We start from the raw sequence: 144,179 nt of genomic DNA, 5'->3' as shown, positions 1-144,179 counted from the left end.
GACCCCATGGGCAACCCTGGACAATCTCTTCTCGCTGGGCCTCTGCTTCCTTCCTTCCCCACAACACAAGCGAGTTGGAGGAAGTGACAAGAGTGAGAATGCATCTCCAGACTCTCCATGCAGGGCAGGCCTGGTGAACAGTGGTCCAGTCCAAGGTCCCAACCAGCCCAGTATCACCTGCTGCTTTCTAGGCTGGAGAGAGCCAGGGAGCCAGCACAAGAAAGGACAATCTGATGCTCTGTACTTGTCCTGGTGACTCAGGCCCAAATCTGTCCTTATTATGATTGACCCTGATGTCCCCTGAGAAGAAGAGAGGAGACAGTTGCCTTAAAGAAACACAGGAGAAATGAATATGTGAGCAGCACGGGTTCATTATTTTTGAGGGCTCTAGAATAAAAGTTCCAGGTAGGAAAAACAAAACAAAACAAACAAACAAGAAAAAAAAAAAAAAAACAAGCACCAGCATTTCCATTCTGAAAAGGCGTCTACGCCAGGAGCTCAGAAATAAAGATAGCGATTCGTTTATTATTCCTTCTCTTTACGACCTGCATTAATTCTGATTTCTATTTAAATAAGAATGATTAAATTTTATCAGCTGAGATGGAAATATTGTGATAAACACTGGCTCTTGGCCAAACTAATCTCTCAAACCCACAGCTTAGGGCCATTGTCTGGTGTAGACACTTGAACGGCAACGCGCTTTTATCAGTATTTCTAAAGGCACTCATTTAATTATGTGGTTGTAAGGATTTTCAAAACCCCAAAGAATACCATCAATACATATTCATTTCCTGGATTAATTCAACACCAACATCAGAAAATATTGTTATTTAAAGGGTAAGCTCACTTGTTTTTGCTTTTGCAAAAAGAAGAAAAAAAAAAACACACAACAGGCCTCCATTTCGGATGGCAGTGGTGTCTTTTCAATTTTCTGTTTAACTAAAATTATGAAAACAAAGCGTAGGAAAATGAGGCTGGAATTGCGGGTTGTAAGGAACAGAATGGAGGGGTGGGTGTTGGAAACACCGCAAGGCTTTAACAAAAAGGTAACCTTTATAGAGACTGGACCGTACCAGGAAAGCCAGACTTCCTCATCAGGTTGTGTCTATACAAGTGTTGATCTGCTCAATCAAATATAAGCTATGTGAGAGAAAGACTCTGGAAAAACACGTTCAAGGTGGAGGAGGGTTGGTGCTCACTGCCCGGAAAGTCAAGTGACCTGCATGTCATAACTGGAGTATTACAACGTCTCTTAGAGAACTGATGCAATAGTGTGCGATAGAAATCTGACGTCCTTGCCATGAACGGGTCCTCCAAAGCAGGCCTGCCATGTCAACAGCACCAGGGATGTGAAGCTGTTCCTGATCTTAACTGACAGGGACAAATTCACTGGGACAGAGACTGCCTGCCACCTCCCCATCCTTTCTCTCCCCCCCCCGTCCCCCCCCACCTGCTTCCCTTCCCCTCATCTTACCTGTGTGAGAGTGGGATGGACACATGTGAACTGGATAGAGAGAGGAAGCAGAGTCAAAGACTGGTCACTTGAATGACCAAACGCTCTGGTGTGCTTGGGCCTAGGGGCTTGGGAATAGCCTTTGCTAAAGGCGGGATGCCTCGGGACAGGAGTGACACTGCCCACCCTGTGCTGTTTCCTGGCTCTCAAGGTTTCCAGCTGAGACGAGGCACTTAGATTGCGTTGGCTATCGTTGAGAGGTATGGTCGGTCCCAGCTCAAAAGCTTGAAATGCATCAAGTCTATCTTCGAGATCTTGAAGGCAAAGAGGATTTATAGACCATTTCCTTCAGTGCACTCAGGATAATATTCAATTTTATGTGAAAAAAAAATGCTTTAAGGGTCATAATACCGGTTACAAAGGTCCCTTTGTTGCAAGACATTGAAGAGCCCTTGGTAAGCTAATACGCATTACTGAATTAACACTGTAGCATGCTAAACGTGTCTCTGCCAGAAGCACAGGAGCATCTTTTTGAGGAGCATCTTCATCATGCTGGTGCTTGGGAGATCCCACCTAAACACACTGTTCTGGGCTGAATTATCCATTTCAAAGCTAGGGGTGAGACAGGTGTGTACTGCCAGTCTACAAGGAGAGTGGCTTTGCAAGCTTTAATGTGTCTGAGGACCACCTGAATGTGCTATAAACTGATGGCAGGTTTGGATGGGTGTAGGGTTCTGCATTGTCAGCTCTGGCCTCTGTGACCCTGTTGGTCAGTATGCTGTCTTTTGACTAGCATGGCAAGCGGGCAGGAGATAGGCCTCCTGCCCTTGCCCTTGCTCCACAGGATTGTATCCTCTTCAGAGGACTGGCTTCTCTGATGGCAAGGCAGCAGCTCACCTGGTTTGAATTGTATTTGCTGTATTTGCCGTTCTTCCAAGCCTGCCCCTGTGGTGAGAGATGCTTACGTGGAAATGAATGAAAGATTTCCCACTCCTGAAATGAATCTCCCTTTGGCTATCCTATAAATTAGAAACCGAATAACACTGTTGACCGAAGTGATGTGTTCCAAGGCTCTGTCTAGAAATCTAGATTTTAAAAAAAAATCATTCAAAAACAATTATTTGATTGAATTAAGTCAATAAAAGGATACTTTCTATTGACATTTTCATACATGTTTCCATGCTGGGAAAAACATGGCACACATCTAACCAGAATTTGCTCAATAATTGCAATACAATCTAGCTATTGCCAAAATAAAAATAGACAATGGCTGTCAGATGTCCACTCAGCATGAAAACACGCTCATCCTGGGCCTTCCAGATCTTTCCTGCCTGCATGTGTGTGATTCCTGCAGACCCCCTGTGACTGGGGGAAAATCAGCTGACTAAAATTGTTTATGTCCAGCAACTGTGTACCTTGTTGGGGTAGAGGAGCAAGGAGAGTTAAAGAGTAATGACCACAGATGGAGAAAATGCTTTGCCTTATGTCGAAACTTTGTGCTCTCTGACAGAGGCTAGGGCAGAACCCAAAGGACACACCATGTCTGTGACTTGATGACTTTGAAAGCAACTGCGTCTCGGCCAAACTAGCTGGGTGGTAAACAGAATATTACCCTTCGCATCCAGGGCAGCTTTGCACTCCAAAGGAGTGGAGCTTGCACGTTGCAGCCATGGTCCCCAGAAGCAGTGGGGATTGCACAGAATCACCTCACAGTCTAGGCCTGAACAGGCTGATGATCCAGCCACCTCAGAGAGGCTGGAGGAGAAAGGAGGCAGATTCTGTTCCCTGCATATATGGAACCTAAACGCAAAGAATCCATCTCGTTCTGGTATCCACCGATGATGCCTGAGGCCTGCATCCCAGGTCCAGCTCAGTTGCCTTCTCGTTAGTGTGTAATGGCACTCCCCACTGGAAGAGTGACAACAATCCCCTGGGGGGTGGGATTTAAACAACAGACTTTACCAATCTACACCACTTGAAAGCTATACCACTTAGCCCACTTCGAGTGTTCCCTCATCTATTTGTTCAAGCATAAAATGAGGCCCTATTAAGCACCTGCCTTGGATAAACACTATGAAGTCAAAGATGGAAATGACCCACCTGGGCTCAAGAATCTCTCCTGGGTTCTTTAGAAGGCTGCCAGCAAAGCCAGCAGTTTTGATATAGGCACACTGGGAGCAAGGAAGTTGTCCCCTAGCTCTGGCGGGCTTCCTACACAGAGCCTCTCAACGCACCACCTCTGCCCAAAGCATCACTTTGCTTCTGATGTATAAGAAAATTAATTTCAGGAGCCAGATAATGCTTTATTAGCCTTGATGGGATCGCCCCATCACTGTAGGGACTGGCTATGAAGCGCTGAGGAGGGGAAGGGAGATGTCCTGGAGGAGGAAACTCCAAGATGCTCCAACTTCTATGTCTAGCGCTCATTCCAGCACAGGAAGACTCCCTCCTGTTAATCGCAGGCCCTGGTGTGCCAACAGCAATGCTGCAGGGCTAAGATGCTGACCACCAGATCTGGAGTCCCTCTTGGCTTCCTGCAAGCACCAGATGGTGATGGTCTGCAGGTCCTAGCTGGGTCCTTTAAATGCACATAACGTTTACAAAGTGGCCTGTACGGACCAAGCAAGAACTAGATTTAGTGGGTAAGTCTGGACTGGCTTTTGTTTTTACAGTCTCTTCATCTACCATAGAGATTCCCCAAAGTGTGGTGGTGAGGCGTGATCGTGCAGCTTCTGTATGAGGAATGTCAGATGCAATTAAGACCCAGGAGAACATGTCGCAACGCATGCGTGATCCAATCTGCCCTCCCTCCAAACCACACAAGCATTTTATGAAGTAAGGCACCCTTAGCCAAACTCACCTCCGCAGGCCACACCTGTGGCCCATTCTTCTGTGGTGGGTAATTATGCTGAAATAGTTTGTAATTACCTGTTAAGCTCATAACTGTAAATATCTGTAATCACCTGTCCACTGCTCCTGTAGACTCCATGCTGCATGAGGAGCAGGCTTTGGAGCCCAGTATTTAGTTCTAGGCAAACATGAGACTTGCTCAATGAATGAGTGGTCAGATGGACTCTCTCCTTGCTCTGCTTTGAGAATTCAGTTTATTTATTTTGCCTGATTATTTTTTCCCCAGGAGGAAGGTGAACTGGCATTTCCTGACCCCTCACCAGGACAGATGCAAAGCTCTGGTTTGAGTCAGGGGTTCTGGGATAACATCCCAAACTGATCTAGTTAATGACCAGGTTATATTTTGTTGCTTCCTGGCCATTCAAGACTCTCCTGTTGAGACGTCTCTGTTTAGCTCTGTGCCTCATTTTTTTAAATTGGCTTAATTTGTTTGTTGTTGTTTAACTTTTTGAATTCTTTATATATTTTTGGATATTAGCCCTTTGTTGGATGTAGGATTGGTGAAGATCTTTTCCCAATCTGTAGGCTGCTGTTTCGTTCTGTTGACAGGGTCCTTTGCTTTAAAGAAGAACTTCAGTTTCAAGAGGTCCCATTTATTAATTGTTGATCTTAGAGCCTGAGCTGCTAGTGTTCTGTTCTGGAAGTTGTCTCCTGTGCCAGTGAGTTCAAGGCTCTTCTCCACTTTCTCTTCTAATAGATTTTATGTTTCTGGTTTTATATTGAGGTCTTTCATTCACTTGGACTTGAGTTTTGTTTAGGGTGATAAATATGGATCTATTTGCATTTTTCTACATGTAGACATCCAGTTAGACCAGAACCATTTGTTGAAGATGGTTTCTTTTTTTCATTGTATGGTCAAACATCAAGTTTCTATAGGTGTGTGGGTTTATTTCTGAGTCTCCAACTCGATTCTATTCGTCAACCAGTCTATTTCTAGGCCAGTGCCATGCAACTTTTTTTTTATTACTATTGCTATGTAGTATAGCTTGAAGCCAGGGATGGAGATGCCTCCAGAAGTTCTTTTATTATTTAGGATTGTTTTAGCTATTCTGGGTTTTTTGTTTTTCCATATGAAGTTGAGAATTGTTCTTTCCAAGTCTGTAAAGAATTGTGTCGGTATTTTGATGGGGATTGCATCGAATCTGTAGGTTTGTTTTTGGTAAGATGGGCACCAACAGGGGACTAAGTGTTCAAATACTTGAGCCTATTGGGGATATTTCTTATTTGAACAACCGCAGCCCATCTACTCCTTTGTTTACTGATTCATTGATATATTTCACACTGTATTCCAATTTGGATTGAATGTTGCTTATGGATGTTCATAAAATCCACAATTATACTATGAATTATTCTTAAGCTAAGTGTAGGGGAAGAATCATAAGCTAAATATATATGGGCCGATCCACTAGTAATTCAGACTCTTACAGGACAAAAGAATGATGGGGTGAAACTGGCCATCACTATAGGCTCTCAGATGTAGGAACTGGTGCTGATCTGCCATTAAAGAAGATTCCACGGACCATATTTTCATTTAACCCTAGCACAGAGCTCTGTCTTCCACACACTAGACACTTGTGTGTTTACCTTAGGGGACTCTGAAGATTTCAAATAGCTCATTCACCTGTGTATTTATATCCAGGAAAGCTTGTGTTTACTGGGGCTTAAACTGTGCTGGCCCAGTGTTACACTAAGAGTGCCAAATGCATATCCTTTACTGTTCAAAAGGGCCCAAGTAAGGCAGGCATGGCGGCGGATGCTGCTGTCTTAGCACCAAAGAGGCTGAAGCAGAAGAAACCTAAGTTCAAGGCCTTCTTAATCTACAGAGGGAGCCCCAGGCTCCTCCTCTCCAAAGCCAAAACTAAATAAAACAAAATAATAAAACATTTTCCTGGTAAGAATTCTAAGACTCGAGATTTGCCTGTCTCCTCTTCATCACCGTACCCTATATGTCCTTGGTCAACTCCATCCTAACTCCTGGGCCCCAAAGTCCTAGGGTGAAAACAGGGGAGGGGGGGAGGGGGGAGGGGGGAGGGGATGAGACCTCAATTCTACCTTACTAGTTTTCAAAGCGAGAGCACATGGCTGATGTTTCAGATCCAAATGACACCGATCGTTACTGTGCAAAATTGACAGGAGTTGACAAATGGTTATAATAACCTTTTATATTAAGTTAGAATGTTATGTGATTTTAAAAAATTAAATATGTTCTGATCACACTCGTTTTCCATCCCCTCCTACCTCACTACTCCCTGTAGTCTCTCTCTGCTTTCCTGTCATTTTGTTTTTATTTTGTGACCAATTGTGTTCAACCAGGCTTGATTCTTATATGTTGTAAAATATTGTCCTTCTTTTGATATTAAAAAAAAAAAACACTTAAAGTCATAAAGACCAGGGCCTATGAGGGCCTACAAGAGGCACCAGAAAGTAAAATAGCTTACTATGCAAGCTTGGCAACCCAAGTACCATCCAAGAATTCAAAATGGAAAGAAAGAACTGACTCCAGAAAGTTCTCCTCTGACTTTCATGTACACACTTTAGCAGTCACACACTTGTGCATGTGTGTGTGCGTGCGCACACACACACACACCTGCATGCATTGTACATACACCATACACAGACATAGAGTAACACACACACATATACAAATATAGAAACAAATAGAAAAAAGGAAAAAAGAAGAAGAAAAGAAAAACAAAGCAATACAAAAACAAACCCTAAAGCCAAAACAAAACATAAAGAGGATTCCTGCTTTGGAGGATGGACAAAAAAAACCAGGAAGTATTTAGCATGGCATGTCTTTGAGTCTGGTCATTGCTGAGCACAATACAGCAAACAAGGCTTCTTATAAGGAGGAAATAAGACCACAATCAAGTTTCTAATCCCTTTGTAGTATGAACCTACATTTCTGTAGCCACACTTTATCATATTTTCCTAGAGATTAAAAATTTTTGCAACAACAAATACTGAACTATGAGAAACTTCATTTCTGCCGTGGCAGTGAGCAGAAGTGAAGGTCACTACTGTTCAGCCTGGTTTCAAAATTCAAACCAAAGACAAAGTAAAACATATTTCCTAAATCTACAAATGCACACATGAAATATAGGTGTATTTAAAAGAATACCTACCACTACCGGAGGTACTTTAAATTTCACAGCCTCTGCTAATGCAAGCAGCTAATCCTATTTAAATTCATATTAGCCTTGGTATCTTTTCCCCTAAGATTTACCTATTTGTATGCTTGCATGAGTTAAACTGCCTTTTGCATGATATCAGGACTTTTGTAATTTAAATCTATAAAAGGCAATTTCTTTTAAATATACTTCCTAACAGTGAGTGAGAGAGGCACCGAAGTTATTTGAGGGCTGTACACCTCAGTAAACATGTGCACTGAAGTCCGGGTGACGCGCGGACTGTGGGAATTAATCTCACACCTGCGGAGTGGAACGGCAAATAAAATCGAGGCCGGGGGAAAGAAGCAGCTTTTGAGAAGAGCCAGTTTGTGGCATTATTGAAGGAAATTGTGTGTTTTGAAACCGCTCTTTAGGCAAGGAAAACTTTCCCTTCTCCCGAGAAAGTGATCAGGGCCATGTTTCCCTTGTGATGCCTTTTTACACCCATCATAACCGGCCAGAGGGGCCGCTTTGATGACAGAATGTTCCAGCTGGCTGATAAAGCTGGATACAGCTGGCCTCTGGTGGCTAGGGTAAGTTTTAGGACACCCAACAGTGACTCGCGGTGGGGTTCTGTGTATTGGGGTGTGGTTAGGTTCTGAAGAGGAAGGGCTCAAACACGGATTTGGTGGGCCGGTGTTATACTTTCCCTTCCTAAAGCTCTATAAGATGTTCCCCTTACCCTCACGAAAATGAGATGCAGGTAGGTTAATGTATAACTTGGTCCCAAAGCAGAAACATATCCCTGATATGTGGGGCATGCACATCGATTCCAGCAGGGCTGGGGTTTTCCCAGGGACAGGCAACGGAGCGTGAAATCAGAGACGAGGGACCACGAGAAGAGTGCTGCCTTCACTTCTGCCTGCAAAGAGCATTTTTCTCCCAAGAGAACCAGCCCTGGGCGTTTCCTTTTTGTTTTTTCCTCCTTTTTCTTTTTTCTTTTTCTTTCTTTCTTTCAGCTAGGACACATTGTCAGGAGCATCAGGAGCTAGTAGACAGGCCACAGGCTTGAAGTAACTCAGCAAGGACGCTATGGTATTCCAAAACACGCATCTACACAGAGCCGTGGAGTTGGCCTGGGACGCACAGAGAACTCACTCAGGGCATCAGGTGTGTGTGTTAGTAACGGAGCACATCGTCTGACCTCTGTGCCCCTCTGTTCTTTTCCCCCTGGTTGTGACATCTACACATCAAATGTCAAGACGGAGGTCAGATATCCTGTAAGCTAGCCTGGTAGTGAGACAAAGCTTCTACTATTGGTCCTAAACCATAGCACCCCCCCCCCCAAATATTCCACCACCCAGAAAGAAATCATTATAATACTTCCTGTGGAACACTCATAAGACACCTGACTCAACACAGTTTTCAGATTCATTTCCTTCCTGCCCAAGGGGGTCACTCTATTAGAGGTCCTCCGGCGTGTGCTCTAGTGGAAGAAACTGGCTTTGAAACACCATGCAGATTAGCAAATGATGCACTTGACTCCCTAATCAGCACATGGGATTGACTTGACTTGATGGAGAATCTCTGAAATCAGCCACTTCTAATTCTCACAGTGCTGTGCTGCTCCCTAAAAATAGGCTGTGTGTGTGTGTGTGTGTGTGTGTGTGTGTGTGTGTGTGTGTGTGTGTGTGTGTTTATGGGCAGGAGTTAGGCAGTTTGGTCTCATTATTTTCCAGAACTCATATCATAGTTTTTTGGGGGTTTGTTTGTTTGTTTTAAATTTAAAGGCTATTTTAACAGTGACCGAACACTAAGACAGCCATCCATCACCTTGTACAATTATATAGCTTTCCAGAGAGGGCATTCATAGCAGCTACTTGCCTGCATAAAACTTTAGTGAAGAGAAAGAAAGCCATACATAAAATCTGAAATGAATGTATAAATAATATGCAACTGTCTAGACAGTGCAGGTCACTTGCAAAGAGAGCAGGTTGGGGGAGAAATTGTCCATCAGTCAGACAACCATAACTGATTCTGATGCTAAGTAATGGCGGAGCTGTGCAGTGTGGCTGTGTGACAGGGGCTCAGCCTCGCTGAGCACTTCATTCTAAATCCACACTTTTCTACTTAACTGTCGCTTATGCAGCCTTTGGCAAATGCATTTGCTATTTAAACATTAAAATTAATGCCCAAAGAACAGCAGGTGAGTGAAAAAGGGCCACTGACCTAGGTAGCTCGCCTTTGCTAAAGCAACAATAACCCTTTCCTGTCAGCAATATGGGCTTCCCACAGCATGGAGTCTTAAGCGGAGGTAGTTTCACTGTTGTTGTTGTGCATTTTTTTCTTTTATTGGAAATAGATTTTTTTTTTCACCTAATACACCCTGGTTGTGGTTTTTCCTCCTTCCATTCTCCCCAGTGCCTCCATACCTTCTCTCCCAACCCCCCCCTTTCTGTCTCTCATTAGAAAACAAACATTATTCTATGGGATAGTAATTATATAATGAGATGATGCAAAAACTAACACGTATGAGTTGGATACAACAAACTAACAGAGGGAGAAAGGAACCCAAGAAGAGGCACAAGACTGCTCGCTCACATGCTCAGGAATCCCATAGAGACACTCAACTGGAAGCCATAGCGTATACACAAAAGGCCTGTAGGGTAAAAAGAGAAAGAAAAAAAAATATGAATAAAAGTTTTAAAATGAGATTTTTTTTTTTAAAGAGGAGGAGCCCTGACACAATATTATGATACAAGGAACCTCCAATGGTGCCTTTGAGTTCATTTTCTGCTGGCATCTGCTGCTGGGCACACAACTTCCCCTTAAGACTATCCCCAAAGAGACTCCCTTGGGGGAAACTGAGTTTTCATTTGCGAGTGCTTATCAATTGGAGACGGCTTCTGGCTTAGGGATGAGGCCATGTGTTTATGTCTTTCAACTCCAGGATCCCATCTGGTGGAGAATTATACAGGCCTTGTGCATGCTGCCTCAGTCTCTGTGAGTTCATGTATGCGTCTGTCATGTTGGTTTAGAAGGCCTTGTTTCCTTGGTGTCCTCCATCCCCTTTGGCTCTCACACTCCTTCCACCTCCTTTCCCACAAGGTTCCCTGAATGCTGAGAGGAGGGATTGATGGAGACATCCTATTTAGACTTGAGTGTTCCAAGGTCTCTCGCTCTCTTCCTGTCTGGCTGTGGGTCTCTATATTTGTTCCTCCATCTTGGCTGCAGGAGGAAGCTTTTGTGATGATGCTTGAGCAAGGCACTGATGTACAGGTATAGCAGAATACCGTTAGGAGTGATTTTATTGCTACATTTTTTTCCCTCTTTTAGAACAGTAACATTTGGTTTTACCCTGGGTCCCTGGGGCTATCTAGTCTCTGCTTCCGGGTCAGTCCCAGGTAAGGGTTCCATCTCAAGGAGTGGGCCTTCAATCAAATCCGATATTGATTGGCTACCCCCCACAGTACTTGTTTCACCATCACGCTAGTGTATCTTTCATGCAGAACACCATTGTAGATCAAAGATTTTTGTGGCTGGGTTGGTGTCTATGTTTCTCCTTTGGTAGCACACAGAGGACCTTCCTGTGCCAAAGACATTAGCACATAGCGGGTGAAGGCTCTAGGTAGGCACCAGCTGGACTTCTCCATGTCCAATGAGTTGTGTGGGTGTTGTCGTCAGCGATCGAGCCTTGCGGTCAGTTTGTGGAGAGCAACTTAGAGTCTTAGCAACAGGCTGTGTGGTTTGGGGGTTCCCGTGGGACACCTTTGGACAGCAGTTCAATTATATGTAAACCCAATCCCAGGGTTGCAAGCTTTATTTGGTGTCAAGAGAGGGCCAGTTGGAGCTCTGTCTCCTTCATTATCTAGCAATTTCATTTACACCACCTCCGTGTGTGTGTGTGTGTGTGTGTGTGTGTGTGTGTGTGTGCGCGCTTTAGGAAGCTTCTACTATATTAGGTTTCCATACTACCACCAAAATGTCCCTTAATTTTAGCTCTCTCTCCAGATAGTCCCTCCTTCATCCCCCTCTTTCATGCCCATTCCCACTTGAACTTCCCCTTCCAGACCCTCTCCATCCATAAGTATCTACTCTGCTCCCGCCTCCTGCCAGCCACTTCATCTATGCCAAACCTCTGCTGTTACATGGATTGTAACTTGTTATCACCGACTTAACAGTTAATCTCCACCTATAAGGGAATGCATACCATATTTGTCTTTCGGGGTCTGGGTTACATCACTCTGAATGATTATTTTTAGTTCTATCCATTTATCAGCGAGTTTCAACTGCATTATTTTTTTTTTTAATGGCTGAGTAATACCCCTTTGTATAAATGTAACACATTATCTTTGCCCACTTTTCTGTGGCAGGACATCGAGGTTGTTTCCAATTTCTGGCTATTATGAATAGAGCAGCAATGAACATGGTGGAGCAGGTGTCTCTGTAGTAGGATGAATGTCCTTTGGGTATGTGCCCAAGTATAGCTCAGTCTTGAGGTAGAGAGATTCCCAACTTTCTGAGGAACTGTCATATTGATTTCCATAGTGGCTGTATAGGTTTGCACTGCCACCAGCAATAAAGGAGTTTTTCCCTTGCTCCACAGTCTCACCAGTATGAGTTGTCACTTGTTTTACCGATTTTAGCTATGTGGATGGGTGTAAGATCGCATTTCCCTGATGATTAAGGATATTGAATATTTCTTTAAGTGTTTCTCAGCCATTTGAGTTTCCTCTTTTGAAAAATCTGTTTAGGGGGTTGGAGAGGTGGTGGCTCAGTGGTTAAGAGCAGTGGCTGCTCTTCTAGTGGACCCAGGTTCAATTCCCAGCACCCACATGGCAGCTCACAACTTGTTTGTAACTCCAGTTCCAGAGGATCTGGCATTTTTACACAGACATACATGCAGGCGAAACATTGAAGCAAATAAAAATAAAGAAATAAATCTTTTAAAATTCCTGTTTATATCTGTACCCCATTTTAATTGAGTTATTTACTTGTTGATATCTAGTTGTTGGAGTATGTATGTTTTGGACATTAGTCCTTTATCAGATTTGTAGTTGGTCTTTCCCTAGTCTGTAGGCGGCTGCTTTGTCTGATCTGATGACAGTGTCCTTCGTCCTACTTATTAATTCTTGATTTTAGTGCTTGTACAAATTGTGTTCTGTTCAGAAAGTCTTTTCCTATGCCAATAATTTCAAGGCTATTTCCCACTTTCTCGGCTATCAGTGTCTCTGGTGTTGTGCTGACATCTTTGATCCATTTGGAGTTGAGTTGGGTACATGGTGATAAACATGTATCTATTTGGATTCTTTTATGTGCAGCCATGTAGTTGGATCAGCATCACTTATTGAAGATGCTTTTTTTCCCCCAGTGTGTACTTCTTGCCTTTTTTAAAATCAAAAATCACGTGTCCATAGATGTGTGCATTTGTGTCTGGGTCTTGATTCAATTCCATTGATTGATGTGTCTGTTTTTGTGCCAATTCTATGTTGTTTTTATTACTATACCTCTGTAGTGCAACTTGAAATCTCGAATGGTGATACCTCTAGCAGCTCTTTTATTATTCAGGATTATTTTAGCTATCTCAGTTTCATGTGTGTGTGTGTGTGTGTGTGTGTGTGTGTGTGTGTGTGATGGCCATTATTACTATGTTAATCCTACCAATCCATAAACATAGGATTTTGGCCTGGGTGGTAACTGAGTTGGTCAGCCTGCCAGCTCTCCCACACCCATGCACCAGGACCAGCTCTCCTGTACTGCCCTGGTGAGGGGCGGGGCCATCTCTCTGGTACTCACACCATTTGGACCAGCTCTCCCATGTCCATGCCCTTGGAGCCGACTCTTCTGAGTCCCATATTCAGTGAGGGCTGAGGCCAGCTCAGCTTAGCCCACAGACATAAAAATATGGCCCCAGGAAGCAGTTCAGACCACAGACCTTTGGTGGCCTTTGGTGGTAACATGGACCATGGACATCAACACAGACCTGCTGAAGCAGGCCACAGACCTAGACATGGCCTTTGTTGGCAGTATGGGCCTGAAGCAGTTTGGTGGCCTTTGGTGGTAACATGGACCATGGACATCAACACAGACCTTCTGAGACAGGCCACAGACCTAGACATGGCCCTTGTTGGCAGTATGGGCTGGACATCATTATGGCCTCACGTGGCAGAGCAGGCTACTCACACGAGGCTGTTCCTCACTGCTGTCTCATCTCTAATCCCACCTCTCTTACTAGTGCACAAACCACTCCGCTCCTTTGTTCATCATAGGCTTCTCTGGTCATCTAAGTGGTGCCTGCCCACTTGCCCATGCTGCATGGCATTAGGTGGGCCTCAAAGCCAGGTGATAGAAACCAAACAAACCAACCAACTAACCAACCAGAAACAACAACAAAACACAAACACAAACAAAAACAAAAACAAAAAGAAAAGAAAAAAGGAAACATTTTCCTTTAAACACTTCCTGTGGCCATTCTAGGACACCTCTCTCTGAAACTACCTTTTGGTTTAATCTTTGTTTGAAGTGTCCTGAATCAGTTCTCCCCACCAGAAGCCCTGCTGGCTGGTTCAGAATACCAAAACCCTCTCTGTTCACTTTTCCTCTTCACCACCTCTACCAGACCTGCCCAGATCCTGTCCTCTTTTCCTTCTGGGCTGCCAATGGTTTCATCAGGAATGCCTTTAATCGATTCACTTCTTGTTCTGACCTCACAAACAGCATGCCTGCTGCCACCCAGAAGGAGTTCCCAGTACATACTGCCCTGGCTGCGCCACAATCCAGTTTAGGGTTTACTGTTCATTGCCTGTATCTCAAGTTTTGATTTAAGAACACTAACTACATTCTGTGCATTGAAGATTCATAGGTTAAACTCAAGATTTATCTTTAGGGGTTATGTTATTCTAAACAAGTTGTTCTTAATATTTTAGACGTAGTAGCTATTACAAATTTCATCTTTTCCCCCCTTCCTTCTTTGTTGGAGGGTGATCAGATGTATTTTGATGCTAATTACTGCTTGCTGTCTCTGTGACCCACCTCTTGATGGATAGAAGACTAACACCTGGGCAGGGCAAACAAGAGAGGTGTGACTAAGGTTCCCAGGTTTAGATAGAGGAATCCTGGGAAGGAGAAGGAGGAGGGGAAGAGAGACCGGAGGAGAGGAGAGGAGACGAGAGGAGACGAGAGGAGAGGAGAGGGGAGGGAGGAAAGGAGAGGAAGGCCCCTATGAATTAGATGGAAAAGAAACATGTGGCCAGCATGGATGGAGATTTGGCCCAGATGAAGAACATTAGTAAGTATTTGGGAATATGGATGGGAGGTAGCTTGATAGACGTTATTAGAAATAGATGGCATGGGATTGGGGCAGGTATCCCATACTTACCCCACCATGGGAAGTAATTTAGAGGATTAATGTCTGCCCTGCCCCAGGTTAGCTAAGGCTATTTTAAAATATAACAGGTGTCTGTGTCTTGATTGATTGCTAGCCAGGCATAGTGATAATACAGATAATTATAAAACAACACTTCTTCCTTTGCCGAAAGTTCAATAACATCAATATCCACTATCATCCGAGACCTTCCAAGCACTAAGCTAAAATGGTGCTGGATGTCGCTGTCCTTAAGTTTTTTGTTTTTGTTTTTAAAAGATTTATTTATTGTGTGTACAGTATTCTGCCTGCATGTACACCTACTGGCCAGAAGAGGGCACCAGATCTCATTACAGATGGTTATGAGCCACCCTGTGGTTGCTGGGAATTGAACTCATGACCGCTAGAAGAGCAGCCAGTGCTCTTAACCTCTGAGCTATCTCTCTAGTCCTGTCCTTAAGTATTAACTCTCTAGAATGAATGAATTTCACTCCCCCAACCAGGAGTTAGCATCCTACTAAAAGCTGATTGGTTATACCAGTGCTGAAAAACCCCTCCCAGTTCCCTGTTGCCTATGGAAGCTTAAACTCCTCAGTTGGTTTTGTAAAGTTATTTATAGTGTAGACACAGTCAGCTTTCCTAATTCCACCTTACCTCTCCCCCACAAAGTCCCAGGCAGGGGGATTCCTTTGCTGTGCCACTTTTATTTAACTCCTAGGTCAAATGATGCTCAAATGTCCCTGACCTTGGGCAGAGGCTTTCACACACCTAGGGTAACTTTCTCAGCCATACTGCAAAACAGCTGGTCTCTCCCTTCACCCAGATTGTGTCCCCAAGACAGGAGTCAATACAGAGTCAAGGAAGAGCAGCGAACAGATGAGCAAGCTGATCTCCTTGCACAAGAAGCCGTGAGCAACAAGAGTTCCACAAGAACAAGACCACAGCCATGTCATCAGTTAGTGGTAAGCAATCAGGAGGTAAAGACAGGAAGGTTGTGAGTTCAAGGACAGCCTGACTACACAGCAAGATGCTCTCTAAAATAACAAAATATATGGGCTGGGTGTGTAGCTCAGTTGGTAAGTGCTTGCCTAGCATGCACGAAGCCCTGGGTTTGACACCCTACACTACATGAGCTGGCTGCTGTGGTGTATCTTATAGTCTAAGATGCAGTTGGAAGGGTTAGAAACTCAAGGTTACCTTTTAATTCGTAGTGAGCTTCAGCCTGGATTTCAAGAGACTCTGTCGTCTCAAACACACACACACACACACACACACACACACACACACACACACAGACACACCACCATCACCATAACAAAAATCCACTGTTGCTAGCTACAGGGGTTCAAATTCTCACATTCCATAAGTAGTTGAGCATATAGGAAATGTTATTATTCCCCAGGAAAGTTCCTAATAAGGGCTGTGACTGCAGTAAGTGCCTGGAGTCCCCAGATGGCTAGGCCTGTGTTTAGCCCCACACTCCTGAGCTGCCTAAGTGGATCCAGGCCAGAAACTAGGGGTAGGTGAGGCGAGTGAGAAACACATCTGTGTGGATACAACCGCCTGGGTTTCTGTGAGTGTGTGGAAGAAGCCATGCTAGAGTGACTTTCATGGCTTTGGGATGAAGAGAGTGACAAGGGCAGGGCCCTCTGAGAAGGGATAGGTAAATGGTAAGGAAAATACCAGACACCTTGGGTCCTAGAGCTTGTGGCCTGGAGTAGGAGGATTGCAAGTTCAAGACTACCCCCAAGTTACATCGTAACAGCCTGTCTGGGAAAATAGAAGCAAAAATAAAACAACAGTGACAACAATAACAACAAAAATCTAAGAAAGCCCCTCTGTAAAAAAATAAAATAAAATAAACCAGAGTTGTATCTCTGTCTCTGTCAGTGGCTACAGAGAAGCAGTGGGAGGCAGGGGACTCCTTTGTAAGGGTAGCTTGAGGGCCATCTTGGCCTGGTGGCACTCTGGCTTGAGGGCTTTGAATCACTCCTGAGCCAAACTTTCCAAACACTATTTAAACTGTGACTTTAAAATAGAGTGGACTTAACCCTCTGCAGACTGCATGGTTGCTCCCGACCCTGCGCTTCTAAGTGAAAAACTGCCACTAATATTTTTTCTGACTCCAAAGTACAATGACATGGGTGTTGCCCGATCTGCCAGAGGGCCTGAGCATAGCATGGGCACTCCTGGCTCTCTAGGGCCTGCCTGCCTGTCAAGGGTGTGCCCACCTAGTCTCACGTCTACTTGGGCTTGCCATCTGCTTTGTGGGGACAAGGCAGATCATTTTATTGCCCCCCCCCCCCGCTATATTTCCCCGCTAGCAGGAACTGATGTCATGTCCAATGATCAAGAAGCTTGTTTTCTGAAGAGCTCGTTTACACATCGTCATTTCTAGTCTCAGAGAAGAGCACAAGAGACCCAATGTGGGAGCCCGGGCCCTGGGCTATGGACAGCAGCCACATCTTCCTTTCACATGTGGAAGGAGGAAAGGTATTAGCGAAACATGGCAGAACACCTCACGGGTCACATCACACAACAGATCAGGTAGTCATAGCACACATCTCTCACAGGCACGGACACCCAGGCACACTAACAGTGTGTTCAAGACTCATGTGCTCACGGGCCGCATTCAGCAGGAAGTGGAACAAAGGCAAAGAGATAGGGCCGCATCCCTGTGGTTAGTGAGTGTGTGCACACCCACTGGTCACAAATGCCATAGTGGGCAATGACATCATGGGTCACCCCTGCACACCCAGGGGCCCCAAAGGGCTGAGATCTGGGGGAGTTTCATCTTTCATAATTTACAAAGGGACACCTGCTCATTCACAGCTTTTTTTTTTTTAATTTTCAAAAGTATTGTGTGTGTGGGGGGCGGTATTTTGCCTACATGTACATGTACATGTACATGCATGCAGTGATTACAGAGGCCAGAAAAGGGCACTGTATCTCCTGGAACTGGGCTTACATAAGGTGCTGAGGAGCTATGTGGGTCCCGGACATGGAACCGGGGTCCTCTGGAAAAGCATCACTGCTTTCAACTGCTGGCCACTGCTCCAGCCCCTCCAGCTTGTTTTGAATCAGAGCTGGAGTTTGTTAAACATTGTTTCCAATGTAGCTGTTTAAGTATGGGAGTCGGAAGTGCTGGAAATTAAGATGTATGTTGACCTCTATCTTTTGGATTCTTGGAGCTATTTCTCTATATATTTTTGAACATAGAAAGAAAAGAACTTTGGAACTGGAGAGATGTTTGGTGATTAAGAACACTGCAGGCCCTCCCAGAGGACCGGGGTTCAATTCCCAATGGATCCAGGTTCAATTTCCAGCACCCACATGGCAGCTGACACCTGTCTGTACCTCCGGTACCAGGGGATCTGACACTCTCTCACAGATATACATGAAGGCAAAACAACAATGCACATAAAATGGAAAGAAAGAAAGAAAGAAAGAAAGAAAGAAGAAAAGAACTTCAATTAGGTACTTAGCAACAGCCCAACAGGTTTCTACCATCCGCCATTTATTTCTGAATCAGATGATAGGCCATAGGCCACTATGAGAAGCTGCAAAGAGGTCTTAAGAAAACACCTCTGACGTAAGGGGTCCATCCCCATTTGACCTCACACTATTGGAGAAGAGAGCCCTGAGTTCTGCGTAAGTGCCTGGGATGTCAACTGAGCCAGCGTGTGAATGTCAAGGCCATCAGTGACACCAGCACCACAGTCAATCAAAACACCTCAGCAAACTCCGAGCCAAACTGAAGCCAACTGCACATCGCACATATACGGAGAAAGAGAAAGAAAGATGAAAGGCTCATTCAAACAGAACACAGCCTAAGTATTTTCAGGAAAAAAAGAAAGAAAGAAAAGAAGAAAGAAAGAAAGAAGGAAAGAAAGAGAGGAAGGAAGGAACCACACTTACTGCAAGAAATCAAACTTCAAAATATTTCCTATCAAAGTGATACTTTGTTTTGTTCAAGAATCTAACATATACACATGATATTTTCCCCACACATAGGAAAATATTTAGCAAATTCGACAATATTTATTGCTTTCCTCTCATCTTTTTAATTCCCTTAAATTAAATCATCTTCCCTTTCGGTGGCCACCTTTCAGTGCTATTTCATCTTTTATAATATATCTGCACGAATGGCCAACAAAAGTGACCCCACGATCTCACCTAAGTAGCGTCGTATTTCAGGTTTTTTTCAAAGGCATTTCGGAATTCCTGGTTGGAGCACATATGCTGATAGATGCCTCTTTAAGAACCTTTAAAAAGTCTTTGAAGAGCAATCTCTCAATAGATCTGGAAGAGACAGGACCTGTCCCAGCCCCGCCATCTGCATAGTCAGCCTGTGGGCCTCCAGCTCTGGCAAGCACAGCACTCAAAGCACCCAGGAGAGAGTGGTTTCAATAAGAGGGCTGCAAGCTTCTCTGCCTGCTTTATTCTTTGTTCATTTGCTGGCATGTTCGTTCATTCATTCATTCATTCATTCATTCACAAATATGAGGCAAAACTGTCAGCGAAATGCCCACAACAGATACAGAGAGCAGTGCTGAGTAAAGGTGTTCCCAGGAGGGCATAAACAGAAATATTGGTGGATCAAAATGCACACATCGCCAATTTTCTCTTCTCTGTATTGTATACATGCATAACACATACATCTAGACATATGTATACATATATATCTCATGACATGAAGCAAAGTGGGAGCTATTTAGGTGAAGGAAGAAACTAAAGGATAAAAAGGAGATGAAAGCAGATAATGAGATGAGGAGACAGCTATGAGCAAAAAGTATACACAGTTACATACTTTCATATATATATATATGTATCAGAATGAGACTCACCATTTTGTACACTGACTAAAATATTAATAAAATCATAAATAAATCTCTTTGCTATTTAGCTTCTTTTTGTTGTTTTGTTTTGTTTTGCAGCCTTTGGTTTATATCAATATCAACTTTTTTTTGGAGCTTTGAATCTGGCCAACCCAGCTAGACACCTTGCCCTAAGAACCCTGAGAAGTCTCTTCCTCCCGAGGGCTAGGATTATAGGTGGCTTACCCCGTCTTCTTGGTTTTTGAGCAGATGCAGGGGATTCAAACCCTAGTCCTCACATATCTCTGTGCCCTTTCTAAAATGATGAGAGCGTAGATAGAGCATGCCTCGAGGTGGGTGCTGTCATCACCCCCATCCACAGATGAAGAACCAGAGGCCCAGAAAAGATGAGTGGTCTTCCATGAAAGGGTTTTCCATGGAGGAGTCACCTAGACTTAACACTTTGATACTGACATCATTTCCTCAACATCATAAAAATACACAAATAATCTGTCAGAACCAAACAAACAGTAAAACCATACAAAATTGTGCCTTCTAAGTTTGGGGGATGTCTAAGTAAATAGAAACGTTAGGTTCCCTAAAACAACAGCAACACGTTCCATCTTCTATAAATATGAACCTGAAGGTTTAAAACATACAACTTATTTTGTTTAAAAAAAAAAAAAAGGAAGACCATTAATTTAAAATTCTACTATTAACGAGAAATTTTTTTGTGTGTGAAGTATTTATAAGCTATTATTGAATTTTTTCTTTTAGTGAGACAATTTGAAATAAAATCAGTGACATTCAGGTCCCTGGCTTTAAGAAATAGAAACAGTAGGTAAGTGCATCCAATCATAGGTTCCTCCAGGAAATTCATGTGAACAGGACCCTCCTGTACTTTTGAGAGATGAAAGAATAGAGGATGATTGAACTCTGGAAATAAAGATGTGATCATCTTGCCTGAGGGGCCATACTTAGTCATGTGGTCCAAAGTTCTCAATGAGAGACACTCCTTTGACTTGAGGCATCACTATGAAAGGCCTCTACATCTCCTAAGGGGAGGAAAACCTCCCTGGGCCGTATTAACATCCTGTGATAAATCATCACAGCTTAATTTGTCAAATTAGCTCACCATACCTGGGGAAGCCTTTGGCAAAGCTATAAAAGAATGGCACGAGGGAAAGGTAAATTCTAATTAATGTTGAGCCTCTGTGGCTTTTCACAGTGCCATTTCTTCAGAGAATACGATTTCTTGCTGAATTGCGAGAGCTCTTTATATATGTTTGGGAAAAATATCAGCTTCGCTCCTTTCCTTTGCCTTCTTTCTTCTGGTAACAGGATTACTGCATTGTGACAAATGCTCTGTAAGTTGTTTGGATGGAGCGACCTACCCTTCTGCCTATTTCAAGGGTGACTCACAACCCACCTCTGCTCCAGGAACAAGGGTCAGTCTGTGTGGATCAATCCACACTGGACCTGAATCCTCCCAATGGTTTTCTGTTGGAGCTATAAGAGCTTCTTTCCTAGGGACGGTGAAGTTGTCAGGGCAAGAGAGTTGGACTGGGACACACAGGATGGCTTCCTTAAAAAATTCTTGAATCATTTCACTGCTGGGCTTCCCAGCTACAGAGAGCAACAAAAACCTGGAATGCCTCTGCATATTTGAGTTAGATTCCTTCATTTTAGTTAAGAGTGGCCTGACCAAATCATGTACCAAAAGCCACCAACACCGTACGGCTTCACTCAGGCTGAGAATCCACCCACACCCTACTGTTCCTCTTTTAATTTTGTTTAAGAAGGTTTCTGTGCAATACACAAGTTCTATTTCCTGTTTTGCTTTGCTTTGCCATGCTGGGCATGGAACCCAGGGTCTTGTACATGCTAGGAAGATGCTACACCCCAGTCATAGAAGTGTTTGCGTGTTTTGTTTTGCTTTTTATTTCTTTTGTTTTAAGATTACAGTACAATGTTCTCATTTTCGTGAGTGAGGCTGGCCTCAAAATCTCTGTCTACTCAGGTGACCTTGAGCCCATGATCCCCCTGCCTTCACTCTTCCAATAGCTAGGATTGTAGGTATGTGTCACCATGTCTAGCATTGTTGGTGTCCTTTTGCAGATCTTCCTCAGTAAGCCTCACTGAGGAATTTAATGAATAGGTCTCTATTTCTACCAGTGCTTGCCTTTTTTCTTTTCTTTTCTTTTCTTTTTTTTTTTTTTTTTTTTTTTTTTGGTTTTTCGAGACAGGGTTTCTCTGAGTAGCCTTGGCTATCCTGTACTCACTTTGTAGATCAGGCTGGCCTCGATCCGCCTGCCTCTGCCTCCCTCGTGCTGGGATTAAAGGCGTGTGCCACAAGCGCCTGGCTTAGAGCTTGTATTGTCTTGTTTGCACATTTAATCTTTAATGCAATTTTCCTTGCAGATAGACAGGTAGCTAGCCCCCAAACATAACCATCCAATCTTTTCCCAATTATTCTGGTGCTATGTTTCCTTTGTCTCTGTCACATTCAAGCTTTGGGTTATTTTTTTTTTTGTCTTGACCCCTTATTATTAATTTTCCATTGATGTTTTCCCCTCTTCTTGTACCAGCTTCACACCAATTTTAATTGATGAAGACTAATAACTGGGGATAAAATTCATCCTCATTATTCTCCTTCCAGCCATCTTGCCTATGCATATATCTAGATCAGTCCTAGAATTATTTTTGCCAAATTTTATAAAAGCCTTTTTGGGATTTGCACAGGACTCTGTATGAGAGCAGGTTTGGAGAAAAATTCAAACAGTTAAGCCATGTAAGGATGAGGTTTGCTGCCAAATTCTTAAATTTACTTTTAGATTAATCCTTTGGTGGAATTTAGTAATATTTTTCACATTGGTCCTGGGTGAGTGCCTGTAAAGGATTTCCCTCTACATTTTCTGAGTCTGCTCATTGTTTTAATGGAATTATTTTAACCATTGTGTTTTCTTTAACATTTTTTACTCTATTTATTTGTGTGTGCATGTGTATGGGTTTAAGTGCTACTGTGCCCATGTGTCACAGGAGGCAGTTTTCTTCTTTCACCAGGTCAGTTCTAGGGATGGAACTCAGGGAGTCTGGCTTGGTGGCCATGCCTTCATCTGCTGACCTTTACTAATACCACAGTGCAGCACTGGCCCATCGTATTTTCTCACCAGAGATTGCTAATACATAGGAAAGCAATTGCTTTTGCAACTAGTGAGAATAAAAAAATAGAATTAAATATGAATGGCAATATTTTTAAAGATGCAGTTTAGTTTGAATGGGGCATGTGGGGGGCAGGTGGTGTGCGCACTGGGATCCTGTGGAGCTGGGGGTGTAGGCAGTTGGCAGCCACCTGGTGTGGGTGCTGGGAACTGAACTCAGGCCCTCCGGAAAAGCAGGAGTCGCTCTTAACCACTTAAGGCCATCTCTCCAGCCTCTTAGGGTTCAGTGTGTGTGTGTGTGTGTGTGTGTGTGTGTGTGTGTGTGTGTGTGTGTATGTGTGTGTAAGATACAACGTATACACCACAAATTTAAACTTTTAAAGTGTATTTATTTATGTTCATAAACTTGTACAAGCACCACCATTTTCTGGTTCCAAAACATTTCATCATCTCTCCAAGAGACCACACAGGCATCAAAAGTTGCTCTGCACAGCTCCTTCCCTCCAGCCACTAGCAACCACTATTTTGCTTTCTGTCTCTATGGATTTGCCTATCTGGACATTTCACACCTGTGGACCCTAGTGATGTATGGAGTTTTGTGCCTGGCCCTCGGTTACTCGCATTTGTAAGACCTATCCATACTGAAACATATTTCCAAAACGTGTTTCTTTTATTTCCTTTCCTTTTTTTGTGAAAGGTAAATTCCTGAAATGGTAATACAATATTTTGTTGATCCATAAGATGGGTAACTCATTCATTCTCCTGAGTGTATACATTTTTAACCATCTACTTTCAATTCTTTTTAATGTGTACGTAGGAGCCCAGATTAATTTTGCCTCCTAGAAAATACCCTACAAAGGCAACCATTCCTCTTTTATTCGATTGTTTTTGTTGTTGTTGTTGTTGTTGTTGTTGTTGTTGTTGTTATTGTTGTTGCTGCTGCTTTGTTTGTTTTCCTCAGAGTGGTTTTGAGATTTGGGGCTTATTTTGTAGACACAGCCTCACCAAACAACAAAGATTGAACCGGCAATCTTCCTGACTCAGCCTCCCAGGTGCTAGGACAAGAGATGTGTTTCTAACACCAAGTCTTGCTGGTGTTTTCAACATTGTTCATATTATCATGTATATCAATAGGTTGTTCCCTTTTATTGATGAGCTATGTGAATATATCTGTTGTTCATCCTGTCTCCCACGAGTGAACTTGTGGACTGTTCTCAAGTCACTGCTACTATTGGTAAAGTACTCAGGGACATCCTGTTTTAGGATCCCGTGTTTTCATTCCCCTGGAGTCTACATCTGGGACTGAAGCAGTTGGTTCACAGGAAGACACCAACACTAAGTTGTTGCACCATTTAAAATCCCATCTAGTGCTGGGCTCACTTCTTATCACACTAACTACATACTTACTAGAACTTGATGTTGCCATGGCTTCAAAAGTTCTTTACTGATCAGAGTGGGTTTATAATGCTATCTCACTGTGATTTTGTGTTTGATTTGGTTTGAAGCCACAAACCCTCCTGCTTCTGCCTCCCAAGCGACTGGATTAGAGCTGTATAGGTGTGTCTGCCATGACTGCCTCATTATGATTTTAATGAATGTTTTTTTGGTGAATAATGACTCTAAATGTCTTTCATAGGCTGTTGACTATGGGTGCTTTTCTTCTGTTGGGTATGGATTGTTCAAATCTTTTACACGGTTAAAAAGTTTTTTGTTTTTGTTTTTTGTTTGTAGTACACAATCATTTTTTAAATGTGTTGTTGGTAAGTTTTCTGTTGGTTTGTTTGCTTTGTTTTTCCACATGAGATAGGGTTTTTCTGTATAGCCTTGGCTTTTCTGAACTTGCTTTGTAGACCAAGATAGCCTCAAACTCACAGAGATCCGCCTGCCTTTGCTTCCTAAGAGCTAGAATTACAGGTGTGTGTCACTGTGCCCGGTTCCTGATACAAATTTTACCGTATAGTGCTTATAATACTTCCATCCTGTTTGGTGTGTATACATTCTTACTGTGGTCACCTGTGAGTATTAGAATCTCCTCTGACATCCACGACAGATTGTTTAATTCACTTGCATTTGCTACTATTACACTTGATCAGGTCTTTTTGTTTTTGTCTTTTTGAAACAAGAAAACAAAGTCCTCTAAGTGACATGTTTGTTCACCATTTCTGGAACTTTCCATTCATTTACAGATCAAAGTTTCTGTATACTTTCTTGAAGATTCCCTTGTTACCAACACCTTTTGGCTTTAGTTTTCCTGAAATATCTTCATTTATTTTTCTTCATTTTTAGAGGAATCCAGAAGCTGGAGAAATGGTTCAGAGGTTGCAAGCATGGGCTGCCCTTCCAGAAGACCTGGGTTTGTTTCCCAACATCCACATGGCTCCTCCCAGCCATCTGTAACTCCAGTCTCAGAGGACCTGACATCCTTTTCTGCCCTCATCCAGCACCATGCACACACGTGATGCATGTGATGTAGGAAAAAGTTATACACATAAAAATTAAAATTAAAAAATGTAAACAAAAAAGGTGGTATCTGTTAATATATAAAACACATCCACACATTTATCTAATATAGAAGCCCAGGTTTCTAGGATTTTCTTATTGATTTTTATTATTGTTTTCTGGCTTTCATTATTAATAAAGAACTACTAATTCCTATAGCTTTTGCCCTAAATGTCATGCTTCTTTTTATTTGTCTGCTCTTAAGATTTCGTGTTTGTTTTTGTTGTTGTTTGGTTATTTGGTTTGACTTTTTTTGTTTGTTTGTTTGCTTGCTTTGCTTGTTTGAGATAGGATTTCTCTCTATAGCCTTATCTGGCCTGGAACTTACAAGGTCTGCCTGCCTCTGCCTCCCGAGTACTGGAATTGAAGGTGTGTGCCACCTCCACCAGGCCAAGATTTTGTCTTTGTGATTAGACTTTAAGAAAGACAAGTAAGAATGTGTAGGTGGGTATGGTTGTCTCAGAATGTGTTACATCTAGAGTTGACTACCCTTTCTGTGTCTGTGGATTGACATCTTTTGTCAAGTGCTAGGAATGCCTGGGTGTACGGCTCTCTTCTTTTCTGGAGAGGGCATGTCTAAGAGCATCTGTGCAGTCTGACCATCTAGGGGAGACAGAGGCTCCACCTCTCTTTTCAACTTTTTTTTTCTCCCCATGGTTTAGTTAGTAGAGTGTCTTATACCCAAGCTCATTCATCTTTTCTTCTGCAATGTCAAATTCCCTAAAAATTAAAAATGTTTCACTATGGAAAATTTTAATTTTAGAGTCATCAGTGCAATTTTTTTTTTTTTGGTTTGGTTTGTTCATCTCCTGTTTTGTTTTGGGCTTTGTTTTTACTGAGACGTCCCAACTGATCTTATGGCCTACCTATTTTTTCTTATAATCATAATTTAAACAGCTGTGTCAAAGTCCTTACCAACTAATCATAACATTTGGGATTTCTATCATTTTCTTCCCTGATAGTGACCTCATTTTATGGCTCCTCTATATTCCTTGAAAACAATAAAAGTTTTTGTTTGGCTTTTGACTCAGATGTGGGTGTTGGATTTTATCAGAGATGACTTTGGGGACATGTTTTGGGCTAGCTATGTCACTTGTTCTACTGAAGTTCTTCCTGTCTGCTCATACCTCACATCTTAACTTTGGGAGTTTATTTACAGGAACAAAGTCACAGGAAGCTCAGTTTTTCTGGAACCACCCAGGATGCCAGGTGGATGTCTCTTGTCTTTTCTCCAGCCTTCCACACCTGCCCAATCTCAACCCTCATTACCTGAGCTCAATACGTCTGAATCCTCTTCAGCACAGGCAGCTCTCTGCTGCCCTTCCACCTTGCTCCGATCCCTCACTTAGCTGCTTGCATTGTCCTGAGTTTTTATCAAATCAAAACCTAGTCCCAGTCTTGCTTTTTGGCCCTATTCCTCCTTGATCCCTGGCTTCACGCACTCTGCGGTCTAGCCGGGCCCCGGCACAGCGCCCGTCCTAGGTACAGCTGGGTTTTCTGTAATGTTTCTCTTCCATTCTCTCTTTCTTCTGTCTGATCATCTGTGGCATCAAAGAGATTCGACATATGTTTGGAATGCTGATAATAGAAATATTAATATCTGTTTCGACTATTAATTTCAAGTTTAATATATCTCTGCAAAACATGTGAGCACACATTGTGTGTGTGTGTGTGTGTGTGTGTGTGTGTGTGTGTGGTCTTTCATTAAAAACTGGAAATAGGCTGGAGAGATGTCTCTGTGGGTGAAGCCCTCGCTGTGCAAGCATAAAGACTGGAGTTCAAACTCCTAGAACTCACCCGTAAGCTGAGCACCATCCCAGTTCTCCAGGAGTGCGATGGGATAGGACAGAGACAAGGAGACAGGAGAGTCATCTGCCCAGCTGGCCCAGTGAATGCAGCAGTGAACCTCAAAGAGACCCTGTCTTAGACATGGTGGAAGGGAGAAAAACTCCCTAAGCTACCTTCTGGACTCTAAGTGTGCACCACGGCACCCACATACCCATGCATGCACACAAATGTGAGGGCATGCACAGACTACACATATACACTATACACACCTGTGTGTGTGTGTGTGTGTGCACAAACAAACAAACAAACAAACAAACACACACACACACACACACCCCATATGCATACCAAAAAGATGAAAAGGAGCAGAATAAGGATGATAGTGTATTGAAAGGAGCATTGACTGGAGCAAAGCAATAATTTTTAATGTAGATACAGTGAAGTCAGTGCTATAGACTCTGGCGACAACCCTCCTATGGCCTGGATACTTGGACCCTTCCCCTTCAGTGTCAAGTGCTCTAGAGCCAGTGCCCTTAGCTTTATTCTGTCTGACCTCACTGGTTTCTCTTCTCGTCTCAGAAATATGAAGTGTCTGGTCACTTTGCCCAAGAGAGATTCTAGGTGTTGAGACAACTTCCATCAAATCATGAGGTGACTTAGCTGTTGTCAATGTAATCATCGCCAGGCTGTTGCTGTTCTTTGTGTTTTGCGTGCTTTTATGGTTTCAGTGCTTTAAGCTCTGAAGTGGCGCCTTCAGGAGTCACAGACACTGCTGAATTCCAGGCAGGAGAAGAGTGATCATTTCGACAAGTGCTCTCTGTCCTCAGGATAATGTGGTTTGAGTATTGTACATTACACACACACAGACACACACACACCATGCAAATATGCAGATTCATCATACAAATATGCATATACATCATATAAACGCACACACCAGTATTTTAAAAGTAAGGATGAAAATCGTGTATTAGAACATAGTCATTCCAAACCTAACCAGCTGTAGGTCAAAAATATCCAAAAATAGTATTGCTATGAATCACAGAAAAAAAATGTTATTTCCAGGATAAATGTATATGGATATTGCTGACCAAACAGTGATCATCACAGCTTTTTTACGTGGAATTTGCACTTTATTGACTGTGATAAATCATCAGCGTACAGGAGGATGTGTGCACCTTATATGCAAGTGGTGCTAGTCTATCCTGGTGACGGTAGCAACTGCAAATGTGGTAACTGCAGGGAACTGTGAGACCAGTACCCCTTGAATAAGAAGAGCCAGTATCACTGTGCATCTTGCTGCACAGAAGTCCTGAAGGCAATGTGGTAGCCAAGTGGAGATGCCTCATAACCCTCTTGGCAACGAAGGTGTTGTGTTTTCATAGCATTGCAGTCCCTGTAAAGTAATAAGCCTCTTTTCTCCCTTAAAAGTGGCTATATCCTGATATGTGCCTTAGAGAACTTTGTTCCTAAGAAAAAGCGTCTGTGTTCTAATCTCAGCATTACTCGCAGGAGATTGCAGAATGCAAAGACGCTGCCCCAGGTGCCTTTTCACTTAGCAAGTGACTCAGAGTAGGACATTTCCCTTGATGCAATGGAGAACGTCCTGTCTTGGACTCTCAGGGCCCTGTATATGTCGTTGTTTAAGGACAAGTAGCTGGGTAAAGTCTGAGGGCAGAGGTGAGGTGGGGAGGTGACCCACTGCTGTCCTTTAGCCCAGGCCTTTCCCAGCAAGGCTCGTGCTGTTGATTGAGTTAAATCAGGAGCAGAGGTTAGCCTGACACTGGAGGGGAGAGCTCTTCCTTTATTGTTTTCTCTGGTCAAGCTGGCTCTAGAGTCTGACAGCTGATGAATTGGGCAAGCCAGTTAGCAAAGCTTAAGTAGCTTTAGTGCAAAAGACTGAAGCCAAGGTGAGGGCAGGTCAGGGCGGTGAGCTGAAGGGCAAACAGGGAGTGGACTTCGCCTGTGATGGTCCTGGATTTAAAACTGAAAACTCCTAGGACCATCCTTGGCCCTGGAACCCGAGGTTGCATGCCAGTCTAGGCATTATTCACAGGCTAGCCTCTGTGTAACACAGCTGATATTCCAAAGACTCCAGTTCAACAGTGGTAGAGATCTCAGGGCCATCTTAGTTGTGACCAGGTGACACCGGGGTGGGGGGTGGGGATGGCGCATCCATCCAGTAAGCGGCAGTTGTAAGGGAGGATGTGGCAGGTTGAGGAGAACCCAACAAAGGATATTGAGTGTCTGGTGACAAGCTGCCAGCGTACACTCTTAATACCAACCTATATACCAGGACTAGCTAGCGGGACTTAAATGGTCCTCAGAGGGCCACGGAGAAGGCTAGACTGGGCCATAGGGATGGAATAAAGCTGGGACTTCCTGTGTTGCAGTCGGATCGGGGGCTTACAGCATTATTTGAGGATTAAAAGGAAATCCTGCCCCTGAACCTTATATGCTGGGGACATCTGGGTAACATACATGTCCAGATATCATCCTATGTTATATGGAAAAAACACATGCCAACCCGAGAGTTGATTTTCCATTTACTTCTTTGATAAGGAATGTATGAGCGCATTCTTTATTTTTTCATTCATTTTTTTTTTCATTCCTAACCAGGTGCTTGGAGGCAGTGACCTGCGCATGCGCATGCAGCTCTTCTTCAGTGGAAGGACTTAGGCAACAGTCTGGGGGCCTGGGCCTCCCAGGTCTAGATCTACTAGCGTGGGAACAGTTCTTAAATCTCTGAAGTATTACTCCGTTCCTTTGAGACCTTGCATCTTTTACAGTCGTGCTGGAGAATTAAGTGAGATATCGATGAGATTGATGGCAAACAGGGCTACACACATTTGTACTCCCTTGTACCAGCGCCCATTAAAAGAAAAAAAAAAAGCATCACAAAGCCGGAAGTGGCAGCCATTGAGACGACTGCCCAGTGGGTAAAGGCAGTAGCACCAAACCTGGTGACCCAAGTTCAGTCCTGGGAAGCCACATAGTGGAGGGAGAAATGTGACTCCTGAAGATTGTCCTATGGCAGTGGTTCTCAGCCTTCCTAATGCTGTGACCCTTTAATACAGTTCCTCACGCTGTGGTGACCCCAACCATAAAATTATTTTCCTTGCTACTTCATAGCTATAACGTTGCTACTGTTATGAGTCGTTATGTAAAGATCTAATGTGTGATCCCTGTAAAAGGGTCATTCAACTCTCAAAAGGCTCTCGACCCACCAGTTGAGAACCTGCTACATACCCATGGCATACCCTCCCTCCAAAATAAGGAAAATTTTTTTTTAAATTATGGATGTGGTTGTGATGATCACAAATTGGAGGCCAGCCGACGATACATAGTCAGATCCTATCTGAAAAACAAGCTAATAACAGAAAAGACAAAAAGAAAAGCAGGATATAGGTGTGATTCATCATTTCAGTTATGATTATATTCATTATGATAGGCCATACTGATTTTCATTTTGTTATATTATGACACTATATTTTATAGCCCAGAGGTAGCACACAGAAGGTACCCTGTAGTAGTACAGTTGTGTTCTCTCTCTCTCTCTCTCTCTCTCTCTCTCTCTCTCTCTCTCTCTCTCTCTCTCTCTCTCTCTCTCTCTCTCTCTTCCATCCCATGCCTAAAGAGAAATTTCAAAACCTCCTAGTGGCAAAATTAAAATTCAAGAAATAGAGCAAAAGCCAAGGTTCCCAGTGCAGTGAGTTCACTAACAGCAGGTTTTACTTAGAGCGAATATCACTTTACTGCTTTTAACAAACTTCAAAGAAAATGCTGTAAAGCCATTCATTCTACATGTCTGTTTCACATCAGCCACAATTAGATCCCAGCCTCACTTCTCTCCCCTTGTTAGACCTCATAAATCCTGTGACTAGAGTGCCGAATGTGGCTCACATTAGGAGTCGTCAGAAGTGGCCTGATAGATACGAAGCTCTCGAGGTCACCCAGCCTGGCACGTAGTCGTCGAAGCCCAAGCTGCTTAGCGATCCCGCCCACCTCAGGATCTTGGATTGGGTCCACCCCAGGACACGTAGGTTTCCAGAGCAGGGTTAGTGGAGCCTCAAGGATGGCTTTCTGGCAGCCAGGAGTAAGTAATAGGGAGGGGAAAAAAAAAGCACAAGAAACCTAAGTGCCCAGTGTCCCCCAGTGAAGGAGACCCCGCCAAAACACCAGCCTCCTCTGTGCTCTGTACTCCTCTGTACTCTGCAGTACAGAGTCTGAGTTCAGTACCTACTCCTCTAAGGAAAAGAGACTGGCGATGGAATAGCACCGGGGCCGGGTCCGCTCCAGCAGCCACGTCTCCCCTCCTGCCTCAGATCATGACCCTCTTAGCTCCCACACTGTAAAGTCGGGAAGTTACTCATCAGGTAGTGAGCACATTTTTCTCTTTGAAAAATGCAGTTAAAAGAAAAAGCTATCCGGCCGAAGAAAACAGACTCCTCGCTCTACGTGAAAGAGCTTAGAGGGTTTATGGCTATCACTCCCTCGCCACTTATAAGATCACTGAGATTCGGGGCTGTTCATTTATCCGGCGCTGGCTGCTGCTTCCCACGTGTGGCTTTTCCCCTGATAACCCCAGTTTTATTCCCTTAGAGGCACCCACACTTGTTAAAAAGGAGTCTCTCTCTTTTTTTTAATAGAAACATTTCCAAAAATGTCCCATATGTTTGCCAACCTCTTAAAGTAGACTTTCTTGAAATAGAATCTAGCCCCACCCCCTCCCCCCTTTTTTTGTGACTATGCTTTCTGTTAAGGCGGGGGAGGCATGGTGTTGGCCGTGCTCTCTGATCCAGACAGCCTGGTGTTGCCATGTCAGCCTCGAGACCTTGGGCAGCTGCAGATCCGGAATCACTACCATGCTCCATCCAGACATGGGTGGATAGACCTTCCTGACCTGAGGCAGGCCGTCAGAGTGAAGTGACCCTCAGATAAAGCTTTGAACAGGACAAGTAATTAACAGAAAAAGCATAGTTAAAAAAAAAAAAAGGAAGGAAGACAGACAGACAGACTTTTGTAATAAAATAAAATCAATAAGTAAAATTCGAGGGTAATAAAGCAGTACTAAATTAGTGTGTGTGCTCCTGTGATAGAGAATAGCTTCAAAGCCCTGCGGAAGCACAGTTGATTCTACTTAAATGGCTCCCAACCACAGTACTGCTTCCTTATTGGGCTGAGTTCCTTATCTTCCTGCCTAGTTAAAAAAAAAATCCTTTGAACAGCCTATTGCATCTGCCTTCTCACTGGATCAGCGTCCACCTGGGGTGATATCCACCTCAACATTAGTTCCTAAGAACCTGTGCAATAGGGAGTGGACATAAACAAGTTGGGCAGCAGAATTTTTTAAATTGTAGTATATTTATTTATTGAGGGATACAGAGGACAACTTGCAGGAGTGTGCTCCCTCTTTGAATCATGTGGGCCCTTCGGATGAAAATCAGGTTGTCAGTCTTGCTGGGAAGCCTCCGGACCTGGGCAATCATCTGGCTAGCCCAGATATTATTTTTAAGTACCTGGGTACCTCGGCCTATGCCTGCTATCCCAACTCTCAGGAGACAGAGACAGGAGGTCCACAAGTTCAAAGCTAACCTAGGCTGCATAGTGAGCCTCTGAGACAGACAGAGGGGAAGGGAGAGGAATTAAGGGGGAAGGACAGGAAAGTAGTCGTTTATCAGCATACAAAGTAATGGAATTCTTTATGGAATTTTCAGAGAATGTTGCTTTTATTGGTCCCCCCCCCCCACTTCTTGTCCCACTGCCTCCTCACTCCTGCTGGCTCACTGCCTCACTTTCCTTCTGCAATAGCTCAGAAAATGGAACCAGCCTAGACGCCTCTCAACACCCGAATGCATAAAGAAGAAGTGGTGCCCGCACACAGTGGGATTCTATTTGGCTAGGAAGGGTACTGAAACCCTGACTTCAGGAAAATGGACAGAACTGCAAATCATTGTGCAAGGAGGTATTTTTAAGTATGAGTGTGTGAGTTCTAAAGTGTGGCTTTAGGAACCCCTTTCTGGTTTGTGGCTTAACATTATATTAGTCAGGATGATCTAGGCTTGCTGCAGAAATAAGAAGTCCCTGTATTTGAGGGGGCTTAATAAAACAGAAAGTCAGCATGCAGGTGCTCTGGGTGCTCCATTTGGACTCATGAGGGCTGTATTCAGTATGGGCACTAGGTGCCCAGGCTGACAAACTCCACGTCAACGTGTGTGCTTTTAATACATACATGGTCTTCCTTATGAGGAGGCACACTTCATGTACAAACAGAACATTGGTATCTAATTCAAGGGAGAGGGTCCTTGCAGGTGTGCCCTTTGCAAGTACGTCTTTTTCCAAGGAGGACCATTCCTTTCTCTTTGCTTCTGGCTGAGATGAACAGCCACTTCTTCCACATGCCTGCTCCCAATACCATGATCCTCTGCTTGCCTCGCAGGAGTCAGCTAACCACAAGCTGAAACCTCCACAACTATATAAGCCAAAAATAATTTTTTTTATCCCATTTGTTTCTGCCAGGTATTTTGTCACTATGAAAACTGATTGACACAGCCACACCCTGCATCTTCCCATGCATCTGTGTCTCCCTTTTTATATGAGAAGAAACCGAGTCAGATTATGGGAGCCACTTGCCCAGATCACAGAGTGGCAATGTGGCTAACTATTCAGACCAGATCTGTCCAACACCAAAGCACCTGCTCTCAACCAGCACTTCCATAGATGCCTTGCAGGATGCTGAGGCTGTAAGTAACCTTGAGATGGACAGTTATCTTCTTATTTGGGCTGCACCATTTCTCCATCAGAAGATGATCAAAAGTCCCTTTATTCATCAGTTTCTTCTGTTACTTTTCACCCATAGGACTGGGTGGAAACAAATCTACTCTGAGCATGTACTGGGAACACCTGTGGATCACGTCAGAAGAGATTTCTGGACACCACACAGGAAACATTAAGTTCTGGATCTTATAATCCTATGAAAGAAATTCAAGAATAAAAGAAAGTAAAAGTGAAATATAAAATGTAAGACAATTTATGAAGGTGCTTGCAGCCAGGCCTGACATCCTGAGTTCTGTTCCCAGTCGTTTTACACTTAGCAGTTATGGACAATATTCTACAAAGGCTTCGAACTCCGTGGTCCCTGTGGCACAAGAGACAGACTCCAGGCCTGGCTGCCTGCAGCATGAATCCATTCCTTTGAGGTGAATCCTGCGACCCTGCTAGCTCAGCGATGTTGCAAATGTCTCTGACAGTCTTTGAGGCTGGTGGGCAGCATGACGCTTAGCCCAAGAGGCAGTAGATTGCCAGGCCAGGACACCAGGCCTCGTCCTAGCAGCCTTGTCCTTGTTCCCAGAACTCACAGGACTTTCCTGGTCTAGTTTACAGGGCCCTCAGAACCACTGCTGCTCAGCCCCTTCCCCAGTCTGATACCCACATCTGATTTCCTTTCTTGGTCTTGAGTTTGAAAATATATCAAGACGTGGGAAGCAAGTATTTCCACCAGAATGTATCTACACGTGAAATTTGTGCTTATTTTTGCATAAGCTTAAACTAGTGTATTTGAATGAGGGTCGTTGCAAAGAATATTTTAAATGGAAAAAAATGCACAGGGTTTGGCAACTGATCACACAGAACTGCCTAAGGTTATATCATGGTTTGGGTGTCCCTAGATGGCCATGGCTTGACAACCCAGACTCGTTAAAGGTGGAGCCTGGCTGGAAGAATCATCACAAGAGGGAGGGGCTTTGAAGGCTTCACCCACTCTTGCTTCTCTCTGTTTCTCGGTTGGCTGTCACTTGACTATGCCACTGTGACAAGCTCCCACTGCCACAAAACCGGCCTCTCCCCCTATCCTGCCTTTTCTACCACAGTGGATGAAATCTCTCCAAAACCGTGAACCGAAATAATCTTGTCATCCCGTAAATTGCTTTTGCCACCTATTTTATCATACCTATGAGAAAAGTAACAGATATGACTTAGCTTGGATTCTTACTTCCTACCACAAAGGAGGTTTTCAGATGAGGCCTGGGAGCAAGTAAGAAAGAAACACGGAAGAGACACAAGGATGTCAGAGACGGGAGGGAAGGCAGTCAACAAAGGTACTGAGGTTAATACTGTACAGCTGGGTCTTGCAAGCCCGATTAGGGTCACTGAGGGAATAGAAAGGGCAGACTCTATAGAAGCAACGGACACATAGATACTCACATAGAAAAGCTGGGGTGCAGTAGGCTGTGTGCACACTGATGGAGCTTCAGCTACCGCTGCCACAACTTGGAGTCTTAGTGTACTTATTGTGTACAGGACCGGACGTGCTAGTGTCAGCGGCCTCTATACTAGAGGGAAAAAACTGCAGTTGCTAGATTTTGTGTGCACTGGCTACGCGTTTGTACACACTCTTATTTGGGCAAAGGAACATGCTGTGTTTCCACTGAATTTGCCTCAGGAAAGGCTTTGCCAGTTCCCATAGATCTTACTTGTTGGTCTTTGTCCTGGCTGTGCCTGTGTCAAGGATACACACAAGACTTCACTCACTCAGGGCTTTGCCCACTCCCTTAACAGAAATTGTGATCAATGATGCTGCTGTTTTGAGAGGCTTGAAGCTCAGTGCTGGGGAGACTCTAAGAGCCCACTTACCCAAAGTGTAGGGTTTACTGTCCATGGAGACTACCTCACTTGGAGGGGATATTCTCAGGGCCTCTGCCACCCTTTCCTGCTCAACACGTGGGTAGGCTTAGTTATTATGTATTGAGGTGCAGAAAACTCTACCAAAATTGAGTGGCTTAGTGTAGTAATGAGTATGTTGTGTCCGATGCAGGTTGTGAGCATCAGGCCTTCTGCAGTCGTGTGTGCTGGTTGTTTCTGGTTTGGAGCTCCTCAGGAGGCTTCTGGGAAGCAATGGGCAGAACTCTTCTCACCCGAAGGCTCACTGTGGCCTGGACCATCTGCTTCTGCGGTAAAACACTCAGATGGCTGGCCAGTCAGTGCTGGCTGCTGCTGGCCCGAGGCCAAATTCCTCAGTGTGTAAAACTCACCGTTTGACTGTTTAAGCATCATCTCCAGGAGGCTTCCTGTCTACCTCCAAAGTGAGTGATGAGAGCCAGGTGGGGTCACAGGATCTAGTATGGTCTGGTGTCTCGGAAGTCAGTTGCTCCATCACACTTTGTCCAAGTGAAGTCAGGGCCACATTTTAAGGTGGGGGTGGGGGAGTGGGGGCAGCTTAAGGAATATGTGAATATATTTAGCCACCACAGAGTGCAAGTAGGATCTTGGGAGCCAAAAGCAGGACTGAGGCAAGGAAAGACCTGTGGTTATGGAAGTCAGGTAGGCTGAGGGGTAAGAGTGAAGTGTCGTGTGGAGCATCACTGAAGGAACAAGCGAGGATAAAACAAACTCCCCATGCTCAAGGTGAGAAGTCGGCCCGACTGGATGCCTTTGCAAGAAGTGTGGGAACAGGAGGAGAGAAGGTGTATTGTTTTTGGAATCAGTCTCCTGCAACCATTAAAAAAGAAAAGGGATGTTAAAATACAATGCTATTATTCAAAGACCTGAACATGAGAAAAAAATAATCATCTTAGAATCAATAGCTTTAGACAAAGAACTTCAGAGCCTCACATGGGCAGCTGCTGCACAAGCAAATATCTCCAGCCTTTATGATCCATCTCACAGCAATGCTGTTAAAAGAAAGGACATGGAGAAATACAATGTGAAGATTGGGGCTTAATAGCCTTTATCAGACCATATCCCAGAAGCTGAATAAATCATTTAGTTTCTCTTGGTCTCAGTTTTCTCATCTATAAAATGGGAATCAAGTATGGCCCTCCCACAGACGAACTCAAAAGTCAATGATAATTTTAAAATTAAAGTTTGAACTGTGAACTGTTGGTGTGCAGAATCACCAGCTAACCTCACAGAGAGCATGACATAAAAGAAAGCATTTTAGATCTCATATGGTGGCACATACCTGCAATCCCAAGAGGTGCGGTAGAGGAACTGGAGTTCCAGTTCACCCTTAGTTACCTAGAGAGTTCGAGACCAGCCTGAATTACACAAGACCCTATTTACGTGAAAGACAAAGTGGTTGGTTCTTTACGGTGTTAATCAAACAGTGAGGCAGTGGGAGAGTTGAGTGTGGTCCTATGTATACATAGACAGACACCCTCCTGACTTGGTTAGCCAAGTTCTGTACAGTCATGCAGGCTCAGGAGAGAGACACAGCCCCTAAGGGCTGAGCTAGCACTGGTTACTATGCATCTCTGGCCACACCCCAGCAGTTCCTACCAAGCCAGAAAGCAGACACGCTGGAGCATCCAGCCAGAAACATATAGGCTTCCCCTTGAGAGATGAGAGCTCCCAAGACAAGGAAACGACCCACACCTGGGCAGGCCTGATGCATAGTCCTTCCTGTGGAGGACAGTGGAATTCACTCCCGGGCCATTCATCATAGTGCTAAAATTAGATCCTGCTTAGAAGGAATGATATATTACTGATTACATAATAAAGATAGCTGTAGTTCTCGTGAGAAACAGAAGGGAGAGATATATTTAGGCATAGGGCAAATAATATCGTTGATGTGAAAAATGGATTCATTAAGTATTTAATCTTTATACCATTCCTGTGAAATAAATGCACACATACATCACACGTGTTTTAAAATGACTTGATAATTAATATTGTTACACTTGAGAGAAATGCTGGCTTCCCATCGGGAAGGCATGTCATGAGTCAGAGACCCGCGGGCTCTGCAGGCAGAGGGTCAGTTAACGCGATGTGCGTTAGGGCTTCCCTGTTTCTTCTCCCTTTCCTGAGCAACAAGGTCCATTTCGAGTGCAGGGATGGAAGCTGAAAACATCTCCCAACCCAAGGGCATCTATTGGTCACAGTTTCACCTCCTCATCCTTAGCTGCCTCCTTCACCACACGCACTACTTCTCTCCCCCACCTCTATCATATTTTAAGCCTGTGGCAAAGGCATTTCCAGTTACCTATGCTTTAAGCAGACATGGGGATGTTTGATTGTTTAATGCTCATGCAGACTGGTAGCCCACAGATCTCAAAGGCAGGTAAAAATAAATCTGCGTGAAATCAGAGTAAAATTAGTTTAAGAATCATAGCTTTGGATACACGATTCATCTTTTAAGCCCGTTCTAAAGGGATAATGGCTAGGTTTCGTGACCTTTTGGAGCTACCATTGCAAGATGAGGGCCATTCTTCACTGTGGTGGGGGGGGTGGTGGCTCTTCACTGTTTCATAGAAGAAGAGGTATATAGCATGGGCACTTTCTCTTCAGTCCCCTGTGGTGCATTGAGGAGACCTAGAGAAAGGAGTCCCCTACTGCAAGCAAAACGACGAATAGAAGTTTGAGGCACCAAGTCCAACGATGCTGTAGGTAGTCCAGGGGTCTGAGGTGCAGCCTTGCTTGCCTCCTGGGAGCATTCAGCTTTGTGAATGGGCCACCAGGACTTGGTGGTACCTATGCAAGCCTGGTCTCTCTCCCAGCGCAGGCTGTGAGAGGCACCCTGGGGTTTTAATGACTGACACTTCAAAGTGATTAATATACCATGTTAAGTTGCATCCAAATTGCCCGACTTGGGATGCTTTTTGGCAAAATGACTGTTAATTTTGCACCAAACACCTTGTTTTCACTTCAAAACAAAGTGAACTCCCGTATAGCTGCTGCTTCCATACTGTTCGCTCCCTTCCCCTAAATGTCAATGGGTAGATTATTGGCTTCCCATCTGAGGTTCACTGATTGACAAAATGGCCTTACTTTCCACCTAGCCTCCGTATTCAGGCCTCCTGCCGTGCGCCCTTGCCTGGTCTCTTACTAAAGAGGAGGAATTGATTTCTTCACGAGTCAAAAGGGTGGTCAAATGCCTTATGAAGAGGCTCATGTCTAAAGATGCTGACCTCACTAATGACAGAAGCTTCCAGGTTGGGGTGACTCTGCAGGGAGACTGCGCAGTGGCAGATGGTTAGATGTGTTAGAAGCAGGGACACACCGACAGCGCGGAATGTGGGGAGCAAGGTCTTGACCCTATAGGTGCCACCGGAGATAAGTACACAGGAGCCAGGCTCCTGACAAGCACTGAGGTTTGGCCAAGGAGGGCAGTTAGGAACTCGAGACCAGTGAGTGATAGCAGCCCTGTGGGGTCTGCAGAGAGGGTGCCTACTGGCACCACCAGGCCATAAGGATGCTGTGTCGTCGAGGACAATCAAACCAGTTCTGGAAAACTTTGACACATTGATATCTGTGTAAGGTCAGCTGGGGCGAGGAGAGACTCAGGAGCCTACAGATAGGGACAGCAGGGACTGACAACTGGTACAGATGTGAGACACTTCCCCACAGAACGCACAGAGGAGCCCTCCTGACCCTGCGAGCTCTCAGCTGGGGCTCACCGCCTGCCTCTGCCCCTGCCCTTGCCCCTGCCTCTGCCTCTACCCCTGCCCCTGCCTCTGCCCCCAGACACTGACTCAGTAAGTTTACTGGTAGTGTGCTTTACTGTCAGTTCCATGTGCCCTGGGCTGAGAAGCACTTAACTAGTGTGCCGGGTCCCAGGGCTCTCTTCTGAGCAGGTGTGTATTGTCGCACTTATAAGCTTACTGTACGTAGGTACTTCACTGCAAGAAAAAAAAATATTAGTCAGTATGATGTTTTGTAGAACAGCTTTTTAAAGCTGCCAATTACACACAGTCATGGTTTGGATCCCAGAAGGTGTCCGAGCAGTGGCCTTGGCCTCCACCCTTATTTGGTATGCACTCCATAGCAAAAATCTGACTCATTTGAAAAGACAGTATACAAGGGAAATGCTGGAGAGTGCTTTACATTGAAAAGATGCAGGGAAAGGTGCACTTTAAAATGTGTTATAGTAGCTGAGCAGCGGTGGCGCACGCCTTTAATTCTAGCAATCAGGAAGCAGAGACAGGCTGATCTCTGTGAGTTCAAGCCCAGCCTGGTCTGCAGAGCAAGTTCCATGAAGCCAGAGCTACACAGAGAAGCCCTATCTTTTTTTTTTTTTTAAAGGTGTTACAGTCACTTAAAAAGTGACAAACGATTGGCTTGCATGGTTTGGAGCTATTCTCACCAAAGCCTGGAGCTCTAGGGCTCTGAAAAAAAAAAGAGGGATGGGGAGGAGAAGAAGGGAATGACAAAGAAAGAAGGATGTAGAAAAACTAATCAAGGGTGTCCCTTACCAAAAGTGTTGAGCACCCCAGCACTCTTCCTGTATGTAGGTCCTTCACTGCAAGGAAAAAAAAATATTAGTCAGTGTGACGTTTTGGAGAACAGATTTTTAAAGCTACCAGCTACACACAGTCATGGTTTGGAGAGAAAAGAGCAGACCTAACAACAACAAGGATAACACTAACTGGCAGGTAAATATATTTCAAAAAGGAATAAGGCTACTGTTTCAGACAGTGTTCAGGGAATGACACAATGCTGATGAAGAACAGAGACGTACATGCTCAAGTCAGCTTTCCCTGTGAGTGACACAAAACAATCTTTTATTAATATTTCTTTAAATGCATTACCATTGTACATGCTCTCAGAAGACCGAGTGTGAAGAGCGTATTATCAAGATCAAAGGAATAAATTGCTACTGAGAGAAAAGATAATTATACACCCTGCTAGAAACGTCTCCCCGTCAGGTTACTCTGTGGCAGTTTGTAGATGTAAATATTGTATATAAGTATCAGATAAATAAGTGAAAGAATAAGTAGAAACTTCCTCTGGGTTTTGTAGAAGGATACGGATGGCAAGGAGTCACTGTTTCGTATTCAAAAGTTCGGGCTGGAGAGGTGGCTCAGATGTTAAGAGCACTGCCTGCTCTTCCAAAGGTCCTGAGTTCAATTCCCAGCAACCACATGGTGAGTCATGAGCATCTATAATGAGATCTGGTGCCCTCTTCTGGTGTGCAGGTATACATGCAAACAGAACACTGTATACATAATAATAAATAAATAAATCTTTTTTAAAAAAGTTCTCTGGGGCTCGTGTTTTCCAGCGTTGAACAGTGGCCCTGAGAGAAGCCATGCTGGCCTCATCTCCTCAGCTAATCAAGCTGACAGGTGGAGCTTCAGGGTCGACACAGACAGAAAGATTCAGATTCAACATTTAACGTCCATTGGCTTCATGGATGTGGTTGTGCTACGTAATCTACCCAAAACTTTGTATTGAAATGTGTTCACTAGTCATAGTCTTAAAACACTATTTTTAAAAATGCATGTGCATGCCCATGTGTGTGTGTGTGTGTGTGTGTGTGTGTGTGTGTGTATGTGCATGTTTATGTGTGTGTGCATGTGTATGTATGTGTGCATGTGTGTGTGTGTGTGTGTGTGTGTGTGTGTGTGTGTGTACACCACAGTGTTCTGTGAAGAGTAGAGGACAACCTGCAGGAGCTGGTCCTCTCCTTCCACCATGTGGGTCTTGGGGCTTAAACTCTGGATCTTACTCTTGCTCCAGGAGGTCTCCCATGGCTCCACCGGCCCCATACCCAGTGACACACTTTTTCTAACAAGGCCACACCTTCTAATTCTTTCTAAACGGTCCACTAAGGATACTAAACATTAAGATATATAAACCTATGGGGCCATTCTCATCCAAACCACCACAGGCACCATCTGTTAAGAATCAGGAGGCTGCCCACCAGTTTCTTGCCAACTGACCACCTGTGCACATAACCTAGTGAGTGTGGCTCACAGTTTTGTAGTTAGGTACTTGACGATAACCTCAAAATTGGCTTCTGGGAAGATGTCTTCTTAAAACACATCAGCATCTGGAAACTCAATGTTCTGGTGAGTTTTTTTTGTCGACTTGACAGAAGGTAGAGTCATTTGAGAAGAGAGAACCTCAGTTGCAATTATGTCCCTACTAGATTTGCCTGTGGGTAAGCATGGGACTTTTTCTTGATTAATTATTGCTGTGGGAGGGCCCAGCCCACTATGAACAGTGGCATCCCTAGGCTTATGGTGATCAGTAGTATAAGAAAACAGGCTGAACAAGCCGTAACGAGCAAGCCAGGAAGCAGCACTCCTCCACAGCTTCTGCTTCAATCCCTGCCTCCAGGTTCCTGCCCTGACTTCCTTCAGCGGTGGGCTTGAGATGCGGAAGTGCAGTCTAAATAAATCCTTTCCTCTCCAAGTCATTTTTGGTTACTCTAAGTAGCAGCTCAGAATGTAAATTACAGGAGATAAAAAGGAATTCACAGTCAGGAAGCCTCACCAGCACTCATCTGCTGGCAAGGCATGCCTTGCAGGTGATCAGTGCAGAAGGCTGCTCCAACAGCCATTTTTTCTGTTTAGCCTCCTTAGACCAAGTAAGTAGATTGACTGAAATAAGCCCGGCCTGTGCTTCACTTGGGCAACTGACCTCTTCTTCACAACCAAGCAGTCCTTAAGGTCTTCCCGTCTTTCACCAAAAAGAGACACAACAGCCTCCTCTTGACATTATCAGAAATCCAGAAGATGGTCATGGAGTGTTACTGGGTCATTAAAAAAAAGGAACAAAATCATGTCACTGGCAGGATGATGGGCAGAGATCATGACTGGAGATCATCATGTTAACTGAAATAAGCCAGACTCAGGAAGATAGATAACACACATTTTTTTTCTCTTATAGTAAAACTGAGACTTTTTTTTTTTTTTAAAGAAGAAGATGTGAGGTTCTGGTAGAACTGTTAGGTGGGGGGCAGGGATAAGTGGCAGAAGAGGAAAAGACAATGCGAGACTAACATGACCTCAAAGTATGTCCTAGGCACATAAGAAAATGTAACAATGAACCCCATTATTTTGTTCGGTTATAACTGTTATAAAAATTAATTTGAAGGCTCTTTTTTAAAAGATTTAGTGTATCATCAGGAAAACCTGCAGCCCCTATTGGTCCAAAGAGAAACAAGGTTTATTAAAATACTGCTATAACCATTGTACAGCCTTCATCAGAGAAACTTCTTCTTGCAGTGGTTTGGGATTCACACAGCGTCCAAAAGACAATGTGCAGAAAGTGAGAGACTTTGGAGCACTCAGTCCTAAGGGAGTTGTCTTCATAAAGCGCCTGAACATGAGGAAGAGGAGGAGGAAAGATTATACAAGTCAGAGGTGATGATTGACTGCAAGGGTTCAGCATCCTCCAGACACAGCAGAATGGATGGGGCACACACAAAGCCTGCACTGAGTCCCAGCCACATAGAGTTTCAGTAGGGGAAGTGGGCACCGGATCCTCTCCCTAACCAAGAAGCTATGTGCAGTTGATGCCTGGTGGGTAAGGGAAAATCAGTTTTCCCCAATGGAGTGTCACTGCGTATACCAGCCATGCTCTAGGACAGGCCCCAATCTCAGGGAGTAGGTGGCCAGCACAAAATGAACTCCACAGGTTTTTGTGTACTTTTGAGGTTGAGGTTGGGTCTTGTTGCTGTTTGGGTTTTGTTTTCTTTTGTTTTTGTCTTACTGTTTTGTTTGTTTCCTTGCTTTGATTATCTGTTTTTTTTTCTGAGGGAGAGAGAGAGAGAGAGAGAGAGAGAGAGAGAGAGAGAGAGAGAGAGAGAGAGAGAACATCAACATGGGTGGGTAGAGAAGTGGGGATAAATCTGGAAGGAGTTGGGGGAGAGGAGAGAATATGACCAAGACACATTGTATAAAAAAGAATTTTAAGACTTTTTAAAAGACAGCATTTACAAACTAGGCTGCTTCTTTTAACTTCTGCACACAAATTCTTAAGAGTATTCATAGAGGGTCACTCAATAACAAAGGGGATACATTCGGTTGACCAAATAGGCTCTTAAGTTCACTGGAACAAAATGCTGAACACTGAGTAAGGATTTGGGCTAAGCTCCATGATAGCCATGAGTCATAACTGGCTGGTACATGAAGATTCCACTTCTGGAATGTGCTCAATTATCTGTACAGTGGGGATGGTAATATTTACTTCAAGTGCCTCGTGTGTTTTGACAGTGGTAATAGACAGACTGCGTGGAAGTGCTGTGAGAAGTAAGAGGCCTGCCAGGAAGACCAGGTCCTGACTACTGATTTCTATGAACTGCTGAGCACTGCACCCTTAGAGCAGTGTAGAAACAAGCTGACACCTGACGAGTGAGAACTCATCCCTGTGTCATACAGAGCCCATCACGGCTGCTGCCTTCATGTTCTGAGGACTGGGTAGGGCCATGTTGACCTGTGAGTCTATAGCTTTGATAAAGGACATTTCTCAGAAACTAGGAAGGATTTCAACCCATGTCTCACCTCTTCCCATATGCTCTGGAAAACAAGTAAATGTCGCTGGAGGATGGGTGTAGAGGTATATACATACATACATACATACATACATACATACATACATACCCCTAGCTCTGGGAAGGCTGAGGCAGGAGGAAAGTAAGTTTCAGGCCAACATGGGCTACCTAGAGAGTCTCTGTCTCAAAATGAAAACAAAAGCAAATTTTTTTCAAAATTCCTAAACAAACTAAAAAGAATAAAGAATATTATAAAGACCTCCCTTTTAGTTGCCCTGTTTTTGTCAAGTGGGGTGTGTATGTGTGTCTCAAATGGCCACAACCCGCAACCCTTGAATTCTCTAATCAGCAATAATTATTTAATCAGTATCTGCTGCAGGTGGTCATAATACAAATTCTTACTATTGGGTGTTTTATTTAATCTTCACAAGAATATACAATTATATTACTGCACCAACTTTAAGGGCTCAACACCTGAATCTTAGGGAAATGAGGCAACTTCCCTGAGGTTAGAGTGACTTGGTGAGTTGCAGAGACAGGACCTGATCCTAAGTTGACATAGCTGCAAAGTGTGTCATCTGCCCTCAGCATTATCACATCTTTCCCGAGAAGTTGCTCAATTACTAAGTTAATTTTGTCTATAATCTGCCCCTGAGACAGATTATCATAGTACACACAGAATTATATCTGCACCAATTGGGATGCTGTCCAGTGATTTACCATTGTATCGTTCAAATACTTCTGCTGCCTTGCAAGTGCTGCCCTGGGGAGGAGGCAGTCTTCTGGTAGGCGTCCACCTTATCCCACAGTCCTGTGGGGCTTCCAGGGAATGGCGGCTTCCTCCCACACTGTGTTCATGAACATGGCCTTAAATCTGTTCTTCAAACAATACAAACTAACAAAAACGTCCTTCTTGTTCACAAAAAGATTCACCAATGATCCCCTTTTGTTTTGCTCATTCAATAAAAAGATAAATATTGATCAGGCCACTGTCAGGAGGCAGCTTCTGTTGAGTCAATCTAAAGGCAGCTTCTGTCTAGCATCATTAACCCTCTGTTTAATCACAGCTACTCCAGAAACCAAGATAAAAAGACCTGTTTGTACACATGCATACGTGTGTGTGTGTGTGTGTGTGTGTGTGTGTGTGTGTGTGTGTGACACAAACCTCACCATGATGAAGAATCTGGCTCTTTTCACACTGCAGATATTTATAAAGACTTTTGCACTTAAGCCAGTCCTCCTACTGAGCTCTTGAGAAGTCTTTGCAAAATACCGTAGCCAAGACCTGGGGATGCAAAACAGAAGTAGAAGGAGAAGGAAAGACAGGGGTGGGGCAGCCCAAATGCTAATGGTCCTCTCCTATGAATGTGCTTCCCATGGTTTCAGTGCATTCATCAGCCTGACCTCTCCTTTCCTCGAAGGTGATGCTGCTCCAGGTGAAACAGCAGCATCCTGTTGTGGATTTTAAGCCTTCTCTGTGAAGAGTGGAGATGTTGGGAAGCAGATGGCACTTCCACACTCTGCTGTATGAAACAGCAACCAGAGCAATTCTGAGAATGTAATGGGCACTAAGTATGCATTTGTTTTGTATTCTTGGAGGGGTGATGCTATGCATGATGCAAGGGTCATCTATCTGAATGCTGTCATCTCATCTGTTGAAGGCGATTCAATCCCAGTGGTAAAGAGGCAAGATTCTCAGATTCAATGACATATTAAAATGATCCCATACTGTGATCCATAAAGTGGCTTCACCCCAGGCAGACAGGGATGGTTCAACATACACAGGCCAATAAGTGCAATAAGTGCGTAAATAGACGGAAGGGCAAAAATCACAAATCCACTTCAATAAACACTGAAAATGTCTTTAGAAAAGTTCAATATGTTTTTATGACAAAGGCTCTGAAGAAACTAGACCTAGAAGGAACATACTTCAACCTAATAAAGGCATAATAATAGGAGCTATAGTGCCATATGACAGTATAATGTCACCAAGAGCTGTCATTAAACCAAGATGGAAAAACTCAGTGTTTCTTCTAAAATTAGGTATGGGACACAGGGACCCACTCTCTCCACTCTTAAACAGTATAGTGCTTGAGGTCTTAATCAGAAAGCATCAAGACAAAGAAATCAAAGGACTGCAAGCAGGAAAAAAAGAAGTAAAACCACTCCTGAGTGCCCACCACATGGTCCTGTACCTAAAACCTTGAGGCTACCACCTGAAAGCGCTCAAGTCTGACAAACGCTTTCAGCAAAGGAGCAGGACACAAAGTCAACACAGGAAACTCAGTAGCTTTTCTGTACAACAGTAATGATCATGCAGAGAAAGAAATTAGGAAAGCAATCCCATTCACAATGCCCCCCAAAAGATCAATAAAACAAAACAAACAAACAAAACACCAACCAAACAACAACAACAACAACAACAACAACAACAACAACAACAACCAGACCCAAAGTATGAGACTTCTACATTAAAATCCTTAGACACTGAAACAAGAAAGTAAAGAAGTCACTAAAAGGCAGGGAGCCCTCCCATGCTCATGGAACAGCGATCAGGGTTGTGTAAGTGGCTAGATCACCATAAGCAACTTATAGATTTTAGGCAGTTCTCATCAGAGTTCCATTGGCATTTCTCCAGGAATGAGGAAAAAAATCTTAAATTTTACATAGAAGCCAAAATGACCACAAGAAGCCAAAGCTATCCTGAGTGGGGGGGGGGGCAATATTGGAGGCATCTGACTTAAGATTGTACTACAGAGCCATAGTAACAAAAACAATATGGCATTGGCACAGAAACAGACAGATGAACCGATAGAATATAAACAAAGCCTTGGAAATGATTCCATACTGCTTCAGCTACCTGGTCTTTGGCAAAGAAGTCCCAAACCACACGCTGGAGAAGCATCAACATTAACAAACGATGCTTCCATGTGTAGAAGAATTAAACTGGACCCCTATCTCTCACTCCATACGAAAGAAGATTCAAAATGGACCAAAGACCTTGATTTAAGATCTGAACACTGAAACTGCTTAAGGAGAACAGAGGAAACCCTTGGAAAGAATGTCAAGGGCTTTGTAAAAGAGAGCCAACAGCTCAGCAAATCAAGTGCCAAGTGCTAACAAGTGGGACTCATGAAAGAAGTCCTTTCTTCCCAGCAGGTGATGAGTAAAGACACAGACTCTGCTATGGGGAAGTCTCTGCTAGCTTTGCATGTGATGGAGCTGAACTTCTACATTTGTGTAAAGAACTCAAAAGGTCAAACACCAAACCCCGAGTCACGCATTCATAAGTGAGCTCACTCTCCTCAAGGAAGCGAGCAAAGGCAATCATCACTCTATGAAAAGTGTTGAACGTCCTTAAGCCGTCAGAAAATGCAAATCAAAATTGCACTGCAGTTCCCTCCAGAAAGGCTATCATTAAGAAAACAGGAACTGCTGCTGGAAATGGGGGGGGGGGGGGGAGGGGCGGGTAGGGGGAGGAACCTGCACACACAGTAGATGAGAATGTAAACTGGTTCAACCTCTGTGGAAATCAGTATGAAGGCGTCTTGGAAACCTAAGACAAGAACTGGCACATGACTCAGCTAAATCACCCCTTGGGAATATGCCCAAAGGAATCTGAACTGCCCAAATTATGACCAGCCTTACTTATCTATGTTACCTGGGGGAGGGTCACTGTTCACAATAGCGAAGTTGAGGAATGAGCCGAGATGTCCATCAACAGATGAGAAAGTTAAGACAATGAGGTTTTTACTTAGCCACAAAGAAGAACAGAACCTTGCCATTTTCAGTAGATGGAATTGAAGGTTCCTGTATCAAGCAGAATAAGGAAGACTCAAAAGGACAGAGTGTATGCTTTCTCTCATATGCAGACCCTGGATTTAAATAGATATAAAGATATAGGTAGCATAGACAGCTAGATTATACAGACATATATATGGAGTAAAACTATATGGAAGACTGTTTGAGAAGAGAAGGGGGTTAGCAGGAGGAGAAGCGAACAGAAGAGAGTAACAGAGCGAATGTAGTCAAAGTATATGACAGACATGGGAGAAAAACCTCATTACGAAGCCCATCACCTTGTACAATGTATTCTGACAAATGTTATTTTAAATTCTGTCATGATTTTTATTATGCACTGATGTATAAATGACCTAATCTTTCTGCACCTCAGTTTATTCTTATCCGTAACAATGAAGATCGATGGGTTTCTGTATGTGAAACTGGCTGCAGTAGTTAAATTAGTTACTACTTGGCCAGCTCTCACAGCAGGAGCAAGAGCACATCACAATAAACACCAGCTGGTGTCACTCTTCATCCCCAGAAGGCAGAATTCCTTTAAAATGTGAGAGTAAGATACAAAGATAGCCCGCTGTGGTGGCACAAGCCTTTAATCCCAGCACTCAGGAGACAGAGGCAGGTGGATCGATGTGAGTTCGAGGCCAGCCTGGTCTACAAAGCGAGTCTAGGACAGCCAAGGCTACACAGAGAAACAACCATGTCTCGAAAAACCAAAAAAAAAAAAGAAAAAAAAAAGAAATCCAAAGGTAGCGGGAAGTTTCCTTATTATCGCTAAGCTTATTTTTAATGACATTCAAATTTGATGTCCAGATAAAATTAACAGATTGTACACGCCATTAAATGATAGGTTTTTAAATTTTTTATAGGAGCAGGTTTAATTTTATAGAGGCATAAAGTCAACGCTGGCCTCAAAACTTACTGTGTAGCTGAAACTGACCTTGAACTCCTAATCCTCTTGCACTGCCTCCAGAGTGCCCGGATGACAGGCCTATAACATCAGACATGGCTGGGGTTGTCTGTTTTTGAGACAAGGCTTTGCGATGCAGCCTCAAACTCAAGCTCAGCCTTCCTGTCTCTGCTTCCCATGTATCACCACGCCATCTTTTCTTTCTTTCATTCATTCTTTCTTTTCTTTCTTTCTTTCTTTCTTTCTTTCTTTCTTTCTTTCTTTCTTTCCTGTTCTCTCACTAACTTCCATCTTGCTGCTTGGGCTAGCCTGACTGGCCAATGAGCTCCAGGGACCCACCTGTCCCCACCTCCCAAGCACTTGGATTGGAAACACTCACTGTTTGAGTTCTGGGGATCAAACTCCGGTCCCCATGTTTGTACAACAAGGACTTTACTGACTGAGCCATCTCCCCATCCATTAGTTTTTATTGCTCTAGGCAATGTTTACCTATTCGTGACATCTGTCACAGGAGCAGGCAGCAGAGCATGACCAGGAGGGAAGGCCTGGGGACCTGCTGTCCTGCAGGACATAGCGAGCTAGGACTTGGCTAAGACGGAAGGCTTGACGATCTGCTGTTGCCCTGTAAGAGACACAGAGCCAAAGCACAGTATTTGAAACTAGACTTGGATCAAATCAGATGAGATGGTGCAGACAAAAGCAATTTGTACACATTTTCTTAAAAAAAAAAATATATATATATATATGATAATCCAGAATTAGAGATAACATTGACTCATAAAAAATCAATTAGTCAAAAATGGACAAAAATGTGAACGGGGGAAGAGACAGGAAGAATGGGTAGAGGATTTGGGATGCAGACACAAATCAGAGGAAAGGGGCAGCTTTAGTAGCATCAACATAGGCCTCAGACAAGACGTGTTGCCACTGATAAAGAGGGCTATTGCACTGTGATAAAGGCTCCACTCTCCAAGAAGACAAAGCAATGAATGATTCTATGTCTCTAAATTCAACGTCTTCGTGCATTTCCTGAAATACACATCTTACCAAAATAAGAGAAGACAGAGAAGTCAAATAGGCCCTTGTCTAGTCGCAAAATTGAATTCATGATTTAAAATCTTTCAGCAAAGAAAACCCCAAGGTCAAACAGTTCATTCTACCAAAGGGTTCTCTCTCTCTCTCTCTCTCTCTCTCTCTCTCTCTCTCTGTGTGTGTGTGTGTGTGTGTGTGTTGCTGTCTCTCTCTGTCTCTGTCTCTCTCTTTGTCTGTCTCTCTCTGTCTGTCTGTCTGTCTCTGTGTGTGTGTGTGTGTGTACATGTTATGTGTATGTGTATAAAGGTGGCAGTGTCCATGTGTGCATGAAGGCCTGAGGAGAAGATCTGGTACCCTGCTCTATCACTCTTATTCCTTTGAGAGAAGATGGCTCAAGATCCAGTTGCCTTCTTGTCTCTGGCCCACAAGTGCTGGAGTTACAGACATGGATGGTCATGGCTAGGGTTTTACAAGGGTTCTGTGGATTTGAACTCAGATCCTTATGTTTGATCAGCAAGCGCCCTTACTCTCCAGTCCCCATAGATGTAGAACTCTTAACTTCAGCATCACATCTGCCTTTGTGACACCATGTTTCCCACCATGATGATAATTGGCTAGACCTCTAAAACTGTACCCAGCCTCAATTCACTGCTTTCCTTTATAAAAGTTGCTGTGGTCAGCTGGGTATGGTGGTGCAGACCTTTAATGCCAGCACTCGGGAGGCAGAGGCAGGCAGATCGCTGTGAGTTCAAGGCCAGCCTGGTCTACAAAGCGAGTCCAGGGCAGACAAGGCTAACACAGAGAAACTCTGTCTTGAAAAACAAAAACAACAACAACAACACCACACACACACACACACACACACACACACACACACACACATACACACACACACACACACACACACACACACGAAAGAGTTGCTGTAGTCATGGTGTCTCTTCACAGCTATAAAACCCTAATTGAGACAGATTGCCGTTTGTGATCCTGGGGACCCAGGGAAGATTTTTATTGGAAACTAACAAGCTCTTATAAAACATCTACACTGTGATTAGACCATGACAGCCTTCAGCGCCTCACTATGGGGTTTCATTGTAAACTCTTGGTCTTGAGTTTGTGGTTCTATTTTGAAGGCTAGGGAGGCTTTTGAGGTGGGACCTGGCTGTTAGAAGCAGGCCACTAAGGGCCCACCTCAACCCCAGCCTTACAGTGCCACACCAGCGCCTGAATCTAGTCCTGTCCGGTGGGTAGCCGCCACAACTCGCTCCCACCATAGATAGACTGAGATGCCCCTGTGGCTGGTGTTTTCCTGGCCACAATACACTGAGACCCTCTGAAATCTGTTCTCCCCTAAATTGCTAATCTTTGGTAATTTGTTCCAGTGATGGGCAAAATAACTAATACCATATAAAAGAATGACAGAGAAAGAGAGAGAGAAAGAGAGAGAGAGAGAGAGAGAGAGAGAGAGAGAGAGAGAGAGAGAGAAATAGTCCATGCAACCTTTAAAAGAACAAGTTTGAAAAGCATATTTCCTGCTCTCAAACTTACAATTATTTACATGAAGATCAAAAGCCAACAAAACAGAATAGAGTCTTGAAATAAATCACAGATGTACCTATGATCAATTGATTTTCATGAAAGGTCTCTCTGTGTGTGTGAGTGTGTGTATGTGTGTATGTGTGTGTGTGTGTGTGTGTGTGTGTGTGTGTCCAGTGACAAAAAGAAAGATGGCAAAAATTATTCTATTCATTACATCCATTTAAAAACAACCCCAAATGAATCTCATGCTATTCTATGCAGCATGAGCTAAAGTAAGATTGAGGCAGGAGCCTTAATGGAAAATCTGACACTATAAAGCTCTCCAAAGGAAAACAAGAGAATGTCTGTATGAGCTCGTGTGCGAACAAACCTTGACATATTACAAAAATACTAATTCTAAGAGAAAAAACATAACTTAGATACATAACTTAATTCTAGTAAACAAATAACACAATTGAAAACTGAAGACAGTCACAGAATGGGGAAATTATTCAAAAGTTGTCTTTTGCATGTATATATATATCTGGTATACATACATATATGTACCTATGTATGTATTTACATGTTCACATGTGCGTGGGTACAGATATGTGCACATGTAAGTGCAGGGAAGAAGCTGACATTTAATAACCTTCCTAATTTACTCTCCACTTTTATTTATTTATTGAGGCTGCTTCTTTCACTGAAGCCAGAGTGTTACCGACTCTGCTGGTCTAGCAAGGCAGCTTGCTCCAGGCTGTGTTGATACAATTTCATAAAAATATCTCTTGACACTAGAAAGACTTCCGCTGGATCTCACAGTCATGTTAATAGCATGCCTTGCGATCACTGAAGGCTATGTACTTAACCTGCTGTCCTCTTGTGTACTCAGCCTGAGGGTAGCCTACCTCTAAGAGAACAACATAACCAACCTCGCTAGGCCTTGAATTTTTCCCATGCCACCAGCTTCCACCACTTTGCCTAAATGCATAGCTTTAATTTTGAATGATGAACTCTTCCATGCTCCTGATCAGTAATAATGTATGTGTGGATGTATTTGTTGGGGTGATCATTTGCAGAAAGCAGCCAACAGGTTAGAAGCCACCTTTTACAGCCAAAAGGAACAAAGGTTTTGGTGAATCTCAAAAGCATTGTTGGTGATGGGGAGAGAGAGCCGTGGCTCTATACCACTGCCCTTCACAGTCTGAGAAGATCCTCTAGACCAGGGGTTCTGGGCCTATGCATTATGACCCTGTGGGGTTGGTGCTGAATGGCCCTTTCATAGGTCACATATTCAATATCCTGCATATCAGATATATACCTTAGGATTCATAACAGTAGCAAAATTATAGTTATGAAGCAACAAAACAATTTTATGCTGGGGGGGGGCTGTCACCACAACATGAGGAACTGTATTAGAGGGTCGCAGTATTAGGAAGGGAGAGACCCACTGCTCTAGACTCTTAGGGAATGTCAATTTAGGTAAAATCAGGACTCATGGCTTCCATGATGAAAAGGATTTCAGAGCCAGCCAGTTTAGAAGCAGAGTTGTAAAGCTTGTTGATGGTATATTTAATGCAGACTTCAGCACAAAGAGACTTAAGAGAAAGAGGGGTGCCCAGAAGAAAATTAGCCACAGCGAACAGCATGGGATGGGGCGTCTCAAAGAAGAGCCAGGGAACGTAAGCCACACCCAGGTGGACAGGGACTCTTCAAGGGAGAGCTGTGACACTTAGTCTTAATATTAGCCATCTATACCTTTTGATGACTCTCAAATTACATATCAGAAGGTTGCCAAGAACCCCTTCCCGTTCTCCCTCTCTCCCTGTGTGGCAGATTATACCAATGGCTCTAGAGATGCCTGGAGCGGAATTGTAACCCTATACTATAAAACCAGAAGCCACTAGGCTTGCACAAGAGGACTAGCATACGTCCTTTCCCATAAATGGGGGTTCTTGTGAGGTTCCTAGGAAATTGTAGGTTTGCAGCTGGGAAGGGAGAAAGGCCTTTAGCAGCTGGGGTTCTTGTTTCCCTGTTGGTGGCAGGCATCAACCAGATTCAAGGGTCATCTCCCTTTTTGTATTCTCAAGACTTTCCGGGCCTTTCTACCCCCACCTCAGTCTCATTTTGGGCAAAAAGAGGCCAGCCACGCAGGACTGCGGGACTTTAAGGGAGAATAACATGCTGTAAATGATAGCCTGGGAGCAAAGCACAAGGGGTACTTTATGAAAGATATGAGTGGTCCATGTCTAGGTTAGGGTGCCTCGAGCACAAGGGCTTTCTTCTCTGCCAGGGACACAAGCCAAATCCTCCGAAGGGTGACTGAAATGGTAGAGGGGACTGTGACCTGTGTCCCCGACCGACTGCCTGTTCTGGGACGTACATGCCTGTGACAACCTGCATTTATTAGGCATAATAACTAGTGAGCAAGTATACATGCTATAATATACAATGACGCGGCGCTGAGGGGTTTCATGGTGGGCCCATGCCAAGGGGTACCCTCTGAGGAGTTATGCCGTGCAACAGATCTGGGATAAGGAAGTTTATTGGGGACAGGGAGAGGAGGGGCTGGAGAAAGGGTAGAACAGCAAAGGAACCATGAAGGTGGGGACAGGGAGGGGGAGAAAGAAGGCACTTGGGGGGGGGAAAGGAGGCATTTAGGATGGGGGTGGTAGGGAGGGGGGAAGGAGACACCTAGGACAGGGGTGGGGGATGGGGGAGGGAGCAGGAACAGAGAGAAGCTGGAACAGTGAAAGAGAGCTAGGGTGGCAAGGTCCTTCTATCCCCGCACACACCTGGCATCCATCGGCAGGTGATGACGTAAGATGTTGCTAGGGCCCTGAGGGCAGGCTAGCAGAATTGCCTGTACACTAGCAATACATATTAGCAAAACAGAGGAACTCTAGAAGAGTATACTATAATAATAGTCATTGCTTATTTCTAGAAGCTCTGGCTTTTCAGACCGTGGATAACTGCTGGTGCCACAGTAATGAAAAGGGAAGTTCTGCTGTATCAAACCCCAGAAACCCACTGAACTGTACACATAAAACCTATACAACCCAGTTCTGTGTAAATTACACCTTTGCTTTGTAAAAAAAAAAAAAAAAGTAAAGCCATCTCAATTGTAGCAGAAAGAAGCAGATAACAATATGGTCCAATTCTATCACCTTCAAAATAGTCAGTGAGCTCCTCTGCCATGGTGGCTGTAACACACACACACACACACACACACACACACACACACACACACACACACCAAATGGATCAGGAGGGAAACTGGGGAGGCTTTATTCTCCTCATAAACTCAGAATTATTTGACACTTTAAAAGCTGTGCCTATGTAACTGATAATAATAAAGACTGATGAAGTGGTGGGATGCGGGGCAGGGCGGGGGTGGGGGGGGGTGGAGGGCGGGGGGGGGGGTTGCTATCTACAGCAGCGCTATGAGCTTCGGCAGAGATCAGTGGCTTTCATGTCAAATAGGAAGTTATTTCTGATGAGTGACCGAGCGGCAGAAACTCAGCCCAGGGTCTGTCCCGGTGTTTTGTTCATGTAACACCCACACCATTACCAGTCAAGCACAAAAGACAGCGTAAGAAAGTACTGGAAAAGCAGGCAATAAATAAGACACGAGTGGAACTGTGACGGAAGTGATCTGTACTCCCTAATTACAGAAGACTCACTTCACCCGTCCCCCACGCACAGAGATGCGAAGTCAAATTCAATGTTGCCTAATTAAACCAGCACACACAAAAACTTCCCAGGAGGGGTAGGGAATGACTCAGCACAATCAATGTGCAAGCACACACACTCGGCAGTCCTCCCTCCACCTCGCTGACTGGCCCAGCAAAGTGCTCCCAGGCAGGCCATTTTGTTTTCACACATCTTTCCTTTCAGGGCTCTGCTTGTAATATTTACAGAAAAGGCAGAGCTGGTAAACAGTTTCACACAATGAGGTGTGAGAGTTGATAGGGTCCTATTCAGCCTCTGAACTCCCCCTGATGAGCTGCCAAAAGTTGTTATGAATGGCGCGGCTGACAGAGTGATGGCTGATAAAGGAAAAACAAACAGCTCGGGTAATTCATGAAAACACACGGCGCCAAGACAAATCCGGTGGTGGCGAGTGACAGTTGAGATAATGGAATTCTGGAAGCGTCTCTTAAGGGTCCTCTCTATGCCGTCATTCTGTTAATAGATTCTCCTTAATGTAGCAGGATCTTCAACTTATTTCTACAAAAAAATTATTTATGGTGATGTCTGGTGGGAGGTTCTGGCTTTTGGGCTTCTGGGCAGTGGTCAGTTCTCCGACCTCTCCCTTTTTCCAAGGCAGTAAGAATTTTAGTGGATGGAGACCTATGCCTGCCGTTTAAAGGAATAAAATATCCTATTTCCAGTTCGATTACCAGAAACACTTCTGAGGCATCCCTCTCTCGTTTATAAACCATTCGCCGCAAACCTTTGATTAGAAAATAAATACTGGCTTACACACTCAACTGCTAATATTTTAAAAGAGAGCAGCTTAAATGTGGTTGAAGTCAATTTCCAAATCACAGCCCATTTTGTGATGATTTCCTTAAATCGGGCGTGACGAAGCAAGAAAGTATCAATTTGTCAATGTTTTGCCTTTGTGCCCAATGGTTTTTTTTTTTTTCATGAAATGCATTGTGGTTTCTGTAAAGAACAGCCCATTTCTTGACATTTTAGGAAGCAGAAAAATCAAGACAGATATAAGCATGCATATACACGTACGTAAGTATTATCAGATGAATCAAGAGAAGGCAAAGAAAAGAGACAGAAGTAGGCTACAGCACGCCTGGGGCAAATGGTCAAGGTGTGTGTGTGTGTGTGTGTGTGTGTGTGTGTGTGTGTGTGTGTATGTGTGTGTGTGTGTGTGTGTGTGTATGTATGTGTGTGTGTGTTGAACAGCTTAGTTTCAGAGGCCCAGTAGTTGCTGAGACATGCAGAATCTGGGTCCCACCAGCCCCCACCCACCCAAATCAAAATCTACATTTTAATCGGATCCCAGGTGATTGACACACACGTGCAGGTTTTGAGAAGCTCCATAATTGACGAGGCTGCTCTCTTCCAGTGTCTGAGGGTGACAGCTGTGAAAGCTCGCCGCTTGTGACGGTCCCTGTTTCACACAAAAAAAGTTTGAAACCACGTCACAAGTTAGTTACTTCAAGCTTTCTCAAAGTAAGTTATAATAAGTCTTCACTCGAGTCCTTTTTAAAATTTTCTTCTCTTCCCTTTGAAGAAATTTTAAAGCGTCTTGCGTTTTCCTTCCTGGGAGGCTCATCCCTTCCTCATCCTTTTTCCTTCTGTCCTGATAATTATATCCATCCAGCTCACTGCACAGGGTCTCTCTGTGTAGCCTGGACTGTCCTGGAACTCACTTTGTAGAGCAGGCTGGCCTTGTCCTCACAGAGATCCACCTGCCTCTGCCTCCGGAGTGCTGGGATTAAAGGCTTGAGTCAACCACCGCCTAACCAGCACCCTTTTCTTTTAAAATACAGACAAGGAAATAAAAATGTGGTTTCCATAACAAACACAAAGACATTCTAAAGCCCCAACATGAACTACAGAATCAACTTTTTACTTGTTTGGATTTTATTTGTTTTTGAGACAGGGACTCCAGATGGAGGCCTGGCTGGCTTTGAACTCATGATCCTCTTGCCCATGTGTCTTGTGGGATAGAATTTGTGGACTGCAGCACCCCACCTTCAGGCCAGGATCAACTATTTGACAATTGCAGTATGTAATATATAGTTATTATAAGAGTTCATCACCTTAAACAAAAAGGGGTTATTTGTTTGATTTTGATTGTGCATATTAGTTGCACAAAATAATAATGATTTCCTTACATTTTATGCACTGTTATAATGTGTTTCAGTCATATTTACCTCCACCTTGCTCCACTTGTATTTTCCCCAGATCAGACCCCTAAACAAGTCCCTTCTTCTTCCTCCTCCTCTGTACATAAAAGACAACACACCATACTTGTCTTGCTTGGTCTCACTTTACATTTTCCTCTCCAGTCTCTTCCTTATGTCTGACCTGAACTCCACTGTGTATATGGACCCCCTTTTTTCTGTATCCATTTTTCTCTTTCTGGGTACCTAGGCTGACGCCGTGGGTAGTACCACTTAGCAGGGTATGCTGGGGCTCCCTCCCCTTCTGGTGCTCACCTAGAAGTGGTACAGCTGCGTAATATGAGAGCTCTAGTTTTATTTTGTTACAAACTCTTACATTGATTTCTAGACTGACCATACTAATTGACATTTCCACTAACAGCTTATGAAGGTGCTTACCCCATCATTGATAGCAATGATTGTTATTTTAACAAAGGGTTTATATATGTACATATATTATCTAATATTTTATATTATTATATCATTCATTAATGTTATAATATTTAATTACTATTACTTGTTTATAATTACTATAACTATTATAATTAACAACATACACATTGTTAATATTTATTATAACATATAATAATATGTTTGATAGATAGATAGATAGATAGATAGATAGATAGATAGACAGATAGACATTTTGACCAGGAAAAGGTACAGTCAATGGGAAAGTGGACATTTTATATACAGAAACAAATAATGCAAACAGGAAAGAATATACATAAAATGGTGCTCAGTCAGAAAGACTGAAAGCAACCATGACAGAATATCCTTCCATCAGCATGTTGACACAAATGCAGAGACTTGACAATATCAACCGTGGCAGAAATAGGTGCTCTCCTCTTCACTCCTGGGGCTGGGCTCCTCTCAGTATGTGGAAGGCCGGGTGGTCATTTCTGTGAGAACAGAGGATGCAATGCACCCAGTGCCTGCTCATTACTTCCCTATGTACCTTCCTAGTCCCATGCTAGGAATTTAATCTAGGAAAACACTTGCAAAAGTCCTCTCAACAAGGTGACCAAAGAGATGCAAGCCAGTACTGTAAGAAGCAACAAGTCAAGGGCCAAGTTGCCCCATGATGGTGCAATCCACCAAGCCCCCAACCTCTGCCATGCAGATCCAACCACTTTGCGTACTTGGCCCCAGGTGTTATGAGTATCAGAAATACAAAGCAAAGCAGAGGCAATTTGATCCCTTTACATTAGAAAATGCCTACCTACTGGTAGGTGATTTACACATTTTTCCTGAAAATGCTTAAAAAGAACCCACTGATTCGTGATAAGAGAACACTTGGCAGTAAAGGGGAGGAGAAGACAGTTTCAGTCTTAAGCTCTATTCTATCTTTTTCACTTTCCAGAAGTGTCACGCATAAATAGCGGAGGCCAGCAACATCTTGGCACTGAGCTTTTTGAGCCATGTTGTCTTTAGACCCAGCTGTAATAATATTAGAAGAAACTCCCTAGAGAGAAGGGATTTCCCATGAGTTCGTCTTCACCACTGAATCTTTTCCAGCAAGGAGACTTCACACAGAGAAACCAGAGGTCCCTGGGCACTCAGGCTGAGGCAAGAGGACTACAGATTCCAAGGCTGCCCTGAGCTACAAATAACAAGACTTTAAAAAAAAAAAGAAAAGAAAAAGAAAAAGAAAAAGAGTGTGTGGGTAGTGTGCTTCCTCTAATCCAGCATTCTCCGCCTGGTGAATTCCATGCTCAGAAAATGGCCCAGCCTACATATGTGGGTAGGGACACAAACATACAAAAAAAAAATCCTTCCTTTTTTGGAAAAAGAAGAGTGGGTCATGAGTCACCTGGCCACTATCCCCCTGAAGCAAGCCCTTGTCTTTTCCATTACACAGCACTAGGTGAAAAGGAGGGGGTAGAGGAAAGCCTTGGATAAAGTTCAAACACCACGTGGCGTTAATCTGGCTACCACCAGTGGATGACTGGTAAGGGGAGAGAAATCAAAGAAAACCCCAGCGTGACATGCTAGCCCGTACACTTCAGGGACATGTAGCACGGTGGACTTCAGACCTCCTCCACGTCCTCACAAAAAGGTTAATAGAAGGAAAAAATCCAAAAGGGGCCTTTGTAGTGTTGGATCGAGGTGCAACTTCCAGGCCGGTGTCTTTGAATTCATGGCCAGGTGACTTCTCTCTGAGCCTCACTGTATTAGCTGGGATGGGCAAGGCTATGCTGCAGTAGCAAGCAAACCTCTGGCCGTCAGTGGTTATATGCGATACAGGTTTGGTCTCTCACATGAAGCCCTCTGTGGGTGGCAGTGTACCCACCTGGTGGCTATTCTCCCTGTGGATCTCAGGAGGAAGAAGGCATACAGGGCAGAGTGGGGGATTCATTTACTTCTGACCAGAACTAATGAGCTGGTCCCCGGCTATCTATTCCACATAAGGGTGCCTGAGAATGAAGTCTTGTGAGCCACTGAAAACAAAAGCAAAGGGGCCGTGTGTATGGCAAAGCTGGGCTATGGTTGCCGCATCTGATGTTCTCCCTGCAAAATGAGGCAGTACCTACCTGACGGTGCACTGTGAGCGTTTTATATAAGGATGCAAGAAAGGGGCGTACTACCACAATAGATGCTAAGTAAAAGCCGTTACTGCCCCTGAAGCCGATGACTCCTCACCTGCTGGGTCCTTAGATAAACTAGTCAGGGTTCTCTAGAGGAACAGAACTGAGAGGGTAATTATTCATATGTGTATAAAGAAGTTGTTACCTTAGCTTATTATTAAAATAATGACAACAGCTGCCTCACACCTGGTAGCTGCCAGTCCCTGAGTCTGGAGTCTCAGCGGTTAGAGTCACAGAGGCTGTCTCTCACTGGAGGGAACCCTGGAGTTGCTTGGGAGATCTGAAGTTCACAGTGCTGGGTGCCTCCTCAGTCCCCAATTTGGCACCAAACACTCTGGTGAGGCTCTTTAGAGAACTGCTGGTCCTCAACCAGGGCTGGAAGCCTGAGCACACTGGTTCTAATATCAGCAAGCGAATCAGCGGCAGCAAAGACAGACAAGGTAAGGCAAGAGAGGAGGCCATGTTAGGCAAGGGCAGATACTCTTCCTCTGCCATATCCCTTAAAAATAAAACAATAAAACCCTGCTCCCAGAAGCCACCCACATTCAGGGCGGGTCTTCCCACATCAATTAAGACAATTAAACCAAGTCTTCAAGTGGGGCTCCCTGCTCAGGTAATTCCAATTTGCGGCAAGTTGACATTAGAACCAACTTGTTAAGTGTGCCTCAAGGGCTGTGGAAGTGCAGTGGTGTTAAGTTAGTGTGCCCATCAGCATGCCTAGGGTGACACTCTATCACTGGAGACAAGACACTCAAGAGAGCCTCAGGGACAAGACACTCAAGAGAGCCTCAGGGTGTCACGGGGTACTGAGACCCAACCCAGAAGGGGCTGGCCACCTCTCCCCAGCCATCACTTGAACAGTGGCCTGTTGTAACACTTCCCGGGATGCTCACCAGCAGCCAAGGAACGCCAGCAAATTCCGATGCTCCACATTGGAATCAAACGTGGTTCAATTCTCGTTTGTATAATTCCCACTTGGAGAAGTCACACTCACCCTTAGGTTGGCTAAATATGCTACAGGCATGGGGACAGTGAGAGTCGGATGAGCTGTGGCGTTAAATAGACTAGGATTAATCTTCAACTCCTGAGTGAGAGATGGAAGACAGACATGAAGACTATTACATAAGGGTTAGGAGTGTAACTCAACAGAAGAGAGTTTGTCTAGTGTGCACAGGACCCTGGGTTTTATCCCCAGCATAGTCGATCAATAAATAAACAGAGCCCAGCAAGACAGAGAGGGAGTTTAAGTTACCTCATGCGCACTTGGTGGTGGCTTCCCCCCCCCCCCACATTCCCATATTGGCCAGGGCTGCCCACACAACATTCCATGACCTCCCATCTGACCCTGTTGTCCAGTTGAGCTCTCACTAAGGCCACTCTACTTAAAATCTGATGCCCTAGAAATTACAATGTCTGCAAAGTGTCCAAAAGCAAGAAAGCTGCTATGGCAGGTTCACATCTTCTGGGCAGAGCACACCTTCCCACACCTTTCTAAAAGTTCTGAGTGTTTTGTTTTGTTTTGTTTTGTTTTGTTTTGTTTTGTTTTGTTTTCTTAAGACAGGATCTCTTTATGCAGCCCTGGCTCTCTCTCTCCTGCAAGTTACTATGTAGACCAAGTTGGCCTCGAACTCACAGAAGTCCATCAGCCCCTGCCTCCCTAGTGCTGGGATTAAGTCATGAGTCAGCACACCTGGCCAGAAAATTATAGTCTACTAGAAATAAATTGTGATAAGAAAACAGGAAATTGGCCCTTTGGTCTTTGTCAAAAATAATTTTTTTTGGTTAGATAATTTCTTTTGCTTGCATAAAAAAAACAAACAAATAATAGAAACACTCAAATATACAAATCAGTCCACCACCTAAGAAAAGTTGATGAAGCAACTTTCATTTCCCTAATTCATCTGATCTGCCTTTGGTGTGTTCTTCAATCCTGAAGGTGGGTTTACAGAGACTGTGAAAGCGTGCACAAGGCCTGCACAGGTTCAAGCAGGGGTCCCAGGGAAGGAACACTGCTTCCATCCCTAACTAGGAAGCTGTCAGCAACTGATACTCCGAAGCAAAGGGAAAATCCGTTTCCTCCAGCGGCCTCTCACTGACTGCACTAACCACACCTCAGGGCAGGCCCCATGCCCAAGAGTAGTTGGCCAACACAGAATGAACTCAATGGTATTTTTGTAGACTTTGCTTTGTTTGTGGATTTCTTTCTTTCTTTCTTTCTTTCTTTCTTTCTTTTTTTTTTTTTTTTTTTTTGGTCTTATCAGTCTCTTGCCTGTTTATTTTGACTTTTGTTTGTGTCTATGCTTCTTACTGGTTTTTTTGTTGTTGTTGCTGCTACTGTTTTGTTTTTGTTTGTTTTAAGTAGAAGAGAAAAAAAAAACAACTTAAAGTTGGGTGTGTGGGCCGTAGGAAGGGTCTGGGAGGAAGAGAAATCATAGTCAAAGTATATTGAATGAAAAAATGTTTCAATTAAAAAAACTTTTAAAATGAAGCAAAACAGAAAACCCAAAGCATTGAAGGGCTGCTCACCAGTATATGCCCCCATAACTCCATGGAGCTCTCAAGTTTCCTTCTACAGCATTCCGCTTGCCCGATTTGGGCCTCAGGCCAACAAGTGACTACATGGCCATTCCTTCATTCCATGGTGACCAGGAACATTTGGAAACTGGTTTGAAGGGCATAATTATCATTTCTTATGGTCTTTTAGGAGTTTGAGAAAAAAAAATTGGCAGCCTCAACAGCTATCATGTCACCCAACTCCAAGAAAAAGCCACTTGCATGCCCAACATATGCTATACTCAGGCACTGTTGCCCTGCCACATTTATGACACTCAGCCAAGGAATTAAATCCTTTCGACATACTACACTGCCCCCTGACATGTTGCCAATGTAAAATGACACAGCATACTGGAAATGATAACATTTAAAACTGTGATAATATATGGGTCCAAAGAACCAGCTGATGACAGTTGAAGATGCTAATATGCGATGCTAACAATCATTTGGTTGCATTCTAAATTCACATTCTTTTCATAACAATGACGACATCACATACACACACACAAACACACACACACACATACACACACACAAATAGTAACCAATCAATAAATATTGGGTACCTACCACATGTAGCCATGGTTTTAAGGAGTTATACGAGTCACCCCAAAGTCCCCTCTGAACAGTTCCTTCCTTGTCTCATCTTATAGTCGAGAGACGCAAGGGCCCAAGAAGTGAACTCACTAAACTTGCCCAACACAGGGGATCTCTCTTGAAATCAGTCTAGTAATCTAAATATGTCTTGAAAAACCACTCCATACTCCCAGTTTTACTTGTGACACACTTTGTGAGTGTGATGCTCCAAGTGTGTGCAAGTGTGCTAGACTCATCACATGGAGATCACCAGGTGCGCATCAATCCCTTTGACAATCTCTATTTTTTTGTTTCTGAAATGGTGATAAACTCATTATAAAACTCACAAGGCATCACATTATTGGGACTTGAACCATATCCCCTCTCAGGTATTGAAGTCACACATTACTTCAAGAGGTGACAGTTGGAAGATCAGGTTTTTCAGAGTTAGGCTCAAGTGAGACCTTAGAGTAGGTCCTGACCTAAACCACTGATGTCCTTAAGAGGAGAATTTATACACACTGCCTTAGTCTCCTGAGTAGCTGGGATACAACCTGTACCCCCAGGCCTAGCATGCAGTAACCTTTTGTACTATTTTGTTGTTGTTTAGGTTTTATTTTCAAGACAGGGTTTTTCTGTATAGGCTTGGCCATCCTGGACTCGCTTTGTAGACCAGGCTGGCCTTGAACTAACAACAGAGATCTATTTGGAAAACTTACACAAAGTCAGTGGTGCTCCTTTAAATTATCATCTAAAATGTATGAGTAGAAACAAATATGTTGATTGTTTTCAACACAGAAAACGATCCAGAAGACTTTAAAAACTGTTTCCGGTTCTGGAAACTGGTAACAGACAAACACATACACAGATAAACAAGACAAGCTAGCCACAAAAAGGACTTCAGGAATCGGGGTGTCCACATCTCTTATATTTGTAGCAATCTCCTCAGTGCTTCCCACAGAGCCCACTGAAGGTTTACAGATGGCATATTTCCTGGTGCTGTGTAAGGAGCACCAATCACAGGCAAGCCTTGCCCACCAGCAGCAATACTGGTGTGCTGTGGAAAAGGCCCAGGGCAGCTATTTTCTTCAGCAGCAAAGTGATGTACTCCTCTGAAGAATACAAGACCTGTCTGTCACTCCCTCAGCATCACTTTGTCTCACGTCTATACATCCCAACTTGAAACAATAGTTAGCGATGCTTCAGCATGCTGCTCCAAGGCTAACGCAAGCTGTCATTCAAACATTGGGCTTTCCAGTGTCGTATCTGGAGAAGCCCTTCAAATCCCTCTGGCCTTCAGCTCCTTTATGACTCTAGGAACCGGAAAGGGCAAGGATTGAAGGTGAGCACAGGCAAGGTAAGAGGCGATCCTCTCCATGACTGCCTCCTCTCCTATGCAGCCCAGGAAGATTTGGAAGTCACACACTCCATTAAAGGTGAAGGATGACTTGGCTGTCGCAAGGAGAGAAGGTCAGCCACTCAACACAGGGCCACAGGCAGCAGCAATAAACGCCACCAGGAGGATGTGGCATCTGCTTCCTCTGATTTTATTCCCTCTGCCCTCAAACCCTTTCAGGTGTCAGGAACTGACGGGTGGGAGGGTAAGGAAGAAATGTCTCATGGCTTTAGTTGAAATTGTGTATTATGCTGAAAATGCTGCTGTAAAAAAATCTCCTTCTTCTTCTTCTATGAACAGGATTGGTGATATGGAGAATGTAAGGAATATTTGCAAAGCTGTTAGACATCTTCATTCATTTTCCATCAGAATTAACTAGAGAAGGCCTGTTGTTGTTCAGTTTATTCCTTTGTCCTGGACACAAGGGGATGCATGCACGTGTGGCAGTGATGTGAGCCAGCCTCGGGCTCCTGCACATCTTGATAAGTGCTACAGTAGACCTAGTCTTATGGCTACATGTGACAAGACCACTCCAAAATGACAGCACTTGATGCCAGGAGCAATTGCTTGGTGGCTGCAAACACTGGGTTCCCACCTCTGTTCAGTGCTGACAGGAGGTGAGTCAGATGGATGACCTTGTGGAGTGTCCCTGCCTCTGAGGTACCAGGCCGGTGATGGTGACCTTGTAGAACTCTGAGCTACCTCACCGTAACCATGTCTGCCTCCAAGCCACCATGCTCCCCGCCATGATGATAATGAACTAAATCTCTAAAACTGTCAGCCAGCCCCAAATAAATGTTTTCCTTTATAAGAGTTGGCATGGTCATGGTGTCCCTTCACATTGACCAAATACTAAGATGTCTCCTTAGGGAATTTAATACAATAGTGCAAATTACTCAGGTAGCAGATGCCTGGCATACAGCAATGTTCAACCAATATGAGATTTCATAGCTAACATGTTGAGTCAACCATCTCTGTCCAATGGTGGACCCTAAGCTCGGAATTCAAGCTGGTTTGTTTTCTTTTTTGGCAGCATTAAAGATTGAACCCAGGGCCTTTACATGCCAGGTAAGTGCTCCCCCATTGAGCTACAGTCTAGTCTCGGAATTCAAGCTGTTAATAAACAGAGGATTTTGAAGTTTGTACATTGATTACAGTAAGATGATTAAGATTTAGTTAATAAGAAGCACAGGGCCCCATTCACAAGCTGCTATTTGTTCTTTTTCCTGGCTGGCCACCGTCTGACTTTCCATCCCTGAGTTAGCCCTTTGGGCCTGTCCTTCCCTTCCCACAGGGAACATGTATTGGGCATCTACCATGATACTTAAATAGCACCCCAAAACAGCACTTTTCCAAGGGCTAGAACCTGCTCCCGAGGCCCAGACAAGCCAGGAGGAGGAGCAGGAGCCACACAGGCCTTTGAAGCAATGAGCTAGATGTACCATGACTATGCTAGGGATTGTAGGCGGCCTGGCTATAGCACCCATGTGCACAACTGTGCAGTCCACATGCGTTGCCCATACATTACGTCTCTTCTTCCTCAGCATCTGCTCCTGGTACACATGACCTGGCTGAGGCTGTTCAGAGGCAAGATGAGGGTTCTTGGTGTTTGATTCATGAATACAATGCTTGGAGAGACACTGAGATAGTGACAACCACCTGTGTGTTTTCAATACTAGACAGTCCTGGATAAACAGGACATTTTTTTTTCCTCTGGATTCGCCCATGCCCTTGCTTCCTGAGTGCACACAGGATCTCACCAAAGCTTCCTATGATTGGCTTCCCCTATGCAAGCGCTCCTAAACTAAACGAGTTTCTCTAACATGCCTCAGCCAGAGGCTCAGAGCCCTGGAGGCTGATCTCTCTTCACCTGTTATGGCTCACTGCTCTAAGAACATATCCTATCTGCAGCCGTTAGGCTAAATCATGAGCAGAATTCCATGTTCTAACGCCGAAATCTCTACCCACGTGTCTGCAGACTAAGGCTTCTTCGCTCAGACCCCTGCCTGAGATCTTTGGCTTTCTGATTTCCCAGCTCCACAGAATCCCTGTTTCCTGGCTGTATTTATGTAGCGCTAATATTCCTCAGCTGTTGTCTTAAACAGTGCCTCTTACTTTAGTGATAGAAACTATTAAATATATTTCCCATACCTAAAGCCAGTGGGAACCTGTGCAAATTAGGAAAAGATCCCCCTTGCCTCAAGATGCTTTGTATTTTCTGGGGGAAAAAATGGTCAAGATGGATGTACAAACTTTTCCCATGTGCACGCCCTTGTACAGTGGCTGCCAAGAAAAGAGCATCTCACCAAGGGCAACAGGAAAGACCATTCCTGGGCATCACATCATTCAGTCAGTAGTGGCACCAGTGAGCTCTGACGACTGTTGCTGAGCCTTCACTATTCTCCAGCAGAAGTGAACTATGATGCATATTATAACCAGCTCAACTGCCACACGCATTAAAATAGCTTCGCTTCTACTGAGAGTATAAGGAATTACATTATTTTGGGGTTGGGGGCTGGGTGGTAGTCTTTGACTAGTACGCATGCCATTCTGGGCTTCATTCCCATAATTATAAAACTATATACACACATGCATATATGTAGATAAACATCACACATATATGTATAGGGAGCAATGAACATTGCACAGACATAATCATGTATTAACACCCACAGATTTCACTTTCTTCAAAAACATTTATTGAGTGATTAGTTTTATTCTGTGTGTGTGTGTGTGCGCGCGCGCGCGCATGTACATATACACTTTAAGGTTAGACGTTTGGGAGTTGCTTCTCACCTTTCGCTTTGTTGCTGCAGGGCCTCTCTCGTGTCTGCAGCTCTAATGTGTGGGGTGCCTGGCCTCAAGCTTCCAGATAACGTCCTGTCTCTGCCTCCCCTCTTCCTGTATGATGCTGGGATTTCCAGCACATGACATCACATCAAGCTTTTCACATGGATTTGAAAAAAAAAAAAACAACAACAAGTTCCTGCCCTGGTGCTTGTGCAACAAGTGCTTTTCTTTGCTAGGTCATCCCCCAGCCTCAGGTCTCATATTGAAGGTTGCTGAGGTTCTGCAGCCTGTTTTCTACAAATCTCACTTTCCTGTTGGCTTAGGCCGGTCTCTTTCATGTGTTCGTTAGTTGTAACCCTTAAGAGGAATAGGCTGCTGAGAGAAACGGTGAAGCGTTGCCTCTGAGAAGGGGATGAAGAGCGGTGAGGCGGTGACATATTTCCTCTACGAACCTCGCTGTGGTGCTTATTACCAACTAATTCGTCATCATCATTCCTTTGATGGAAATGGAAATGGAGAACAAGGAAGGGCTGGCAAATGGCTCCTCAGGCAGACGTGCTTGCCTGAGCTTCCTCCTCCCCAGAATCCACAGTGGGAGGCAAGAACTGACTCTTAGAAACTGTCCCCTCATTTCCAGACATGCCAGGAAATGTGTCAACCTGCATTCATACACACATGACACACACACTTAACAATACTAGGAAATATGCCTGCATTCATACACACACATGACAATACCAGGAAATTCACCTGTGTTCACACACATAACAATACCAGGAAATACACGTGTGTTCACACATACATAACAACAAAAACAATAATTAATTTAAAATACTGTTAAAGTAATTGAAACATCAAAGTAAACTATGACCCAAGCAGGTATAGGAGTTGCTGTTATGAAAATGAAGGTCTTTCTTCTTGATGGAGTGAAAAATAAACTTGGAGTTGACAAGAAAAACTCAGCTCACTGACAAGCCACCTGGACTGTGACTGTTTGCAGGGTGGGGCCAGACAAAGTGCCTAGAACACAGAAGTCAGAAAGACATTCATTCTCAAAGATGGGATAGACCTTGCTCCGCCCTGAGAGTGAGTGCTTCAGTTTGCATCCCGTGGACCTGACAGATCTCAAGTCCACACTCCAGGCATAGAGGGTCATAGGTAGAGTGTATACAGTTGACCGTGCTTCCCCAACAGGAGAAATGCACTGGGGATAGTTCATTGCTTGGGGCCTGGGGCACAGGGAGAAAGAAAATCCTAAGGCAGTTCCCAGCTAGGAGTGCCACAGGTCCAGCTTTCCTCCCATAATCAAAGGGGACAAAGAGAGACAAGATGCATCAGTCAGAGAGCATCCACCAAGACACGACAACAGGGTGGGAGGACACCTGTGCTCCTGTGAAACCGAGTGCCGGGACTTGATTCATTAAGCAGACCTAAGATAACCTCCCGAAGCAATGAAACACACATTCTTTTTTAACGTTTATTATTGTGTATGTGACACGTGTGAGTGCAGGCATGCTCGTGGCACAGCATGTGTGTGTAAGTCAGAGGGAAACTTTTGGGAACCGGTTCCTGCTGCATCCTTGCACAGTGTGGTCCTTAAGTCCCACTGGGATGAGAAGGGAAGGAAGAAAGGACAGACACATGTACAGAAAATCTGGGAAGGGGCGGGCTTCGCTGGTTCTATTGCACCTACCGTGTGCCCTGGACACTCAGGGAGGAGTTTATGATGTACAACGCAAGGAGGGGGGGTTAGCTCTTCTCGGGAAGAGGTCACTATAGGGTTGCAGTCTCAGCCTGTAAACACCCCAGAGGAGAAAGCTGTGGTCGGTGCTTTCTGCACACAGCCAGCACCCCAGCACTGCAAGCTTTGCCATTTCCCTGAGCCTGGCAACATATATCCACTCAGAGTTTCCTTAGCTCGGGGAGGGGGCTGGGGGAGGGGCTGTTCCTTTCACCATGGGCTCTGATGATTAAATTTAGGTTGCCGGTTTCCCGAGGACTGCCGCCTGCTGAACCATCCGTAGGCCCATCGCACACGCTCCTTTTGAACATGCGTCCTACTGAGGATGACGCACGGGAAGCATGCTTTTGGCTCCAAATGAGTGAGTTTATGAAATAGATAGCAAGCAAAAGTAAAAGAATGACGCGGCAAGCAGCAGCTAAGCGGCAGCACGTGAGATGGGCATTCAGCAGCAATGGCGCCTCGAGGCCTGCACGCCGGGCTGCGACGGGAAGCCTGGTCCAGGAAAGCGCAACTGAGCTAAGAGGATAACTCGCAGCCTAAGCTAGTTACTAAAAGTCAAGAGACATGAAAAAGAAAACTAGGCGTCCCGCCAACGTACCCAGGAGAGGTTAGTCATGCGAATGAAAGCAGAGCAAAGGTAAAATGCATAGGGTCACTCCAGCCCCAAAAATATTTTTTAAGCTAAAATTAAACTAAAAAGCCAATAAAAGTCTGGTAAGTGTGACAGAGAAAAGAAATATAGAAACTAAGGTAAACTGCATTTGGATGAAGAAGGTGGACACAGGGCTGAAGAGATGGCTCAGTGGTTAAGACCACTGGCTGCTCTTCCAGAGAACTTGGTTCCATTCCTAGCACCCACATGATGGTTCACAACTGTCTGTGACTCAAGTTCCAGAGACTCTATCGCCCTCTTCTGGCCTCCAAGGGTACTGTACACACATGTACACAGACACGCATGCAGGCTCATACGAATAAATAAATAAATAAATAAACAAAATAAATAAAGTGGACACAAACTCAGGTATGGGGGAATAGTTCTAAGTTCTATATAGAGGTTTGTTTTTTTGTTTTTGTTTTTAACGTTGTGGAGAAAAAAAAAAGACAAGACAGTTCACAAGAGGAAGCTGCACAAGTTACTGCAGATCAGACTTGGTTTTCAGCACTCCACATACACTGCATACTGCATATGGGTCTAAGATAAAAACCTGAAAGAAATTGGTAGTGTGGAAAACTATATAGAAAAATACGTCTGCATCCCTGGGGTGGTAAAAGGCTTCTGTACGTACTAGTCCACAAAGCAAACCTTGGTAATATTAACACAAAAGGAAAATAGAGGCAAGAGGCATGGGAAGAAGTGATTACCTGTACCAGACATATCCAGGCCACACGCCTTTAGTCCCAGCTTTGGGACTCAGACAAGTGGGGCTCAGTTCAAGGCCTTCCTAGGATGCTAGTGAGTCCAAGCCTGAGTGCTGGGCTTATGCCTCAGTGGCAGGGTGCTTGCCAAATATGGGAGGTTCAAACCTCAACTCTCAAAGACAAGAGACATCCATAATCTAATAGGTCAAGATACCCCTGTAGCCAGGTGGGGCCATGAATGATACCCCCAATAAAAGGAGACAAGACATAAACAGCTTAGTTCTCAGAAGAAACAAGTATGGGGAATCACAACCCAACCCACATTCAAGGAAGGTAGTGGGGTATGGGGGGGGGGGGCACAAGAGACTGGCTAACAGCACACTCTGGCAGCCCTGAGGAATTTAACCCCTTTGTACCTCAGTTTCCTCACATAAAATAGAGCTAATAATATACCTTAAGTATTTTTGTTTCTTTTTCCAGAGAGGGTTTTTCTGTGTAGCCCTGGCTGTCCTCGAGAGATCTGCCTGCCTCTACCCTCCCCCCCCCCCCCCCAGTGCTGGGATTATAGGCATGTGCCACCACTGCCCTGCACATCTTAACTCTTAATTAGGGTAAAGATTAAATGAATTACTAAAAGCATTTTGAATGACACCTGGCAGAGTAGCAGTGCACTAGTGCAATCCATGATGGCTCACTTTTCTGTGATACACACAGAGTTTTGTGCCCATCATGTTAACTAACATGCTTACAAAGCTGGTCAGCCTAGAATCATTTTCTGTGGCAAACCTCAATTATTTTGAATGACAATGACAGCCAACAGATAAATAAATACCTTTTATATCTGCACAATGTGGACTGTTAAAAGGTGCTATAAAAATGTCATTGAGGTGGCTTGCTCTCTGGGATATCCATAGTACAAATAGAGAATTAACTCTTGCAAGCCTGTAAGCTGTCCTCTGATCAGTGTGTGCAGTTCTCACCCCCCACAACTATGATGCTACACCCCATAAATAAATGTAACAATTTTAATGTGTGTAATCTGTGGCATAAATGCAGGGGGAAAAGCGGGACTCCATAAAATTATCTTCACTAAATGTTCTCTATAGTATGATCTATAAACATAGACCCGCGCATGCACAGAGCAAGCTCAATAGATAGCCCAGCTGATCATGGAGCTTTGGGTCCAACTGAGGGACCCGCCTCAATAAATATGGTGGGAAGTGATGAAAGAGCTGTCAACCTCTGGCTTTCAGTCATTTATACACACACATGCACATGCAAAAAACAAAAACAAAAACAAAAACCCTGTTATCAGAAGTGGCCAGGAGGCAGGGAAATAGGAGAGAGCCTAAGGAAGACTTTATAAAAGAAAGTTTTTTTTTTTTTAAAGTAAACATGTAATCCAAACAGACACAGGAAGGTAGAAAATCAAAAGAAAGTTGTGACATTAATTGTTTATCTTGTGACTTTTCTTTTCCTGGAAATGATAAACGCAAAGGAACCAACCCCGCTAAGCCTGTCAGTTCACCTACCAGGCTCTCAAATTCTTTGACCTTGGCCTAAGAATATCAAAATCAGACCTCTTCATATGTCTGACAAACACTCTACAGTAAGCGTCTCAACTACTTGTTTCCATTGTACATCATTTTTTGGAAGGCCTGCCTCCCTGGGAAGGTAATGTTTGCAAATTTAAAACATGGCCCTTCAATATTACTTGGCTGACATAAACAAATTAAAATAAGACCAGCCTAAGCCAGTTGTGTTTATCAACCTGATCCCCTTGGAAAAACGAGAGGTGAAGTCAAATACCCTTTAATACTATTTATTAGTGGAGTAATATAATACATTTTGACAAGTTGAGCAGCTTTAACAGGCAGCTGTTAAAGTCTCTACAGGGCCTGTTTAGAATGAAACAGGAGTGAGAGACAGTACTGTAACTGGTTCTACGAACAGCTCAGCCATCAACTATATCCTAACCAAGTACTTTTTATCCAGCTAATTTGCGGAGTGAATCCCTCAGGGTCTCCGGCGTCTAGCACTGCAGCTCATTAGAGCTCAATATCCAACTTTTCTCATTGTAGCACAGAAAGCATGTGTGCTTAAAAATATAATTAAATGGAAAACAAACAAGATCCTTATTCCCTGACAGTCCTGGTATTCTTAAATTGACAAAGGCACGAACTTATATGCGATTATTTAGAAAGCAAGATGAATTTCAGCCACTTACGGCAAGACATTTGCCCAACCGTTCATCCTACATGCAATTAGGACGCTAAAGACTTGGGCTATGAGTTCCTCGTGGGAATTAAACTTGCAGGTCTCTTACAAACGCGTAATGTGGTAAGACTTGCTGTCCAATGAGGTGTCTTATTGAAATGTCCCAGGCCGTTTCGCTTGTCACAGCTGTCCTTTCAGCCGCTTGCACTCACAGTGTATAGCTTTCATTACGAAAATAGAAATTTGTGTCCTAAGTGCTGTTACATTACTAATGCTAAATATTTAATTCCCTGGGGTTCCAATTATGGTTGAGCGCTGGCAACACTGATTCTGCTCTCTAATAACAACTGTAAAGGCAATTGGAGCATTTTTCAATTAATTAAATACATAGTGAACGAGTAACCTCTTGTCAGTTTGCCCTCCAGGACCTGAGCTAATTGCTGTAGAATAAAATGTTTTGAAAATTAACTGATATTCTGGGCTGCACACAGTTATACCATTAAATTACAGTTTGCACAGTGAAGTTTGTCTTCTGATAGTTACACTCCATGGTCTGCAGCTGTGAGAAAGTACCTGGTATTATGGGCTTAGCGGGGCCTCCAATTAGGGCCAAGCTGAAAGCCGAGCACGGCCTTTCGGAACCCATCAGTATCAATGATGGTTTGCACTGCTTACAGATAAGCGGAACGGATTTCCACAAGGAAAGTTCCCCAGACTTCACCGTGGGCGTTTACTATCCAGCGTCAACATTCTGAAAGTGTGCGCCGAAGAATCCCTGTCAGTAATTATAGTCACATGCAAATGCTCAAAACTAAAGTTTTAGATTTCTATTTTATTTTTCCACATGAGAAAGCTGCAAATTGATTGTCTGGGAAAGGCTGCCTTTTTGAAATATTTTCTTGCAGTTTCTTGTTTCACCCTAGAACAATATCATAAATAAGCCCCAAATTGATGTCTCAGCTGAGAAGGATGAATCATAAAAGCAGACGCCACATTTAGAATAAACCTTTTTCTGAAGTACAATGAAATTCGATTAAAGAGCTGGTCTCCTTGTAGCGACGTCGTTGACAGGTGTTCCTTAGCTCCGGCCCTTGATTGGCCATAATCTGAAATCCATGCTGGGAAGTGAATGCCTGCGCAGCTGTCTGTCTAGCTGGGATGATCCCCTAAACAGGTTTCACTGAATTAGGGGTCTCCACAGAAGCACTCTGGCTCGGGAAAGAAGGCACTGAAAGTGAAATTAATCACTCTGGGAGAGAGGGAAGAAATAATAGAGAAAATTTAATCATTTCCATACCAATCTTTAGGGTTTAAATCTTTAATATTTCTAAGATTATAGTAACATCTTTGAGAAATGAATCTTAATTACAGGATTAGCATGAAAGTACCAGTCAGTTAATATAAATAGATCAGCCTAAATTGCGGATCTCTTTTAGACTAAACTGGATAATGAGGACTTTTTAGAATTCTGAGGTTGAGTTGACTTCTCAAGAAGTAATGTCAAGATCATTGGAAAATGCGTATGGCCACATAGAAAAGAAAAATAAGAAGTATTTGCAGGTTTACTGAAGTATTAACCCATATGGAATGTAGCAACTTAAGAGACCATTGGCTAGATATCTTCTGTCATTAGCAATTCTTTCTTTTCTCTTGGGGATCATTAACCATTATTGACATAGTAAAACATTGACTCTGCAAATGAGGACCTATTGAGATGCTTCAGAGGATAAAGAGGCTTGCTGCCAAGCCCAATGCCCTGGGTTCAATCCCTAGGACCCAAAAGGTGGAAGTGAGAACTGACTCCTACAAGCAGCTCCACATTCCAGCCATAAAATGTGCGCGCCTGCGTATACACACACACACATATACACACACACACAAATAAGGAATATCAAGTCCAGGTATACAAATAATTGCCAAAGGCATTTATTTTTCCAGACTCTCAAAACTCTATGTTCAAAATGAAACGTAAAAAATATAAGAGGTTCAGAAAGTATTTGTAATTGATAATTGTATCAGGAGCCAGGAATGTAGTTCAGTGAGTACCTGCCTAGCAGGCATGAAGCCCTAGGTTAAATCCCCAGCATCCAGGAAAAGAAAAGAAAAAAAGAGATTGAACTTTATTTCCAAATGTTCATGTTCCTACTTTTGAAAAACAATAATTTTATTCACTAACTAATAATATACGACTAAGTCTGGGTGTGGTGGCATACACCTACAACCCTAGCACTTGGGAGATGGAGGCAGGAGGTTCTCAAACTAAAGGCCAGCCTGGACTGTATAGGGAGAGACTCTCTCAAAATGACAAATAAACAAATATATGGCTAAAACAAACTAAACAAAGGCTTATATTTTCTATAAAGCATTGTAACTACAGTAACCATTAAAGCCAGTGTATTTAGTACTAATTTTCCCCAGTTACTATGCCTGGCGAGCCAGTTGGAGCCATCATTAGATCCCACATGAATAGTTTTCCTCATTCTTCAGCCCCATTTCCCATTGGGATCACATGCCCTTGGATCAAGTTCCCTTTCCCTCCTCCCTCAGTGTGATCCAGCACACCACATGTGCAGAGGCTGTGGCAGCCCAACCTACAGCAATAACTAGGCCTCATCTGTTAGTAAACTCACACTTGGAGTTGGGAGTGGTGAGCAGAGCCCGTGGGCCTTGAAGGCAAAGAGTCCAGGGACACCTGACGGTGCCGACAGTGGTTTGACCTGGGGCCACCTCTTGACACTTAGCCTTCTCTGGTCCCCCAGCTCAGAGAAGGTGACGACTCGAAGAGACACGTCACTGAAGACTCTAGAGCAGGTGAAAGGATCAGGCCTAGGGCAGTCCTGAGGCCCCCCAGCCTAAGGGTCCCCTGCTGGCACATCCAACAAAGCTTTTCCTGACTTTTTCTTGACTTGGTCAAGAAGAGGATGGAGTGTACAGTGCCTGCATAACCCACGTGCACAGCAGAAAGAAGAACCAGAGTCATTAAGGGCCTTGCAGGAGCTTTTTAAGAATTAACGCTTTAGCTTTAGTCCCAACAGAGTTCAAGCCAAAAGAAAGTCTGGGTGGGATTTGTAAGTGAAGGGAAAGAGCTGAGCATGTGCTCACTGGCAAAGCACTTGCCAAGGATGCACAACTGCTTTGTTCTTCTGCCAGCTCCACACAGAAAGACAGAGCAAGAGAGTTGGGAAGACAAATGCTGTCACCATAAAGCCATCACTTAATAAACTTCAGATATGGCCTGTTCCAAGCCTGGCTTTCTTACTCTTGAGTGTATTGAACTAGCCCCATTATGTCAAAGGCTTAAGTCCCAGCGTTCCCCTCCCCTGGTTAGAATGGGTCTTAAAGGGGAATATGGAACACCAAGACAGGTAAAAAGGAGTCAGGGCAGATCCCCAACCTGCCACTTGAGTGGTAAAAACAAAGCAACAAAATTCACAGAACTGCATGCTGGTCCTTTACACGGTGCTTGCAAGTGACCGTCCATATCATTACCTGGTCTCCAAATGTACAAAGCCCAGGGCATAGGAGATCTACAGGCAGGGTCAGGAGAAACACTGGTGCCAGCAATGGAGGACACAGAACCAGTCCAAGGAAGGTCAGAAAGAAGTCAAACAAAATGATACCAAGTCCTCTATGGAGAACACAGTTTTACAGTCCTGCCTGCACTGATGGCCTGAGGTAGTATCAATGTTTTGTCAGGCTCCACCCATAATTTCAGACTCTCCAACACCATCAGCCACTGCTAATTCTTAAGACTTGGCTATCCTGAAAACCCCTTTCCCTGAGGGCTGCAGATCATAGTGGTTTGGGCATACTTAGATAGTTTTATGGTTACTGCAGTGTGGTATAAATAAATACAGCACAGTGTAAACATCTCCCCTGAAAATACGTATGCCATAAAATGGCAAATAAAATAGGTCAATAACTAAGCTCATAGTAAAAGCTCAGGTATAACCGTGCATAACATTAGCATAAACTAAGATAAACTAGCCTTTGAAACGGACGATAAATTTACTCACAGTAGAATTCCAAAATAAAAAGCTAAGTGTGACCTTATACATACTACACTTCATGTGGGAAGAGGTCTTAGGAAAGCAAACACAGCCTACGCATTTGTGCGCTCAGCTAACCCTGCACTGCTCTGGTTCCATGTTATATCTCGGAGACTAGTAGGAGTGTAAGCAGATCTGTAATTTACAGGTTGCCTGATTGCCAGGTAAGCCCAAGGAGAGATAGCAGGGTATTGTCAGGCTCTTTGGGAGATGTTTAGAGATTAAAACATAAAGCAAGTGAAAACAAGGGTCTGAAGCGTATTCTGCACACTGGGCACAAAGGCTTCTGGGTAATAGTACCTTGTTTCGGTTGGGTTTGGCAAGAGAAGGCAGTGGGTGACCTGCAGGTTCGTGGTGTAAGTGATGAGAATGGAGGGATGTCTGGCTCTCACACCAGGTCACTCTGAGGACCCCGCTCTCCTTCCCTGAGCACCCACAGAGCTTAGCCTTCCCCTGGTACCTTGGGCAATCACAAGGGTGAGTTGCTTGATCCCAAATCTTCATTTTCTGGACTCTCTCCCGGTCTCATGGTCCTGTCTTCACAATAGGAATACTGCTAGAGCCCACTGCTTTGTTTTGAATTTTCATCGTGCTGCTAGAGTCCTGTCACTGTAACGAGATCCCAGAGAGAGGAACTTAGAAGGAGGAAAGGCTTATTTGTGCTCATAATTTTAGAGGCGGAACCCTGATCAGGTGGCTTACTGCCTTGGGCCTTTGATGAGGCCACACATTCACAGCAGGAGGGCATGATGAAGCCAAACTTTTTACACTGCAAGCCAGGGAACACAGAACAAGAGACAAGAATCACACAGTGTCCTTTGAGGTCACACCACTGATGACCTTTGCTAGGCCCTAATTCTCCCAGGTTCTATGCTCTCCCAATGGACCACCTCGAGGGCCAAGCTTTTGTCACTGGAGAACACTTAAAATCCAAACTTCAGAAACTACGGAGAAATGTTCACATATCATAGAACCATAAAGTGTGGGGTATGGAGTAATGCCAAATTACAAAGTCTCTGAAGGCTTTTTTTTTATTTGATTTTTTTCTTTTTCTTTTTGTTACAAGTATATATACATACATACATATATACATATGCACATATATGTATTTAAAGTAGCTTTTACGTTTTGATCCTGACAGATAAAGAACTTGGAGCCATTACTGAAAAGTAAACAATGACAGTTTGAAAAAGCAATGACTTCTCTTGAGTCTGACGTCCCAGAGAAAAATACTGCTTTCAGAATTGGAGATAAGTAGATACAGAGAATGACTATTCACAGTAGAGCCTTGTGGGAAATAGGTTCTGAGGAGGAAATCCCAGGCTGGGACCAGCCAGTGCTGGAGTCTTGCATTCAAATGTGTCCAGGAAGAATTATGAGAGCCCAGCAGCTGGAGCCTCATGCTGCTGGGTGTCTCTCCTTGAGTGTCACTGGGCTTCAGAACCAATACTGGAGACAAGTCTTCCCTGGGCCTCCGGCAGAGGAGGGCAAGGTAAGCACTGTGAAATATGCCAGAAAATTCTACCCCATTCTGTTCCTACTAACAAGATCTACCCAATAGAAGAGCTTCTTAACCTAGTCTAACATGCAAGGTCCCACATGTTGGAACTCAGCTGACTGAATGTCAGGCTCCTCTGAGCACATACAATACCCGGTTCTGGCCATCCTGGCCCACTAAGCTGAAAAGGTACAGGGCTGAAGGCTCTCTAAAAGCTGCAGTGTGTCCCCTCCTCCCACAGCACATCCCTGAAGGCTACAGTAGCTTTTACCCAGCTCCTCGCCCCAGCCATCGGAAGGGAATTACACAGTGCAGTAAGGAGCAAAAGTTCACTATGAATAGCCAGAGCCAGGGCCAAACTCAGACAGCAAGGCAGACATTTAAAGCAAGGGGAACTGCCATGGCTTTAGTGATTCTGTCACCTCCAAAGCTCTTGTGGTGGAAACTCAGTCCTCAATGCGTTGCATTTGGAGGTGGCTCTGAATGGGAAGATGTCATGGATGGATTAATGCTGCTATAAAAAGAGCTCAAAGGAGTGGGTTCCTCTTCGCCCTCTCTGCCATGTGAGGACACGCAGGAAAGTCTTCACCAGCCTCCAGAACTATGGAAATAAATCCTCTTCCTTCTAATTACTCATCCTGTCACCCTGTTATAGCAACACAGGTCAACTAAGACACTGAACAGGCAAACAACTCCAATGGATAAGGAAGAGGCTGTGTGAGGACAGATGAGAAATGTAAGCAGAGACAAAAAAATAAAAAAGGAGCAGAATACAGATGCTAGGGATCCAACGGAAATATGTTTTCAGAGTATGTATCAGACTGTGGAAAGACTCCTGGAGCAAGCAGATACTATAATACAAACCACCAGAACTGCATCATGTGGAAAACAAAAAGACCATAACAGCTTGGGCACGAATCCCAACATTCAGGAGACATAGGTGGCTGGGTCTCTATGAATTCCAGGTCAGCCAGCAGGACATGGTAGGACCATGTCTAACAAACAAACAAACAAAAACCCAAACTAAACCAACCAACCAAAGAAAAACCAACAAAACCCAACCCCCTCAAAGCAAAACAAAACAAAATGAAAGAAAAAAGTTAAAATAAATATTATAGAGACTATAAAGAACATGGAGAGATGTGTAGGTTAAAACATAACAAGATTAAAAAAAAAACAAACTTGGATCTACAGATTTTAAAAAAGGAAGACCCAGAGAGAAGGGTGAGTAAGGGTGACCTAACTGATCTAAGAGGTGACAGATGACAGGGTGGGAGCAGGGACTTGATGCCTGGGCTAACTGGGGCAGGAGAGCTGCTGTGAGTCACACTGGGGACGGAGGAAGAGGTGGCTCATGGATGACAGTCACACACCTATGCCTAGGCAATGGGGAGTGCGGAGGGGGAGGGCAGTGTGCCAGGGGCAAGCGTCTTTGAGGATCACACGAAGAGAGGTGGCCAGCAAATGACAGGTCCAGGGTCAAGATGGAGCCCAGCAGCAGCAGGAGCTAGGGACACTGTGACATGGACACAGAGGCTGAGTGGGATGAGAGCTGTAGGCTACGAGGTATGGAGAAGCCTCTCTGACTACCAAACAGCTGGATGGCGCGGATGCCTGAGGAGATAGATCGTGGAGGCAGCTGATAGGAAGGCGCGACCACAGCTTCCCGAAGGCTGAAGGCTAAGGAGGTAAACATCGCAGAGGAGTGGAGGAGAGACAGGTCTGGGGGGCTAAAGTAGACTGGGATGAATTTTTTTTTTAATGGAGCATTTTAAAGAAGAAAAGTAAGAAATTAAACAGCGATTGGCCGGCCAGAAGTGGAACCCATTCCTCTGAAAATGTGCCACAACTGTGGAGTTACAGGAATCAATAATATTACTAAATCACGAGTATCTTAATGTTATTGCATCTTATAACCACTTTGAGTAAGTCTGTGACTCATATAAGTTTTAAAACAGCTCAGCCATTCTGAAGGCACAGACTTGTAGTACCAGACATTCAAAAGGTGGAGGCAGGAACATTGTAAGTCCCAGGCCAACCTGAGAACTCTGTGCCAAACTTTAAAAAGAAAAAAAGAAAAAGAGCTAGGAATATATACTAGTGGTAGAGTACTTGCCTAGCACACACTGGGGAGAGGGGTTCACATGGGCTACCTTCTTAAAGGGACCAATACCATATCAAAGCTCCTAAAATTGATAGGTATTTATCAAAGGCTCCAAAACATCCTTCTCTGACCTTGTACCTAAAAAATAATATGTATCACTCTGGGAGGCAGAGGCAGGCAGATCTCTGAGTTCAAGGGCAGCCTGATCTACAAAGTGACTCTAGGAATGCCAAGGCTACACAGAGAACTCTTGTCTCACAAAACAAACAAACAAACAAACAAACAAACAAAACCACACACACACATGCCCAAATAATTTTCCTCTTTCTTTACTTTGTTTTAGAGCCAGGGTCTTACCATATAGCTCTGGTTGCCCTGGAACTCATTCTGTAGACCAAGCTGGCTTCAAACTCAGATATCCACCTACCTCTGCCTCCTGAGTGCTGGGATTAAAGGTGTGTGCTACCATGCCCAGCCTAAAGCAATTTCTTAATAAGGTCATTGGCTCAATATAGTTTTACCAAGTAGTCACACTCCAACTTCTTCTACAGGCAATTTTGATTTTAATTTTGAAGCTCTTCCCAAAGGGTCTTTGCTACTTTAAATCTACAATGAACTACAGTTTGAAATGAACTATAGGTTTACAGATTGGGCATTTAAGATACCAGACAACTACCAGATATTCCTCAAAAAATACAAAGGGAGATGATGAATTGAGCCCCCTGACCTGAGAGATCCTTGCAAGCCCCAGTTTTATGAAATAAGGCATGTATCTGATTTTCCCTCAGCCCCCAGCTCTCCTCACTCACTGTGGTGTAGGGAGGGAGGCCAGGGCCCCATACAGGCTGGACGAATACCTGCTGCATCGCTCTACCTCACAAACCCAAACCTATAAATCCTTTTACAGAAGGCAGCCTCATTTCTGGTGAGTTTAGAAACACACAAGGCACTGTTAAATAGACTGCTGGCCAGGTAGACACTTTGATGCTTCAAGAAATTCTGGCTAGACCAGATCTTGCTCTGGTAACCTGCAACATTATTCCGGTTTGTGTCCCTCTTTGGGGCTATTATTCTGCTTCCTCGGGTCATGTGACTCCACTTCAGAACACAAGCCTGGCCTCCCCTTGGCTTCTTTATCCCCTGCTGCTCCATCACATTCACTGTCACCAGTGTCTTCGTCTCCTGAATTCTGAGGTGCTGATGATGCATCACCGGAGGATCCCTCACTCACTTTGACTTTTCCTTGTCTGTACACGCCAGTCTAGAAGTGTGAGCTAGGATCCTGGTACCTCAAAGTACTATGACACTAGATAGACACTCCACTACATTTTTCAAACATCAATGACTGCATGAGCTTTAAAGGGGCTATGTGTGCACCACATCTCCAAGCTTGCCATTTTTTTAGAAGAAGGAACGTTAATTACCTTATTCTTTTTACATAATGATGGCCATGGCCACAGTAAGCTACAGACAAAGCCACTGAAAAGCAGGGGCAGTCTAAGTCTAGGTCCTTACTCAAAAAAGTTAAGAGACTTTTAATCTGGACGATAGGAGGGATCACAGGCTCCAGTTAACGACTCCATTGTTTCTTAGAAAGAAAAAGATTGGGGTAGGCAGCGGTGGTGCACACCTTTAAACCCAGCACTCAGGAGGCAGAAGCAAGTGGATCTCTGAGTTTGAGGCCAGCCTTGTCTACAGAGCGAGTTCCAGGACAGCTAAGGTTACACAGGGAAACCTGTCTCACAAAAAAACAAAACAAAACAAAACAAAAACAAAAAAACAAAAACAAAAAACCAAGAAGAGGAAAAGGAGAAAGAGGAAGAGGAGTCATATCCTTATAGCTCACATAAGGAATCATATCTTAAGAAAGGAAAACAGAATAACAATCACTCCTTAAAATTGCTTCCCATGGGTCTTCCCAAAATATCACATATGGCTTTGTGAGACATGATCATGTCTCTGAAAGTAAATACAATAGTATAGCTCCCCAAGGGCTGGGTGGGAAGCAGAGCACTGTGTAAAGTAGCTCCACTTTTTAGGGACTGTGTACCTGAAAAGGATTACTTCTGGTTTTTAGTTCTTTTTTTCTCTAACTACAAGCATAGTTGATTGGAAGAGCATTCTCTGCACACCACCAACCTGGTGGTGACTGTGGGCAACTCTGCTGGTCAGACAGAATGGCCAGCGAGGGAGTCTATGGATCCAGACGTCACGGTGAAGCCTTGATGTCCAGTCTCTGCTAAGCCTAGAAAACTGCTGCAGTTTTTCCTGAGTAGCCTGTGACCTTCACAGTCCCTTCTCAACAGTGTGTGCACTTTTCCATACTCAGGAAGATTTACTGAGAAAAGAAGAGCTGTATCTAAGTATGAACAAACAAACCCGAGATTCTCCAACAATGTGTTCTTCTGTTTACCTACAAATAATTTAAAAGAGCCTGTATGCTTTACAATTAATAACCAATGTGCTTGATACAAAAGTCCTTCAATGTGTAAATGCCCTTCTGGCCTTGCTCCCTCTCCAAAAATCAATTACAGTCTGAAAAATAACTACCTACTGAATTATAGTGTACCCCACCATTTCACTAGTGGCCACGCATCCCAGGAAATTAAACAGACATTCACACAGAAACTGCCACATGGCTGTGTGTAGCAGCTTTATCTGTCATAGTCAGAGTCCAGAGACAACCATGAAGTCACAGCCGTAAGGGGTTATAGTGCAACAATTCCATGCCTTGAGCTGCTACTGAAGAGGAGGTAGTTAAAACAGACACACCTCAAGTTTCACAAAGCAAGCCAATGCCAAAGGTTAGCTGTCGTCCTTAGTCTTCATTCATAGGCTTGAGGGCAGACTGATGGTGGCTGTGGTGTGGGGAGAGGGAGAAGAGAGCACGGCCACAAAGGGGTGAGATGAGAGCTTTGTGGTGATGGAAGTGTTCCTACCCTGACCGTTCAACATCAATATCCAGGCAGAAATACTGCAGAATATTACTTCTGGGGAAAACTGGGGGAAAGGTTCAAGGACACTTCTATTATTCCATACAGCTTCCTTTGAACCTATGATCATTTCAAAATATAAATTTCACTAAAGATAAAATTAAGAAGGGGGCCCAGGTGTGGAGGCGAAGACCTTTAATTCTAACCCTCAAGAGACAGACAGAGGCCCTCAGATGTGAGTTTGAGGCTATCTTGTTCTACACAGAGAGTTCCAGAACAGTCAGGACTATATAGAAACACTGTATCACAAAAACAATAAGACACACACACAAACACACACACACACACACACAAAAGAAAGAGAAAGAAAGAAAAGAAAGGAAAGGAAATATTCTAACTACCGATTTTGCTTTGCTATAACGTGATTTAAGCTTCAGAAGTCACCCCAGAGGCTGGCGTCTTTGTAACAACTATGGAGGTGAATACAATACAAACTGGGCCACTCATACAAAACCCACAGCAATTTCTGTACCCGTGGCACCTTTGACTCTCCTGGTTCCTTGCCTAGGGCTGATCTCTAGATAGTTACATACCTTCCAGGTCCTTGCCACTAAAGTTGGAGGCATCCTCTGCAGACTGATCCTTCCCTTTTCTACTGATGCTACAGAGGCCCCCCCAGTGAATTTCCAGCCAGCAAGGAAGTAGGTCACAGCTACCCAAAGGGAGCAGGGAGCAACCTTCTCTACACAAATCTCAGGTTCCCACACACACAGTGAAGGCTCTGTCACATGGGGCAAATTCCTTCCAGAATCTCAACCGCATTGATAGATTTGTTCAGGAGGAAATGTGCTATTGGGGGGTTGTAATATAGAAAATTAAAATGTATATGTAGATGCTTGTCATCTGTTTCTCCAGTAAGTATATTAGATGTGGGTTAGAAAGTGATTTTTAAGTATACCTGATGATATCTCATTGCTAGAAGAGTCATAAAAACAAAAGAATTTTCAACCATCAATATTCATTCAATCAAATAAAGACATTCTATTTTAGAAAAAAGAATTAGCATATAAAATTTATTTCTTTTTTAATTCTTTGGTTTAAGCAGCAAATATTCAACGATGCATGGTAGTATTTAGGATTTCTAATAGAACTAGTGTATGGAAGCTCCTCACCTGTGCACAGCAGCTGTGGACTGGAGCTGCTGGAACACTGTGGTCCACAAACAGCTGCCTCCGAGCACGCCAGCATCACCTGAGCGTCGGCGTGCTCTGCATCCTTCGCATAGAGATAGAATCAGACCTCTGGAAACCTAGGAACACTGGGTGGACCTAAAACAATAATTATTTGTCACGATCACTGTCAGTCCTTAATATCTTGTATGGCACTGATTACAAGCTAACTTAGCCATGCTGCCTGATGCGTAGGAGAAGACAGCCCACTAATGCATTTAATGGGGTGAAGTGTTCCCTCTAACTGCTACTTTAACATGTTTTCAAACACCAAGGCTACAGTCTGAGTAAGGGACCGAACCTCCCCTGAGAGAGGGGGTACAATTCTGTAAGTGGTGGAGGTCATACGGAAAATAGAATTATATGCTAATTTGTTCCTCTAGTAACTTATCATAGAAGGGCAGGTGAAACACGGTAAAGTGAACTCTAAAACAAACAAACAAACAAACAAAAAACCCAGAAAGAAAATGAAGTGGATCGGTAAGAATCATCTCAAAGCAAATGTTTTAATAAACAAAACAGAGAAAGATTTTGAATGCAGGGCCCTTCTTCCTTTATAGTTCTTAACTAAGCCCTATGTAACTGAGTGCATAGTTTTTCCTTAAAGGAGAACTGAGGCAGTGGTTTTATTTTGGTTTGTTTATGTTTTTTGTTTGTTTGTTGGGTTTTTTTTTTTTTAGAGAAAAGAAAGGTCTAATATTCAAGGGTACAATTTTCTCCAAAGAGCCTTCACTTCAACTATTTAATTAAGTTTACAAAGATAATTCTACATGTACTGTAAAATAGATAAAAACTAAGTGATGGATATAAGCTACTACCATAAGGCTTAATTTAAGTCCACTAAACTAAATGACAGTAACAGATTTTTGCTTAATACAGATCGGTCTGATGAGAGGATACTTTATTTAAAAATCTACTGAGGGAAAACTGTCCCCCCCATGCCCCCCTCCTTAGAAGATGTAATTCTTTGGTTATTACAATGCAATGTAGATGGCTGAAGACTTGAGGCTCCCGGTTCCAGTGGTATGCCCCTCATATTCCTTTATTTCAAAAGTCCCTTGTTGGGGCAGGTGATGGTGTGCAGATGGACCCTTAGGCACGGGAAGGGACAGCTCCAGCCTTTCACAATGCATCCAGTTCACTGCAGGACACAAGGAAGACTAGTTACAGAGGCCACCCACGCCACACCTTGGGCAATTCTCAGGGAAAAGGTGAAACAATAGTTCTGTGTTCTCAAGCCCATCTTTTTTCCATTTTCACATGAGTTGCCTTTTTATTTTCTTCTGCACATTCCAGGGCCATGCTATCAGCAAGGAAGCACAGTCGGCCGAACGTCCCTTAAATCAACACGTTTTTAATTTCTGAAAGGATTTTACATATTGATTTTATGATTTAGTTACCATAAAATGAGCTAGGTTCCCATGAAATATCATTGTGTTATCCTCTTTGAATCTGTCTTTTCCTGGTAAATGTCAACTAGTCTAATTTACCACACTCTCTCCTTACCAGCGGGACATGGGGATATGAGTCAGACCTGAGACCTTCATACATTCGGGTGCATAAACAAACCAATATCTATTTCTTGTTCAAAGGATTTTATATATTGGCATCTCAGTCCATAAAAAGTGGATGATTATATTAAAGAAGGGAACAAAATCTGACAAAAAATGAGTATCTACAATGGTGCCTAAAATCCAGCACTCAGGAGATTAATGTTCACTTGCACAGAAAGCCATACGGTGTCAAGACAGGGGTGGCCTGCCATAAAGCACTGCGAATTAAATATTACAACAAGCCTTGTGGACTGTCTTAAGAGAACCCCATGCCACCTACAGATGGCTGTGTGTATACCTTCATTTTAATGTGGAAGCTGTAAAAACCTTAGGCCAGTTAAAGAGAAGCATCAAACAAATCAGTAGCTAGTCTATGACTAAAAAGAAGACGTGACATAAGGCTTGAGAAGAACCCTTGAAACCCAGGGCCCGGCACTGAGCTTGCAGCCATCACAGGCGACCCCGTCATTCCTGGCGGGCTGCTTATACAAACTGCACTTCCCTAGCTAGCTGGGATGAATGAAAAGCTGCCTACAACCAGCTAAAAAGAAAGTCTTTACCAGGCCCCTTGAAAAAGCTCATTTTCACATTACTCAGGCTTCATTATGCTAAATCAATATTCGTTTAGTCACTGGGGTTATTGACATATTTTAAAATAAAAGTATACCCTTCAGCTAGTGCACTCATTACAGGTAATTTGTCTTGTCAGAGAGCAGGGAATATTATCTTAGTCTTTCAGGGGCTGACAGCCCATGGAAATACCTCCCTATGGTTACAACTGTAAATAATTTTAAGGTAAAATATTGAAAAATCAATGACTGTTTCCTGCAATCTGTCACAAACAAATCAATCATAATCTGTACTGCCATCGAGGATGATTTGAAGGAGATGGGAGCAGATGTAATTCTTGGCTAGAGTCTCTCATTTCAAAATCACTTCACATAATGGTGTCATCATTTAAACACTTAACAGTCAGTGCAACTGCCACTGTAACATTGCGTTGGACAAAACCACAAGCAGGAGGAGGAGAAGATGCCAGCACTATTATGTTAACAAACATTTAATTTAAATGGTTGCTGCATTAGTACATTTCCGCTGTGAACAGTTTTACCTGCCCCTTTCACAGCTTGAAATTAATCAAGGCTCTTTTTCCATGTCCTGATGGGTAGGATTTTAGTGTATGACTCCAACTGTACTCTAAAACACTTGTGCCTTTTATTTAAAAAAATTATAGAAGAATAAAATTTGGAATTAACAAGACACATAGGTTCTAGGATATTCTATAATTCTACCCCTACAACAATGACAAAAAAAAAATAGTGTCCAACAAGTCAAGATCATACTTTTATGACCTAAAAAATACTGGCATAGATGCCTAAGTGTTGAATTTTACATTTTCCTTCTATTAATAAACACATTTCAGCTTTGTAATGTTCTAATGTTCTAAACGACCAGTAAGACCTAGTCAGCTGGAAAACATCCTGTATCTAAACACAAGCTGCACCATCAACTGCTGTATTAAAAGCAGGAGTAATAACTCGACCGTGCCAGGTGTGAAGCTGGTCATGGTCACAGCACCGAATCCTTGTGCCAATGTCAACTGCCTTCCAGATGAGCACTCTGCCATCGGCATTTTCTGATGACGCTGTAATGGTTCCCCAGCTGCTGACAGCCTGCGAGTAGGCATGGGGGAAAGAATTTGAAACTCCTGCTCGTCCCTGAGCTCCAGGGCTCCCCAAACATCACTTGGCTTGCAGACTACTCCAGGCTCTTCTGAAGGGTTGTGATGGTAAACGTGCTCCCATACCTTTAATGGAAGAAATCAATTTGAGCTACCACATTTCTTGCCACTTTCTTGATTATATAATTAGACACCATGAAGCCCTTGACTGTTTTACTAATGTCCCTTGCTGGGTATAGGTCAGGGGGTAAAAAATTTGTAATGACAGGGAAAGGATTGCCTTTCTTAAAAAAGAAAAAACAAGCAGATATAAATACTATTAAACGATTGAGGTCTATGTCAACATTCCCAGACAAAGTAATTGATCTTCTGAATGGACTGACTTATAACTGAACCTTCTCGGTCAATGTGCTATAACACCAGGCCAGAAGACAGAGCCTCTCCTGAAGACGCAGTTGGAGCCCAGTGCTGTTTTTCAGGAATCTTAGATTTCAATGCCAGCAGTAGGTTTCAAGATAAAAACGCACATGGGTAAATATCAAAGATGCCATCCTGAATGCAGCAGAGCCTTCTACTCTGTGAACCCCAGCAACAGCTGCAGAGCACGCAGCAGCCAACCCAGTGTGGTAGGAAGGGAAAAGATGGGCCTGGCCAGGGTTTCCGAAAGCAAATAGAGCTCGGGCTGAATCCAGGGAGCAGCCAGACTGTTACTGAGGTCTCCGAATCCCTCATGTCTTCCCCTGGGTTGGGCTGGGCTGGGCTGGGCTGCTGGTGGTCAGTCACCTGGAGCAAACATCGCTAGGTAAATGCGACAAAGGAATAGGAGCTAAAGGAGGACAGTGGGCACAGGCTGGGCGCACGTCAATCCCAAACTGAAATGTCATCTGCTAGAGCTGTGCAGGACTCCATTGCAGATCTGATTCTCAGAAAGAAGCTATTTTAAGGGCGCTGATTAGGCCGAAATGCTATTTCTCAGCTCTCTAAACCCGGCCCTTGGTCCCGGGAGAAGCAGGTTCAGAAAGTTAGCAGCAAAAACAAGGTGGTTCTCGTCGCTCATAGCTCTCGTGTTCCATAAGGTTCAGGATTACAGAGAAAAGAGCTCTTGACAAGAGACAATGTTACCTTGCTGTCTTCCTCCTTCCAACAGGCACTCAGGGGCTCCGTTTTGAACTGTAATTCTTAAAAGAAAACGGCCACAGTTAGCTTCATCTCTCTTACCACTTCCTTCCTTCATGGAATTACAATTTAATTACTGATACTTCGATTGATTTTATTCCTAGTTGATGCGCTTCGTAAAAAGCATAGTCTTCAGCTATTTCCACTGCCGAACATTTAGTGCAGCCTTCTCAATGAATCATCCACCACTCATTACTACAAAAAGGATGGTTCTTGATATTTTCAAGAGTGCTCCCCACTGCATCTGGTTCATGGAAGAAGAGTTCTAATGCACTGGGATACCTTTAATGAAACTTGAAATCTTAATTGTAACTTGAGCTCACAACAGATGTGAAACTTGATAAACCCGAATCATGGATATTTCATATATGTAATATATGAATGTGTATGTATATATGCATACATATGTGTGTATATATATACACATACCTATGCATATATCCCAATATTTATCCTTAGGAGAAAAAAAACACAAAAAACAAACCTCATCCTCTTATGTTTAAATTCAACAACTCTATCATGGTTTAAAAAGAGACCAGAGCCCTGAGTTTAAAGGTAAACAAAGAGGGGTCCGATGTCAGCCTGCCTAACATTCTCTTAACATTTGTGCCCATGCATCTAGCTTGCTGCGATGTTTTAGCCCTGAGTTTCTGTAGGTTCCAATCAGTACTGGGAACGCAAGGCTGTTATTTACAAACAATTAAATAGCATTTCATACCACAGCCAAGACCATGCTAAGGCCTGTAGCAACAACTCCCAGCAAAGCTTCTGTTCTAGCAAAGGCTGGAGTAACTAGTCTGCCTTCAGTAACAGTAGCTTGGCTTTTGTTTTGTTTTGTTTTGTTTTGTGTATGGGGGGGGGGAATTGTCAGGCACCAACTTTATTGCTAATACATTTTGTAATTCACTAAATCCAGTTCCTTGCTCTATCCCTCCAAAAGCCCTGGCTTTACTAACAATGGCAGGGTTCCCATTTACCTGGGTACTTCCTAACAGTAAGAGCCTGATTTGATACTTATGGCTGGAGCTGGTGCTAAAGTTATTCTTAAAAGATCCAGATCATAGATATGATTCTAAAATGTGATTTGTTATAACGCTAATATTTCTTTTAAGCAGTAATTTAATTTCTATTAGATATCACAACCTTGATCTTGATTTTAATTGTAAAAACCTATTTATAAGTCTTACTATCAATGATATCATGCAAATAAATTATTCAATGCAATTCCAAGACAAATGATAAATTATTCAGCCATTCCACAAATCAACAATTTTTAAAGTTACTGAATTCCTGTTTAGCACACTAATAGAAATTTAATAATCAAAGGCCTCAGGTGGCATTTCCCCACTGCCCATATCTCATCCCTATTACTGACACACATATTTTGGTAAAGCCAGTTTGGTACTATTTGGGAATGTCACTTATAGATGCACCGGAGCATGCAGATAAGTCTCGGTATGAGAGAGAACAAATCTCAGTCCATATGGGAAACAACTGCATAGTTTGGAAGTGAACTTAGCTGAAATAGCCAAATATATAATAGAAACATCGTACGCATCACCTGTACAGGAAATAGACACGATTCTGTATAAGAGAATAGAATGCTAGCAATACTTTGGGGATATTACATATGAATGTCTAATTCAATTTTCTTCAACGTATCACTCCATATTATGGTAAATAAACAAATAAGAACTGTATCACGTTGTGGAATATCATCAGCCTGAGAAAGGGCTAGAAAAATGGATTACACAAATGACAGCTGCAGGAGAAAATTATATTCTCCTTCTGTGAACAAATGTTAAGTGCATCCTCACTAATAAAGGCTTACACTCAAACTACATTACAATATACTGCTTTTCAATTTGGAAACATCTAAGTTGATTTGCAAGCTACATTGTTGCTGAAGTATACCAGAGCTGTGAAAACACGGCCAATTCATACAGAAGTAAGTCATCACCACTGCGCTTAGGAGGGAAGCTGTGAAAGCAAACAAGGGGGAAAAAATCACCACTAGGTTTTACATGTTTACAGACAAGTGTCAGTTGCTGATCTGCTCAGAAAAAAAAAAAACTATTCTCTATCAAAACGATGTTAAAAACAGAAGCTAATGCAATGTAGAAACTGAAATATACAGAGACAGACATAAGACCGCTCAAAGCAGGTGGAGCGATTTCAGAATTAAAACATTGTTCCAATTACGACACTGTGCTCATAATCTATTTTAAACAACCCATTCAATGCACAAAGGATTACACGATTTCATTCATTTCCAGCTCATTGACTGAAGAACATTATAATTTTTCTAAGATTTCTAGAACATAAACACTCACGATTATATTATTAATTAGAATGGAGATTCATTTGTATTAATATTCCATCTCTCTTAACACACTATATCTAATTTAAAAATAACATGCCTAACAGCATAAAAGATTGGGGACTACAGCTGCCAGGGAAAACATTTTGATGAGGGTGGGGGAGTGTCTGTGGGATAAACGGAGTAATTATCTCAAAATTAACGCTCTTGTTTCAGTTTCAGCAAACAAATCTAAGTGAGTCTTCCTTTGATTTTAGTTCCCCATGTAATTCTAACCAGCTAATTATCCTTGAAGTCAAGAAGGAGCCATGGCTCTACACCTGGCCTTTCCCATCATACGCCCAGGGTCTCCTGCACTTTCATTTCCTCTTTCTAGCCTGAGGTTTAACATTAAGGGAAAGCATGGACACAACTTACACAAACGCTGATTGACAGCCCGCTTCCAGGAAATGTTGAGCTACAAAGAGGAGGGAAATTTTTAATGTAGCACTTATGTTAAAGGGTACGAGGCACAGGGTAAGCCAAGGGTGAGCGGCCACCAGCATTCCCTCTTGTTCTTGTTTTCACACTGAGAGATTCCCAGCAAAAGACGGTGATGCTATTTAATGGCTACCCAGATTATAATCTGGGCACTAAATTGATCCGGTATCATCAATTGCTCACCAGTTAAAATATATAATACACAATTCTGGAAGGAGTAAAAGTTTCTCTTTCTTTCTACAAAGGGAAATGAGGCATTCTATAAACATGTGGCTGTGGACTTAATGATATGAAAAAGGGGATTGTTTCAGATCAGCAAACTTTAAAAGGCATACATTTCTCATCTATTTACCTTTTCATTATTTCCCTGTTTCTTGCACACTAAACATGTCTTCCTGAACAATAAAGCCCTCTATTTTACGCTTTGCTTTAGAAATTGAGCCATTACTCCACCAAGAGCACAAAGAAAGCCGACTCAAAGTACTGCCAAAAAAGCCACAAGTATTATTAGAACATGCCAGAACACTTAACATTAAACTATCACCCCCCCCCTTCTCTAAAACTTCGGTTGCCAAACTGTTCACAAAATCTGGAAGCTCAGAGATGGGGTTCAAGTGCAATTAAATTTTTCCAAAAGCAAAACTGTACAAAATGACGCCCTCTTCTTATGTCTCCATTTATAGACAGCGTTTTCTCTGGATCTTAATTAAGATAACGATGCACACCTGTGTCAACATTCTCCAGCGAGCCAGCCCTATCAATCATAATCTTTTAAGTACACTTGAAAACAGCAAAGCGATATGACAGAAGCAATCTGTTGCCTTTCCTGAGGCTGCTGCTGGTGGTGTGTCTCTGTCACAAGGATGATGAGATCACTAAAATCCAGCAGATCTACTTTTGTAAGTCTTTAAAGTTTTAACTGTAAACAGCTATTACACTAAATAAACAGACGTCACCTCCTTTGCACTTGATAGAAACAATGACAACCCTACTTGTCTAGAACTTGAAGAACAAGCTCCATGCCAGTTCTTGGCAGAACAATCGTGGGTCTTATTTTTAAAGCTCTATGTTTTAAGAGCTAGTCATAACTGGATCCGTGCAGACATGAAAAAAAAAAACAATAAAACCTTGGCAAGTTTTTAAATAAAGCTTAACAAGCCTACATTAAAAACAATCAGAGAGTAACCTTTCCCTAGTACAACATGTTTAGAAATACACGAAGGCAGAAGTAAGGGAATAAACAGTCTTGGTGACTTGGCATGGAGGAAGGTAGGTCCTACCTCGGCTGGTGGAAAAAGAACTTCACAGACAAGAGACCCGGAACTACAGTTAACAAGTAAGCCAGTCCCCAAAATGAAAAAGCTGAACAACAGAAAGGAAAGATGTGTGGGTAGAGGGCGTCGATCCTCCCCCCAGTAATGAAGATAAAAAGTTAAAACCTTGTGTTTACCAGCAAGAATGTGTTTACCAAACACTATAAAAAGCTTTCTTATAAACAGGGAGAAAGGACGCCAGATGCTATCTGGATTCCGTCTGCCTGCTAATGATCAGCCTCAGCCTTCCTTCGCTTATTACAGGATTCTGTATCAGACGCAGGCGGCTGGCAGAGGCCAGCAGAGCAGCAGAGCCATCAATGTGCAAATAAAGCAGAAAATAGAGACATCCTTAAGAAATGAGCCTTAAATTTGATGTAGAGTGGAGGTGACAACCACGGGGGGAAAAAACCCATAAATTCTAAATGTTTCAGTATCTTGCAGGGTTCTTTCTAGTCCTTCACACCAAAAAAAGAGAGACGAGAGTAGAAGAAAAAATAGTACGGGGAGCAAGATGGGGAGGGGGTACAGAAACAGCCAAGCCGCCCAAAGTGATAGGATTATGTAATCAGGATGTCTGCGTGACAGACTTGGGCTCTTGGTGGCACAAACCTCCTTGGCTCGCTTTCAGAAGTCTTCGTCCTGGACGAGAGCCGAGACACTGATGCAGGGGACACGCGTGGACCCGAGAGGCACGCCCACGCGCTCCTACCTGCACTCGCACCGCAGCACCCGCCTGGCGGGTCTCAAGCTCTGGCGGCCCACGCGCGGGCACCGCTGCGTCCACGCCATCGGCTTGGTGCGCGGCTCTGCACGGGCCGCGGACGCTCCCTCGTGGCAGGCCGGGCCGACCGTTAGCCCAGCTGAGCAGGCGGAGCCGGGGGCGGTGCGGCCGCAGGAGGCGGGGACCGGCGCGTCGGGGCGGGGACTCTCCCTGCAGAATCCAGGCCTACCGTGAAACTGCAACGGTCAGCCCGAACGGCAGCCTCAAGCCGTCGCACGCTCCCCGGGGCTCCGGCTCCGCTTGCCGCTCAGCCTCATTCACAGCCGCCAGCCTCAGCGACGGACCGCTTCTGGTCTCCATGACAATACGCAAGCCCAAGTCCCTCCCAGCCACGCCCCCTCGACGCTGGGACTCCGAAGGCAGAAGACTGCGTCATCCAAAGGTGGGACTAATGGAGACCAGCGTCCAATCAGAGGTAAGGGAAGGGTGGGGTGGACCCAGAGGTTCTTGGAGAATGTAGTCCGCGGGGGTCCAACCTCGGGGAGCGGTGAGGGGTGGTGTTGGCGCGGAATCTGGAGCCCCAGTGCTAAGTGAGGGACAGCCTGCGCGCGTGCGTAAAGGCGCGCCGCCGAGCGGGTCCCAGTGTGGTCTGTGTGGGGTTCGTGTGTGCCACAGTCCCAGCTCAGCAAACAGCTTGCCGGCCCATCAGAATCTTTGCGCGAAACTTTGTGTATAGTTTATGCTCGGGTTTGCGTGTGGCCGGATTGTGAAAGGCCACAAAATGTTTGGTGTGTTCACTATGCCGGCCGCGGTACTGGTTCACCAGCGCCCCTGTCTGTCCCGGAGCTCCAGTGCGTCTGTAATTTGCGGCTGCCGGAGGTGGAGACTAGGGGCGAGGGTCTGTTTTGCCTTCTCACTGTGTGGTCTTGGGGGTGCGAGGGTGGGTGGGGAGATCTGCCTGTGACTCAGTGGTATGTGTTTGCCTGGCCAGCGCCTCGCTGAACAAACAACGGTTGGTTTGGACACCGTTCTGCCCAGTGTTTGCAGTGGAACTGGGGCGGGTGCGAGCAAAGGGGAAGGCGACTTAGTGGAACAAAAGGGAAAAGATCCCACACTCTCCGTCACCACGGACCTGGCGGGGTGAGCTGCCCGCGGCCAGCCATGAGAAGCAGGCAACGCTGCGTGGGATGGCAATGGGGCTGGGGGCACCTGGGAGACCTACTCCGGTATAACTGCTTCTCGGTCGGGCACTTCTTGTCCACTGCCTCCCTCGCTCCAGGGAAAAGCCATACCCCCATCTGGAGCCCCGCTCCCCAAGTCTCCTCTCTCGACCTCCACCCTACTCCCACACCCCGGTCTGGCGAGGGTTGGTGAAAGGAAGGCCCAGCCGGGGTCCTTCAGCCTAGGCCCGGCTCTCGCCCACCTGCTGCTGCGGCTGGCGCAGAGGCAGCCATCGCAGGCTCCCGGTGCCCTGGGCGCGGGCATCCATCAGCTCTCCCTGGGATCTGAATTCCGGGTCTCCATCTCAACTTAAGAGACCTCAGGCAGGAGGGAGAAGCCGCTGTGGAGTGAGTGACAAACCACCTCCAAGCTCAGCTTTCTGGAGAACGAGACGTCCGCCAACTTCGCTATTTGCGCTGGCGAGGAGGGCACAGAGCGTTCACCCAATCTCAGCCTGCAGCCTCTTTCTCTTTGTTTTGCGGAGCGGCCCGACCCCTGTCCAGGGCCAGTTGTGCGTCAAGATAGGCGCTCCGCCCAGAGTTAGCAGGAGAGAGGAAAGTTGGAAGCGGCCGGCGCGCTTGGGATGTGATTGTCATCCTGGGGCCGGCGCTCGAGAGTCTGAGAAAGAGAGAAGGAGAGGAAGAGTCGGGGAGGGAGGAGGGGGAGGCTGGGTAGAGGAGGAGAGGGGGGCGGCGGAGGAGAGGCGGGCGCTAGGGAGGGGCGAGGGGAGCGCCAGTGAGCGGGAGAGGAGCTGGGGAGGAACAGGGAGAGGGCGAGACGCGCCTGGCGGCCGGGTTGGCTGCGGCCGCCCAAAGGCTCCTGCCAGTCCCCCCCACCGACTACACCCCGGGAAGGAGGAGCTTCGCGCGCGCACAAGGCGTCAGAATCCTCAATTTCCAACTTAGCATCTTGGCAGGACCTTTGCAAAGCCAAAAGCAGAGCCCCCCGGTGCAAAGAGCGAGGGGGGGTGGGGGGAGAGAAAGCCTAGCCCAGGCAAGCGGGGCGCGCAGAGGAGCGGGCGCGGCGGTCGCAGCCGGAGGCGCGCGGGAAGCCGACCAAGAGGCGCCGCGGGCCGGAGCCCGGGAGCCGGGGCTCGAATTGCTGCGGCCGGGGGCAGCCAGAGGCCAGGTGCCCGCTCGCTCGCCCTCGTAGGGCGCCGCCCGGCTCCTTGGCCGCCGCGGCGCGGCGCGCCCCATGCCCGTGTGTGGCCATGTCCTACCCGCAGGGCTACTTGTACCAGCCGTCCGCCTCGCTGGCGCTCTACTCGTGCCCCGCATACAGCACCAGCGTCATTTCGGGGCCCCGCACGGATGAGCTCGGCCGCTCTTCTTCGGGCTCTGCATTCTCGCCCTACGCTGGCTCCACTGCCTTCACGGCTCCCTCGCCGGGCTACAACTCGCACCTCCAATACGGCGCCGACCCCGCGGCCGCGGCCGCCGCTGCCTTCTCGTACGTGGTGAGTGAGCTGGGTCCGAGGTGGGCTGGCAGCCGGGGCCAGGCCTGCAGACCCGGGTTGCCCGGGACAGGGGCCTAGGCTCCACCTCGCCCGCCAAGCTTCACGGCCCTTGTAAACTTGGGCAATTGTCTTGCTCGGCTTCATTCGAGCCTCGGGCTCCCAAGTAGCTGTGGCAAGAGCAGCGTCTTGCTGGGATCGCTGAGCTGAAGGGAAGGGTTTGAAGTGGGGGGTGGGGAAGTGGCTAGGGAGGGGATAAGTCCTTACCATTAAGGAATAACATTTAGCCCAAAGCTCTGGGACAACCCGCAAATTTCTTCTTCTTTTTTCCTTTTGGTTTTTGCCCATTTTAGAAAAGTAGTTCAAAAGAAGCAGACCTAAATTTTAAACAGTAGTAGCGTACTAAGTCTATGCAAATGTGTTTGGCCTCGCCTTTAATTAATCCTCCAAAATGTTGCAAATCCGTAATCCTATCTTCGCAATCCGATTTGGAAGTATTAAATTTCTGAACCGTCCGGCGAGCTGCGGTGTATCCGGGTTTTTTTTAAAACCCGGCAGGGTGTGCTTTCTGGAAAAGCGCAAGGGCTTTGGTTAGGGATAGCAGTTTTATACTGTCGGTGTGCAGGCTAAGGTTGTTTGTCCTTAGCGTTCCTTTGAAGATTAAAGAAAGAACCTTCACTTCCCTTGTTGTTGTACCCCCTTGCGCCCAACATGCTGCCGCTGTGGGGCAGAGCTCTGAGTGATAGCCGAGGCTGCTCAGGCCTCTAAGTGAGCCTTGGGCCCTGCCGCAGCGGCAAAGGCCAGATCTAAGCACTGGGCACCGATGTGCTCCAGGAGATGGTGGCCTCCAAGGTGGTGTGCCAAGCCTTGAACAGCCTCAGGGCTCCCGAAGGACCCCAGATTTAGAAATTTGGGGGCCGCTGCCTTCTGAGGAGGGGGAAGGGGGGCCACTCGAGTTTGAATCAGCCAGCTCTGTCTGCCTCGGGGAGGGAGCTGGAATGCGGGCCCCGCTGGCATGCAGACCTAGGGACAGAGGGAAAGTGGATTTCAGCCTTTCAGGTGGCCATGAAGTCTATACCAACATCACCTAATATCTGCCTGCCCCCCCCCCCTCTGCAGGGCTCTCCCTATGACCACACTCCCGGTATGGCGGGTTCCTTGGGGTATCACCCTTACGCGGCGCCTCTAGGCTCCTATCCTTACGGGGATCCCGCATATCGGAAGAACGCCACTCGGGACGCCACAGCCACGCTCAAGGCCTGGCTCAACGAGCACCGCAAGAATCCGTACCCCACCAAGGGGGAGAAGATCATGCTGGCCATCATCACCAAGATGACCCTCACCCAGGTGTCCACCTGGTTCGCCAACGCCCGCCGGCGCCTCAAGAAGGAGAACAAGATGACGTGGACGCCACGGAACCGCAGCGAGGACGAGGAGGAGGAGGAGAACATTGATCTGGAGAAGAATGACGAGGATGAGCCACAGAAGCCCGAGGACAAGGGCGACCTCGAGGGCCCCGAAGCAGGTTGGTGGACGCGGGGAAAGGGTGTGTTGATCGGGACTCAAAGGCAAAGGGGGCCTGGAGGGGGCGCGCACGGGTCCCTGCCTCTGCCGGCAGGAACAGGGGCCCGGCCCGCGTGGCCTCCACTCCTCTGACAGCCCGGGTTTCGCCCACAGGAGGAGCAGAGCAGAAGGCGGCTCCCGGCTGTGAACGGCTGCAGGGGCCGCCCAGTCCCGCCGGCAAGGAAACCGAAGGCAGTCTCAGCGACTCGGATTTTAAGGAGTCGCCCTCCGAGGGCCGCCACGACGAGTTGCCCAGGCCCCCGCGCGCCAGCGGGCCCTCCCCAGGTGGGCCGGCAACCGCGCGTCTGTCGGAGGACGCGGGTCCTCACTATCCCACGGGTGCGCAGGCGCCCGGCCCGCACCCACCAGCCGGAGAGCTGCCCACCGGCTCGGGTGGGTCCTCAGTCATCCACTCGCCACCGCCACCTCCGCCGCCGCCTCCGGCCGTTCTAGCCAAACCCAAACTGTGGTCTCTGGCAGAGATTGCCACATCCTCGGACAAGGTCAAGGACGGGGGCGGAGGGAGCGAGGGCTCTCCGTGCCCACCGTGTCCCGGGCCCGTGGGCGGGCAAACCCTTGGAGGCAGCCGCGCCTCTCCTGCCCCAGCGCCCGCTCGCTCACCCTCGGCGCAGTGTCCCTTTCCGGGCGGGACGGTCCTGTCCCGGCCTCTCTACTACACTGCGCCCTTCTATCCGGGCTACACGAACTATGGCTCCTTCGGACATCTTCATGGCCACCCAGGGCCAGGACCAGGCCCTACAGCGGGTCCCGGTTCTCATTTCAATGGATTAAACCAGACGGTGTTGAATCGAGCGGACGTTTTGGCTAAAGACCCGAAAATGTTGCGGAGCCAGTCTCAGCTAGACCTGTGCAAAGACTCTCCCTATGAATTGAAGAAAGGTATGTCCGACATTTAACTCGGGTGCGGTACTCCCGGACTTTCCTAATTTATTAAAACCATGGCCTTGGCAGTTATTTTTCCATCACCAAGAGAAAGAGAAAGAAAAAATAAATAAATAAACTACCCCTCTAATTCAGAAGTTTATAGTTTATGGAGATGGATGACATAAAAATGTATACATCTCCACACTCGAAAAAAAAATTGTTTTAGCCAACTGAAAAGAAAAAAAAAACTTAAGAGGATTTGTATTAAATCTTATTCTGTATATTTAATGTAGCATTTTTGTATTTAAATTGATAATTCAGTATCTTTGAAGTAAATTATGAAATCAAGACACCTGTACAGGCATTTAATGTTTTTGTAATATAAATATATACATTTGTGTTCCCCCAAACTGTTTCATAGTTTAAAAATACAAGTTTAATTTAATTTTTTACACCTATTGATTTTTCTGGGTATGAGCTAAAGTATTATTACAGAAAGGAATCAGGTTATACTCTTAGATTTAAAAAAGAGAAACTGCAGTGGTCTTTGTAAAATGCAAAATATTTAATTAAAGGAGATTTTAACATAATCAGAGCCACTCATTACTTCTCAGAATCCTCAATAAATTGTCAATTGCCTTGGTCAAAAGGTGCAACTGTAACTTTTTTCAAAGTGGGGAATGAAAGGCGCTGTCCTCAGACACTCAGTGTACCAGGGGGAACCATAATTAGGCCACAGACCCTGGGGAAGCGGCCCAGTCTGGGAACGCAGATTTGGATCATCATTGTGGTCTGCTTGAGGGGGAGATTGCACCCTGGAGGAGCAAGAAGAGAGACCCAAGTGTGTGCCAGAAGGGAGGAAAAATGGCAAATGAAGGCAGAGTCGTGCACCACCCGAGAGCCATCGCTTAACCTAATTACTTCCAATCAGTGTCGTGTTTTATGCAAAGCAATCAGCTGGTGAACTTTGCTAATGAGTTCGATTTTATGCCGGATTTAGCCCTTATTACTATTTCAAAGGTGCTGTTAGCTAATACAGGCAAGGAGCGTTAGGGGATGCCAAATGGGAAGGCTTCCCCAAGTCACCACTCCTCTACCCCTTCAAAATTGGGAATTGATCTCTTCTTTGGATTTGATTAAATCAGCGACTGTTCCATCCGCAACCGTGAGGGTGGCCTGCAGCCTTGTGGATGCAGGCGCTGCCTCCCTGCAGGGACCACAAACCCGCAACGCGACGGTTCCCCCCTTTCACAGGTAGGTGTCACACTTGTCCTGAATTTCGAGCCTGTATTTTTGCAGAATCGGAGATGGGAGCGTGGGCAGAAGGGGGTGGGAGGTGGAGGGAGCATCATAGTCACTAGGGGCAGTGAACGGAGCCCCCAAAGGGAGTAGGAGGCCCCTCCCCCATTGCCCCCCTTTTGGGGAGGGGTAAGTGGCTTCAAAAGCTCCAGGCCATTTGCGTAGATAAAGAGGCCATTGTGGACTTGATGAGGCTTGTCGTCGCTTTAGCACTTTTCCCAGCTCAGATTGCTACAAAAGTGTTTTTGAGGGTTTATTTTTCTCGTTTTAGTCCGCTTTATTTCAGCTCACTGCAAAGTTGGGATTCATCTCGGTACCAAATGACCAAGGGACAGCACCCAGAGCCACCCTCCAATCCCGGGGTTCAGGCTTGGTTACCCATTTTGCACCTAAGATGTGACTCATCAACCCTTTTACTTCATGGGGAATTTTCTGTAGTAATGGGGAGGGGGGCGTTGCATTACAAAAAAAAAAAATACCCCAGCGAAGGGAATTAATTTGACTGAGTGCAGGGACAGAACTGTTTGCATACAACGGCAACATAATTAGCCTAAAGCAGAGTGTACATATTTACATTTCTCCTCTATTACTTTTGCCCTACTCGGGTTTTAAAGCGCACCCCAAACTTACACTGCTCGTGTAGCTTTTGCTGATTCTTTGAAAACCTGCAACAGGACTCATTTCGCTTTATCTGAATTGAAACAAGTTTGAAAGCTGTGTTAGCCAGAGGTTTTAAGGAACAGTGTTGTTATTTAAAAAAAAAAAAATCGGAGTTTTACTTAAAAAGTTCTCAATGGGGAAAACGGTTATAAAGTTGGTACTGTGAACGATTAAACATACATGAAATGATCGTATTTTATTTTATTCCTTTAATTATAAATGATTTTTTAAACAATTGCATTCCAGAGATGACTTGCCCTGCCCTCCTCTTCACGCCCGCTCTCCCCAGCCTAATTCACAATCGCCACCCCTCCCACCGAGCTTATGCAACCCCAGGAGTCATCTTCTTTTTTGAAAAGTCTGAAGAATAGGCAGTCGCTTTTCTTAAGGAAAAGTTTAAAGACCACATCAACGCGGCGGGGTTTTGGAAGCACTGGTCCTAAACTCTGCCCATCGGTTTTTAAAAGAAAATTACAGGCCTCCTAGTGTTTCTGGGAATATGCAAATAACGTGGCTCGGCCTCGCTTGTCCACGGGCTAGGGCTGGGGCTTAAACCGCCTGCCCGCGGAGCTGCCTGGGAACGGGAACTCGGCCCCGCCGGGGAGCGGGCGCCCCTTCTTCGCATCCAGGGGCTGCGGACTCCGGGCTAAGCAACGAAGCACCGGGCCTGGCCAGCTGTTGCTCCGAATCCCTGTCCCTTGCGCCTGAAGTCTTTGGTTTTCTTGCGTACCTTAACTACTGCACACACTCCCACGGAAGTCCGAGGTTTTCTTTCTTGCAGAACTAGGTTTCGATGGTCAGTGGTTTTTCTGGTTTCTAGAGATTTTTCTAATTTGGAGGTAGCCTGATGGTCAGGTCCGAGTTTGAGACACGAAGAAAGTAACACCTGCGTTTAATTTCAGAAATAGTTGTGTGTCACACGTCCCTGAACCTCCGTTTTGACTCTTCTCGGACGGTCTAGGGGGCGATGCGTCTTTGGAGGCATGGGCACCAGGTGATTCTTGTCGGTGCTGGGGTTCGGGGTTTGTTCTCAGGCTGGGATCAGGGAACGAAAGCCCCGAGAGACAGTGCCGAAAATACCTGCAAAATACCTCGGAACTGAGTTGTGCTGGTGTCAACCACCTGCGCCTTGCTAGGCCAGTTTTGGGAACCCGTCTTAGGAGCCCTAGCTTGGCGCTTAGGGACTAAAAGGAGCCAAGTCCCTAGCTTCTCCTTGGGGGGTCTCTACAGTCTTTCTCCTGAGGCCAGGTTCTTTCCCTTAACCCTTTGTACCGGCCAAATCAGTTTAAGGGATTTAGTAGTCAAAAAAGAAACAGCCTCATGATACCTTGAGGGCGAATACGGGGGGGGGGGGGGCCTGAGCGGGGGAAGGGGAGGGGGAGGGGGGCTCCTTGAGAAGTGGCAAGGGGCTCTTTCTCCCAGAAGTCGGGTACTAGGACCTAGAAAAGGTGATCTCCCAGTTCGGGTGAGGGGCCTCTGTGAGGGGTTATAATTGTAAACACCCATTACCCTATACTACCCAAATGTGGGGGCCCAAAAGATTGGGGAGGTCGTACATATTTCTTGAGCCTACGCCGGCTTTCCAAGCTCATCTGTCCCCCACAAATAACAGGCTACACTGGTGAGAACTAAAGAACAGGTCCCCTCAAAGCGCCCAAAGTGAAAAGGAAAGGAATTGAATTCTCAAGAGGAGCCCCGGGTCTGCAGGTTAGGAAGGGCGCCGCCTACTGGTCTCCAGGGCCACGGGGGTTCGCAGTGAGAAGGAGCTGGGCCAAAGCCGGCCAGGCCCACAATCACTGCCCTTCCCTGGCTCTACACTTGAGCTGGGCGACCTCAAGCTCCGTCCATTAGCCAAGTTGCCTAGGGCCTGGACTCTATGACCTAGTTAGCACTGAGAAGTTGGGTAGCAGGCCTTGACTAACTCAGCTTTAACTCAACAGATTCGCGTCCTAGCTATAGTTAACTCACTGTTTCAAAAGTCAGGCAGCAGGCAGTTGAAAATTGTGGGCACCCAAGTCGCCTTCAGGGAGGAGGTAGGGGCGGGAGTTTAAGTAGCCTGCAGATAGTAGGCTTAGCGAGAGTGGTCCTCTTCGGTTTCGCGTGTCCCCCATTTCTGCTTCTGTTGGTCCTTGCACGCTTACGCGCCAAGAATCCCACTAAGTCTTCTTTAATTTGTGGTTTGCCATTTCGAGAGGAGCCTACCAGGCCACTAACTCCGAAACACCGTTTTGGCCAGTGCGTGGACATTACGAAATAAGGAAAAGCTTATTTCCCCTTAAGTTTTGCTTCGAACACTCCCGGTTCAACAATACCTTTAATGAGATCGGAATGGCAAAGCTTGCAGTGCCCAGCAGTGCCCACCGTGGCTAGCGTGTAAGGTTCAGAAGTGCCATGGGATGGGTGAGGAGGGGGAGAGCAGGGCGTGCCCCCAGACTGGCTCTAAGACCCCCTTCCTTCTTCAAACTAGACGGAAATCTGACCCGAAAGGGACCTTGGCGTCTGCCTTTTTCCGTTGCAAAAGTTTTGGCGCGGTCCCTATGCCCACTGAGCACGTGTACCTCTGCGACCAGGTTAGACCCGCTCTCCTTTTCGTTTTCGCTATAAATATAAACCTGGGCCGCTGACAGTGGGCAGACAGGGATTGTGGCCTAACAAAAAACACCTTGGAGGCAGGTCTGAAACTCTGCCTGGCCTGCCTCACGGAGCTGCCGGGATCTTCGGTCCCTCTTGAGCTGCAGCCCCCAACCCTTGGCTCCCTAAGGCCGCTCGCCCGGCAGCGCGCTGGTTTCTGATGCCGGAACGAACCCAGCGCGCGCCCAGACGTCACTTTCCCACTGAAATCTGCTTTTATTTGCTCCGAGCAAACCCCAGGCTCTCAGCGCTCCCGCCTGATGGATGCAAATGTAAATGTGCACTTATTTAATTGGATCAGGCCCCAAGATAAAAGAGATAAACGGCTCCCCGTTTGCTAACTTATTTTCCGAGGCATGCAGCGCCGCGTGGAGGGGAAGCTAATGAAGGGGCAGCGCGTCGCTCAACTCTGCAGCTCTTCGCAGCGCAGCCGTGGTGTACAGACAGTCCCGCGCTGCGAGGCCTGCGCCGCCTTGTCGCCCCTTCTTTACACAGGCCCTCCAAGCCTGGTGGTGTTCTTCTGGGACCCTCTGTGAGGCCTGGCTGGGAAGATGACAGGGCCGGAGACTGCTGTCTTTCTTGAAAATGCCGGGTTCCTCTTCGTTCTTTTCCAACCCTCTGCTTTCTCACCCAAGCCCTGTACTTGGGTTACATACAACAGCTAAGCGCATTAGACGCCCCCCCCCCCCCCGCACCTCTTCTACCTCAAGTGGAGGGTGCAGGGAGAAAGATGCCAGCTGTGTCTGAGGGTGGGCAGATCTCCTTTTCTGCCTTCGGGGTCAGGTGGAAGGGTCCTCAACACGGAAGGATCTCTCTTTTTCGGTCCCCCACAGGGCTTCCTTTTGGAGGCTGAGGTTGCTTTCAAAATCGCCTGGAATCCCTGGATTAACTCCTCCCCGGACTAAATACGGTATACTGTCAGTACAAGACAGTCATTTCAAGGCGTCTCGAAGATTGGACAGCTATTAGGAGAGAAAGGACGGACTGTCTCTTTTCTCCTTGAGACAACAGTTTCGACCTTAGAGCCAGGTGGTCCTCATGTGTCTCATGTACCTCGCTTCTCAATTTGGGGTTCCGGTTTTCTGGAAAAGTTTCTCTTCTGTTCAGAAATGCAGCCGTTGAGGAAACAGTCTAAGGTACATGCGTGAAGGGAGAGAAAAAGAGGCACCCTGGGCAGAGCCGTTTCCCCAATAGATCCAGCCCCCAGAAGCTGGCCTGGCCCGGCCTGAGCTGGGCTGGGCTGGGCTGGGCAGCACCGATGGCGCTGCCATGCTGGGTCCCAACGAGCTGATGGATGGGCTTGTCATGAAAGCTGTGTGTGCGGAGCATTTACCTCGCTAAACTGAAATTACTGTCTTTTCAGGGGCTAATTTGTGTAACTCCCATGGAGGGGCCTGGAGGGGGTTTGATGAGGCATAAAATGATGATTAATGAATTTATTGGCCGCTGCTCATCAAACAAGGGCTCAGAGCTTGCATACACATCCAGAGCCTGGCGGCGGCGCTCAACCCAACTGGGATTCAGCCTCTGGGCTCCAGTACCTACCCGGTGCCCAGCCTTGGATGCTTTGCTTCTCTCGAACCCAGCCAGGATGCTTCCCTGTGGGGGCGATCCTGGACCCCAGATTGAGAAGTGAGGGTGTAATCCGTGCTAGCGTTCTGGAAGAGGAGAGCGGGTTCTAAGCTGCCCACCATCGCCCCCTGGGGGCAGGCAGTATGCTCAGGCTTGGGGCAGGGCTGGGGCTGGGGCTGGTGCAGGAGAGAGGTTAGTGGAAGCCTCTGGGACTCCGAGGTGACTGTGAAGTCTGAGGTGACTTGGAGTTGTGGGCATGGATTGTATTCCGAACGTGACATAGCGCTACCGGTGGGTTCCTGGCCAAGCGACACAGCGCTGTCATCATAAGTGCTCTTGGACAGTTTCAATAACCAGTCTGAACCTGATGACCTCATAGGTGAAAAGGGACTGAAATACACCCTCACCACCCCCACCCCACCCCACCCCACCCCACCCCCGACATGGTGCATAACACAGAGCGCCTTTTAGTATAGCTATTAAAATAATGATCTCTTTGGGACTCAGGTCCCCTGCGGACACTAGCTCAGGCCTAGGATGAAGACAGGAGGGACGCAGAGGCAGGGTCCTGCCAGCATGGCTGCTCCTTTTTGGCACACCTCTTCACTTCTCTTGGTCACTAGCACCAGCAGCAACTTGAAGGGAAACTGAGGGAGAGTCTAGAAGGGCGTTCATACACCCTAGGGCGTTCATACACCCTAGTGGGGCCTCTGGGCTGACCTGGGGAAACTGACAGGAGCTGCCTCTGTCTCCTTCACTGCAGCTCCAGGTGCCTTAGAGAACTCCTTGCACCTTGGTCAGGCAGCCTTTCATCTGTAGGCATCTGTCTTTTGAGATACAGCTACAAGGACCTTTGGGCTACTCCCTTTGGTCTCAGTCAAGAATCTGCAGCCTCCACAGCTTCTAAGTTCACCTTGGACTCTTTTCTCAGAATTTAAGAGCTTCACCGCCCTTCCTTGCACCTAGTCACACTTTCCGTCCCAGACTTCCAAAGAAGCAACTCCACCCTTGCTTTCAAGACATCCACCTTGTTGGAAGAGAAGGCAGGAAAGACCTTGGAACTGACCCCTCCAGGAGTCATTGCAGTGCAGTGCGTTCTTGCCGTGGTCTCTTTGTTAGTGCAGATCTGTCCTCCCCGGGTCTACTGCTGAGTATCTAGTCTGGGCTAATGACGCAGCATAAACAAAGCAAATACCCTACCCTGCCTGCACTTGGACTTTAAAAGGCCCTGACGGTGGCTCAGCAAGTGAGCCAGGAAGACTTCACACAGCATCTGTGGGGTGATGGTCATGGGACAAATGAAGAGGGTAAGGAGTGGGTTCTTAGAGTGAGGGATCCCAACGAGCTCCCTTAGGGGGTGTTCATATGAGAAGATGCTAGGGAGCCTGCTAAGCTGAAATTTGGGAGGAAAAAGAGTTCTGAGCACAAGGAATAGAAAAATGTAAGCCTTCTGAGGTGAAAGGAAATTTCAGGGAGATTTTTGGGCTCAATCCAGGGGCAATTTACATAGATCCTTGTAGGTCCTAGGAGATCTTTGGTGGTTGTGATGAAGGACAGAGTGTAGAGGGTTTTGAGTATCTAACTCATATTTATAAGCATCCTGGTGTGTGAGCTCAGCTTCTGGGAGGGTGGTAGTAAAAACAGGAGCAAATTAGGAGACCAATAGAGATCCCTGAGGGAGGTATACTCCTTGGACCTAGAGTCAGGAAGAAAGTAAAGTCTCCTTCCCCAGTAAGAGGAGAAAAAAATTTTTTTTTCAGATAGAAGAAAGCGAGATATTCTTTCACATGACACCTAAGCCACTGGGTCACAAACAGCCCTCGGGGATATGTTGAGAAGCCAGTGACAGAATACTCAAGTGCTTTGGTTAAGATGCCTGTGTCCACGGATGACTCCGAAGTGGACACTTCCTCTCCCGAAGCCATAGATGATAGCGTGCTGGGATCAGATCCCTCCCTTTCCAGTCCCAGGAGAGAATCTGAGGTTTGGGAAAAGAGAATGACATGTCCCAGATCGTGAAGTGAGTTTATACACAGAGGCAGATCCCGTATCCCGGTCTCCTAACTCCTAATCCTGGCTCGAGTTCTGCCCTGCCTCGCCCAAGCTAAGTTCTTCAGGATATCTGTATTTTAACAGAGAACTCCCGGAAACAAAATGCCTTAACAGAGAGGAATGAATTTATAATGGCGGACTCTCAGACACTGTGACAGGCTGTCAAGGGAGATATTTTTAGGCTGGGCCTGGAAACATCTTAGCCTTCCTCAAACGCTGCCTGCGGAGGGAGGGCTGCTTCCTCAACACTTCGTGTGTGAAGTACAGATGAGGGGGGAAAGCCAGACCGCTCCATCTCTCCCAGAGACTCAACAACAAGGAAGGACTGCGGCTGTCTCCCTGCCAAGCCCTTGTCTGCCCTAGGTAACTGCTATCTGACAGGGTATGCTCATTTTTCCAGCCTGAGGTAGCTTCTGTCTGCCTACAATTTTCTCACATAGCGGAAGGCAAAAAAAAAAAAAAAAAAAAAAAAAAAGAAGAAGAAGAAGAAGAAGAAAGAAAGAAAGAAAGAAAAATTAATATTCCTTTGATTCCTTTGGCCATCATCCTACAGAGTAAATCCCACCAAACGAAGGTTTGAGCTGGGACAAGCTGTGAGTCACCAGTCTTTGGGGCATTTGTTTTACACTTCTTATTTTCATAACTCAGCTTGACTGCTTTGTCTCATTGCTGTTCTTGGTTTCTGTGACACACACACACACACACACACACACACACACACACACACACACATCACCATCAGCTTGGGGATTTGTTTTACTGTGCAAATTATCAGTCCTTTGTCCCCAAGGGAACCAGCAGGTCCTTAGGAACAGTGTCTCATCTCTTAAGCAGATTCAGGCATCTATTGGCCCTAGATTCTAAAGACTTTCAAGGTTCCAAAATGTTCCAGACACCTTCTCAGCTAAGAGGGTTCAACATCAGACTCGTCACCCAGCTCTTTGGAAGACCTTTCTTTTTAGATCCAAAACCACAAGAGTTTTTGTTGTTGCTGTTTGTTTTGTTTGCCCTGAATCTGTATCAAGTAAATCCAGACCCTGCGGCGACGGGAGACTCTTTCCAAATACTAGTGTGTGCAGCGACAGACACTGGCAGCTGAGGACCAATTTATGGATCCCATGAGTTGACTCACGGAAAGCTCAGAGAAAAGGGCTCATTTGAATAACTAGCCGTCTCCCTGCTCCCACCAAGAGTGTGGAAGATTGTTCACAGCCTTGCTTTATTTTGGAGGATGGAGTTACTTTTCCTCTCTACATTCTTTCTTCCTTTCTTTCAAAGGATTTGTTTTACTCCATGGTTTACAGAGATGGAGTTTACCAGGCAGGGGAAAAGGCGTAACCCTGGGAGCAGCCCTGGGCTGTGCAGTAGGAGCATGGCGCTGCTCTGTTGGACACAGGTCCAGGTAGCAGGGCCATCTGAGAAAGTTCTGCAGGGTTCGAAGCTAACCTCTCCTTGCCTCAAATCTCCTCAAAGCCAATTCCAGTTCCACCTCCACCTTCTAGATCTATGCTGTGGCTGCTCCCTGTGGGAACTGGTGGTATATACTCAGCTGCTTCAACTCTTGTACCGTGTACTCATTTAGAGAGTAATGTCCTTACGGTTACTATGATAGGTGCAGATGGCAGCAGCAAAAAGGGAACTCAGGGGAACTTGCTCCCTCCCGCCCAGTGTCTTTCAGGGTCTCTGGAACTTCCTGTTTCTTCTGCTTAGAATGTTGTCCTCAATGTTATGTAGGAATCTTTTGGGAATGCATGAAGTCATCTTATGATATAGGGGGCTTATTGTGTGTGTGTGTGTGCATGCACATGCACATGCACATTTGTATACCTATCTCTCTTTTTTTTTTGTATGTGTGTGTGTGTCTCTGCATCTGTGTGTGTATCGGTCTCTCTCTCTCTCGGTGAGTGTGTGCATCTGTGTGTGTTTGTGTGTGCATTTGTGTGTCTGTCTCTCTTTCTGTGTTTATGTATGCATCTGTATGTATGCCTGTCTCTGTGTGTATGTGTTTGTATGTGTGTGTTTGTTTGTGCATCTGTGTATCTGTCTGTCTGTTTGTCTTTGTCTCTGTTTCTGTCTCTTCCCCCCCATCTCCCCCCCCCCCTCTCTCTCTCTCTCTGTGTGTGTGTGTGTGTGTGTGTGTGTGTGTGTAGTGCCCATGGCTTTTCGGATCTCAGGCAAGTGCTCTATCACTGAGCTTCCTTTCCCTTCTCTTTCAGCTAGAGACAAGGCTGGCTCTGTTGCCCAGGCTGACCTGGAACTCCTGGGTTCAAAAGACCCTCCTGCCTCAGCTCCCTGAAGAGCTGTCATTGTAGCAGCCCACCAGGCATATTGTCACCACACTTTGGGAAAGAATACCAGCTTCTTTGACAGATGTGGAAACTGAGGACCTGAAAAGTGAAGCTTTTTTTTTTTTTTTGACATCTCAACAGCCAGTGGGCAGCAGAGCCAGGACAGGTGTCTGTCCTCTGGACCTGCTGTCTATCTGTCCTCTTGACCTGCTGCTTCCATCCCTCACTGTCTCCCTGAGAGGTTTTTTCTCTTTTCTTTTCCCTTTATTTCTGTTTTACTTTCTTTAGAAGTTTTCTTTTTCAATGTGTAAATTATTTTGTTTGCATCACTCTCTGTGCACCACTTGCATTCCTGTTGCCCATGCAAGCCGGGAAAAAGCTTCACATACCCCAGAACTAGAGTTACAGACAAGTGTGAGCCACCATGGAAGAGCAGTGAGTTGGACCTGGGAGCTCTGGAAGAGCAGCCAGTGCTCTTAACCACTGAGCCATCTCTCTAGCTCCTGGCAATTCCTTCCTTCCTTCCTTCCTTCCTTCCTTCCTTCCTTCCTTCCTTCCTTTCTCTCTCTCTCTCTCTCTCTCTCTCTCTCTCTCTCTCTCTCTCTCTCTCTCTTTCTCTCTTTCTTTTGAGACAGGGTTTCTCTGTGGAGCCTTTGCTGTCCTGGACTCACTTTGTAGACCAGGCTGGCCTCGAAATGCACCACCACATCTGATTTGAGAACACTTTTTTTTGTGTGTGTGATAGTCTACACTCCCAGTCTCATCCTAGAATGAGCTTCTGGGGAGCCAGAACTGGACAGAAGAACACGTACGGCCTGCTTCTGAGGAACCTGAGTCGCTCCTGTTCTTTTGGTCTGTGATGTCACTCCTTTTTGTTGTCTGGAACCACCCTCTAGAGGTGAAAGGCCTTGTCTTGTTCTGCCTTTTACTGCAGAGGGTGGAGGGGAGGATAGAAGCTAGATCTCCATCACTGAGAAAAAAGTGTGGAAGTAGTGGGGCTGCCATCTCCTTCCAAGAGGGTCTGCCTGCAAGCACTTCTGTGCTCCCTACATCTAAGTGCTCACAAGCAGGGCTTCCATGTCCTCCTCCCTGCAACCACCGCAGTGACACAGGGACCTTGATTAGTGTTGCCAAGTGAAGGACATTGGGGAACCAAACTGTGAGACATCACTTAAGTCACCGCCTTCACCCCAGCCTCGCTCTCTTCTTTTCCTCCCAGCATGGGTGAGCAGGTACACCTTCCACTCCCCAGCTTGCGAGGAAGTCATGCCTTCCAACATCTGATTAAGCATTCAGAACCTTATAGCTCTAAAGCCACACACACACAACTCCTAAACATACATCTTCAGCCCAAACAACCACATGCAACTCCAAAATGTTCCCAAAACAAGCCTCCCAGATTCCAGGACCGCTCCTTCTCCATCCTCATTGAGCATCTTGTAGAAACAAAGTTATCTTTCTTTCTTTCCCAATAAGGACGTCTTTCCCTCTACACTTTAGTCTAAGCCCTGGTGTCTGGCAGGGGGCTAAACCATGTTTCTCTCCATGGTCTCCTTGCCCAGCGGCCATTGCAGCATCAGTGCAAAGCCCGTAGCTTGCCACCCCGGGTACTCAGCTCAGACTGATGGAAATAAAGTGAAACCTGCAGATGCTGGGCCAGTGTATTCCTTTGTACTTTCCCAAAGAACATGCTCCCGAACTCAGAGTGAATTCAGGAGCCAGACTGATGCGCGTTCAAGTCACTGTGGCAGCTGCCCCCTGTCCCTTGAAACATGCTAGTGATCCAGGTAAAACGACAGAAAGTGTAGACAAAGAGGCTCCGACCAAGGACCTGTGAGATGAGAAGGGCTACAAAGTCTTTTTGCCTGCCTGGTCTCTTTCTCCATGTGGGTCACTCACTAGCTGTGAGTTCCTCTGCTTCTCTGGACATTAGAGGTGTGTGTGTGTGTGTGTGTGTGTGTGTGTAGAGTGCTAACCTTTGATGATAAATGGGACAAGGTATACAAGCCTTGTCACATATGTTGTCTGGGATCGTGGTTACTCAACCGGGATGGCTTCTTAGGATGAAAAGTGGCTGAGACTTTCACAGACTGTTTAGCCTGTCTTCCTGTTCTTTGCCACTTCACATCTTTTTGCTGACCTACCATGTTTAAGATGTCTGGGGTTTAAAGCAAAAAAAAAAAAAAAAAAAAAAAAAAAAAAAGAGAGAGAGAGAGAAAAAAATGTATTTTAAGAAATACGCCTTACAACATTATTTCATTACTTTAACTGCCTGCTGACTCATCTGTCCCTTGGTAACCGAGTCTTTCTTTACCAATAACTTTAATTACATCAATCACTCATGCCCCAAACAGCTGAATAATGAAAACTCCCGAGGTGACACCATGGACTTCTGTCACACAAGCAAGGACTTGCAGCTGCAGAACTGCTTTTTCTTTCTCTTTCAAAAGTGGCACCCAGAACTTCAAACAGGAGGCACATGTTTAGTTTTCACAATTTACTACCTGTCCATCTAGCTCCCTGTCCGTCTGTCACTAGCAATCTTCAGCGTGGGGGCAAATGGCTATCTATAACGTCTTGAATTCCCTCAAATCTTTTCATCTTCTGACATATCTAAGTCATGAGTCCCCAGTCTACCCTGAGGCTTAAACACAAAATGCACAAGAGTTCCAACATCCATTCTCTCACTGAAAGCTGCTAATTGCACCATTCAAGAGTAAAGATGTTACCTAAACAATTATCTTGTTAGCAGTAATAATAGCTACCTTATTAAGCACTTCATACGTGCCAATTCTTACAGCAAAAGATGTCAGAGGGACCTCAGCAAACCCTGCTTCTGTTATCCACCCCCACCCCCCCAGCCCCCCATTTTACAGATAAAACAACGAAGGCTCTACTGAAGGGTTTACTTGAGAGGTGTCAAAGGAAGAAAAGAGTCAGGAAATGTCTCGCTGTTGTTTTCTGCGCGGAGACAAACTCAGGAAGAGTGCCAGGCCACTTTAAGGACAGGGGGCCCGGCTGCTTTTCTGGCTCTCAGACTGAAAGAGAGTTGAGTAAGGAATTTACAGAGCTTAAAAATCTTAGCTGACTCTGAGAGCAGGCAGCCATCATCCATTTGGTAAGAGGAGGGAGACGTACAAGGAGTGGATCTCTTACAGAGCCATACCAGAAAGTTCACCCTCTTTCTCGCCGTCTCCTCCCAGCACTGGTCCTTCCACATCAGCCTGTGGCGTTAGCCTCTTAATCATCCCCTGTCTCCAAGCCATCCTTACATCTTCCATCTACACACTCCTACCTCATCAGTCAGGGGGCAGAGGAGCTATAGAAGGGTATAGAGCACCAGAGTAACAAAAAACCCAGGCTTTAAAATGCTTCAGCATCTCTGCCTGCCACTTGAAGCCCACTGTATTCACTTGCCCACAGGTTCCAATGCAGGCTCAAGTCTCAGAGCTACTCCTGGTACCTTGTGTCGGAGTTGCATTGCTTGAATGCTCATTTTTTTTTTTTACCCCCAGGCTGGTTCCTCTGTCTCAAAATGTGGGTGGAAATAAACATGTCGTCTGTTGGTTTTGCCAGGTATTTTGTCACAGGCACAGGGAAAGTAGCTAGTACAGCCTCGGGTGCCCCGACACTCAAGTTTTTCTACCCGTAGGACAAGACACGCTCCTAGTCTTGAGAATCCTTCATTTTCCAAGACCGGGTCTTGATGATTAAACCCAGGTTGGCCTGGGACTCATGATAGTCCTGTCTCAGCCTCTTGAGTGCTGAAAGTCTAGGTGCACCCAGCCACACCTACTTCCGGAGGGGACTTTAAAGCCGCTGTGCCGTCCACAGCCACACAGGATAGCTGTGACTATTCTAGGTGGTCATCCAAGGCCTCTCAAGGGAAGGGCCCAGACCTCACCCGAGAGAACTTGCAACAAGCCCCGACTTGGCCCACCATAGTGGTGCGTCCCTCGACAGCTGTCTCCTTACTCCTTCTTTTCCAACAGAGGACCCCTGCTTTTGTTGGGGTGACAATTACCCAGCCCTAGAGAATAAACCACCTGTATCAGTCATGAAGATGCCACGCTCCTCTGCAAGAGACTCACTTGGCCAGCTCTCCTTGTAGCTCAGCAGCTGCAGGGACCCACTCTGGACAGATGCATATGGAGAGAAACCAAGCATCTCCTCCCCTGACGGGGGGGGGGTCATTCTGTTTCAAAGATGTGTTTTGTTCACATGTTAGTATACTTTCCCTGCGCCAAACATGTAGTGCCTCTCTATAGCCCCCGGAGATGGTTTCCTGATAGGCCTATAAGGAGTGAGGGAAAACGGTTCCAATTGTTTGGAAGGAAAAAGTATAAAGTGCAGACTGCCGCTCTGGATTTTACAGGCAGCCTCTGAAACATGTCTACAGGACAATGCATAGAAAGCCACCAGGTCAGGGCAGTGGATACGGGGCATTTTATTTGTTTGGTTTTCTTTAAAATAAGGTAAAAAGCAAACCCAGATTCCATCTCAGACCCCGAATTTCTCCCTGGACACACCTCTCGCCTCCCCTGGATGCATATACTTTGGATGCTGTTAATTCAATTCCCAGGTCCGGGGTGGAACAAGTGACTGAGGCAGAGCCAACACTCTATCCTTTAAATACAGAGCCTGGCCCCGGGGAAAACCAGGCCTACGACAGTGTTATTAATACGGGAGAGAAGTTCCCACAGCTTTCACCCCACTGCACCCCACTGAGCCCGAACCTTGGCACAGTGATGATGGAGAGTTAAGCTCCCATGGAAGAGAACAGAGCTGAGACATGGAAGGACACCTGCTGTTAGAGTCCCTGACTTCTTGCAATAAGCTTTGCCTGCCTAGAGACTGCTGGAACTTCCGCTGGACTTTCGGTTGAGGGAGTCAGTACATCTGTTTATTAAAGTAGCCCAGGTGGCACTTTTTATTGCTTATAACCGGAAGAGGCGCAGTGATAGCAGGCCTCCTCCAGACTCCCAGTGCCGAGGTCGTCAGAGAGACAGATGTGCAGGCTGCATCCAGGCGCTCTGGCTGCCCCCCCAGGTGGCTTCGTTTCCCAACACAATATGAATAGAAGTAAAAAAAAAAAAAAAAAGTGTTGCTTCCAGTGAGATACTAAGACCTGGCACAGTTTACCTTCCACTCTGTTCCTGATGGCAATGACTCCATACGGAAGATGATGTGGGACCAAGACGCCTGCAGACCTTTAATGCATGTATAGCATGAGGGAGAAGCAAACACTCATTAGAGGCATCAAGAGGTCATTTGTTACAGCATCGCACCTTATCCTGTCCTTAGAGACGTACTCAAAGTCCTTATTTTTTTTTATCCTCCTTCCTCCTGCCTTTTCTCTTTTCTATCTCCATCTTCCTTATCCTCCCTCCCCTCCCCCACCCCTCTTCCTCTCCCCTCCCCTCCTTGCTCTGCCTCTTATAATCATCTCTTAACTTCTTTCTGTCAACAGATCATTAAAAGTCTTCTCTGATTGCTCATCCCCTGCATTCCCAGCAATATCCAGGCAGACATTGGCAGGAGATAGCCAGCCTGCCCCGGCAAAGTTGTACCCCTGGCATCCTCGCTGGTGCCAATCAATTACAGCTGTCAGTCATTCCGTCTCCCCAGCACTAGTCCCGGCAGGCCAACTTCCCAATCAGATTACTACGCTCACAGGGTTCCAAGTTCTGGAATAAAACCCTCTTCAGAAATTCCTATTCGTTATAAAAAAGAAATCCGCAGGATTCTGAAGTTTGTAGAGTGGTATTAACAGCACACTGTTCTTCTAAGACAGAACACCAGCCGTGGAAAGTCGCTCAGCTTTAGCTGTTAATGAGCCGGTTCTGGAGCTGAAGCCAGTGACCCACAAGTTCCTGTACCTCGAGCTGCATCTAAGATGCTGGCCCATGGTTTTGGAAAACACTAAGTGCTTTTGAAATAAATAAATGAAATAAAAAAGTAAAAACAAATCATCGCTGAAGCTCAGATTACTTCATCAGCACTCTATAGGACATTTGTAAGTACGGGGCTGGGGTCTCAAAGCATGTCCTCGGTGGCAGTGGCAGGAACTGCAGGGACCATCTCTGCCACATACCTTCCACATTCAGCTCCAGCTAATTGTTACATTTAGGAATGTGGACACAATGTTGCCAGCCACCCCACTCCCCCTATCCCTCCCACCCCCCACCCCACCCAACCCCCATCACACACCACACACCCCCTCCCCACCCCACCCCATCCCCAAGGGAAAATTGGAATCTATATACATTTCCAATTAGGTCATATTTTCCCTAAATCACCATGAGCTTAGTTGTTCTGGTTTGGATACAATGTGCCCCTCCCCCAAAGGCTCACATAGTGAAGGTTGATCCCTGGCTTCCAGCTGGCTCTGTTTGCAGAGGCTGTGGAAACTCTGGGGGGAACCTGGGGGAAAGGAGGATGCTGCAAGCAGGTCCTTGGGCTTTCCTTCCCCCTTTCCTAGTATAGTCTCTGCTTCTGGCACAGGGCAGCAGAGAAGCTCCCAGGCCGAATACTTCTCAGTCACATGTTCCCACAGGCAGGATGGTCCGCCCAAGCACACAGGGCCAAGGAAACAGGGACTGAAACTCTCTGAAACTTGCCTTTCCTCACTTTAGTTGCTGCCCTCAGGTATCTCAGCCTGGTGATAAGAAAGGTGGTCCATACAATCACAGCTCCAGACAAGCACTTAACCTCACAACACACAGCTACTTTCTGTCTCCTCCCATCCTGCACCAGCTGCCTCCAAGAAAGCAAAGCTGGAAAAGATGAAATAAAGCATCTCGCCCCACGACACATTTTGAAACTTGAACCAGCAGTCAGTAGGCGTCTCCTCATAGCTCCCATAGGTGATGTGTAGGCTAAGCGTGTGTGCGAAGGACTCACACTACCATTTCTATGGTATAGGGTAACCATGGGAATAAGCTTCAAGCCAGGGGACTACCTTTCCCCTTGTTCCTTCCATATGATTCCTGTGACCGGGTGATGAGGATGGAGCCTGCTGATGTAGCTCCGTGGTAGAGCTCTTGCCTGACGTGTTCATGACCCTGAGTTCAATCTTTAGCACTGAATGAGGATTGGGAGAGCTGGAGGGAGAGGACGGAGAGGAAGGGAGGATGAAGGGGGGGGGGAAACAACAAGAAGTGATGTTATTCTCTTCCATTGCTAGCACTCTCCGCCCACACCTTGCTATCACCAAGTCCTGCCATCTTGGAAACCACAAAGGGACAAAACCTAAGGACCACAAGCTGGGACACACCTGGCTCCCTGAGTCTTCACTTGGAAGATGAATTCCCTCCTCAGAAGTTCCATTTCCGGCTCGTCGTGAAAGACAGACAGATTTCCACTGTGGATGAGCTGTTAAACATGCTGTTCTTTGGTTCTTACAACAACTAGCAGCATCTTAACCGATACAAACAGCAGTGTGATATGGAAAACCCACCCCTCCCGTAGGCAGGAGGGGCTTGTCACGAGCCACCATTCCCTCAGATCTGGTGGGCCTCGGATGAGAACAGGCCTCTGATCGGGTTTAGGTTCGAGTAATGGGGTGAGGTGACCCTGAGTGTCACCATGTTTGCACACCACCCCACGCTTGGCTTTCAGAGTGGGGTTTATTCATTCTTCAGCGAGTACCCCATTATTTAGCCCTTGGAGAGAGGCAACAGAGCAAGTGCTTGGCCTGTGGAGGCCACACACCCTCCACCAAGATAGGAGTCAACACGTTTGGGAACATCAAAGACAGTTCAATGTCTTTAGCATAAGGAGATTAACATGCACAAAGGTTTGCCCTTCAGCCTGTTCCTGGGGTTCGCAAATATAGCCAGAAGGGACAATTAACATCACCCAACTGCCCTGGGGTCTTCTGGCATTTTGTATTAGATTTTCCTTTTTCTATTTTTTTGGTTTTGTTTTGTTTTTAGACAGTGCCTCGCTGCTTAGTCCAGGCTGGCCTACAAATGGTGCTCCTCCTTCCTCAGCTTTCTTTTCTTTTCTTTTCTTTTCTATTATTTATTTATTTATTTATTTATTCATTCATTCACTTTACGTCCCAATCATAGCCTGCCCCCTCCTCTCCTCCGGGTCTCACCCTCCCTCCCTCTTCCCCTTGTCCCCCTCTCCTCCCCTACCTAGCACCATCAGGCTGCATCAGGACCGAGGGCATCCTCTTCCGCAGCAGCGGCCTGGCAACTGTCTCCGCTTTCCAAGTGCTGGGACCACAGGTATGAACCTCCATGCTCAGGAGGGTTCACGTTGGATGTCCTTTGGAGCCTTCTTATCAATTTGGGGTGTAGGAGGTAAGCAGTGATGGTCTTAGTTTTGAGCAAGAGCCCTGGACACACAGGGAGTCACATGCACTGGGCACGGGTACTGGGTAGAAGTCCAGGGGGGAGGAGATTACGCTTCTCTGTGCTAGGCACTGCTACTCAGAGCAGAGGGGGAGGAAGAGAGCTTCCTACACCCACCGTCAGCACCCTCCTACACTGGCCTAGAGGAGGGCGAAGCACAGGCTTGTCTGCAACAAGAGGCCAAGAGCTCCTCACCACATGCCAAGTACCAGCAACAGAGGCAGTGGGTAGGGACCAAAATCCCTCCCAGCTGTTGGAAGCCGTAGCCTATGGAGAGATAATTGGCAATTAGTTAAACAGCTCCTGTTTAGAACAGGCCTCCTCCCCACCCTCCAAGACAGCTGTGTTTAAAAGGGGCTGGGACTTCTGAATATGAAATCCAACCTTCCAGTCCATGAAGCCCCCATAGGACTTGGGGACCTGATGAGGTAAGGAACAGAAAACTGTCCAGAGAGTGGAAACCTCTTTCAAAAACCCCTGCTTCTCGTGTGTCTCACAGGGGTCAAGAGCACACACACTCTGTGGGTAGACGACCCCAGGTGTGAGCACCTTCTTTGCCACGGATCAGCTGCAGGGGACTTCGGCACGTGGCTTTGACTCTCTGTGAGTCTTTGTGCGGATGGAAAAACCAATGCTGTGAAGATTTGATGAGGTAGAGGATAGGGCTGGGCCACAGTGTCCTGGGGGTGTTGCTTCTTAGAGAGTCGAGGTGTAGTTGCGCTCAGATCCCCTATGCTTGGCTCGCATGGCCTTTCACAGTTTAGCTCCAGCCTACTGCTTCAAACTGGCCCTCGTTCTGTATGCCCTGTGTTCTAACTGCCAAAACAAAACGAAGCAAAACAAAACAAACAAACAAAAACAACCAACCAACCAAGAGTGAAACCCCAAAACAGCAAACAAAAAACCCTGATGGCCTGGGGCCTCTGGTTTCCAATGTTCAAAATGAGCCCCATGAACCAGCTCCTCCCTTGCATGCCTGCCAGCCGCTATAGGCTAAGCCTTGGAAGACCCACCTCCAGTACCATTGGTCTACAGTCCCCTCAGCTAGGACATCTCCACTTGTAGGTCTTCCTGGTACCCTCCAGATCAGGCCATAATGCAACCAGGAGAACTTCCGGGGAATACTTGCATTTCCTGTTGTCAAACAGCTCCAGAGTCGTACCCAGGCATCCCTTTTTTGTTCAACCTGAACCATGGTTTGGAAAGATAGAAAGAGTCCTGTGGGGGCTCGGGTGGGGGCGGGTGGAGGAGGGAGTGAGAGGGATAGAGTGGGGGGGGTGTGTGACAAGATGCATTCCCAGCTTCTTTCACTGTCAATAGTCCTAATCCTGTAGCCACTTGTGGGACACTTGCCTGGCATGGATAACTGCTGCCCCCTGCAGGCAGGGCAGCCATTAGAGGTGTCTAGACCGCTCAAGCAAAGTAGCTGACTGAGCCCCAAGTCCCTGTTCTCAGTTCTCCTCCTATCCCCTGCACCAGCCCCACCTGTTCCTCTTCCTTATCTTTTTTTTTTTTTTTTGAGTAGCTGTTGTGTGTTATGTTAACCTACCTTATGTTAGAGTTTTCAATTATCAATGTTCAGAGTCATCTTCCTATCCCCTGCTAGACTGAGATCCTTGAACACCAAGCTCCTATTGATCTGTAAAACCCAGGCGAGGGGGCTGGTCCAAAATCTGGGTCTTTCATGCATAGGAATGATCCTCTCAAGAGCTGTGGGTGAGTGACTGGCTGAAAGAAGGGATGGACATGTGTGTGCGTTTAGCATCATCGATCGTGTGCCGGCCAGGGTAGGCAGTGATTCTAGACCTTAGTCCACTTATAAAATGAAGGAGTCGGGGTGAGTGTTCCATGTGCTTGGTCTCAGCCCAAGCCTGGTGACGTTTCCTTTCTAGGAGGGAGGGGTACCCTTCACCAGCTCTGAGTCCTGGGTGCCTTGAGGGCCAAGGCAGGTACCAGGCATGGCTCATAGCAAAGCTCAGCACAGGGAGCTCAGAGAAGATTGACAAAGCTGTCGATTGCTCAAAGAGCTGCCCTAGCACTTGTCGGAAGCCTGACGGACAAGCAGAGGTCGCCCTAGCAGCGTCATGAGAGCGCCTGCCTTCTCTGGTGAGGCTCATTCCATAGGGTGCAAAGAGAGTGTGTGGGTTTTTTTCCTAGTTTGTCTTCTATTGCTGTGATCGATAAACACCACAGCCAAAGCAACTTGTGTGGGAGAGGGTTTCTTTCATCTTACAGCTTCTAGTCCACTGAAGGAAGCTGATGCAGGAACCTGGAGGCAGGAACCTGGAGGCAGGAACAGAAGCAGAGACCATGGAGGGACAAACATTGCCTACTGGCTTTCTCCCTGTGGTGGCTTGGAAGAGACTGGCCCCCAAAGGCTCAGATGTTTAAATATTTGGTTCTGGGTTGGTGGGACTGTTTGGGGGAGAATTAGGGGGTATGGGTTTGTTGGAGGAGATGTGTCACTGGGGGTGGTCTTTGAGGTTTCTAAAGAATCTCACCATTCCCAGTGTCCTCTCTGCTTCCTACTTGTGGATCAAGATGTGGTCTCTCAGCGTTTGCTGCCACTGTGTCTTTACCATCATAGACCCTAACCATGTGTGGGCATGAGCCCAGATTAAACACTCCCGTTTAGAAGTTCCCTTGATCATGGTGTCTTATCATAGCAATAGAAAAGAAATTAAGATACTCCTCAAAGCTTTCTCAGGCTGCTTTACTCAACTCAGGACCACATGTCCAGGGAGGGGTGGCACTGCCCACAGTGGTCTGGGTTCTTCCACATCAATACTAGTCATGAAAATGTCCCCTCTTCCTGCCAAATTGCCTACATGTCAGTGTCATGGAGTTATCCTCTCAGCCGAGGATCCCTTTTTCCAGATACCTCTAGTTTGTGTCTCCTTTACAACAAAACTAACCAGCACAATGTATCTGTTTGTTTGTTTTTGTTTCTTTTACCCATGACTTCATATATTACAATCCACCCAAAAATTATTTATTTATTTTATTATTTGTGTGAGTTTGTGTATGTGTGCATGTGTGCGCGTGTGTGTACATGCATGTGTGTGCATGTGCACATGCACGCTTGTGTGTGCATGTGTGTGTGTGTGTGTGTGTGTGTGTGTGTGTGTGTGTGTATGTACACCTCCGGCCACTTTACATGTGGTGCTCTAAAGAAAACTCGAAGGAATCAGGTTCTCTCTGTCCACCATGAGGGGTTAGGGTTGGCTCGTTTAATGCTGAGCCATCTCACTTGCTTTTTCCACCCTTTGCCTAGAGACAGGATCTCTCAGTGAATCTGGAGCTCAAGGCTTAGCTAACCTGGTTCCCAGCGAGCCTGCCTGCATCCTTCCAGCACTGGAATTACAGGTGGCCTTCTCCATGTCTGCCTTTTTACATGGGTGCTGGGGAGCCGATCTCAGCAAGCACTCTGTCCTGCTCCCACCCCAGTCCCTTTCCAGCCATTAATAGGACTTCTAAAGCAGTAGCACCAATAGTTGCACCAGCTGGTTCCATGTACAGTTAGAGTTTCAAAGAACTTCTGTGGATATTGCCTGCTCTTCTTTATATGGTGGTAGTGGGGATTGAACCCAGGAACTCATGAGTTCTAGTAAGTGTTCTATTACTGAGTTCTATTCCTTTACCCCAGGCCTCACTATCTACTTCCACATTGAAAATTTCTCCATTTCTCACTTGTCCTCCTTGTTTCCTTCATGAAGTATATAAGGTATAAATCACCTCAAGTCCATTTCACAGAGTAGGAAACTGAGGTCCCAGTGCAAGAAAAGGTTGGCTTCAGGATGCACTGCAAGGCAGAGGCAATACTTGGGACAACTGGCCCCCAGATATCGTTCTTTATTTCAGTGCTTTTTCTTTTTCAGGGAATACAAACCAACCACCGACTACCAATTTGATGCCCACAGAGAGGCGATGCCACTGGGTATCGAGACAGGGTGATAGGGGGCAGTACAGGGGAGAGGGCTGATAAGACAGGTGTGGGGAGATCCTGAGAAGCATGGCAGTGGGGAAAGTGACTGCTGACAAGGGCGCAAAGACCCGGGGACAGATTTTTCAGAGCATCCAAGAATAGAAGGAGCACCCTGAGAGGCCTGAGCCCAGTTCCCTCACCTTCAGCTACTCCTCACCCCCCAGCTGCTCCTCACCTCCAGCTACTCCACCTGAAACAACTGATTTCACTTCTTTGACTCCAGTGGGCTTGTCTGTAAGTAGGGACTGAGCTTGTCTGATCCAGTAAGATTGCCGTGAATATGACAGAGACTGGCCACAGTGCGGGGGACACGGAGCAGCCACTTTGATACATTTAAGGGAGGAGAGCAGCTTGTCTTGTCACACAGTGAATGAGGGACAGAGACTGTCCTGTAGGCCTCAGATCTTTCCTTTTTCTTTCTTTTCAGTGCTGGGTATGGAACCCAGGCCATCCACCAGCCAGGCAAGTAAATGCTCTGCATCCTGGCTCCAGCCTCCTGCACCCTGTTTTGCACCCGCATCACTCAGGGGGCAGTATTCCGGGGTCTCCTAATTGAGAAGCCCAACTCCCTAGCAAACCAAAGCTGTGTCCACAGTCATTGTCACTCACAGTAAACCTCAGCAAAGGGCCTGTCAGCCTCAGAGGAGACCCAACAGGAGATAACCTCATGTCGCTCTTCCTCTCCTCCTCAGCTCCTAGGCTGAGGGTGAGCTCTGGTGAACCCTCGCCCCAAGGAGAAGCCACCAGGACCAGAGATCACAGGCTGCAGCTTAGTGCTCTCGGCTCCAGACCATCCCCGGTAGATATCTCTCTTAGACATTCATAGTTGGCATCTCTGCCCCCTTCCTAAGCCTTCTGGCCCCAGCTCCATGTTTTTACCACGGTTCAACAGCATCCCTGCATCTGAGGCTAAGAAAAGCCAACCATCGTAGAGCCATCAACAAACGCAGTAGAAATTAGAGACAGAGGGAGAGAGAGGCAGATGCATAATTTATGGCATGGTGGTGTGTGAGTGACAGGCAGCAGCGGGAAGCCTCAGCACCTTATCGATCCTTTCAAAAAACCCGAGAAAGGGCCGTGCTGGGGGCCAGGGCAGGCTTGGAAGGGGCAGGTGGGGGCAAGGCCATTAAGGACATAGTGCGACCAGGCCAGCTGCCCGGGTGGGTTGGGGGCTCGGGCAGGTGGGGCATAGATGCATGCCTCCGATCGATGACACCATGTCAAAACATAAAATGCGTGCTTTGGCTCTTAAGCCAAATGTGCGTAAGATTTTTAAAAGCATTGATTCAGAATGGATCAATGGAAATCCTGGCATATTTTTTTTTCCCCCTGTGCAAAAAGGGAGTTGATCACACTTCTCAGCAAAGCGACCTGCAGGGGCAGCAAGGATAACTGTTCTGTAAGTGCTGCGTTCCCTTCTGTCTAGAGAAAAGGGCCAGGAGCCCGCCTACGGCCTTGCTGTCCAGGTGGAGGCCACCAGCTAAGAGCTGGGGCTCCCTGGTCCATCCATGTGGACAGTCACACACCATGTCTCCAGGGTGCTCTCACAGGCGTCCAAGTCCAATAGCATTCTGTTCAGTTCTTAAGCAAGTGCTGCCGGCTCTACCTTCAAAGCACATTCAGGATGCCACAGTTTCCATTCCCATTTTAATATTGCTGTTGCCTCCGGCCCGGCTCACCCTTCCTGACCTGTTGCCTCAGCCTCCATCAGAGCTCCTACTCTTTCTGTTTGTTCACAGAGTGGTGCTGTCCCAGTGGCTAGCCTGGTAACCCATGCCCCTGGACATTCCATGGCCCTAGGGCATTCTCCTCCTCCCATTCTTACTGTTGTTTGGAGTATTCCTGTAGGTTTGTCTTTTACCACCTGCAGTTTGAGGTCCCAACAGGGCAGAGACTCATTTGCCTTGCCCATTGTCGTGTTTACAGACGTTAGAATAGGAGGCTAAAGAGATAGTTCAGTTAGTAAAGTGTTTATCTTGCAAAAGCAAGGACTTGAGTTCAATTCCCAGAATATACACTATTTTTTTTTAAAGCTAGGCATGGTAGTTTACACTTGTATTCTTAGCTGGGGAGGTAGGGACTGGTAGATCCCTGGGTCTTGCTGGACAACCATTTACAAGTCAATAACAGACTCTGCCAAAAAAAAAAAAGTGTACTGTTTCCATCCTGAGGAACAATATGGATTATTTTCTATTCTCAACATATAGTTACACACACACACACACACACACACACACACACACACACACATACACACACACACACCCCTTATAATGGAGCTTGATGTACAGTGCATGTTTTTCCAAGGAAGGACAAGAGAAATAGGAGAGAGGAAAAGTGGAAGGGATAGAGGAAGGAAGCCACACCCAAACAGGCTTAGCATCACACAGTGAAGGCTCCCACAGTGCCCTAGCTCTCAAATATAGAAAGCAAAGAATGTCTGCAGAGCACCCCTCCTGAGGGTTCTTCCTGGGAGCTCCGAGGCAGGCTGCACACTCATGAAGGGCAGCTGCTCCTTCTTGGGGGGAAAAGGGCCATCTGTGTTTCTGCCTGGTCCCCATGAACCTATGCACCTTCTCCAGCCTCATTTCTGTTCAAGGCTGATAGACAGGGCGTGGCCAGGCTGAATCCAGGGCACACAGGGGACAGAGGTGTAAGGGTAAGGCTTTGCTGGAGAGTCCAAGGAGGCCTTGGTTCTTCATCATCACAGTTGCTGTATGTGCTCTTGTGTGTGTGTGTGTGTGTGTGTGTGTGTGTGTGTGTGTGCATGTGCAGATTACATTATAGCCTGTTGCTACTTCTCCCATGCCCTTCCTGTAGCCACATGTCATTTTTTACTGCCTTCTGTCTTAAGCCTTTCCCTGAGAAGGATGGTCACACACTAAGATAGAGGTGGATAGAGAGAGGGAGGAGGAGAGGAATGGGGAGGGGAAGGGAAGAGGAGAGAGGAAGGGAGGGAGGGAAGGAGGGAAGGAGGAAGGGAGAGAGAGGGGGGGGGAGGCAGGGCACATCCATGGGATGAGAAGTCACCCTATCCAGAAGACGTGTGACTGAGCCTGGTCCCTCTTCTCTCCTTGACCCTCTGCTGACTGCATCCTAGGAAGCAAAGGGCCTAGAATCATCTTATTTGGCCAGGGCTCAAGAAGACAATTATTTAATTATTTCCCTAAATCATTTTCTTTCAAGAAGCCAGTCTTATTCCGTTTGTTATTTATTGAACCACTCAGTCACCAGCTGGGCAGGGGAGGCACACTGGGACAAGCAGGGCCTGGGAGTGGAGACCGGTGTGCTCAGCATTCTGCCCGCTTCTCAAATATATTTTTTTTCTTTCCCAATTGCTTCAATATGCCTCTCTTTCCATCCCTCCCCTCCTCTCCACTTAGGCTTCTTCTGTTTTAACTCTCTTTTGGCTTCCTCTGATTGGTCCCAGCACTGGCTCCCAAAGGTGACCCCCCCTCCCCCGTATGCTTTCTGACAGTGGGATCAGCACTGCCCACAGCAAGGTACCCACTCCCTACATGATCAGCATCTGCAGTTGGGCACCCTGGGGTGTTCACTAATGAGACCCTTTCTCACACAACTCAGGCTCAGGATGGAGGGTGGAGCTAGGAGGAAGGGGAAGTAGGGAGCAGGCCTCTTGTTCCAAGTTCTCAGTGTCCCAGAAGCACCAATCAACACTCAGCTTTCTGTGTTGTTCAGGGTCCCTAAGGCTCATGTTTCTCCAGATACGCCCCTCTACACTAGAGTCTATTGCACCTTGTTCCCTTGTCTGGGGCCCCTCAGGTCTGGAGAAGGCTCTTGGCCAGCAGAGAGGCAGCAAAGCCCAAGAACCCAGGAGCCAGACTACACCATTTACTAACTACCCTATCTTCAGCCAAATAACCCTTTTGGGTCAGGTTTTCTCCCTGCCCCTGGGGAGCAATGCCACCCCCTTCACATGTTTATGTAAGCGTTAGTGCTTACATAGCACCAGGGGCAGTTTAACATGCATTTGTCGTCCTTTTCACATCTACACTCTTGGGTTGTACCTGGGTTATACCCTCTACCAGAGCAAGCCGGTCAGGCACCAAACACAAGGCTCATAAGGATCACTTCACGTCTTCAGGGTGCAGGGGCAGGGGTGTCGTTGCAGGGGCAGGACCCAGAGAAAGAAGGGAAGAAAGGGAAGCATTGTCTGGCCTGAAGCAGATGCCCGTGGACTGTCAATGGGTACCTGATGCTGGCTGGCCCTTCCCACTTCAACTGGTGTGTCTTCTAATTATTTAGTACTTTATTTTAAAATCTGACTTAAAGCCAGCCAGGACTATGACCCAGGTCTCCAGCCTAAGATGCATCTATTCTGGTCTTAGGGCTTGAATTAATTTGGTCATAGTTTAGAGGCTTGGCCTCCCTTTGGAGGATCCTTTCTAGACAGCCTGTGGTTTAGGAACTACTATTTCATAACACCTGTCCATCCAGCAAGCATTTATCAGGCATGCAGGATGACTGGTGCTGGACAGCGTCATCAGTGACACTCACAAAAGATGACCCTATTCTTGTGACAGAGAGAAGCATATAAATAAATAATAAATACATGTTGGATGATTTTACATATCTATAAGTGCCATAGGAAAAGTGGATACATAGGATACTAAGGAGATGCCCCTCTTAGTTGTTCAGGGAAAGCTTATGTGAGAACAACATCTAAATTTCCACTTGGTTGTTGTAGTTGGGCAGGAAGAATGTTCTAGAGTGCTTCAGGCTGAAGGTCAGCAAGTGCCTGAAGAGGAAAGGAAGCACAAAGAGGAGGCCAGAGTGTATGGAGTCCAGACACAGCCGAGTGACCGGAGACAGATATGCAGTGGGGGCTGGGTCTCTCAAAGCTTTGTGGAAAAGCCACGGAAAGGCCCTAAGGTTGGATTCTAAGGGTGTGGGGAGCCATTTCTGACCATGAGGTTATTCCTTTCCTTGCATCTCTCAGCCGTGGCCACTGCTGGGATTAGGTCCTCCCAGAGAACAGAAACAAGTAACCTAGCCTGGTCTGCTTCTTCTCTGCTAGGGTGGTGTCAAAATTGAAGGTGGATACTGCCTGTCTCCAGCCACTGTCTACTGAAGGGCACCCGACTGGTCTGGACCTGTCTAGCAGAGAGGAGCGTGGGGCTTTGGACATTCCACTCCACCAAGTGAGGCTCCGATTTCTTCCCTTTCCAAAGGCCCAGGCTTTAGCTCCAACTTTCTTCTTACTTAGGGATTCTTCCTACAAATCCGTAGGTGACACTTTTCTAGAGATCGGACAGCCAGGCTGCTCTAAACAGAGGGAGGGCCCATTTTCTGAGGCCCAATGCTCCTTATCTTTGTTCTCATTCTGGGTCTACAGACTACAGGGATTTCTCGGAGACTCAGCTGAAATGTCACATTATCATGAATACAGATCTGGGGTAGGGCTCTCTGCCATGGTTCTTTCTCTCCCATCTCTCATTACTATGCATATTATCTAGTTAATGGAATGATTCCTGTTGTGTAATTCTCTCGCCAAAGTAGGCTATAAGTTCCCTGAAGTTGGAGGCTTTAAACTTTTTTTTTTCATGGTTTACCCCTCAGTACCTAACAGAGTGCCTGGAATAGAGCTAACACTCACTAATCCACTAACTGATGATTGGCTGGATGGGTGTGTGTGTAGATGAGTAAGTAGTTGCGATGCATGAATAATGGGTAGGTAGGTGTATGGATGTGTGGATGGGTAGGTAGGTGTATGGATGGGTGGATGGGTAGGTAAGTGGATGGATATGTGGATGGGTAGGTAAGTGGATGGATGTGTGGATGGGTAGGTAGGTGTATGGATGTGTGGATGGGTAGGTAAGCAGATGGATGGGTGGATGGGTAGGTAGGTGCATGGATGTGTGGATGGGTAGGTAAGCAGATGGATGTGTGGATGGGTAGGTAGGTGTATGGATGTGTGGATGGGTAGGTAGGTTTATGGATGTGTGGATGGGTAGGTAGGTGTATGGATGTGTGGATGGGTAGGTAGGTGCATGGATGTGTGGATGGGTAGGTAGGTGTATGGATGTGTGGATGGGTAGGTAGGTGTATGGATGTGTGGATGGGTAGGTAGGTGTATGGATGTGTGGATGGGTAGGTAAGCAGATGGATGTGTGGATGGGTAGGTAGGTGTATGGATGTGTGGATGGGTAGGTAGGTGTATGGATGTGTGGATGGGTAGATAGGTGTATGGATGGGTGGATGGGTAGGTAAGCAGATGGATGTGTGGATGGGTAGGTAGGTGTATGGATGTGTGGATGGGTAGGTAGGTGTATGGATGTGTGGATGGGTAGGTAGGTAAGCAGATGGATGGGTGGATGGGTAGGTAGGTGTATGGATGTGTGGATGGGTAGGTAGGTAAGCAGATGGATGTGTGGATGGGTAGGTAGGTGTATGGATGGGTGGATGGGTAGGTAGGTGTATGGATGGGTGGATGGGTAGGTAAGCAGATGGATGTGTGGATGGGTAGGTAGGTGTATGGATGTGTGGATGGGTAGGTAGGTGTATGGATGTGTGGATGGGTAGGTAGGTAAGCAGATGGATGGGTGGATGGGTAGGTAGGTGTATGGATGGGTGGATGGGTAGGTAAGTGGATGGATATGTGGATGGGTAGGTAAGTGGATGGATGTGTGGATGGGTAGGTAGGTGTATGGATGTGTGGATGGGTAGGTAAGCAGATGGATGGGTGGATGGGTAGGTAGGTGCATGGATGTGTGGATGGGTAGGTAAGCAGATGGATGTGTGGATGGGTAGGTAGGTGTATGGATGTGTGGATGGGTAGGTAGGTGTATGAATGTGTGGATGGGTAGGTAGGTGTATGGATGTGTGGATGGGTAGGTAGGTAAGCAGATGGATGTGTGGATGGGTAGGTAGGTGCATGGATGTGTGGATGGGTAGGTAGGTGTATGGATGTGTGGATGGGTAGGTAAGTGGATGGATGTGTGGATGGGTAGGTAGGTGTATGGATGTGTGGATGGGTAGGTAGGTGTATGGATGGGTGGATGGGTAGGTAAGTGGATGGATGTGTGGATGGGTAGGTAAGCAGATGGATGGGTGGATGGGTAGGTAGATGCATGGATGTGTGGATGGGTAGGTAGGTGCATGGATGTGTGGATGGGTAGGTAGGTGTATGGATGTGTGGATGGGTAGGTAAGTGTATGGATGTGTGGATGGGTAGGTAAGCAGATGGATGGGTGGATGGGTAGGTAGGTGTATGGATGTGTGGATGGGTAGGTAAGTGTATGGATGTGTGGATGGGTAGGTAAGCAGATGGATGGGTGGATGGGTAGGTAGGTGTATGGATGTGTGGATGGGTAGGTAGGTGCATGGATGTGTGGATGGGTAGGTAGGTGTATGGATGTGTGGATGGGTAGGTAAGTGTATGGATGTGTGGATGGGTAGGTAAGCAGATGGATGGGTGGATGGGTAGGTAGGTGTATGGATGTGTGGATGGGTAGGTAAGTGTATGGATGTGTGGATGGGTAGGTAAGCAGATGGATGGGTGGATGGGTAGGTAGGTGTATGGATGTGTGGATGGGTAGGTAGGTGCATGGATGTGTGGATGGGTAGGTAGGTGTATGGATGTGTGGATGGGTAGGTAGGTGCATGGATGTGTGGATGGGTAGATGGGTGGATGGTTGGCTCAGGAGCAAATGGATAAGTAGATGATGGAGCTGAGGCCCAAATCTAGGCTGACTCAAAATGCCATGCTTTCTCCCTCTCCCTCTATTCTGAGATTGCCAGCCCGGTAGTAAAGTAGATTATATCTTGGCAAGTGCCTCGTAGACTAAGGAGGTCAAAGCCAAGATCAGTGGGGAAAGATCAGAAGAAGCGAGAGATCCAGATGTGCAAATTCCCTTCATCAAAGCAGATGTGACCCCAGGAATCCATGCTAGGCAGAACCATCACATCTGATTGCTCGTTTCCATTAGAGGAATTGCGGCAGGTACAGAAGTGGGGAGATTATCCCAAGAATTAAGATATGAGAAGGACATTAGATCACTAAACTCCAATTAGGGAAATTAAACTGTGCACACTCCCTTCCTGATGCAGTATTGGGAGCTTGCATTAGCTCTGGGCTCCGGTTCTAATAAAATTAGAGAGTAACACTTTAATTGAATTGTGCCTAAAAGGATCATGCTGACAAAGGTGATTGCATCTGGCTGGGATGCACACTTTCTCTAGCAATCATTAAATCCAGTGAGATGTCAGTCCTGGGATCCTGACGGGTCTCTGAAACAATCTGTGAACTGTGCTGAATCTTGGAATCTAATCAATTTGGAACCGCCTCATTAGGGCTGGGTGCTAACGGGTGCTTAAAAATCAAAGCGAATGACTGCACATCATGGCTGACTAGCTAATCAGATCGATGTTACATGGCTGGGTTGTGCTGCAGCAATTCATTTCCCCTTTGAGAAGCTGCTGCCACCTGTAACTTAGGGATAGAGGTTCATGAGCCTGATGCAGGCAGCTCCAATGTCCAGGATTTTCTCAAAACCCAGGGTTGCAGTCACCTCACCTGATGGGGGTAAGTAAGGTCAGCCCTTTGACTCCTCCCAACAGTCCACCAATTTTCCAAGCCTACAGCTAGGTTTTGAGTTCAAGGCTGGGTTGCACAAATGAGGAAATGGAGGCTCAGAGACTAGTAGCACGTTTCCTAAGATCACACAGCAAATGATTGACAAAGTTAGAACCCAACCATTTTTTTAAAACCCCTTTTCAAAATTTTATTAGTATATATGAATTATATGTAATAAGGGCTTTTATTATAACATGTTCATCATGTTTGTACATAAAATTTATTTTGATAATATTCACTCCCATTTCCCTTTTTGTCCCCCTTACTCTTGCAGATCAAATTTGATCTTTTTTGATATCACATTGTTTCCTTCTTTCTTTCTTTCCTTCCTTCTCTCCCCCCTCCCTTTCTTTCTTCTCTCCCTCCTTTCTCCCTCTTCCCTTTAGTTCTCCCCTCCTTTCTCTTTGACATGATCTGACAGGTTGTCCTAGGCATTCAATAGGTAGCCCAGACAAGCCTTGAAATCATGGTGTCCCCTGCTTCAGCCGACTGGGTGCTGGGATGAAAAGGTGTGCATAGATTCTCTAGTAAAACTTGTAATAAAAATTCACAACAGTGATTATTAAATTGGTTTATTTATATGTGGGAAGTGGGGATTCCTGAGTATGCCTGGATGCGTGCACGTGCTTGTACATCTATAGAACTTAGAAAACAACCTTAGGCGTCATTCCTCAGGAGCTGTCTATTCTGCTATCTGTGTATCTATGTATCTATCTATGTATCCATCCATCCATCCATCCATCCATCCATCCATCCATCCATCATCTATTATCTTTCTATCCCTATCATCTATATATTGTCTATTTTTATCATCTATCTATATCTCTATCATCTACTTATTATCTATCTATCTATTATCTGTCTATTATCTATTATCTACCTATATCTATCTATCTATCTATCTATCTATCTATCTATCTATCTATCTATCTTCTATTATCTTTCTCTCTATTATCTCTCATCTATTATCTTTCTATCTCTTATCAGCTACCTATCACCTATCTATCTGTCTATCTCTATCATCTATCAATCATCTATATCTATCTATATCTCTATCATCTACCTATCATTTATCTATCTGTCTATCCATCTATGTCTCTCTACAGAACCCTGTCTGCCCTGGCTCTTACTATGTAACTAGGCTGGCCTCGAAGTCACAGAGATCCTTCTCCTCTGTCTCCCTAGTGCTGGGATAAAAGTGCCCCACTATGCCTAGTTTACCTACTTTACTTTTTGAAATACAGTCTCTCACTGGGGCTTGGGGATTGGGGCTTAGGTTGGCTTATCAGTGAGCCCAAGGGATCTCCCTGTCTCTGCCTCTCCAGCTCCTCACCCTCATGTGTGGCTAGAGGTGCTGGGCCTTGAACTCAGGTCCTCATGCCTGCATGGCAAGCAGTTTAGATTGGCTACCTCTGGAGTCTCTAATTAGATTTCATGTTAATATTTTAACTAATAATAAACATCAACACCATCATCATTACTATAATACTGACAGCCTATACTAAAATAAATCATATTAGGAATGTAATACATTTAATCCCCTCAACGTCCCTAGAGGTTGTTCTGTGATTGTTGTGGTAGGCCTTAGCAGTTCACCACACATTTCTGAGTTTTGGAGGTACTTTTCCTCTTGTCACTTTGCAGTTGCTTGCCTACTTCCCCAATGGCTGGCAAGTAGAAGGATCATGTGCAATCTACATGCCAGGCCATTTAGTGGCTAGTTACACCTTTGCCATGCAGCCTGTCAGCCAGCAAGACTGGAGTCAGCGGTTGCTCTGAATACAGGACTCGGAGCAAGACAGGTTAGATCTGGAGTGTCTCCTGAAATCCAGAGTGTTAAAGAAAGGCGTGGGGGTGCTGGAGACTTTAGGGACTGGAGTCTGCCGTGCCAGCTAGTCATGGGGGGGGTCTTGAAGGGGATGGTGGGGTACATGTGTGCGGAGGACAGAGGGCAATGCCGCCTCTCTTCCTTGATCTCTCTCCTACGTATTTATTGAGGAAGGGTCTCTCACTGAACCTGGAGCTCCCCAATTTGGCTAGTCGAGTTAGCCTTCTGGCCACAGGGATTCCCTGTCTCTGCAGAGCTCCCAAGTACTGGGTCATAGGCTCGCTGCTAAGTCTGCGTGACTTTTATGTGGGCACGTGGATCCGAGCTCTGTCCTTCTCATGCTTTCAGACATACCTATTGTCCACCTAGCCATCTCCCATCCAGTCCTCTGTGTTATTTGTGGTTTTGTTTGCTTGTTTTTGTTTTTAAGAGTGAAGGAAAGCTTGCTGGACATAGAATTCCTTAACTCACCTACAGTGGCTAGGCAGTACAAGTAAGCAATGAAGACCAGTGAGTCTGTGCTTCTAAGGACTGTTGAAATGTAGAGACTGTTTGCTATTCCATTAGAGCCTAGCTTACCCTGGCTAAGGAAGTCATAAGCCCATTTTACAGATGAGGAAACCAGACCCACGGTGGCTAAGACACATGCAGGCATTGCCAGTCAGTGTCAATCCCACACACATCTTACCTCTGAGGAAGTCACACAGGACAGTGAGTGCCAAGATCGGCTCTGCCTAGCCTTGGATCACCTGTTTGTTCTGCCACTTAGCTTCTGCCTGGGCAGGGATATTTTAAAAATAAGATATGTTTCTTTTTTGGCACAGTGTTTTGCTATGTAGTCCAGGCAGGCCTCAAACTCACCATCCAGAGTCCTTATCTTCCCGAGTCCTGGGATTAGAGGCGTGGCTTAAGAGGTTCCTTATAAAGACATCTTCAGGACCACTGGCTTCCTGAAGAAGCTCTTCTGCCATCGCCAGGAATCTATATTATCAAGCAGATGCTTCATGAGGTCCCAGTGTCACCAAGAGTGCCGGTTCTCTGTTGGAGAGATGCCAGGCTCAGTGACAACCAGGCAGGGGGCTACAAATTTAAAGTCTCTTCTGCCTATGGATAAGGAAGACTACAGTTATGCTCTCTGAAGCAAGGGCTTTGTGGACCCTCTGAAGTGTGTGGGCTATTTCCAGTTCCAAGAGCAGCATGTGGGCTATTTCCAGTTCCAAGAGCAGCATTAAGGGTAGGGCTGCAAAGAGGGAACCAGAGCCCCCAGACCTAGAAGGAAGTGAAGGAGAAAGTTTGCAAGGATTGTATATACTTCAGGAAATGTATACCCTTTGCCAGAGGTATCTTAGTCAGTTAAGACAGTAATTGCAGCCCTGCCTCGCAAAGAGAGGGCAGGCTGGCAGGGCCTGCTATTACCAAGTTCTCTGAGGCACAACAGCTTGTTTACTGGAGGGATAGGAACTTCACAGAGATTGTCTGGTGGCTCCAGAGCAAAGCCCGCTGCCCTGCTCCCTGCTCCCTGCTTGATTTTTGGGTCCAAGTCTGGTCATCAATCCTAAAACTCAATCAGAGGGGTACCTTTGCCAGGATGCTCAGGGGAGCAGCTGCTAGTGGGCAGACGGCTGCCTGGGTGTCTGTCACTGGCCCTAGAGAAAGAGGTGCTGCCCTAGCCAGGCTGCTCTATTAGAAGGCATTTGAGACCCAAGCACAAGAAATCTGTGTGGGCTGATGTGAGAGCTATAGTCCATCTGCCGTGGCATCCTAGGAAGTTTCTTCTCATAGTTAATCTCCAGGCTTCCCATTTTAAAATATAAGGGTCCTACCAGCTGGGTTTTTCTCTAATTTAGTGTATTTATCCTACTCCTTTGAAGGGTGAATAGTGTGGGTTTCTTGTGGGTGGTGTGCTTTGAAACAAATTAGTTTTAACGTTACTTGAATGCTTATATGTATGTTGCAAACACAGTAAGCAATGGTAGCTCCTTTAAAGAGAAAAACTTTGAAAGAATGCAAGGTGACTTATTGTCTTCCACAGAGGAAAAGTGAATAATGATAGAAGACCTATAATATCAAATAAAATGAGAGCACTTGTCCTGAAGAGCCTGGTGAGGTGTTGCTGCTGGTATAGATATCGATTCTCTGCAGACCACTGCTCCCAGATGACACCCCAGATGCTGTTAACTAACTCAAGTGAAGGGGGGACATATCTGCTAGCCTCCCCTAAAAGGTTTCTCTATAATCTCTCTTCTTCTTTTCTCTGTCATATGCTTCCAATCAGAATCTTGTTAGAGTGTATCTTATTGGTAGATTCAAATCATGTAACTTTTTTTCTCTAGCTGCAAGAGAGTCTGAAAAAAAAAACCCAAATGCTTGCCATTTCCTCTTTCTCCATAAGGAAGTTGAGCTTAATTCATAAGGCAAACATAACTGGTTAGAGGAAGAGAGTTCAAAGCGGGATAACAAACAATTGCCAAGTGTCTTCTACAATGACAAGCCCAAGATTTATACATCAAAATTAAAGATAGTGACACACAAATTTTTTAAAAAAGATAAATGATATTTGTTCTGACAAAGTCAAGTTACCACCCTGAAGAAGCATTTCTTGCTGACTGCCAAACCACTGGCCTTTTGATTTCTGGGAACATCCCACAGGACGCTTTCCTATTGTTCTAATTATCACTAAGACATCCTTTCATAGTGACATGTGTTGTTTTTTTCTTTGCCCACAACCCCCCAGGGATTACACTTGCACGCCAACAGTAAGACCACTGCACAGAAGCTATGGCACTCTGTTTCATGGCGTTTGCCTTGTGGCCCAGAGGACTCCAAGAACAGCGATGGATGTGAGAACTCTCATCTCCCCAATATTCCACGATGTAAGGGATTCTCTCAGTGCTCCCCCTTGAAGATGAGTCCCACCTAACCTGGTGACGGTTCCAATGCTGTCGCCCCTTCAGGATTCCATGGACAAGGAACTGGATTTCCTCTGTCTCCTTAAAGCCGGACACACTGTTGTAAATTGCCTGGGCATTAAGAGTATGTCGGTTCTGGGTGGATGCATTTCAGAGTTCATCATGACTGCCCATGTCCCTTCACTCTGTCATGATGACTAATGCAAGTCCAGGTGGCCTGTTTCAGCTTCTGGGAATGAGATGTCGTGGAGCAGAGCCCGTGCCAATGTGCTGCAATATGAAGATAAAACAACATGTATGCCAATAAATCTCCCATTTACAACTCCTGAGACGTGGAAGCTGTTTGTTACACAGCATGATCTCATCTGTCCTGATATTTCAGTGAGTTAGTGTCTTAGCTTTCTATTGCTGTGATAAAGACCACGACCAAAACCAACTTGTTTAGGAGAGAGTTAATTTCACTTCCATTTCCACCCCACAGTTCATCATCCAGGGAAGTTAAGGCAGGAACATGGAGGCAGGAAATTAAGCAGAGGCCATGGCTTGCTCCTCTTGGGTTGTTTAGCTTTTTTTCTTATAGGACCACCAGTCCAGGAGCAGCACTGCCCACAGGGAGCTGGACCCTCCCACATCAATCATTAATCAAAACAAAATGCACCATAAGCTTACCCACAGGCCAGTTTGGCATGGCACTTTCTCAGTAGAGGTTCCCTCTTTCAAAACGTTTCTATCTTATGGTAGGTTGATATTAAACTAGCTGTGCCAGAGGGGTTAAAAAATCACTGTTGCTTCAGACATTCAGCTCATATCCTAGGCCAAGTTCTTCCAAATTCTGTGTTTCCCAGCAGTTCCTGGAGCAGAGAAGACAAAGCTGTGGCTTCTGAAACCAAGAGCCAAGTAAATCCTTATTTTTTAATTTGATCTGCTCAGGTGTTTTGTCACAGCAACAGAAGACTGACTAACATGGTTGCTGGACATCACTCTATGTCAAGAAAAGTTGTGAAAGTCTTCCAAACAGGCAGCAAACAGCCTTGGTGGGTGTCTTGTCTAGTCCATCTTTATAGACTATTTTCATATTTTCTGGTATTTGAGAGATTTTACAACCCTCCAGAAAGTTGCAGAAGCCATAATAATCCAACAGTTCTCATCCGTAGCAACACAAATAGTTTTGTGGACAGGAATTCAGTTCAATAACTAATTGATTACTAATCTATTTGCGGCTTCTTTTCAGCTCTCTTAATTAATTTGTGTCCTTAGAATTTTTTTGTGTGTGCAGATCATAGTATCTGACTGGTTCCCACATTAATTAGTAGGTTCAATGAAATCTATCTTTGTTTTCTTTTGTATCACTGTGTATTGCACACAATGTCTTGGGTACGCTAGGTAAGCAATCTTCCAGCGACCTCTGAACAAAACCTTTGACACACATTCATCTTATATTTGTGTGTAGCTCATGATTGTATTATTTATATATACTTTTAAAATCCTTTATTAACTAAGTCACCAGAGGGAGAAGCAACGCATGGGTATGCATCATGCTCTCCTACCCTGTTGGCACCTTCCACCCATTTGAGCCAGACTCAGATTTGATGCTAAGACTTGTTGTTTTTGTCCATTGTGCCTCATTGCACACCCAACTGCTGCTTGAGACAAATGGGAGTGTTAGCAGGCACACACTGGCAATATCTTCCGCAGGAAGCATGACACAACCCAGATGAACCGAATGACTCTGTAGATAACTCTGAGCTCAGCACTTGATTTCCGGGTCCCTGGATTTCTAGAACTTTATTATATTTTTTTTTATAAATTATTTATTCTATCTTTTCATATGAGTCTATCTGTGGGCATGTGTTTATGAGGAGGTGTTTTCAGAGAGTGGAAGAAGGTACAGAATTCCTGGAGCTGGAGTTACAGGCAGGTGAGAGCCATCTATACTGGGGACTTGGGAACTGTACTCTGCTCCCCTGCAAGAGCACCATGCACTCTTAACCATGGAGGCATGTCTCCAGCCCCCTGAAGGATATTCTTATATAACTCAAAGGCATGGCGCTTTCTAGCTAGGATTTTCCTTGAACATCTGTTCTACGTTTGTTTTGTTAGAATGAAAAAAAAAAAGCCAGGGAAGATTGATGGGTAGTTTTTGATTCCTAAAATGCTCTCTGAGCCTTTATTCATAGAAGTCTAGGGAGGCGTAACCTGGCCAGATTGGGCAACACTGGCTTGGTATGGGTTAGGCCAGAGCCTGGAAGGAATGCGCCACGCACAGCTGGCATGTTGCTCCCTGAGGGACATGGAAAGGTCATGGGCTGCAGAGGCATCCTGGTTATTGCACCCTGCCAAGAGCCAGACAAGGATGAAGTGTTAGGTCTTGTAGAAGATTGATGGGCTTTGGCGTAAACAGGTCTAGGGTTCAAATCTTGCCTCTATCGTTTGTTCAAATGTGACTAGGAATACGGAGTTACAGCTCTCACGGTCTCAGTGTATTCATCTCTAGGAGAGAGAGACACACAGGCCAGTTCCTTTCTTCTTAACTAAACACAAGGCCTGAGGGCTGCTGAAGCCTGGAGCAGGTGCCTTCTTTTGGGCCCTACTTGTCACATGATCACTAATGGCTGGCACATAGGATACACATTTCACCTTTTTTACCTGCCTCTCTGTGACAGGCCTCCTACCTTCTGCAAGACGGCTGCCACTCATTATTACATCTGATAAGCCACAGGCTTTGGCATTGTTCACAAAGGGAATGGGAGAGAAAGAGAGAGAGAGAGAGAGAGAGAGAGAGAGAGAGAGAGAGAGAGAGAGAGGTGGGGGGGATCCCCAACCATGGACTAGCCTTTCCTGATAAGGCCAGTGAGGTTGTGTCCCCAAAATGTCTTCCCAATAACCTACTCTTAGACAAGCTCAGGCTCTGCCTCTGTAGTCAAGGTAGCTTTCCTAGGCAGTTGCGTCACCCCAGGCTCCCGGTTTTGACTTCTGCAGCTCAAGTCCTGCGGGAATCCTCTGTAAACTTCACCTCCGTCAACGTCCCTGTTGAGGAAAATTGGCTCCTTTGACACCGTTTTAGACAAACCATAATGTGTGTGGAGCTGAAAAAAAGGTTCTATTTACAAGTCTGCAGGAAATAGCTCAGGGCAGAGCGTGGTAATTGCAGGGTGAAGGTTCACAGGGGCTTAGGAGACAGAGGACCTGCCCTGGAGTGGATCTCTAGCAGCCCAGGTGGAGGTGGTTCTGAAACCCCTTCCCAAGGCAGCCGCAGGTGGACAGTTATAGTGCAAGGGGCCACAAGGAGACAACAGTATTAGAAGAAGGTCCTAGGGTTATAAGATGAAGACAGAGACTGTAGACAAGGCAGAGTCATTTCTTCCTTCTACTTAATGCTGCTGGGTTTTTTGGTTTTTGTTTTTGTTTTTTTGGGTTTTTTTTGTCTGTTTCTGTCCTTTGTTCCTAGATGAGCGTGCAGTAGCTCACACACTCACTTTCAGAGCACTGCTTTTGGTACAGATACTCTTGCCTCCAGCCATTAAGTGTGCGTGCGCGCACGTGCGCACGCACACACACACACACACACACACACACACACACACACACACACACACCTTCCATTCTCTTCTCCCAATATTGCTTTCTTTCTCTTGTTGGCACCCATTACTTCTGAGGCCCACCTCTCTTCTCTCAACCCTTCCCTCTCCTACTCTCAACCCTTCCCTCCCTGCTCAGACAGGAGCTCACTATGAAGCCCAGGCTAGCCTAAAATTCAAGAACCTTCTGTCTCTGCCTCTAGAGTGCTGGGTTTGCATGCATGTGTCACCATGCTTAAATTACTAAATGTGTGTGTGTGTGTGTGTGTGTGTGTGTGTGTGTGTGTGTGTGTGTGTAGGGAAGGACCCCAGGTTCATGCAAATATTCTGCTGTCAAGTTACATTTTCATATGTAGGTGTCCCCTACCAAGTCCAACCCGTACTTGGACTTTCCTTTTACTTTCCAAGTTCTATACTATTTGAGGTTTGAAATTCTCTTTGTTGTGTTGTTAAGTCCTAGAACAGTGTTTATATGCCAGTGGTCCTCACTCAGGGAATATTCAAGGAACACAAGAGCAAAGGAACAAATAGTGCATGAATGACCAACTCCCAACTTCCAGATCTCCTTGGGGTCTCTCCCACGCAACCTCCTCTCTGCTGCTGAAGGTGGGCCTTCCTGGTACAGGAAACCTTGACCTCTGAGCTGACTAAGGCCAGATATCATCCAGGTGGGGCTTCTACCTGTAAAGGTCATGGGAGTCATCCAGGGAGCACTTGATCAGATGGTCGGAAAATAATACCTGAGGGCCAGGATATTGGATGGGGTGCCGGAGAGATCATCCAGGATGCAGATGACTGTGCCAAGACTCAGAAGAGTTAGTTTGTTCCCGGTTCCCCACGGTCGATCTTTACTATGGGGTCACAGAGCAGACAGCACAGGCAGCTGCTGCAGATGCCAAGATCCTGCACATTTGGGGGAAGATGGCCTTGGATTGCTAGGCCTTAGATGTGGAGACAAGGACTGGAGATGTGGATTCCTTTATACTGTGTCCTAAGTAAGACATGACCTCTCTGGACCAGCCTACCTCTCTGTCTAGAACTTCCTCTAATGGAATCTACACAGCTACTGTTAGCCCCCAGGACCTCCTGACCTGACTAATGGCACCAGGAGGCTCCTCTAACCAGACTGAAAGGACTCCTGGCCATGAGCTAAAGATAAGCAATCCTCAGCAGTGGAGGAAAACTCAGCCTCTGAGGGTGCATAGCCTGCTACCTCAGCCTGGACTCAGTAATTTTAGCATGTCCCTCCTTCCTTTCCTTCCGCAAGCCGCTAGCCCACTCCTTGCCCAAATAACAGCCACCAAAATAACCCTACAGTTGACAGAGGGAGACTGGGAGGGTCCCCTCCTTCCAGCCCATCAGTCAGGAGTGATCAGAGGCCCTGGAACTGGGTGTTACCCAAGTGAAGGAGGCTCCTAATTGCACCTTTAGCCAGAGAGGTGGAGGGGAAGGAGAGAGAGAGAGAGAGAGAGAGAGAGAGAGAGAGAGAGAGAGAGAGAGAGAGAGAGAGAGAGAGAGAAAGAGAAGGTCTCTTCTGGGTTGAGGGATCAGATGTCTGAGCTGATGATGGCTGGTGGCTGGGGACACCTAGGAGTCTGGACTTCTACTGACAGAACAGGATTGTCATTAGGAAGCAGCAGCAAAGTGATCCCAGTGACTCACTACTGTGGGTCGGGGTGCTGTAGAGAGGGAACCTCAGAGGGGAACAGTGCTTGGAGTCACTTCAGGGCTACTGCTATCTCTGGTTGCTTTGACTGACATGGCACCACCACTCAGCAACCCTCAGCTGCCTCCATTTTATGCACTGTCTACCCCACCAACAGGAAGCTGGTCTATTTGCCCCTGGCTGTATCTTAGACCAACTCCCCAAGCTCAGGCAGCCAATAATCCAAAGACAAGGAAAGCCCGCTCTGCCTGGCAGGGCTACAACGCTGATTCCTTGTCTTTGTTGAGAAGCTAGAAGGAGCAGAGGTGAGAAGGAGGAAGGGAGGCTCTCCCAGTGCACACTCCCCAGGCTAGCCCTGAGCCCAGACAGGCAAACCTGCTTCCGAGGCTGTCCTCTACTCTTGGCACCATCCCAGGGCAGCAAAGACAACCCTTGTTTTCGACAGGAACGGAGGAACCCTCTAACTGCTTTGTGTATACGATGACAGGCCAGTCTAGTGGCAACCAAGAGACAGACCCATCATTGCCTCCACTGTATAAGAGATGAAGCTGAAACTCTGGGAAAACAAGCTGCTTGATCCCAAGACCCTTCCTTACCCACACAGACCAGGGTGGGGATAGAATTCTGCAGCCTGCTTCACGGGATCCCCCTAATTTCTACATTTCTACATGCATAGCCATAGCAATCCAAGGCAGCCACTGAAGTTACCCAAGCTGTTACAGCACCCATTGCCATGCCTCTGAGGGACCTGCCTCTCTCTTTCCAGTTGCCATTCGTGGTGGCTGCATTTGCATTTATGCTCAGCCCATTTCACTCTCATGTGTTAGACACGGCAACAGAGGCCCAGAGACCAGGAGTCGCTGGCCTGAGGTCACTTTGGGCAGAATATCTTGGTGCCCTTTGCTTTCTCAATGCACCTCTCTCCAAGATTCCACCATCTTACCCCTTCTCAGCTCTGCCGCAGCCTGAGGTCTGTGTAGGTATTCAAGTTTGCCAAAGGGCCCCGGCTGGCGCTGCTGCTGCTGCTGCTGCTGCTGCTGCTGCTGCTGCTGCTGCTGCTGCTGTTGCTCTCAACACCACCAGGTGGCTGTTAGCACCTTCTCCCTTTCAAAGCATCTCATCACCCGGCCTTGTGCCCTGACTTGCCTCCAAGGTGTCTTCAAGGTGGCAAAGGTGAAGAGGTTGGATGCTGGGAGCTTTGTTTAGCAGCATGGACTGTTACCAACAGTTACTAACCTAGGGCATGACCTTGGCAGCCCATCCTTGCCTGGTACATATCTCAAGAAGTTAAAAGGTGTAAATTCCAGGACATGGACTTGCCTGTAACCTCCTTAAGCCGTAATTCCCGGGTCTTGCCAACCGAAACACGCTTCCATGCCCTTGGGTCCTTGTGTGGGGTTCTGACTAGGATCACAAGTGATCATATGATGGGACCCAGGATCAGCGCATGGCTCTAGCTATATTTCTAATGCCTTTCCTCTTCCAATGCCTAGTTTGCTTCTCTGTAGTTTGCAAGGCTGTGGGCTAGACCATCCCAGCCCTGTCTAAAGTCCGAATTTTACTCCATCCTTTCAGCTTTTTGTTTTGTTTTGTTTTGTTTTGTTTGTTTGCTTTTCTTTTTTCAAGACAGGGTTTCTCTGTGTAGCCTTGGATGTCCTAGACTCACTTTATAGACCAGGCTGGCCTCAAACTCACAGCGATCCGCCTGCCTCTGCCTCCCAAGTGCTGGCATTAAAGGTGTGCATCACCACCGCCCGTCATCCTTTCAGTTTTTAATTCATTTATTTAACCTTTCATTTATTCTGTATTTAGACATCACTTCCTAAGGGCCCTTCATTTCTTCCTCCAGCTAACATACCATCCTTGTTTTCCCTAACTCCTACTCTTTATTTCTTTTCCTTATCATGTAAATGCCCAACCTTAGTTCCTCACCAACTCTGCCACCATCTCTCCTCCAGGAAAGTGGGTTCTGGTCCATTCTGTTCCCCTCACTATCCCCACACTTCACAAAGTACCCTGTCCCAAGGATGAACTCAGAAAGCACTTGTCTGAGGAGTCAATGTGGCTTAAGGTCACTCCTTAAGGCTCTTTCTGCTGCTCTGGCTCTGGCTCTCGCAGACCATGGCCCCTCTGCATGGGGTCACTGAGCAGCTCCAGCTTGGAGGGGGATGATCTGTGTAGGGCACTCAAGCTGTCTCAATTTGTAAGTGGGGGTCACTCCCACTGACAGAGTCCCCGGAGACTCCTTGGAAAGCATCGCTCCCATCACTCCCTTCTTCGCATCAGCATCGAAACTCTCATGAGGAGCTTCCCATGTGGAGGATCTACTCAAGACTTGGAAGAAAAAAAAACCCTTTAAACTATTTCTTTTAAATAAGGCAGGAGAACAGTGTATCATGTACAGGTGAGGGGTTAATAAGTTTTCTCTGTGAGGATCGGGCAGTAGGTACACACACAAACACACACACACACACACACACACACACTGTAGAGATTGAACCCAGGGCCTTCTTTGGGTGTGGTAGATAAGCTCTCTCCCACTGAGCTACAGCCTAGACCACTAGCAAGTAGTTCAAGTCTTCCAGGCCTCTTGATCTGGCTTGTCAGCTTTGCACTGCAACACAAAAGCAAAAGCAACCATGACACTATATGAGACTGTGCTGTTAATAGACTTTGCTTTACGGACTCAAGTTTCATGTGATTTTTCAGGTCCTGTGTAACAGTACTATTTATTCTTTTACTTTTTATTTGTTTATTTATTTATTTATTTACTTTTAGTAACTTAAAGAATGAGCTGGGAAATGGCCCTGGCCCGGAAGCCCTTGTGCACATACTCCTGTGGTCATCGGAGCACCTGGTTTCAAGTTCTGGCCGATCATCAGAGTGACCTTGAACAAGTCAGCTGTGATGGCCTTCCCTAGGCTCGGTTTTCCAATCTAGGGAGAAGAGACCTGAGCCCGACATTCTCCAGACTCCGCAACTGTGGGAATTACGGCCATTTTGCTAAGTGACTATAAAGGGAAAATTCTTACCCTTCACCGGCATCCAAACCCATGGCTGCCTTGGCTATGCTTGCGGCCTGTGTCCCCTGCTAGGGCTGAGTGGGTCCTGCAGTCTTAGAGAGGCAATGGAGACAAAGGGATTTTGCTTGAGCCCCAGGAGCTAATAGTTGCAGCCATTCTAGCTCCTGTGGCCCCCACCTTACCTAACCACTCATGCCTGCCCCCTCTTTCCTGCTGCCTTGCTTAACAAAGACAAAGACAGCAGTTGACACTGTAATGCTGAAAATTGCTTGTTTCGGAACATCCCAGTAAACAAGCCTGTCTTTGTTTTAATCCCAGCCTAGCTTACTGTAGTTAATTATAGGAATTTGTGGCTATTTATGTGAACCGTGGACAGGCGAAAACATTCATTTGTCGGAGGTTTAAGTGCCGGGTGGGAATGGGCTTCAAGTGTAGAAAGGACAGCAGGTAGCATCTGTCCTGGGGGCTGTGCATGGCAGCGAGGGGCCTAGGCGTGTAATTATCCCGGCTGCTCCTGAAGAGAGGGAAGGCCGCCATGGAAAGTGACACCTAATGACTGTTTTCATCGGGGCTGGGTAAAGGGAAAGGCCCGTGTTTAAGGCCATTGCCTGAGATGGAGTCTTGCACCTGCCAGGTGAACAGGGTTCCTTCTGGGCCTGGCAGCGCCTGCCTTGTTCCTGTCCCAGCGGATCTGGGGGGAAAGAAGGAAGTATGGCCAAAGTTCCCAGGGGTCTGGAGATGCAGTGGGGCGGAGGGCTGGAGACTGGAAGGCCTGCATGCTGCCTCTTTTCTCTCTCTCCTCCAGCCCCAGAGGAGCCACGGTTAGTAAGGAATGTTA

The 144,179-nt window shown here is 45.8% G+C and overlaps 2 protein-coding genes and 1 long non-coding RNA gene across 4 annotated transcripts; 1 reads left to right on the top strand and 2 right to left on the bottom strand.

Annotated features, from left to right (window-relative positions):
- Positions 1–72,298: 72,298 nt before the first annotated feature.
- On the bottom strand, positions 72,299–95,258 carry LOC311583114 (uncharacterized protein; the record flags this gene model as incomplete). The annotated part of the gene is made up of 8 exons (XM_084756430.1): positions 72,299–73,958; positions 77,219–77,367; positions 84,466–84,621; positions 85,501–85,663; positions 87,619–87,748; positions 88,879–88,934; positions 93,658–93,994; positions 95,193–95,258. The coding sequence occupies 6 exons, from the start codon at positions 95,256–95,258 to the stop codon at positions 84,603–84,605; spliced, it is 771 nt and encodes a 256-aa protein (XP_084612556.1). The 3' UTR covers positions 72,299–73,958; positions 77,219–77,367; positions 84,466–84,602.
- Positions 95,259–95,719: 461 nt separating this feature from the next.
- On the top strand, positions 95,720–135,401 carry IRX5 (iroquois homeobox 5). Of its 2 annotated transcripts, XM_084756995.1 has the most exons (5): positions 95,720–96,446; positions 97,563–97,968; positions 98,121–98,906; positions 100,037–100,145; positions 134,900–135,401. In XM_084756995.1, exons 1-5 carry the CDS (start codon positions 96,201–96,203, stop codon positions 135,066–135,068), a joined length of 1,716 nt encoding a protein of 571 aa, XP_084613121.1. In that variant the 5' UTR covers positions 95,720–96,200; the 3' UTR covers positions 135,069–135,401. The 2 variants fall into 2 exon arrangements, with proteins under 2 accessions (XP_084613121.1, XP_084613122.1); XM_084756996.1 differs by lacking the exons at positions 100,037–100,145; positions 134,900–135,401 and having other exon boundaries at positions 95,724–96,446; positions 98,121–99,540.
- On the bottom strand, positions 113,730–118,175 carry LOC311583421. Its single transcript, XR_014774500.1, has 3 exons — positions 117,538–118,175; positions 116,355–116,496; positions 113,730–114,603 (listed from the first exon to the last, which is right to left on the bottom strand). It is a non-coding gene; the product is annotated as an uncharacterized lncRNA (long non-coding RNA).
- Positions 135,402–144,179: the final 8,778 nt, after the last annotated feature.

Source organism: Acomys minous (genome assembly GCF_964271855.1).
Source record: "Acomys minous genome assembly, chromosome: 14".
NCBI classification, from domain to species: Eukaryota; Metazoa; Chordata; class Mammalia; order Rodentia; family Muridae; genus Acomys; species Acomys minous.
This window is presented reverse-complemented; position numbering and strand designations above follow the sequence as displayed.

Bases quoted from the DNA above. Each gene is read 5' to 3' on its own strand.
- IRX5 (XM_084756995.1), top strand. From the start codon at position 96,201: ATGTCCTACCCGCAGGGCTACTTGTACCAGCCGTCCGCCTCGCTGGCG. The intron at 98,907-100,036 runs GTATGTCCGACA...TGATTAAATCAG, and splicing joins TCCCTATGAATTGAAGAAAG to CGACTGTTCCATCCGCAACC. The intron at 100,146-134,899 runs GTAGGTGTCACA...ACAACCCCCCAG, and splicing joins ACGGTTCCCCCCTTTCACAG to GGATTACACTTGCACGCCAA.